General features: G+C 43.0%; 3 protein-coding genes across 5 annotated transcripts; 1 reads left to right on the top strand and 2 right to left on the bottom strand.

Moving 5' to 3' along the window:
* Window positions 1-18,973: 18,973 nt before the first annotated feature.
* Window positions 18,974-38,459, bottom strand: LOC106612543 (zinc finger and BTB domain-containing protein 44). 3 transcript variants are annotated; one of them, XM_014213776.3, is made up of 6 exons: window positions 38,400-38,459; window positions 34,683-35,728; window positions 33,800-33,884; window positions 28,750-28,901; window positions 23,009-23,309; window positions 18,974-22,070 (listed from the first exon to the last, which is right to left on the bottom strand). In XM_014213776.3, exons 1-6 carry the CDS (start codon window positions 38,438-38,440, stop codon window positions 21,776-21,778), a joined length of 1,920 nt encoding a protein of 639 aa, XP_014069251.3. In that variant the 5' UTR covers window positions 38,441-38,459; the 3' UTR covers window positions 18,974-21,775. The 3 variants fall into 3 exon arrangements, with proteins under 3 accessions (XP_014069251.3, XP_014069253.3, XP_014069252.3); XM_014213778.3 differs by having other exon boundaries at window positions 23,226-23,309; XM_014213777.3 differs by lacking the exon at window positions 38,400-38,459 and adding an exon at window positions 37,646-38,315.
* Window positions 38,460-45,639: 7,180 nt separating this feature from the next.
* On the bottom strand, window positions 45,640-55,905 carry LOC106612541 (A disintegrin and metalloproteinase with thrombospondin motifs 8). The gene is made up of 9 exons (XM_014213774.3): window positions 54,820-55,905; window positions 53,973-54,212; window positions 53,017-53,149; window positions 50,909-51,076; window positions 49,518-49,810; window positions 48,714-48,900; window positions 48,377-48,549; window positions 48,071-48,246; window positions 45,640-47,880 (listed from the first exon to the last, which is right to left on the bottom strand). Exons 1-9 carry the CDS (start codon window positions 55,573-55,575, stop codon window positions 47,148-47,150), a joined length of 2,859 nt encoding a protein of 952 aa, XP_014069249.1. The 5' UTR covers window positions 55,576-55,905; the 3' UTR covers window positions 45,640-47,147.
* Window positions 55,906-57,327: 1,422 nt separating this feature from the next.
* On the top strand, window positions 57,328-83,219 carry adamts15b (ADAM metallopeptidase with thrombospondin type 1 motif, 15b). The gene is made up of 8 exons (XM_014213770.3): window positions 57,328-58,608; window positions 60,316-60,448; window positions 66,421-66,588; window positions 67,040-67,323; window positions 67,560-67,737; window positions 68,213-68,388; window positions 79,788-79,963; window positions 80,351-83,219. The coding sequence occupies exons 1-8, from the start codon at window positions 57,631-57,633 to the stop codon at window positions 81,126-81,128; spliced, it is 2,871 nt and encodes a 956-aa protein (XP_014069245.2). The 5' UTR covers window positions 57,328-57,630; the 3' UTR covers window positions 81,129-83,219.
* The last annotated feature ends 50,576 nt before the right edge of the window (window positions 83,220-133,795 follow it).

Here is a 133,795-nt window from a genome sequence, read left to right as displayed (position 1 = left end):
TCCACCCCAAACCACTAATTCCTAGGAGTAACAGTGTTAAATAACACTAAAATGCAAAAACAATATTTTTTGTGAACAAATGTTTCATTTTGTCATCATAACAAGGTTGGAAGCAACATGTGAACATCGTTGTGGAAATCTGTTGGAGCTCAACTATAAAACCAACAATGCAATGCTCTCTCTCTCTCTTCTCTCTCTCTCTCTGAGCTGGCTAGCTAGCTAGCAAACGTAGCTACACACGATAATACCAAAGTCAATATCAGCATGTGAAGTAGCAAGCTAGCTGTAAAATCGCCTAAACAAACTATTTCACCGAGTTCAACTGGCAGTTTGTCTCTGTCCAGAGTGAGTGCAGAATACGTTGCTATGGCAACAACAGCCCTTTCCCATGTTTCCCACAGACACACAGGGCGCATTACAAGATGGTACTTGAAGGAGAAACTAAGTTGAATAATTTGGTAAACTAGATTGAGCACATCTAAATACATACTTTGTCATGACAATATAAACGAATGGATGTGTTTTAGACAAGTATGCTCATACCATCATTTGGCGGATTTGGCGATCTGGAGCGCAGGTAATTGTTTGAAAAGCATTATGAAATTAGATAGTGTGTTATCTGCTATCTCCAGTGACGAAAACTATGGCGCGTCCCTACACATTTGACATACATTTGAGTCATTTAGCAGACACTCTTATCCAGAGCGACTTACAGTAGTGAATGCATACATTTCATACATTTTTTCCCCCGTACTGGTCCCCCATGGGAATTGAACTCACAACCCTGGCGTTGCAAACACCATGCTCTACCAACTGAGCCTACACAATTTCCTGATTTCACAGACGGACCACTTAGAAGTTTCATCATGGGGAAAATGTGTATTTTACCCACTGATAAAACGTAGGATTTCACCAATTTAACATATTTTTTTCTGGGGTTGGATTATCCCTTTAATTCAATAAAAACAATCTAGCATTCAAACAGTATTATGCTACTTAATTAATTGTGGTGCACCATAATAATTCAACACAATATTTTGCTGAGCAGGAATTGTATAGGTCTAATAGAGACAGTAGCTATGGAAGGAAACAGTACAAGAGGGTTCCTTCCACCGTCAGTTCTGGTATTGTATCTGCATTGTGCACATACTTGGCAGAGGTACTGTACATTTCAATGGTCTGCCAAGATGAAAAGAGCACCCCATGACTCGTGTAAAGTATATGCAGCTGAGGGCGCCTGCTGCAGAGACAAATAGGCCACACCCTGATCTGTTTCACCTATCTTTGTGCTCTTCCCCATTATCCCCTGTGCATTTATACCTGTGTTCTCTGTTTGTCTGTTGCCAGTTCGTCTTGTCTCGTCAAGACTACCAGGATGTTTTTCGTTCTCCTGTTTTCTTGAGTCCGTTTTCTAGTTTTCCCGGTTTTGATCATTCTGCCTGCCCTGAGCTTGCCTTCGGTTCTGTACCTTTTGACACTGCCCTGGATTACTGACATCTGCCTGCCCTGACCCTGATCCTGCCTGCCACTCTGTACCTTACAGACTCTGCCCTGGACTACCGACCTCTGCCTGCCTTGACCTGTTGTTTGCCTGCCCCCTGGTTTATAATAAACGTCTGTTATTCAAACTGTCTGCATCTGGGTCTTATCCTGAGTCGTGATAATATGCTTGCTGACATGAAGACTACTGGAAAGTATCACAGGTGTCCTATTTCTTTTTACTGTCACTGGTGTCAGGTTGAGTTTTCCATTACTTCCCAAAAATGCAATGGAAAGAGTCTGCCGTGAAATAATGGAAAATAGGTCTTGAAGTTCCACTACTTTTTTATGTCAGCCTGCTTTATAACATAACTGTGATATTAATTTCACAAATCGAGTCATCCAGAATATTTCAGAAATGTAGTGTTTTCTTTACTGGATGAGTAACACACATTCTGAAATTATTGGCAAAAAAATACTGTACCCAATCCTGACTTGGCCATTTACAGACACACTTAAGTGAATCTCACTACGCCAGTTTGACTTCTTCATTTCCTGAATTTACCTGAGCAGGTCATAATAAGCCATCAGTGTAGATTCCGATCAAAAGTACTACAAGCTCCTGCACTGTGTAAAAACTAAGGAATGGGTAAACATTTTTTTTAAGTTGCAGAATGGCTCTGTAAAAAGCAATTCAAAGAATGTCAGACCGCTCATACCAGAGAGCACAAAATGGGATCGAGAATGAGAGACTACCTTCAATATTCTTACCTCATATCTATTCCCCTTGACATTGTCTAGCTGCTTCATGTCTGTTAACTTGACATTTAACCCAGCAGATACATTTCCATGGAATCCATTTAAACACCATAACCACAGAAGATCACTTACTTACTCCAGAAACTATCTGTAAGTGGAAACTATGTCAAATCGTTTGAGGGAAAAGTTAGTAACAGGTAATCAATTTGCAACAAAGTCTCATGCAGATTAATAGCAAAGACCTCTCGGTGACCCATAATGAAAATTGAATCCTCTTCACCTTTGAAGATTAGGTTCTAATATGACACAATTCCACTGGCTGACGTCAAAATCAAATTGTGTGGATAGTGTCCCTAGCAACGGTGATCAACAACGGAATGACAATATGAGTAAGGCTAGTACAGTCAAAGATGGAGCCAAGAACTTGATCCCAATAGTGTTACAAATATAACACATTCTTGGAAATATTTGGGAATGGTTGAGAGGTGAATCATGCTTTTATCGGATGTCTTCTTTCACTGGAAATGTCCTCTGGTCTGGCAAATAAATGCTAACTCCTTCCCTCTGCTATTACTACCATATGTACTTGATCAATGTGAGGATTCATTATAGCATGGAAACTGGCTAACTGGAAGTGGCCTAAGTGCTATCACATGATTTAATTGACCATGTTTGATCAGGGTTCAATTGAAATGAACAACACAACAATAACAGGGGAAACTTTACATTTGATATTTAAACTATGCATAATCATTCAATGGAATTAGCTTTTCTGTTACCCACCAGGGGGTTAATCAGTTTAGTCATGAGGAACGCATGAGTGACAACCGTGTCAGTAACCTTAACAGTGCTCATTGGTTAAAAGTTACCAGGATGCTGTAATGGCAGAGATTAAATGGGAAGATGATATTCCAGCAGTGAAAGGTTTCAAAGGACCAAAGGATGTATCATGGTATAAGACACTCAATGTACATTTACCATTTTCCTTTACCTGTTTTAACAATTAAACACATTTCTACATTTTACCTCTTGCTTATTGAATAGCAAGATTGCATGGCAAATGCTGATTAAACTGTATCAGAGAAGTCCTTCACTTCAATACCTATACAGGAAATGTGCGTATGCACAGTATAATGGGTACTTATCCATCATAACTTGTATTCCGCTTCATCTTAACAGTACTGCAATAAAATGGCTGTCAATGGCATTCATATGATATCCATGTGTCAAATGTCTCACTTGGCCAAGCGAGACAGCAGCAGCAGGTTTTGGAACTCTCTGTGAGTCCTTGAGGTATGAGGAATCACTTCCATGAAGTGGATGAGTATTCTAGAAGTTGAACCCTACAGATTCATAACAGCTCCGGTAAGAGCTTTTTATGATCTTCCTTATAAACTAGATGCTGTTTACAAAGATAATGACAACACCCACTGGAGAGGAGCGTGACTTGTTTCAGGCAGCACACTCCATTGTGAGAAAGAGAATACAAACTGCTCAGAAGAACAACTACTGCTTAACTGGATAAAATGCTTAAAATGACAGATTCACTGGCAGATTTCTATGAAGCTTGCCACACAAGTGGTATTAGATCTCACTGTAAACTGGTCTCAACTTCTGTCACAGGTGGTATATCATCAGTCTCCCCCTGACAGTATAACTCAATAAGATGACAGGTGGTATATTATCAGTCTCCCCCTGACAGTATAACTCAATAAGATGACAGGTGGTATATCATCAGTCTCCCCCTGACAGTATAACTCAATAAGATGACAGGTGGTGAAACATGGTCAGACCCTATTTTTTGAGTAAGTGCCGATTCAATCAAAATGCTTCCAACATTTTCTGTGATATACAATATCTGAAGAATTTTTTCATTATAAGTTAGCCATAATATGTGGTTACGTTTATTTTCTTAACTAATTAGCTTTTTACATAAACCGTCAAATCTGATTAGCGGTTTTGATTGAATAGGGCCCTTGGTATTTTCTGTGTTGGTTTCTCAGTCCATCTCTGACAGGTTGTTAAGTGGGAGCTCTTAGAAACTAGGACTTGCCTCTCAGAAAGAGTTTCACTGGACAAGAAACAGACAATTGGCTGTGTTGAGGCTCACAGTGCCACGATTGAGCGCCAAGCCTATTTCTCAGACACTGCTCCTATTTACACTAGTCCTGCATGTGCCATATACCCATTAATTTCCCATAAAGCATATGCACTACAATTTATACTCAATCATTAACATGATGTCCACATAAACATCCAGGAAACTCTGTTCAGGAACCTGTGTTGAGACGCTGACTCAACTGAAGTCTAAAAAAGCTCTAATGTCTGGTTTGGATGAAAAGCATCTGTTTGATCACTATGACGCAGAAACACATGACACACAACATCCCGATGTATCTCCTGCAGCCTTATATACCCTGACTCCCGGCAGAAGCCGAGGGGATTGCACATTTGTCTGATACAATGCATTAGTACTAATGGGATAGCTGGGCTAGGGAGTCTGGCTTTAAAACAGCTCTATATAAATGTCAGCTCTGTTCTTTAATGTGAAGTATCATCATTCAGAGGTTGGGGGCTCCCATTACTGCTACTGAATAACAGGACTCCTGCTGGTTTAATGGGACTAGCCTTTCATTAGCGTAGCATTCAAGATACTGTTCACATGGAATCCGAGCAAACAGGCATCTATTTGATGACGTCAATAGAAATACACTGACACTTTGCTAACCGGTTTTATTACTAGTGTTGTTGGTATATAATCCATAATGAGTCCATCTTTACAACCAATCAGAGAGCTAAAGTTGTTTTGTTGTTTTTACACACAGTATATTCAGAGGACCTATTTTCAGACTCATAGGTGGCAAACAGGGCTGAGGTAGTCTTGGTGAACTCCTTATTATCTTTAGTTACAGTGCATTCAGAAAGTATTCAGATCCCTTGACTTTTTCCACATTTTGTTACATTACAGCCTTATTCTAAAATGGATTAAAAAGTTATGAATAATGAAAAAGAAAAAACAGGTTTTTCGATTAAAAATAAAGAGCTGAAATACCACATTTACAGAAGTATTCAGACCCTTTACTCAGTACTTTGTTGAAGCACGTTTGGCAGCAATTACAGCCTTAAGTCTTCTTGGGTATGACTCTACAAGCTTGGCACACCTGTATTTGGGGAGTTTCTCCCATTCTTTTCTACAGATCCTCTCAAGCTATTTCAGGTTGGATGGGGAGCTTTGCTTTACAGCTATTTCCAAGTCTCTCCAGAGATGTCCGATCGGGTTCAAATCAGGGCTCTGGCTGGGTCACTCAAGGACATTCAGAGACTTGTCCCGAAGCCAGTCCTGCGTTGTCTTGGCTGTGTGCTTAGGGTCATTGTCCTGCTGGAAGGTGAACCTTCGCTCCAGTCTGAGGTCCTGAGCGCTATGGAGCAGGTGTTCGTCAAGGATCTCTCTGTACTTTGCTCTGTTCATCTTTTCCTTGATCCTGACTAGTCTCCCAGTCCGTCTGGCTTCCGTCTGGCCACCCTACCATGAAGGCCTGATTGGTGGAGTTCTGCAGAGATGGTTGTCCTTCTGAAAGTTTCTCCCATCTTCACAGAGGAACTCTGGAGCTCTGTTAGAGTGATCATCAGGTTCTTGGTCACCTCCCTGACCAAGGCCCTTCTGCCCCGATTGCTCAAGTTTGGCGGGCGGCCAGCTTTAGGAAGAGTCTTGATGGTTCTAAACTTCTTTGATTTAAGAATGATGGAGGCCACTGTGTTCTTGGGGACCTTCAATGCTGCAGATATTTTTTGGTACCTTTCCACAGATCTGTGCCTCGACACAATCCTGTCTCGGAGCTCAAAAGACAATTCCTTCGACCTCATGACTTGGTTTTTGCTCTGACATGCACTGTCAACTGTGGGACCTTATATAGACAGGTGTGTGCCTTTCCAAATCATGTCCAATCAATTGAATTTACCACAGGTGGACTCCAATCAAGTTGTAGAAACATCTCAAGGATGATCAATGGAAACAGGATGCACCTGAACTCAATTTCAAGTCTCATAGCAAAGGGTCTGAATACTTATATAAATAAGGTATTTCTGTTTTTTATTTTTTATGCATTTGCAAAAATGTCTGAAAACCTGTTTTCGCTTTGTCATTATGGGTTATTGTGTGTAGATTAATGAGAATGATTATTTTATAAATACATTTTAGAATAAGGCTGTAACGTAACAAAATGTGGAAAAGGGGAAGGGGTCCGAATACTTTCCAAATCCACTGTACTTTATTATCATCTTTTACCATTCTTTCAGATGTACTGTACAAGTACATCTGCACATATTTTATATTGTGTTATTGACTGTACGTGTGTTTATCCCATGTGTAACTCTGTGTTGTTGTTTTTTCCGCACTGCTTTGCTTTATCTTGGCCAGGTCGCAGTTGTAAATGAGAACTTGTTCTCAACTGGCCAACCTGGTTAAATAAAGGTGAAATAAAATAAATAAATAAAACAAGACCCCTGGTAGAAAATAGTAGAGTTGGTGTTGATATTTGAATTTCAATGTCTTATCTGGAGGCTGAGATGACGTTTGTTATTCATGACATCAATATTATATTCACACTTTTACAATTAAATCAGAGTATTCCATTAATTTTAGAAGCTTTATAAATGTTAATGTGGATATATTTCACTGATAAAAGGCTTACCTCCCTTTCACTTTTCTGCTTGCCCTTTGAGCACTTACTTTCCACTTTTTGTCTGGTAAACCAGTCCACTGTATATTTTTAGGAGGTATCTTCCATAACAATGAGATTTCAAGATGGGCATATCGAGCTGGTTCACATGAAATATTTATCCATCCAGGCTATTGCCACTTTTTTCATGCTTTCAATCTGCAGATTTTATATGCACTTCTCAACCAGACCCTCCTAGACAGCTTCTCTCTCAGACTTGATGCTGTTTCCACATTGTAAGCTTTGCTAAAAAATTACATTTTATGAGTTTCAAGATCAGGAACAAGTTTATAGGCATGAATATGAAGTTTGGTATCCTCTGAAGCGTCAGTCATCACTCCAGAGAACGCGTTTCCACTGCTCCAGAGTCCAATGGTGGCGAGCTTTACACAACTATAGCTGATGCTTGGCATTGCGCATGGTGATCTTAGGCTTGTATGCGTCTGCTCCGCCATAGAAACCCATTTCATGAAGCTCCCTACTAACAGTTGTTGTGCTGACATTGCTCCAGAGGCAGTTTGGAACTCGGTAGTGAATGTTGCAACTAAGGACAGACTATTTTTACGCGCTACACGTTTCAGCACTCGGCGGTCCTGTTCTGTGAGCTTGTGTGTCCTACCACTTCGTGGCTGAGCTGTTGTTGCACCTAGATGTTTCCACTTGACAATAACAGCACTTACAGTTGAACGGGGCAGCTCTAGCACGGCAGACATCTGACGAACTGACTTGTTGAAAAGGTGGCACCCTACAGTATGAAGGCGCCACGTTGAAAGTCACTGAGCTCTTCAGTAAGGCCATTCTACTGCCAATGTTTGACTATGGAGATTGCATGGCTGTGTGCTCGATAGCATACAACTGTCAGCAAGGGTGTGGTTGAAATAACAGAATCCACTAATTTGAAGGGGTGTCCACATATTCTATATACAAAAGTGTATCTCAAAAACGTTTGCCTTTCTGATACATGTTTTGTTGACTGTAAATAGCATAGAATATGTCTGTGTTTTCTATAAGTGCTCATTTCCACCACCTCCAGTATGGCAGTCTCCCCGTCCTAGTGAATTTTTATTGACGCAATGCAATCTGAGACTGTGATGTGCAAGACGTGTCATGTGCAAGCTTTGCCTTCTGTTGTGAACCATGGGACTGTTTTTCTTCTCCAAACCACATGTCTGAAACATCATTATTTTACCACAGTCAGCATAACCCTAACCATACAATAACCTTAGTGAATGGATCTTATTTTACTAGCTGGTGCATATCACTCCCAGGTCAGTCATAAGCACTGGATCTGTTTCTGTGATTCTACAGTAGAACACAGTCTGTCAAAGTAAAACATTTTTGGTTAATCAAAGCCAACAAACACAAGCCAGACACAGACACTTGACCTAGGTCCAGTTATATAACAAGAACATTTAACATTTTGTACAGACAGAGTCACTCTCCCTATAGTCACAATAACAATATATAGTCCCATAACTAACGTACATTACAGGGCTCAATTGCAGAGCCCTTTTGGACTCATAATCACAACCTTAAATGAACAAGTGGTTCATCAGACAATGTGACTATAAAAACCCTGGAGTGCAGCGATATGAAACCATATAAGGCAGTGATTTGGAAGAATCCATATGGAGACTCCAGCCAGCTGGGGAGAGACAGAAGAGGCTACTTGGAGAGAGCAAAGCTCTTTTACAGTCACACTCATATCAACAGCTTTGCCCATATGTACTGTTAACATATACAGTAACTACAAAGTATCAATAGAGTACACTCAGAAAAAAAATGTTATTTAGCACCTAAAAGGGTTCTTCGGCTTGTTCCCATAGGAAAACCCTTTGACTAACCTTTATTGGTTCCAGGTAGAACCCTTTTGGTTCAAGGTAAAACTATTTTGGGTTCCATGTAGAACCCTTTCCACAGAGGGTTCTACATGGAACCCAAAAGGGTTCTACTCTCACGGATTCCCCCGGTACTGCTGCTCATTCCGTGCACCAGTTCCGGAGCTCTACATCACCGGCCTTCTAGGCTTCACTGAACTGTCTAATTACGCACTCCTGGTTCCCATTTTCCCTGACTAGTAATTGTATATACAGTTGAAGTCGGAAGTTTACATACCAAATACATTTAAACTCAGTTTTTCACAATTCCTGACATTTAATCCAAGTAAAAATTCCTTGTCTTAGGTCAGTTAAGATCACCACTATATATTAAGAATGTGAAATGTCAGAATAATAGTAGAGAGAATGATTTATTTCTGCTTTTATTTCTTTCATCACATTCCCAGGGGGTCAGAAGTTTACATATACTCAATTAGTATTTGGTAGCATTACCATTAAATTGTTTAACTTGGGCCAAATGTTTCGGGTAGCCTTCCACAAGCGTCCCACAATAAGTTGGGTGAATTTTGGCCCATCCCTCCTGACAGAGCTGGTGTAACTGAATCAGATTTGTAGGACTCCTTGCTTGCACATGCTTTTTCAGTTCTGCCCACAAATCTTATATAGGATTGAGGTCAGAACTTTGTAATGGCCACTCCAATACCTTGACTTTGTTGTCCTTATGCCATTTTGCCACAACTTTGGAAGTATGCTTGGGGTCATTGTCCATTTGGAAGACCCATTTGCGACCAAGCTTTAACTTCCTGACTGATGTCTTGAGATGTTGCTTCAACATATCCACATAATGTTCCTACCTCATGATACCATCTATTTTGTGAAGTGCACCAGTCCCTCCTGCAGCAAAGCACCCACACAACATGATGCTGCCACCCCTGTGCTTCACGGTTGGGATGGTGTTCGTCGGCTTGCAAGCCTCTCCCTTTTTCCTCCAAACATAACGATGGTCATCATGGCCTAACAGTTCTATTTTTGTTTCATCAGACCAGAGGACATTTCCCCAAAAAGTACAATCTTTGTCCCCATGTGCAGTTACAAACCGTAGTCTGGCTTTTTTATGGTGGTTTTGGAGCAGTGGATTCTTCCTTGCTGAGTGGCCTTTCAGGTTATGTCGATATAGGACTCGTTTTACTGTGGATATAGATACTTTGGTACGTGTTTCCTCCAGCATCTTCACAAGGTCCTTTGCTGTTGTTCTGGGATTGATTTGCACTTTTCGCACCAAAGTACGTTCATCTCTAGGAGACAGAACGCGTCTCCTTCCTGAGCGGTATGACGGCTGCGTGATCCCATGGTGTTTATACTTGCGTACTATAGTTTGTACAGATGAACATGGTACCTTCAAGCGTTTGGAAATTGCTCCCAAAGATGAACCAGACTTGTGGAGGTCTACAATTTTTTTTCTGAGGTCTTGGCTGATTTCTTTTGATTTTCCCATGATGTTAAGCAAAGAGGCACTGAGTTTGAAGGTAGGCCTTGAAAAACATCCACAGGTACACCTCCAATTGACTCAAATTATGTCAATTAGCCTATCAGAAGCTTCTAAGGCCATGACATCATTTTCTGGAATTTTCCAAGCTGTTTAAAGGCACAGTCAACTTAGTGTATGTAAACGTCTGACCCACTGGAATTGTGATACAGTGAATTATAAGTGAAATAATCTGTCTGTAAACAATTTTCGGAAAAATTACTTGTGTCATGCTCAAAGTAGATGTCCTAACCGACTTGCCAAAACTATAGTTTGTTAACAAGAAATTTGTGGAGTGGTTGAAAAACTAGTTTTAATGACTCCAACCTAAGTGTATGTAAACTTTCGACTTCAACTGTATGTGCCCTCTGTTGACCAGTGTCTTGTCGGTTATTGTTACCATGTTCATTGGTTCTGTGAGTACCTGTGTTGTTGTTTCGGCTTTCGTGCAGCGTGTTTTGTGCATTGTTATTACGTGTCTCGCCCCGTGTATTTAATAGAGGTTTAACCTCGCTCTTTTGTTTGTGTTACATCCCTGTGTATTTTCTATACGTGTTTGTTTTGGGCTTCATCCACGTGCATTTTCATGGCATGTTGTGTAATTTGGGTGGAGTATTAAAACCCCCTATTACGTATTGCTGTACCTGTCTCCAATCATTTATACAACGTGACATCTACCTGAAACCAAAAAGTGTTCTCCTATGGGGACAGCTGAAGAACCCTTTTGGAGCCCTTCTTTTTTGTAAGTGTAATAATACCTTATATTCTCATTTGAAATGTACTGTATGTTAGCCAGCCTGCCAGCTTAGTGGAGTCTGCCACTAGCACAGTCAGTGTAGTCAGCTCAGCTATCCCCATTGAGACCGTGTCTGTGCCTCGACCTAGGTTGGGCAAAACTAAACATGGCGGTGTTCGCCTTAGCAATCTCACTAGAATAAATACCTCCTCCATTCCTGCCATTATTGAAAGAGATCGGGATACCTCACATCTCAAAATAGGGCTACTTAATGTTAGATCCCTCACTTCCAAGGCAGTTATAGTCAATGAACTAATCACTGATCATAATCTTGATGTGATTGGCCTGACTGAAACATGGCTTAAGCCTGATGAATTTACTGTGTTAAATGAGGCCTTACCTCCTGGTTACACTAGTGACCATATCCCCCGCGCATCCCTCAAAGGCGGAGGTGTTGTTAACATTTACGATAGCAAATTTCAATTTACAAAAAAGAAAAAACGACGTTTTCGTCTTTTGAGCTTCTAGTCATGAAATTTATGCAGCCTACTCAATCACTTTTTATAGCTACTGTTTACAGGCCTCCTGGGCCATATACAGCGTTCCTCACGGAGTTCCCTGAATTCCTATCAGACCTTGTAGTCATAGCTGATAATATTCTAATTTTTGGTGACTTTAATATTCACATGGAAAAGTCCACAGACCCACTCCAAAAGGCTTTCGGAGCCATCATCGACTCAGTGGGTTTTGTCAAACATGTCTCCAGACCTACTCACTGCCACAGTCATACTCTGGACCTAGTTTTGTCCCATGGAATAAATGTTGTGGATCTTAATGTTTTTCCTCATAATCCTGAACCATCATTTTATTACGTTTGCAATCGCAACAAATAATCTGCTCAGACCCCAACCAAGGAGCATCAAAAGTCGTGCTATAAATTCTCAGACAACCCAAAGATTCCTTGATGCCCTTCCTGTCACGTCCTGACCAGTATAAGGGGTTATTTGTCATTGTAGTTTGGTCAGGGCGTGGCAGGGGTGTGTTTGTTTTGTGTTGTTGGGGTTTTGTTCTATGTTTTGTATTTCTATGGTTTTTCGCTGTTGTATATTTCTTTGTGTTGGCCTGGTATGGCTCTCAATCAGGAACAGCTGTACATCGTTGTTGCTGATTGGGAGTCATACTTAGGTAGCCCTTTTTCACCTGTCGTCTGTGGGAAGTTGTTTTTGCATTGCTGTGTGTAGCCTGCAAGACTGTTTGTCGTTAGTTCGTTTTCTTGTTTTGTTACGTGTCTCAAATAAAAGTTAAATATGAGCACTCAACCCGCTGCGCCTTGGTCTTACGACACCCGTTACACTTCCAGACTCCCTCTGCCTACCCAAGGACGTCAGAGGACAAAAATCAGTTAACCACCTAACTGAGGAACTCAATTTAACCTTGCGCAATACCCTAGATGCAGTTGCACCCCTAAAAACTAAAAACATTTGTCATAAGAAACTAGCTCCCTGGTATACAGAAAATACCCGAGCTCTGAAGCAAGCTTCCAGAAAATTGGAACTGAAATGGCGCCACACCAAACTGGAAGTCTTACGACTAGCTTGGAAAGACAGTACCGTGCAGTATCGAAGAGCCCTCACTGCTGCTCGATCATCCTATTTTTCCAACTTAATTGAGGAAAATAAGAACAATCCGAAATGTCTTTTTGATACTGTCGCAAAGCTAACTAAAAAGCAGCATTCCCCAAGAGAGGATGGCTTTCACTTCAGCAGTAATAAATTCATGAACTTCTTTGAGGAAAAGGTCATGATCATTAGAAAGCAAATTACGGACTCCTCTTTAAATCTGCGTATTCCTCCAAAGCTCAGTTGTCCTGAGTCTGCACAACTCTGCCAGGACCTAGGATCAAGGGCGACACTCAAGTGTTTTAGTACTATATCTCTTGACACAATGATGAAAATAATCATGGCCTCTAAACGTTCAAGCTGCATACTGGACCCTATTCCAACTAAACTACTGAAAAAGCTGCTTCCTGTGCTTGGCCCTCCTATGTTGAACATAATAAACGGCTCTCTATCCACCGGATGTGTACCAAACTCACTAAAAGTGGCAGTAATAAAGCCTCTCTTGAAAAAGCCAAACCTTAACCCAGAAAATATAAAAAACTATCGGCCTATATCGAATCTCCCATTCCTCTCAAAACAAACTGAAAAGGCTGTTGCGCATCAACTCACTGCCTTCCCGAAGACAAACAATGTATACGAAATGCTTCAGTCTGGTTTTAGACCCCATCATAGCACTGAACCAGGCCACTGCACATGTGAAGGTGGTAAATTACCTTTCAATGGCGTCAGACCGAGGCTCTGCATCTGTCCTCGTGCTCCTAGACCTTAGTGCTGCTTTTGATACCATCGATCACCACATTCTTTTGGAGAGATTGGAAACCCAAATTGGTCTACACGGACAAGTTCTGGCCTGGTTTAGATCTTATCTGTCGGAAAGATATCAGTTTGTCTCTGTGAATGGTTTGTCCTCTGACAAATCAACAGTAAATTCTGGTGTTCCTCAAGGTTCCGTTTTAGGACCACTACTGTTTTCACTATATATTTTACCTCTTGGGGATGTCTTTCGAAAACATAATGTTAACTTTCACTGCTATGCGGATGACACACAGCTGTACATTTCAATGAAACATGGTGAAGCCCCAAAATTGCCCTCGCTGGAAGCCTGTGTTTCAGACATAAGGAAGTGGATGGCTGCAAACGTTCTACTTTTAAATTCGGACAAAACAGAGATGCTTGTTCTAGGTCCCAAGAAACAAAGAGATCTTCTGTTGAATCTGAAAATTAATATTGATGGTTGTACAGTTGTCTTAAATAAAACTGTGAAGGACCTCGGCGTTACTCGGCGTTACCCTGATCTCTCTTTTGACGAACATATCAAGACTGTTTCAAGGACAGCTTTTTCCATTTACGTAACATTGCAAAAATCCGAAATTTTCTGTCAAAAATTATGCAGAAAAATGTATCCATGCTTTTGGGGTTATATCCTGCCTGTTTGGCCCTGTCCGGGGGTATCATCGGATGGGGCCACAGTGTCTCCTGACCCCTCCTGTCTCAGCCTCCAGTATTTATGCTGCAGTAGTTTATGTGTCGGGGGGCTAGGGTCAGTCTGTTATATCTGGAGTATTTCTCCTGTCTTATCCGGTGTCCTGTGTGAATTTAAGTATGCTCTCTCTAATTCTCTCTTTCTTTCTTTCTTTCTTTCTTTCTTTCTTTCTTTCTTTCTTTCTTTCTTTCTTTCTTTCTTTCTTTCTCTCTCTCTCTCTCTCTCTCTCGGAGGACCTGAGCCCTAGGACCATGCCTCAGGACTACCTGGCATGATGACTCCTTGTTGTCCCCAGTCCACCTGGCTGCGCTGCTGCTCCAGTTTCAACTGTTCTGCCTCTATGGAACCCTGACCTGTTCACTGTGATTACTATTATTTGACCATGCTGGTCATTTATGAACATTTGAACATCTTGGCCATGTTCTGTTATAATCTCCACCCGGCACAGCCAGAAGAGGACTGCCCCCCCCTCATAGCCTGGTTCCTCTCTAGGTTTCTTCCTAGGTTTTAGCCTTTCTAGGGAGTTTTTCCTAGCCACCGTGCTTCTACACCTGCATTGCTTGCTGTTTGGGGTTTTAGACTGGGTTTCTGTACAGCACTTTGATATATCAGCTGATGTAAGAAGGGCTATATAAATACATTTGATTTTGATTTGATGTGACCCTGTGTTGAACTTGGGGTTGTCTCTGGAAGTCCAGACTGTGCTAGCCAGACAATAACAGATGGATTTGTAAGGTCAATATTAGTCTTCAAACAAAACAATCCATACCACATCAGGAACGTAAATCTTCAAGGTTATAAAGGTGTATTTAAGAGTTGTATTGGCCAGCCACATAAAACATGTCATATGAAGGAACATCACCCTATTCCCAATATGTCTGAAAGGTAGAATATGGGTGCACAACCCAAACATATGGCTTAGCAGCTGAAGAACAAAAAAGGTGCAGCACCCAGGTTTACCAAATTATTATTGAAGTCCAAAACTATAAAATGGTTGCCAATGCCTGCCAAGCATTACCCAGATGCCCCAGGTAGGTGCCACACAGGTGTAGTGAATTCATTCCCAACATAACGGTGTGCTATGTAAGTTTAGTTGTGTATTCAATGCAAATGTAATATAAAGATTACATTTTCTAAACACAGGTTAATCATACAATATGAGCAGGGAAATCCTCAAAAGAATGATACCCCACCAGTACATGCTAAACAACTGAAATGAATCATTTATAACAATGGACCTCAGCTTAGGTGCTTCGGCGGGAGTGACGTTGGCCCATTACGACGAAGCATAACATTTTACAAATGATTGTTCAAAGACAAATCTCTATCACAATGTAAAAGAAAAAATGTCTGGCACTCCTGGCAGAGGGCCAATGACACAGCAGGCATGATGGTGAGTTCAGACAAACGCTTCACTTCCACCACGGTGTTGACTGCTTTGAAGGTCCAGCGGTGAGCCACTGTGAAAGAACTCATCGCTCTTCTCATTGAATGCATATGTAACCCCTGGAGCCAAGATATGGTTCGATGAAAGGTATAACATTAAAGAGACCTATTGCCCTAATTTGGTAGGTCACAGCAGGTGTTGATGACATATGTTTTTGCACAATAAGTAGATTTATCAGTAATATTTAAAACAGGCTGAAAAAAATAAAAGAATATGTGTCTGTGGAAACGATGTATCGAGCTGTGAGATGTCGTCACTTGTTAATTATTATCCGACTAATACACATTCCACTCACATGTTTACCCCTGCTTCTTCCTCCTATCTCTGGGGGTCACGTGTATGCAATGGAATCCTAACTGGAATAAAGGCTCTATTTTCCATGTCTGGCTGAAGGGAAGGTTTTCCAAAAGGGGAGAGGATTAAATTCGGAGCCATAGTGGAAAGAATTAAATAGCAAATTAAATTATGAGGGCGTCCAAAAATTGCTGGAAACAGGCTTAAGTGCATGTATCCACTTAATACCCAATGTTTAGTACTGTCAGATTAAATGACTCGGGCAATGCTTTTGAGATGAAACACATTGTTTTGAAATGATCTCTTGTTTATTTCAGTTGCAGTTATTATCAAGGTATTTACATTTTTGGTTGGACAAACTACTAGACAGACTAGACTAGATAGACTAGAAAATAAGCTTATAGGCATATTAACTATGACATGAGGTCAGAGTTGAGACTAAGCAGAGAGAGTTGCATTGCTGAGTAGCTTATGATTCTGAAATGGTATTAACAATATGTTTCATTAAAAAAGAGAAAGGTCCACAAAATAGTTGTCTTTTATTGTAAGAAAACCCCAATGAGACTAGGGTTGATTTTGTTATTTAAATTGAGAGAAGGTTGAAGTTGAGTCAAATCATTGTCTCACAACACATCATTCTGGGCTCACCCACATAGAGGTCAGCAGGATTATCAAAAGGACCGAGGGAAAGTTTTGTGGGTGACCACATCAGGAATCATGCCTTGGTCTCACTTTATACTATCCAAGCACATTTGATAAAGCTGGCATTGTGGTCACCAAATCATTGAACCAGGGGGGGACAATGCAACCGTGAAATGCCTCTTTTGTATTTCAAATGACAACTTTCATGAATAAGCCAATATAAATAATTATAAATGTTTGTTCATGAAGGTTATTATGAAGCGCTAACAATATCTGAACATCCTCATATGCAGCATTGAAATCCCTGTCAAGATTCTGAGGCTCTAAATTCGCATCGGATACAATTATCCAAGTCATAGTGAAATTGATGGATTAGACATTAGAATTGATTGGAGATGCATGACAGCTGTGTTCGACACTGTATGTTGTTTTCGTGGCAAAGCAGTTTGGCGCTATCCCTTCGAATCCCCTCGGGGATTGCATGTCTACAGATAAGTAAAGCATGTAAACAAGTCATAAATGCATCTGCAAACACATTCCTGGCTCTCTAGTAAAACTTTACAAGTAACAAAGTGACAGCCCAGTCTTATATAACATTTTAATGAGGCCCACAGCAGGAGAAAATACTATGGGTTTCACTAAGTCATTCACCTTTATATGCCCACACTTCTGTGGGCTTTTTGGGATTAACCCATAGGTCAGTTTTTTTCAGAACGTTTTAATATAATCTGTTGTTTATTCTGAGTTCATTACATTTACATCTTATCCAGAGCAATTTACAGTTAGTGCATTCATCTTAAGATAGCTAGGTGGGACAACCACATATCACTGTCATAGTAAGTACATTTTTCTTCAATACAGTAGCTATCAGCAAAGTCAGAGCTAGTAAGGGGGGGGGGGGGGGGAGTCAAACCGATAGAAAGGGTATCAATTACAAGAACCTGGGTTTCTTAATAAATGATTGTCTCACCTTTCAACCCCGCATAGGTCTTGTGAAAAAGCTTAGGCTCAAGTTGGTATTTCGAAAAATAAGTCATGTTTTTCTTTTGAGGTGAGAAAGAGTCAAGTGCGAGTGTTAGTTCACGAAAGGCTTATTTTGTGTATTTATTTTTTTACAAGAGAAATATGTTTCTAATAAGGACATTATTTGTGATAAATGTTATATTGGATCTCCGATGATCCAGAGTTTTCCTTTCCTTGAGTCTAAAAGGTAATAAAAGCTGTAATACTTAGATCTAGTTTATAAGGTAATCCATCCAAGGTAATGACTTTGACAACATAAGCTTCACTGATGCTGGCCTAATTCCTCTATATTTGAAGACCAATTTGTAGTCACAAACAAAGAGACACTGAATTATACGCAGGTGGCTGGGATCATCTCACATATATCATAAATCTCCATTAATGGTCCAGACCTCACTCTGTGGGCTTTCACTATTTAAAGTAAACACACTTTCACAGAAGGTTATCTTTTGTATCGTTGTTTTCCACATTTTAATCAAAACATGCATCAGTAATTACAGATATTTGGACATAACTGTAGGGAGAAGTCTGGATCTGAGGGCCGTGTAGTTATTTTACAACACATGCAAAACCCTATTAATTAAAACAATGCATGGTTTTTTTTCTCACTTTCCTTAACCAACCACATAATGCATCTTAGAATTGTCTTAGACTTTAAGTATATAATAGATTAATGCCATGAAAAACAAAAAATGTACATGGCAATTAATGAGAATAATCAAGAATAAGTATATTTCATTAACTTAATCTGTTGTCTACAGTGCTTTTCATAGCAATAGGCAGTAGTCAACAGGGTTATGAGCAGGAAAAACAAACACCATCATTAGGCAAGTGTGAAAGCATAATGATTCAGAATTGTGTTTTTGAGGTTGGTGGGTTTTATTGTTTTGGCATATAGCTAAGAAAAATAATTTATAGGCATGTGCTCCAGTCAGAAGACTGTGTAGGTGATGTATACCAGATACGTTGTCCTTTCATGTCCGCAAAAATAAATAACTTGGGCAAGGGGGTGGGAATCTATGCAAGTTTTCATTTACATTTGAGTAGTTTTTTTGTACTGTACAAAACACCCCTCTTCACAACATAACTAGGAAAAAAACACATCAGATCAGAATTGGGAACATCCATTAACTGTATAGCAGTAGAAAGTGGTTTCATCAGTTCATCTTGGAAATGATCTGGAAAAGTTAAAAACATTCAACACTGTCTAAGTAAATACTTGCTTATGAAACCACAAACATTTTTGCTCTTGCACCATGTGCGAATTGCATTATGGGGATGTTTAAAACCATTAAATGAAAGTCAAATACATATTGTTCAATCATCCAAATTAAGTTGGAAATGAATCTACATCATAAAGAAAACACACACACGTGTTTGCGGACAAAGTGAACACAAAAAAGGCCACACTCCTTAACCATTTTGTTTTATTCACATTTAAACAAGAATATCCAAAAGATGGTATATTCATAAAACAGCAAACATAATACAAAAAAGTCACAAAAATATATCATGTATAACTAAGAGCTACCGTTTTTTCATATTTTCATCAAACAATATGAACCAGGAAATGTATATATATATATATAATGTATACGTTAAAAAGGCATATGTAATCAATACATGTTTTAAACATTGCACAAAAGAGAAGCTACATCTGGGGAACAAAGAAAAGACATGCTAATATCTGTAAAAACTTTAGATGGAGTAAAATCAAGAACAAAAAGCTGATATGTGCTGAGGTCTAACGCCTCAACAAGACCTTAATGAATAGAAAACAGAAGAATGCACATTCTCAGATTCACAGGACTTTTAAATGAATGCGCATTTCACAATCCTAGGAGAAATGTAAAAATACAAAATTTTAAAATATCAAAATTTAAGCTTTGTTCACGATTTTCACAGATTGAGTGGATTCTCACTTATTTTTCTTCAGTTAATTTGTCACATTGTAAGTACACAACAACACAAAAACAGTACATTCTTTTCTTTCATTATTCAGACAAAATATAAACAGCTTGTCCATTTATTGCACACATTAGGTTGACTAAAAATATTTGGGCACTTTAAGTTAACAAAACAGCAGCATTTCTTTATTAAAAAGGTATATGAATACACACAGAAACAAACACAGGCAAAACACAAGCTTACTTAAGCGCTAAAATGCTCAAACGTAAGAAAAAAAAGAATGTCTCAAGATTTTAAATTGTGCAGGTTGAATCTATGCAAGGGCCAATATAAGGCTATACTTTCTCCAAAGCACAGTATGATAGTGTCTATCGGAGCGAAAATGACATTTCCTGTGCACAATATTTCAATAGCATGGAGAAACCAAGCATGATTAGCTCATTACTTTATAATGTCAACAGCAACGATAGATTCAAATGGTAGATAGGTCAACCCCAAAGGGATTGGGAACATTTGGTGCAATAGGAGAGCTTGATTGTTACCCAGACATGGGGTAGTTAGGCTAAATGCCACATCTTTTAGGAACGGTTGATTGGATGGCACGATACATAATCATAAAACAAATCTCTGAGCACCCATTCCATGATAGTAAAACAAACTATGATGTTACTTCTCTGAACCTAAGCTAACAGATTCCACATGTTAAATGTCATCAAATTCTTATTTTCCTTGTAACAATTTTAGGATCTACTACACCAATCTCAAATTCCAGAAATTACTGGTTGAGATGTCAAGAATTCAATACCAACTAATGTTAATGGAGTTTCTAATCTAATTTGCATTTCATTGGCTTGCAAAAGTCCTTTCGTTTTTTTGCAGAACTACCAAGATTAAGTGAATTGATAAGGACTACACTTAATGGCATGGAACACAACGAAAAAATAAATACCAGTAGCATTTCAATCAATGGAGAATCACCACCTTATTATAAAAGCATGGTGATATGCAACTGACTAGTGATAGCTCAATGTAACAGGTGTCTAAGCAATATATAGTAACAGGTGTCTAAGCTAGGGCAAGATTTCTGTTGAAAAAGTTAACCTGTACTTGAAACTGGAAAATTGCAAGGTGAACCTAGAACACCATGAAGACTAAAATACCCATCGATCACACTTCATGATACAAAGCAATGTCATGTTTGCCATGTCATTGAAGACCTCTCCTGGCTCCATATACATTGAATTACACAACTCAACTCACAGTAAAAGCAAGGCACCCAGCTACAAATTCTAATGTGCTGACCACTTGATTAGTACAACGTTAGTCCGAAGAATGTCACCCACAGTCAATACACTAGCTTCTGAAATGTCATGTCCTAAGTAAACAGTCAGTGTAAATTTACCAACACATTCTCCACCAAATGCAACATGGTTTCATTATAATATGTCAAAATAGTGACATTAAAGTATAGTAGTTATGTCACCAAAGCTGACATATTAGTAATACGTCACTTACGGTGATATATTACTTCTACGTCACGGTAGTGACAATTGTTTTTGACATTTAACAAATTGTAGTTATAGTGACACAGCTGACATATTACAAATACTTCAGTATAGAGACTTCCACCACACAAGAAATGTTAGGGACAAGTATTAATGAAATAGGTCTGACAAATTTACTCCACTTCAACTTCACATTTGAACTTAGCCTAGCTGTTCCAGATATCGGAAATGGGCAGCCACTGCACTGCGTCTTTCTTGATGATTTAACGACTGACTTCGCGTATGAAATAAAATGCTATGCTGCCATGCCTTTGCGGGTCTAAGCCACCAGTAGATACCTACATTAACACCCAATACAAGTCAAGTGTAGTAGCTACAGTTCATTTCATAACGAAAGTGAGAGACAAAGAGCTCTACGATGCAATTTCATGTTCAAACTTTTTTTGTGTGAAAAAGTTTAAAATGTACTGTGCTCCTACTCACAAAGGAATGCATACACACCTCTAACATAGATCACGACAAAATCCAACGTAGCATTCGATTATCAAACAATATTTAGTAACACTAAGCTTGCCCAAAGCGACGGCACTCAAGAAGTAAGACGGCGTCTATCATATGAACTTTCATTATATAAAAACAATAATCCAATAAGTAAGGAAAGAAACTACTTGTCACTGTTAGTAAAGTTAAAACCTCCAATTCTAGAGGTGAATGTTAAGAGGGGCAATCTCAGGCACTTTCCAAAGTCAGGGCTTTGGATTGGAAGGGGGGGGGGGCGAGGTGGACAATTAGGTGACGGTCACTCAATCGAAATGGAAGCCAGCTCTTTGATATGGGCGTTCTCCTCCTCAGAGCCATCCGGGGAGCTGCTACTGCCGTTTGTCTTTGGCTCCTCCGACACCTTTTCGTCCTTCAGGGATAAGGGGTCCAGGGGGAAGGTGCTGCTCTCGCAATTCTGGGTGGAGGAGACCTGGGAGATGACCGCCATCTGGACAGACGAGTTGTTGCCTTCGAAGCCGTGCTCCACCAGCTCGTACTGCCCCAGAGTCTCCTCCTCCTGCACTTGGCTCAGGTAGTCGGGCATGAGGAAATCACTGGGACCACGTAGAGACATAACAGACGAGAAAAGGCTGTTGATAAAAGGTGTCTCTAAACCTCCTATATAAAGTAGACTACACAGTAAATATGGTGTAAGTTTAAAGCAATTTGAAAAACGGATGGAAATCGGCCCATTTTCTTGAAAGATAATACGGTGACAGATCTTTTATGTGAGGGCTGTGTGAGGCCTGTGATCTGTTTTTTGAGAATTAAACTGGATCGCCAAAGAATTTTCCATACAGTGTTATGATCTCAGGCGTAGACATACTATACTATAACATTTTAAAAAGTCAGTGGCCCATTTGAGCCCTAAAAAACCTGTGAGGGCTTGAGTTGATTAAGAAGTGGAAAAGTCTAGAATATATGAGTCCATGTCTGCTTTATGTAGAAGTACTTTAAGTTCTATGAGCAATACATTTAAATGAAAGCCATTAAAACGGAGTGAAATTCCTATATGGAAAATGCATTCTGACAGAAATAGGTTATGTAATTTATCCAAATTGTTGCAAACAAGACGAAAGGATTTAAAGCCCCTAACACGCATCATTTGATACTGTATGTTTCTCAAAGGCTAGCAACTAAGATAACTGCATGGAATGGTTCAATTAATAAATTAGACAACAAAATACACAATAGTAACTAATGTAATAGTCTATTCTACATTATATATCCCACTAAATAGGGATGAGGAAAGTGGCCAAAGACTGCTTTGAACCACATTCAGCATGACTGAGATGTGTTGTACTGTAAGTTTTACGGTATGCTTAGTGTGCAACAGTTAGTTGGGCCTGTGTAATGAACCAATTCCGAATAGCTTGAAATAGTATTTCTCCCTGAACACGGCCACTATGGGAGATTTATTTGTATTTTTTGCTTATTTCCTGTGCTACGTTAAGCTGAGTAAATGAAGGGACGACACCCCGGGACTCCTCACCTGCTCTGGAAGTAGTTTGCTAGTTCAGATGCCTCATGGTTCAGACTCCGCAGGTGTACAATTAAATTGCCAGAGTTGGTAAACATGGCGCCGCACGTTTTGCACTCGTAAATCCGGGGCTTGCGGATTATGTGGCGGGACACCCTCATGTGGTGCTTGTATTCGCCGAAGGACGTGAATGTGGCACTACAAATCTGGCACCGGAAACAGCGTTTACCTTCGTGCTTCAGCCGGTGCATCTTCAGGGAGTAGGCCCGTGTGAACTTTTTCCCACAGCGATCACACTGGAAGGGCTTAATGCCTGTTGAGAAAGGGATGAACAAAAGAGAAAGATTACTTGTGTTGCACATTAGAATCACTACAATAGATTAACTATGAATTCTGCATTATGACATTGATTTTTAGAACTGTTAATGTTAAAACTATCACAAAACTAAAAACAGATGTCGGTGTTAAAAAATGTATCACAAAAAAGTAAAATGTGAGTTAAAAATAGGTCTATAAAATTTGTCAGCATAATAGCTACAGAAACGGGTAGAAATCATCATTGCATGACCTACAATATAGTATGCGCGCACACTAAACAAACTGGTTTTTATTTATTTTAATTTCACCTTTATTTAACCAAGTAGGCCAGTTGAGAACAAGTTCTCATTTACAACTGCGACCTGGCCAAGATAAAGCAAAGCAGTGCGACAGAAACAACACAGTTACACATGGAATAAACAAGCGTATAGTCAATAACACAATAGAAAAAAAGAAAGTCTATATACAGTGTGTGTAAATGGCATGAGGTGGTAAGGCAATAAATAGGCCATAGTAGCAAAGTAATTACAATTTAGCAGATAAACACTGGAGTGATAGATGAGCAGATGATGAGAAGATGATGGTGTGTAAGTAGTGATACTGGTGTGCAAAAGAGCAGCAAAGTAAATAAAAACAATATGGGGATGAGGTAGGTAGATTGGGTGGGCTATTTACAGATGGACTATGTACAGCTGCAGCGATCGGTTAGCTGCTCAGATAGCTGATGTTTAAAGTTAGTGAGGGAAATGTAAGTCTCCAGCTTCAGCGATTTTTGCAATTCGTTCCAGTCACTGACCGCAGAAAACCGGAAGCAAAGGCGGCCAAAGGAGGTGTTGGCTTTGGGGATGACCAGTGAGATAGACCTGCTGGAGCGCGTGCTACGGGTGGGTGTTGTTTTCGTGACCAGTGAGCTGAGATAAGGCGGAGCTTTACCTAGCATAGACTTATAGATGACCTGGAGCCAGTGGGTCTGGCGACGAATATGTAGCGAGGGCCAGCCGACTAGAGCATACAGGTCGCAGTGGTGGGTGGTATACGGCGCTTTGGTAACAAAACGCATGGCACTGTGATAGACTGCATTCAATTTGCTGAGTAGAATATTGGAAGATATTTTGTAGATGACGTCGCCAAAGTCGAGGATCGGTAGGATAGTCAGTTTTACTAGGGTGGCGTGAGTGAAGGATGCATTGTTGCGAAATAGAAAGCCGATTGTAGATTTGATTTTGGATTGGAGATGTTTGATATGAGTCTGTAAGGAGAGTTTACAATCTAGCCAGACACCTAGGTATTTGTAATTGTCCACGTATTCTAGGTCAGAACCATCCAGAGTAGTGATGCTAGTCGGGCGGGCAGGTTCGGGCAGCGAACGGTTGAAAAGCATGCATTTGGTTTTGCTCGCGCTTAAGAGCAGTTGGAGGCCACAGAAGGAGCGTCGTATGGCATTGAAGCTCGTTTGGAGGTTAGTTAACACAGTGTCCAAAGAAGGGCCAGATGTATACAGAATGGTGTGGTCTGCGTAGAGGTGGATCAGGGAATCACCCGCAGCAAGAGCGACATTGTTGATATATACAGAGAAAAGAGTCGGCCCGAGAATTGAACCCTGTGGTACCCCCATAGAGACTGCCAGAGGTCCGGCAAGTCAGTTAAGAAGAAATTCTTATTTTCAATGACGGCCTAGGAACAGTGGGTTAACCTGTTTAGGCTAGGGGGCAGTATTTTCACTGCCGGATAAAAAAAACGTACCCGATTTAATCTGGTTATTACTCCTGCCCAGAAACTAGAATATGCATATAATTGATTGATTTGGATAGAAAACACCCTAAAGTTTCTAAAACTGTTTGAATGGTGTCTGTGAGTATAACAGAACTCATATGGCAGGCCAAAACCTGAGAAGATTGCATATAGGAAGTGCCTTCTATAGCCTCTTTATGGAAAATAGAGGATCTCTGCTGTAACGTGACATTTTCTAAGGCTCCCATAGGCTTTCAGAAGGTGCCAGAACGGGGAATGATGACTCTGCAGTCCCTGGCTGAAAAACAGTAGCGCATTTGGATAGTGGTCGATCTGAGAACAATGAAACGGGTGCGCGCGTGCACGTGAAGAGTCCATTTTACATTTTCAGTCTTTGAAAGAAAAAGACGACTCCCGGTCGGAATATTATCGCTATTTTACGAGAAAAATCGCATAAAAATTGATTTTAAACAGCGTTTGACATGCTTCGAAGTACGGTAATGGAATATTTTGAAATTTTGTGTCACGATACGCGCCGGCGCGTCACCCTTCGGATAGTGTCTTGAACGCAAGAACAAAACGCCACTATTTGGATATAACTATGGATTATTTGGAACAAAAACAACATTGGTGTGGAAGTAGAAGTCCTGGGAGTGCATTCTGACAAAGAACAGCAAAGGTAATCAAATTTTTCTCATAGTAAATCTGAGATTGGTGAGTGCCAAACTTGGTGGGTGTCAAAATAGCCCGGCCATCACAGGCTAGCTATCTACTCAGAATATTGCAAAATGTGCTTTCACCGAAAAGCTATTTTAAAATCGGACACCGCGATTGCATAAAGGAGTTCTGTATCTATAATTCTTAAAATAATTGTTATGTTTTTTGTGAACGTTTATCGTGAGTAATTTAGTAAATTCACCGGAAGTGTTCGGTGGGTATGCTAGTTCTGAACGTCACATGCGAATGTAAAAAGCTGTTTTTTGATATAAATATGAACTTGATTGAACAAAACATGCATGTATTGTATAACATAATGTCCTAGGAGTGTCATCTGATGAAGATCAAAGGTTAGTGCTGCATTTAGCTGTGGTTTTGGTTTTTGTGACATTATATGCTAGCTTGAAAAATGGGTGTGTGATTATTTCTGGCTGGCTACTCTCCTGACGTAATCTAATGTTTTGCTTTCGCTGTAAAGCCTTTTTGAAAGCCTTTTTGAAATCGGACAATGTGGTTAGATAAAGGAGAGTCTTGTCTTTAAAATGGTGTAAAATAGTCATATGTTTGAAAAATGGAAGTTTTGGGATTTTTGAGGAATTTGTAATTCGCGCCACGCCCTATCATTGGATATTGGACCCGTGTTCCGCTAGCGGAACATCTAGATGTAAGAGGTTTTAACTGCCTTGTTCAGGGGCAGAACGAGAGATTTTATCTTGTCAGCTCAGGGATTCGATCTTGCAACCTTTCGGTTACAAGTTCAACGCTCTAACCACTAGGCTACCTGCCGCCCCCATTGAAGCTCGTTTGGAGGTTTGTTAACACAGTGTCCAAAGAAGGGCCAGATGTATACAGAATGGTGTCGTCTGCGTAGAGGTGGATCAGAGAATCACCAGCAGCAAGAGCGACATCATTGATATATACAGAGAAAAGAGTCGGCCCAAGAATTGAACCCTGTGGCACACCCATAGAGACTGCCAGGGGTCCGGACAACAGGCCCTCCGATTTGACACACTGAACTCTATCAGAGAAGTAGTTGGTGAACCAGGCACGGCAGTCATTTGAGAAACCAAGGCTATTGAGTCTGCTGATAAGAATGCGGTGATTGACAGAGTCGAAAGCCTTGGCCAGGTCGATGAAGACGGCTGCATAGTACTGTCTTTTATTGATGGCGGTTATGATATCGTTTAGGACCTTGAGCGTGGCTGAGGTGCATCCATGACCAGCTCGGAAACCAGATTGCATAGTGGAGAAGGTACGGTGGGATTTGAAATGGTCGGTGATCTGTTTGTTAACTTGGTTTTCAAAGATTTTAGAAAGGCAGGGCAGGATGGATATAGGTCTATAACAGATTGGGTCTAGAGTGTCTCCCCCTTTGAAGAGGGGGGATGACCGCGGCAGCTTTCCAATCTTTGGGGATCTCAGACGATACGAAAGAGAGGTTGAACAGGCTAGTAATAGGGGTGGCAACAATTTCGGCAGATCATTTTAGAAAGAGAGGGTCCAGATTGCCTAGCCCAGCTGATTTGTAGGGATCCAAATTTTGCAGCTCTTTCAGAACATCAGCTGTCTGTGTTCTGTGACAAAGGCATCCAGTCTCCAATGTCACGCATGGTTCATTGACACACGGGCCGCAACAACCATTTCTGTGCCGAACGGACCAGAGGAACCATAGGACGGGAGATTGAGTTGGCACACGAGTCATTATTTCCATAGAACTCAGTGGCCATGGAATACAACAAAAAGAGCTTCCGTTGACTCAGTTATTTATGGCCCTCGTAAACATGCCACAGCTAAGATTAAGCCTGACTTTTTTCAATGAGAAATATAAAAATACATCAACGACACTTTGAGGCGTACGTTTACGAGAATTTCCAATGAAGCCTATTGTGCAGAGCCAGAGAAGGTTCATTTAAGCAGACGTGAACTGCATTACTTTTAACTGCATACAACACTATGGATCGAGCTTAAAAGACCCTGAAGAAAAATACTTGAGCCCCATGAGGTATTTTCAACCAGATAGTCAGCCCTACTCTACGGTATACTTGACTGGCCAGTTTAAAATAACAACCCATAGGAGCTACAGTAGTGAAAAACCTCTGGACACAGCTACAGGGCTGCAGAGTAGAGAGCACCCCCCCCTCTTGCTTTGATGGAATAATCCACTATATATTTCATAATTGGGTCTAGTAGATGTGTGTGTTGGCTGGGGGATAGAACCCTGATGGTCTTCTTGATGAATGTGAGCAGTGTGTGTCTGATGTTTGGAGTACCAGAGACAATTATCCCATTATTTGTTGGGACACAATATGGAGTCCTTGCCTGCAGCCTATAGTTAGTTACTTTCCACATGCTGTAACTGTGCATGGCTGCACAAATGGGACTGTTCACATGCAGCCTGATTACTTTTGGACAACTTCATGCTTCAAGCTTATAGGAGACATTAAATGGGACATTACACTCCAAAAATCTAACTTGTTGTATCAAGGGCTGGAAACGTTGAAACAACAACACTCGATCTCATTGAATGTAGCACTGCTTGTTTGTGAAGTTTAAGAGTCAAGTTGAAATTAGTGTCGATATTTGGTTGACATTTCCTGTTATAATGTTCCACTGTTGTCAAGCATGAGTTTGGACATGTGTGCGCTTGATGAGTGTGTTTTTCCGATGTCAACCGAGGCGGGAAACACTAAGCCTCAAGTGTTTCCAAAATCAATGTTCCCTGGAATGCCCTTCATCCTTCTCCACAGTGTGCCATGAGTCAAACTATTAAATAGCCATTCATACCATTGATCTCCGGCTCCTATCATCGGGTGGATAGAGGACGCATGGAACTACTGTAGGGGGCAATGTAAATACAGTACAAGTCACATGAGCTACTTTCCAGATGGGTACCTATGACATAACAGATAGGACATAACAGGTCGCAGATCAGTAGTTAGTCTACACAGCCTTCTCCAACTGCATAGTGGATGTGCGGAAATACCTACCAGAGTGGATGAGCATATGTTGCTTCAAGTTCTGTATGCGGGTGAATCGGACGCCACACGTGGGGCACTGGAAAGGTCTGTCAGGCCCGTTAGTGCCAGGGCGGATGGAAGGGCTTATGTATAAGTGGTAAGGGTACTGGAGGCTTTCTAATCTGAGAAACAATAAAGAGGATGTGGTGCTTAAGTGAGGTACGCACACATTTGGTAAAGCTTGTGGTGCCAGATCAAAACCTTCATCATAAAAACATCAAGACCCAAGGATTCCATACCAGCTGAAAAGGCAAAATGGAACACACACATACACACACACAATCAGTCAAAAGTTTGGAAGAACGTACTCATTCAAGGGTTTTTCAATTTTTGTGAACTATTTTCTACATTGTAGAATAAATAATAGCTAAGACACCAAAAGTATGAAATAATGTAGTAACCAAAAATGTTAATTAAGTGTTAAATAAATACTAATATATTTTATATTCTTCAAAGTAGCCACCCTTTGCCTTAATGTCAGCTTTGCACACTCTTGGCATTCTCTCAACCAGCTTCACATGGAACGCTTTTCCAACAGTCTTGAAGGAGTTCCCACATATGCTGAGCACTTGTTGGCTGCTTTTCCTTCACTCTGCGGTCCAACTCATTCCAAACCATCTCAATTAGGTTGAGGTCGGGTGATCGTGGAGGCCAGGTCATCTGATGCAGCACTCCATCCCTCTCCTTCTTGGTCAAATAGCCCTTACACAGCCCGGAGGTGTGTTTTGGGTCATAGTCCCACTAAACGCAAACCAGATGGGATGGCGTATTGCCGCAGAATGCTGTGGTAGCCATGCTGGTGAAGTATGCCTTAAACTCTAAATAAACTGACAGTGTCACCAGCAAAGCACTCCCACATCTCCTCCTCCATGCTTCACGGTGGGAGTCACACATATAGAGATTATCCGTTTACCTACTCTGCATCTGGAACCAAAAATCTCAAATTTGACTCATCAGACCAAAAGGACAGATTTCCACCGGTCTAATGTCCATTGCTCAAGTTTCTTGGCCCAAGCAAGTCTCCTCTTATTATTGGTGTCCTTTAGTAGTGGTTTCTTTGCAGCAATTCGACAATGAAGGCCTGATTCATGCAGTCTCCTCTGAACAGTTGATGTTGAGATATGTCTGTTACTTGAACTCCGTGAAGCATTTATTTGGGCTGCAATTTCTGAGGCTGGTATCTAATGAACTACCTCTCTGCAGCAGAGGTAACTCTGGGTCTTCCTTTCCTGTGGCGGTCCTCATGACAGCCAGTTTCATCATAGCGCTTGATGGTTTTTGTGACTGCACTTGAAGAAACTTTGAAAGTTCTTGACATTTTCTGTATTGACGGACCTTCATGTCTTAAAGTAATGATGGACTGTCATTTCTCTTTTCTTATTTGAGCTGTTCTTGCCATAATATGGACTTGGTCTTTTACCAAATTGGGCTATCTTCTGTATACCACCCCTACCTTGTCACAACACAACAGATTGGCTCAAAAGAATTAAGGAAAGAAATTTCAGAAAATGTACTTTTAACAAGGCACACCTGTTAATTGGAATGCATTCCAGGTTACTACCTCATGAAGCTGGTTGAGATAATGCCAAGAGTGTGCAAAGCTGTCATCAAGGCAAAGGGTAAGTACTTTGAAGAATCTCAAATATAAAATACATGTTGATTTGTTTAACACTTTTTTGGTTACTTCATGACTCCATGTGTGTTATTTCATAGCTCTGATGTCTTCACTATTATTCTACAATGTAGAAAAAAAATCAAAATAAAGAAAAACCCTGGAATAAGTAGGTGTGTCCAAACTTACGAGTGGTACTGTGTATACAGTTGAAGTCAGAAGTTTGTGAAATGTGAAATGTCAGAATAATATTAGAGTGATTTATTTCAGCTTTTATTTCTTTCATCACATTCCCAGTGGGTCAGAAGTTTACAGTGCCTTGCGAAAGTATTCGGCCCCCTTGAACTTTGACCTTTTGCCACATTTCAGGCTTCAAACATAAAGATATAAAACTGTAATTTTTTTGTGAAGAATCAACAACAAGTGGGACACAATTATGAAGTGGAACGAAATTTATTGGATATTTCAAACTTTTTGAACAAATAAAAAACTGAAAAATTGGCCGTGCAAAATTATTCAGCCCCTTTACTTTCAGTGCAGCAAACTCTCTCCAGAAGTTCAGTGAGGATCTCTGAATGATCCAATGTTGACCTAAATGACTAATGATGATAAATAGAATCCACCTGTGTGTAATCAAGTCTCCGTATCAATGCACCTGCTCTGTGATAGTCTCAGAGGTCCGTTTAAAGCGCAGAGAGCATCATGAAGAACAAGGAACACACCAGGCAGGTCCGAGATACTGTTGTGGAGAAGTTTAAAGCCGGATTTGGATACAAAAAGATTTCCCAAGCTTTAAACATCCCAAGGAGCACTGTGCAAGCGATAATATTGAAATGGAAGGAGTATCAGACCACTGCAAATCTACGAAGACCCGGCCGTCCCTCTAAACTTTCAGCTCATACAAGGAGAAGACTGATCAGAGATGCAGCCAAGAGGCCCATGATCACTCTGGATGAACTGCAGAGATCTACAGCTGAGGTGGGAGACTCTGTCCATAGGACAACAATCAGTCGTATACTGCACAAATCTGGCCTTTATGGAAGAGTGGCAAGAAGAAAGCCATTTCTTAAAGATATCCATAAAAAGTGTCGTTTAAAGTTTGCCACTAGCCACCTGGGAGACACACCAAACATGTGGAAGAAGGTGCTCTGGTCAGATGAAACCAAAATCGAACTTTTTGGCAACAATGCAAAATGTTATGTTTGGCGTAAAAGCAACACAGCTCATCACCCTGAACACACCATCCCCACTGTCAAACATGGTGGTGGCAGCATCATGGTTTGGGCCTGCTTTTCTTCAGCAGGGGCAGGGAAGATGGTTAAAATTGATGGGAAGATGGATGGAGCCAAATACTGGACCATTCTGGAAGAAAACCTGATGGAGTCTGCAAAAGACCTGAGACTGGGACGGAGATTTGTCTTCCAACAAGACAATGAACCAAAACATAAAGCAAAATCTACAATGGAATGGTTCACAAATAAACATATCCAGGTGTTAGAATGGCCAAGTCAAAGTCCAGACCTGAATCCAATCGAGAATCTGTGGAAAGAACTGAAAACTGCTGTTCACAAACACTCTCCATCCAACCTCACTGAGCTCGAGCTGTTTTGCAAGGAGGAATGGGCAAAAATTTCAGTCTCTCGATGTGCAAAACTGATAGAGACATACCCCAAGCGACTTACAGCTGTAATCGCAGCAAAAGGTGGCGCTACAAAGTATTAAGTTAAGGGGGCTGAATAATTTTGCACGCCCAATTTAAGTTTTTTATTTGTTAAAAAAGTTTGAAATATCCAATAAATTTCATTCCACTTCATGATTGTGTCCCACTTGTTGTTTATTCTTCACAAAAAATTACAGTTTTATATCTTTATGTTTGAAGCCTGAAATGTGGCAAAAGGTCGAAAAGTTCAAGGGGGCCGAATACTTTCGCAAGGCACTGTACATACACTCAATTAGTATTTGGTAGCATTGCCATTAAAATGTTTAACTTGGGTCAAGTGTTTCAGGTAGCCTTCCACAACCTTCCCACAATAAGTTGGGTGAATTTTGGCCCATTCCTCCTGACAGAGATAGTGTAACTGAGTCAGGTTTGTAGGCCTCCTTGCTCGCACACACTTTTTCAGTTCTGCCCACAAATGTCCTATAGGATTGAGGTCAGGGCTTTGTGATGGCCACTCCAATACCTTGGCTTTGTTGTCCTCTGGAAGTATGCTTGGGGTCATTGTCCATTTGGAAGACCCATTTGCAACCAAGCTTTAACTTCCTGACTGATGTCTTGAGATGTTGCTTCAATATATCCACAAAATTTTCCTACCTCATGATGCCATCTATTTTGTGAAGAGCACCAGTCCCTCCTTCAGCAAAGCACCCCCACAACATGATGCTGCCACCCCCGTGCTTCACGGTTGGGATGGTGTTCTTCGGCTTGCAAGCCTCCCCCTTTTTCCTCCAAACATAACGATGGTCATTATGGCCAAACAGTTCTATTTTTGTTTCATCAGACTAGAGGACATTTCTCCAAAAGGTACAATCTTTGTCCCCATGTGCAGTTGCAAACCGTAGTCTGGCTTTTTTATGATGGTTTTGGAGCAGTGGATTCTTCCTTGCCGAGTGGCCTTTCAGGTTATGTCGATATACGACTCGTTTTACTGTGGATATAGATACTTTTGTACCTGTTTCCTCCAGCATCTTCACAAGGTCCTTTGCTGTTGTTCTGGGATTGATTTGCACTTTTCGCACCAAAGTACGTTAATCTCTAGAAGACAGAACGCGTCTCCTTCCTGAGCGCTATGACGGCTGTGTGGTCCCATGTAGTTTAAACCTGCATACTATTGTTTGTACAGATGAACGTGGTACCGTCAGGCGTTTGGAAATTGCTCCCAAGGATGAACCAGACTTGTAGAGGTCAACAATTTGTTTTCTGAGGTCTTGGCTGATTTCTTTAGATTTTCCCATGATGTCAAGCAAAGAGGCACTGAGTTTGAAGGTAGGCCTTGAAATACATCCACAGGTACACCTCCAATTGACTCAAATGATGTCAATTAGCCCATCAGAAGCTTCTAAAGCCAGGACATCATTTTCTGGAATTTTCCAAGCTGTTTAAAGGCACAGTCAACTTAGTGTATGTAAACTTCTGACCCACTGGAATTGGCATACAGTGAATTATAAGTGAAATAATTTGTCTGTAAACAATTGCTGGAACAATTACTTGTGTCATGCAAAAAGTAGATGTCCTAACTGACTTGCCAAAACTATAGTTTGTCGACAAGAAATTTGTGGAGTGGTTGAAAGACGAGTTTTAATGACACCAACCTAAGTGTATGTAAACTTCCGACTTCAACTGTATATATCCATCTACTTCTTCCGTACCATCTGTTCTACTAAGGCTTCAACCAATCATATTGTTACCTTTCATCATCCTCAGCATGACCTCCAGCATTGGATGTACTTTGCATTGAGGGCAACCCTTCTGTGACTCCCTCATCTATCGAACCTATGCCAAAACAAAGAAGAAATATAATTCCCCCCAGTTACTAGCTCTTTCTCTGTCTGATTTCCATAAGACATGGTTCGGGATCGAACCCATACACAGATCTAATGCAAAGAATTAATAGCTTTAAAGTGGCAATCCGCAGTTGAAGCAATTGAGTGTCCTTCCCACCACTGTTTGGGAAAACAGTTGAGGAATGGGGCTAGAGAAATGTAGCCACTCAAATTCAGACAGAGCTATCGATCCAAGGATTGACCATTCATAACATCAAAATTATAATTTAAAAAATGTTTTGAGGCTATCCAGTGTTTGTTTATATTTAAGCCTACTTTGTTACTTTGAGTAAAACAAGATTATACTTTGGGTTCTGATTGGGTACGATAGTTGAAAAAAGTTCATGATGACTTTAAGTTATATCCTCCAAGAATCAATAGGGTAGGGCTAAATATAATTAATTTCTAAAAAAAGGTATGTAGCAACTGCAAATTAGCCCTTTAAATTGTGGTAAATTACACTCCCAAAAAGTGTAAAGAGGAAAAAAAGTTGGTGGTCTTGTATTGAGATAAGTCCACATCCTAGGTCATCCATTATGTAGACCCAGCTACATGCCGCAATTCAAAACGAATGGAAAAGATATGCACACCAGACTATGCGGTTAGGCCTAGCTCTTCCATTAATTTGGGGATGAAGCATTTAGCTAAAAATCCACAACCGTAGGCGTGGGATGCAATCTCACCTTGACATAAGACTACTGTTGAGGTCTGAAACCATCTAAGTGTTGTCAGTTTGAGAGACCCATACCTATGGAGGAGGACTGTGGGCTGATGAGCAGGTCCTCCTGGACCTGTTCGCTGCAGGGTACTGTCTGCTGGTCACTCAGGGAACTCTGGGAAGCGCTGACGGGCTGCGACGACGTCTCCTGGACCTCCTCGTCACTCAGCCGCTCCACCTTCACACGCACGTCCTCCTCAGGGCCCGCCAGCGGCACCTTAATGGAGCTTTCGCAGGCCAGGAAGTCACTCAGACGGCGGCTCACCTCCGAGGGCCCTGCCTGGTCCAGACGGCATGGGCTCTCGGGAAGCTTGGGCTGCTTATCCGGGTGGAACCTCCGGTCGATACCGAAGGGGAACGTCCACGGGAAGGCCAGGGAAGAGTCCACTGGTTGGGTGGTGGTCTCAGAGAAGGAGGAGGGCGATGGGTTGGGCATCTGCGGCGAGGTGATCTGCGAGGTGCATTTGAGTGGGCTCTCTGGGGACATCATGATAAAGCTCTTACGTTTGCGGCGCGACTCGCGACACACAGGGATGTTCCTCTCCATCACGCTGCAGTCAGACGATACAGGCGACAGGCTGCTGTCCAATGGGGTCAAGGCGCAGTGGGAGGAAGCACTCTCGCCGAGAGCCGACTCCTGCGGTTTCTCCTGCCCCATGCTCCCGGCACTCCAGAGGATGCTGGACTTCATGAATTCTGAGCACGTGCTCGCCACAGCGAACATCTGCATGTAACTGGCGGCGGCTAAAACGTCGATGATGTTCTCCGTGCTGATGGAGAGGGTGGAGGTGTAGGCGTACTCCAGCAGAGGGGTGAAGCCGCTCACCGTGACGTGGTGCAAATCCAACACAAACTTATCCTCTTCATCAGGCCTGCCTACTAGTTTGGAGCGGAAGAACTCACTGCAGCAGGCCAGCACCACCTTGTGCGCCAGAAACAACTTGTCCTGTACCCGGATGGTGACGTCGCAGAGGTGGCCCTCGTTGCGCAGAGTGTTTAGTTTTTCCAGCATCTCTTGACTGTGTGTGGGGGAACTGTGGGTAAAGGTTTTGACCCCCATCTTTGTCTTAGTGTACCTACAGGAAGAATGGAAAATTAGCCTTCAATGTTGGCCTACATTGGGCCTTTGCTATAAAGTCAATGTAATGTTTGTATTTCATTATTTGTATGGATGTTAAACAATGGCTATACCAAACAAACAAACAAAAACAACCTAAATATAAACCCAGTCATGGTATTAAAAAAGAAAATACCACATACTATAGTAAATCTACTCTGTCAGATGATAGGATTAGAGGAGCTCAGTTAAGCCTACGTAATCACACAGAATTACAATTTAACAAATTAAGTGTTAACAGAGAGTCTGTATTGTCTGGGGTGACTTTAATTTGGCCTCACGACATGGTCTTAACAGGGTGGCGGAAGAAATGCAGAAACAAATGGCGATGAAGGAGTGCCGAGCCAAGAGAAACATCCCTCTTGACATTTGGAAACCCACTGAAACTCAGATTGATTTCATCCCCCAAAAATCTAACGTACAAATGTGCTACTAGCAGAAAATAAATGTGGATGTTCAGAGACAATGTATTTACAGCTCTTGCTATGGTTTAGAAAGATGATAAACAAATCTCAAAACAAACTTAACCTAACACCAAACAATCTGCATTTTATTTCTGCTACAAGTTTTTGTATTGTTGATGGTTGAGGACAACTGAAGTGCTGCTTACATTATCCTACATTCCAATGAAACCCTACAGCCAAATTGTTCAAACAAATGATGTAATTGTGTAAAAGCATATCAAATTAACCTAAAGGTCCTGTTTGGTTTCTTCCAAGAAGTTACTACGAAAGAGAGCAGGCAGTGAGAGGGTGAAAGAGAGCAGGGCAGTGAGAGGGTGGAAGAGAGAGGTAGACAGCATGGAGGATAAATGGCAAGTTATGTAACAACAATCAAAGCAGATGCATCATGGTGAAATCCAAATTCATGTGGAGTCCACACTACAAGTGCAGCTGCCCCTCAGACATGTGGCTGCTCTGAGGCATGAGATTTTCCATCAAACAAAACACTCTCCTGAAGGGGCTCTCTTTGGGAGAGCTTGCCGTTCTCACTAAGAAAAAAAAGGGGAAATACTCTCAGGCTGTTGGCCCAATAGAGGCAACGCAAATTAGGCTTATGCCACTGATTTTAGCTGCAGTGGAGGAGTGTGGGTTGTTGTTACCTTTCAAAATCATATTCTCTTGATTCTAAGTTTTGGCTAACCTAATCCAAAAGCCGACTCAAGCATTGCCAGGCTTGAACTTTCAAGAACTAGCCCTAAGTTTATATAGGTGAAGGGTCCATAAATAGGCCTAGATAATTCAATGTAGAAACACCAAATCGAAGTCGCAAACTAAAAACCTATTGACGAGTAGCTAGGCCTAAAAGCCTGCATTATGAAATAAAACATTATTTCTAGAAGGTTATCCCTACTTGAACAGCCTCCACTAACGTTGTTGGGATTTCATCATCATACGGACGAAAATAGCTTACGTTAGCTGCTGCAATGAAGTTGTTAGTTCTTACTAATCAAATCAGGTGCGACACAAATAGCCAATAGAGCTCCTCCAAAATTGGGACAGGCATTATGTTTACAGACGAAGGGGGCGTAGGCTCAACTGAACCTAGCTAGCATTTTCACTTGTACACATTAACAGTGCTTTGCATACTGCAAGCAACAACAAGTTGCGATCTAGCTAGTTGACTAGCTAACTACAAGCTAGTTAGCCAACAAAAGAAAGCTTTGTAAAAAGTCAAAACAAATAACTAGTTCGCTGGCTATGAACAATTACAGAGGCTTGTACAAGCCACCAGCTAGCTAGTTACGTAAACTAGCCATCTGATGTAACGTTTACTTGACTGGCTAGTAAACTACAAATACACACCAAGCTTCCGCACCTTATAGCTAGCTAGCAGTGTTCTGCGATCTAGTTACTGACTATGCAACAAAATATACCTTCAGTCGATAGAACAGTGTGTGATTCCGTCTGTTGTTCGACTTGATCGGCCTCGGGTTGTGGAGTCAAAAGAGGCCAATGTAAACACACCACAGCTGGGCGTGCAGCAGCCTAACTTGCAAGCTGTCTGGTTGTTATCCTTGCCTATTTAGCCCGTTCTTTGGAATTCCTTGGGAAGCATTCGTTGGCCAAAGACGGATACATTTGAGATTTTCATTAATACTTGGAGCTGTCGATAGCACAAGTTGTTTTTTAAAGGTTTACAAAATTGGTTTTTTTTAGCGTTTCGTTGAGATTATTTTAGCTAGCCTCTGTGCAAATCCTTTTTGCACTTTATTCGTGTCCCATAATGCAACGCGCAACTCCAATTACAGTAGGCAACATCTGATTTGGTAAAGATCATGTCTGACGGCTCTCGAAAGCAATTTATGTAGCTAAATATGGTTGTAATCACAGGGTGGAAAAATGGCAGGTTATTTTCGAGCTGGGTTGAGCAGGCAGGGTGAAGTACCAACAAAGCACAGGCAATTTCCCAACATTTAATAAATATAAGGCATGGTTAAAATCAGTTCAGAATGCACTTTTCCTCATTTCAGTTCCAGTAGCGCTCATGAACACTTTTGAAACCAATACAAGTAAAACATTTATCAATAGACCAAAAATGAGACACAAGACGTGATGCACCCTAGATGGCAAGTGTCCATTTTCTTTAAACAGTTCCTCTCACAAGCCTCAGTAGCCATGTGGTCTCACCAAATGTTGCAACATGCACTCGACAACCAGTGCTCCACCATGCCAGTCAAGACTTCTTCTTCGGTGGGGTTTATTTGCGGTTGGCATCCAACGTTATGGTGCATGACCGCCACCTACTGTACTGGAGTGTGGGCCAGAGACGGAGAAACTAAATCCTACCGTCCAGACCCGTTTATCTTAAAAAATATATTTGAGACTATATCTAATGACGTGCTACTCAAAATACTATTTAAACTAATTTCCTGTATCCCCTTCTCCCTCATACTAAATCTCGGCATCTCTCTTTCCCTCTGATACTGCCCACGCTAGCAATATATGCTCCGCAGTCTCTGTTTCCTGGAAATAATCACACTTTCCTGTTGGATGCTTTCCTATCACATTTAAGGTTTTATTCAACAGGCTGTGTCCCACCCTTAATCTTGTAAAAATAGCCTTAATCTTGTAAAAAAGAGCCTGTCCCTTCCTGCCCTCCCCTCCCCGACTTTCCTCTGTACTTGAAATAAATGCCTACCCTTAGTATCTCTATTCCACTGCTCCTGCCATCTCTGTACCATCACTGTCCATGTCAGGCTTTTTGCCTCTGCCTTGCTCATTGAAACTACAACATCAACATCCCCACTTCTAAGTGCTTGTTTAGCCACTACATCAAATGCCTCATTCCCCTCCACCCCCACATGGGCTGAGACCCAAGTAAATCTTATCTGTATACCCATCTGTCTAATCCTGCCATGGGTTTGTAGCACCTCATAAAGCAGGTCTTGTCTGCTACGTGACCTAAATGACTGGAGACTCATTAACACTGCACATGAATCAGAGCAAATAACTACTCTGTCTGGCTTGACTTCCTCCCCCCACTGCAAAGCCAACAGTATGGCCATCAGCTCTGCCGTTTATACAGCCAGATTATCTGTAATATGCTTCCTGACTTCCACCCCACATTCCTGAACTACAAATGTTGACCCAGTACATCCTGTCCTTGGATCTTTTGAACCATCTGTGTAAATGGCCACAAAATCCTGTTAAACAGTGTTCAGACGTCTATTAAACAAATCAGATGGATCAAGACCCTCCATATCTTTCTGTAGTCTCTCCAACACTTATAGATCAACTACTGGAGGCGGGAGTAGCCATGCTGGATTTACAGGAATAGCTACCATTGGACTAAACTCCCTTCCATACAGTCCCGTCTCCTTCACCTGGGTATTACCCACTCACCCAATGCTTGTGTTCTGTCTTTGCTCATGTTCCCAACATGCCTGTAAAATCCCTTTTTGCAGGATGAGACACCCCATGTCCCTGTAGGTTGACCCAATAATTAATTGCCAGCTGCTGTCTCCTAATCTGTAATGGCATATCCCCCATCTCCACCTGTAGTGCAGCCTCTGGGAGATGTCCGAAAGGCCCCACTACATATTCTGAATCCTTGACCCTGTATGACATCTAGTCTTTCCAATGATGTCCAGGCTGCCACACCATACAGTATACTTCCATAGTCTATTACAGATCAGATCAATGCAAAATACATGGTCCTCAATGAGGAACGCCCAGCCCCCCACTCCTTCCCCGTCAGACAGCGCATCACATTTAGTACCTTCTTACACTTTCCCACCACTCTCTCAATGTGTTCTGCCCAGGTCAATCTAGTGTCAAAGTACACCCCGAGGAACCTGAAGGCCCCCACCCTCTCCAAGTTTCTCCCATATAACCTCAAGCATACCTCCTCTCCCACCTTCCTCCTGGTAAAGAACACTGTCTGAGTTTTCTCTACAGAGAACCTGAATCTCCACATTAATGCCCACTGCTCTACCTCATCAATTGCTTCCTGTACCTTCCTGACTATGTATAGCACATTGCCTCCCCTCCTCCATAAGGCCCCATCATCTGCAAATAACGACTTTCCAATAGCCGGCTGTACCGGAGAGTAAGCATCATTGATCATGATTGAGAACAACAGAGGACTAATCACTCTCCCCTGTGGTGTACTACTGCTTCACTTCCTGTGTGCTGCCTCCTGAAATACATTCTTCTTATTCGATGATGTTTAACAGAGGTCGGCATCGGCAGCCAATAAATGTTGCATTACCGCCAACTACTGGACTGGAGTACAACTCCCTTTTACTTTGCTTGAAAAAAATATATATGTATTTTTTTAAATTAACAAATACCCTACCATCTAACACTACACTCACAATTAAAAATAACACCACCCTACACCACTATTTAAATCTATTTAGTACTACCTCAGGCCAACAACCTGAAAGGATGGGACACCACAACTTAACATACCCTGTAACTCTTCTGATGTCAAGTCTCGCACACCCAAATACCTCTCTGCAGCTGCCACCACAACCTCAATTTTCTGCGACTTACGTTCCATCTCTGCAGTACAGTTGATAACCATAAATGCTATAAAATCCAATCTTACTGAAACATATATCACTTGTTCACCTAGCACTCTGTACAGGTACATATCTACTACTCACAACACTCCTCTCAGGATCCCTCCCCCGTGACCCATCTTCCTCTACTTTCTTCACTGCCTCAGCATTTGACAACTTCTGCACTACTCTAAACCTGGAAATCTCAACCTGCCTCTCTCCACAGGACATTTCTGATCCCCAGCCCCATGGGCACCCTTACAATTAACACATACCCCTACTTTCCCCAATGCTACACATTCCTTTGTCTCATGCCCTTATGCACACTTCTCACACCTAGGAACCTCCCTCCTACACACTGCTACCACATGCCCATAATCTTGACACCTGTAATTTAAGTAGTAATGAGTGACAAATTGTGACGTTTCACTACTGATGAACACTACATATTTCCTACTCAAATCACTACAAAATTATTCCTTAATGACCACTGTGTAACCCACATTCTCTATTGAATTACTACACAATGCCTACACATTACTGCTGTATTCCTACTCAATCCCGATTGAATTACTATTGCTATCTGTGTGTGCAGTGTTGTGCCACTGCGGATCACCACTGAACTGCTTCTGATCCTTTTTCATTTCCTACTACAGTGTATTTGGAAAGTATTCAGACCCCTTGACTTTTTCCACATTTTGTTACGTTACAGCCTTATTCTAAGGACATGATTTGGAAAGGCACACACCTGTCTATATAAGGTCCCACAATTTACAGTGCATGTCAGAGCAAAACAATTCCTCAGCCTTGAAGGTCCCCAAGAACAGTAGCCTCCATCATTCTTAAATGGAAGAAGTTTGGAACCACCAAGACTCTTTCTAGAGCTGGCCGCCGGGCCAAACTGAGCAATCGAGGGAGAAGGACCTTGGTCAGGGAGGTGACCAAGAACCCGATGGTCACTCTGACAGAGCTCCAGAGTTCCTCTGTGGAGATGGGAGAACCTTCCAGAAGGACAACCATCTCTGCAGCACTCCACCAATCAGGCCTTTATGGTAGAGAGGCCAGGCGGAAGCCACTCCTCAGAAAAAGTCACATAACAGTCTGCTTGGAGTTTGCCAAAAGGCACCTAAGGACTCTCAGACCTTGAGAAACAAGATTCCCTGGTTTGATGAAACCAAGATTCAACTATTTGGCCTGAATTCCGAGCGTCACGTCTGGAGGAAACCAGATACCATCCCTACGGTGAAGCATGGTGGTGGCAGCATCATCATGTGGGAATGTTTTTCAGCGGCAGGGACTCGGAGGCTACTCAGGATCGAGGGAAAGATGAACAGAGCAAAGTACAGAGAGATCCTTGATGAAAACCTGCTCCAGAGCGTTCAGGACCTCAGACTGGGGTGAAGGTTCACCTTCCAACAGGACAACGACCCTAAGCACACATCCAAGACAATGCAATAGTGGCTTCAGGACAAGTCTCTGAATGTCCTTGAGTGGCCCAGCCAGAACCCTGACTTGAACCCGATCGAACATCTCTGGAGAGACGTGAAAATAGCTGTCCAGCAACGCTTCCCATCTAACCTGACAGAGCTTGAGAGGATCTACAGAGAAGAATGGGAGAAACTTCCCAAATACAGGTGTGCCAAGCTTGTAGCGTCATGCCCAGGAAGACTCGAGGCTGTAATCGCTGCCAAAGGTGCTTCAACAAAGTACTGAGTAAAGGGTCTGAATACTTACGTAAATGTGATATTTCAGTTTGTTTTTCTTTATACATTTGCTCGATTTCTAAAAACCTGTTTTTGCTTTGTCATTATGGGGTATTGTGTGTAGATTGACGAGGGAAAAAAATATTTTATACATTTTGGAGTAAAGCTGTAAAGGAACAAAATGTGGAAAAGTCAAGGGATCTGAATGCTTTCCGAATCCACTGTAAGCCCTTTTGTATTAATATTGAAAAATGACACATTTATTACTTTTTGCCTAATAAAAATGTACTATTGACGTCTTATTTTACTACTGTGTCACCACAAGACTAGTGTACATGTTATTTCCTCAAGTTTCTAACTTTAGTTACATAATCAAACCATAAATAATATGCTTATAAACTTAATTTACATTTGTATATTTTATCAAATTAATTACATGTTTATACATTTTTATTAATCCCTTTGTATTTGTATTTGTATTTATTATGGATCCCCATTAGCTGCTGCCAAGGTAGCAGCTACTCTTCCTGTGGTCCAGCAAAACTAAGGCAGTTTATACAATTATAAAAAATATTACAGTGCCATGCAAAAGTATTCACCCCCTTGGCATTCTTCCTATTTTGTTGCATTTACAACCTGTAATTTAAATAGATTTTTATTTCGATTTCATGTAATGGACATACACAAAATAGTCCAAATTGGTGAAGTGAAATGAAAAAAATTACTACTACTTACAAAACATTCAAAAACTGAAAAGTGGTTCGTGCATGTGTATTCACCCCCTTTGCTATGAAGCTCCTAAATAAGATCTGGTGCAACCAATTACCTTCAGAAGTCACATAATTAGTTAAATAAAGTCCACCTGTGTGCAATCTAAGTGTCACATGATCTGTCACATGATCTCAGTATATATACACATCTGTTCTGAAAGGCCCCCCGAGTTTTCAACATCACTAAGCAAGGGGCACCACCAAGCAAGTGGCACCATGAAGACCAAGGAGCTCTCCAAACAGGTCAGGGACAAAGTTGTGGAGAAGTACAGATCAGGGTTGAGTTATAAAAAAAAAATCTAAAGCTTTGAACATCCCACAGAGCACCATTAAATCCATTATTAAAAAATGGAAAGAATATGGCACCACAACAAACCTGCCAAGAGAGGGCCGCCCACCAAAACTCACAGACCAGGCAAGAAGGGCATTAATCAGAGAGGCAACAAAGAGACCAAAGATAACCCTGAAGGAGCTGCAAAGCTCCACAGCGGAGATTGACAGTTCTTTTGTGTTTCTTCCATTTGCGAATAATCGCACTAACTGTTGTCACCTTCTCACCAAGCTGCTTGGCGATGGTCTTGTAGCCCATTCCAGCCTTGTGTAGGTCTACAATCTTGTCCCTGACATCCTTGGAGAGCTCTTTGGTCTTGGCCATGGTGGAGAGTTTGGAATCTGATTGATTGATTGCTTCTGTGGACAGGTGTCTTTTATACAGGTAACAAGCTGAGATTAGGAGCACTCCCTTTAAGAATGTGCTCCTAATCTCAGCTCGTTACCTGTATAAAAGACACCTGGGAGCCAGAATTTTTTTCTGATTGAGAGGGGGTCAAATACTTATTTCCCTCATTAAAATGCAAATCAATTTATAACATTTTTGACATGCATTTTTCTGGATTTTTTTGTTGTTATTCTGTCTCTCACTGTTCAAATAAACCTACCATTAAAATTATAGACTGATCATTTCTTTGTCAGTGGGCAAACGTTCAATATCAGCAGGGGATCAAATACTTTTTGATGTAGTAAAAAGTTATATAAACAGCTAAATAACAGCATAAAACGTGTTCATAAAACATAAAGGATAGTTAAACATACAGCACAAGGGCTATGAAAGACTGCATGATGAAGGATGGAAGATGATTACATACGGGATTGTCAAACGTTATCTAGGTAACAACAACCAACTACTTCTGGATTTGTCTTCTTCTGTGGTCTTGAGCACAGAAATCCACGAGCTGCAAAACTTTAAAATGAAATAAAAATACAATTATACCTGCACACTGAATCCCTGGTGAAGTGAAAATAATTAAAATAATTGAATAATGAAGTAAGCTTTATGCGACATCTATTTGAGTGAGAACCCAATACACCTCTTTGTTTGGGTAATTTTTCTCTGCCACACATATTTTAACTTGCCGATCGCCGCCCGTGTTGCCGCCAGAGTTTTCAAGATTTTTCATAAACTGTAGGGGGCTTCGCCAGGGTTTGCAGCTCCCTGCGTGTAAGGCCCATAACACATAGTCCAACTGGGACTTGAACACGGATCTCTGTCAGTCTAACACCTTAACCGTAACACCAAGAGGTCCAAACCCGTTGACGAGGTTGTTTTGTAGTCTATGCCACTAGTAACACTCGTTTTCTTAGCCTATCATATTATGTAGCCAACCCACTGGGCACAAACGTCAATTCAACATCTATTTCATGTTGGTTCAATGTAATTTCATTGAAATGACGTGGAAACAACATTGATTCAACCAGTGTGTGCCCAGCGGGAAGCCTACTGGCATCGAGTTGAATTGCCCTAAGAATGCATGAGCAGAATCCATGAGCTGTGCCCCAAAAGACTTTGTTTGGAAATGACAATGGGAAAAAAATATGAATTTGATTTGTCATGTATCCAAAGAAATTAGCTATAATTTCTGCAGGCACAGCTGCAGGTTCATCTCTGAATATGTTATTGTTATACTGTGGTCAAGAGTCTGCACACACAGTTCTGGACCATTCAATTGGATGATACTGAAGATAGCCTCTGAATTCTTTTGTTTGGATGAGGATCATGCTGTCAAAAAGCTCCTTTCATATAGGCTACGGTACCTCTAAAAGCTAACTGATCAACTATTTGCATGTAATACAATAAGCCCATAAATGCTAACCAGAAGAACAGAAATTATGGACCAAGGATAATTTAAAACACACTTCCATTGTCTGATGTGTATGTCCATCTAATAGGAAGATTGAACAATGTGTGTAGTGTGCACATATTTGTATTTTTGTTCTCTGTGTTTAAACCAGAAGACTGCAGTGGAAGGAGAAGCAGACCCGTTGTAGGCCAAACATAGCTAAAGTGGGTCTTTAACTTTACAAAACGGGTAACAAAAGATACAACTCAATGTTTACTGCATATAGTAAAATGTGATGTATTTTTCCATTTTATTGTAGAAATAAATCTCAAAGACAGCAGCATTTGAAAATGTTATAATTTCATGTTTTAAATAGCTTTAAAAGGAAGCTACAATAATAATATAGTATGGTCCTTCACTGAAGGTATATCATATTTTGCCTTTTTTGTTTTATGACATACAAACTGGAATGAGAAATCAAACATATACAGACATCTGACAAACAATAGAGTACTCTTCCCATTATGAATAATATATATTTTTTAAATCAACTATGAAATTATTACAAACAAAGGACTTGTTCTTTATACAAAGTATTTTTGATGCACCATAATATACCATTTCACACATCATGTGTTTATATTGAATTTGGCTGTACTTACAATTCTCTGTAGCCATATAATTCCTTTAAAACACTACATAAAATGTACAGAACAGAGAAAAAAATCCCCTGTTACACTGATTTTCCTCAGATCAGATTCCTGACCATGGTCTGCTAAACTAAATTTTACACAAAGAAAGTGTACACTCAAACTCTGTTATTTTTTTTAGGAACACTAAAATGTCTGGTTCATTCTTACTATTAATTATGCTGGTTGCTTTTTTGTTACAAAGTATATTCTTCAATTTAATGTCTGTCAATGTCTAATCTCAAAAACCCAAAACTAAAAACTAAAATGTTGCGTAATTGCATCAGATTATGTTACGTAGTCTGCCCACGAGAGATTAGTCAATGGCAGACCTAATCCCCTGTATCATTTGAATGATTATGGGTGAACTTACATATTCATCTTTAAGCATATCAGTCCCACAAATCATTAATCAATAATAAGATAGCAGATAGAGTTTGACACATTTTTTACAGGCAGTAAACACAATCTCACATTTAGAAAAATACTTATTTTTCCCAAGGAAATTAAACAAAAGAGCAAACCACAAGCAAGGTATTTTACAAAGTTTTCCATCTTGTCCACCTAATCAAATGTTTTACACAAACCCTTTTTACTCAAATATAATACGCACTGTAAGTCGTTGTCTTGCAATGATAATGTCACATGTTATGGTACGAATAGTATGCCTTTAGACCAACTTTATTAGCCCAGTTCATTTATTGGCTCTGAGTCTCTGACTGTATAGTTCTGGGTTATATGCTGGAAAATTGAGGTATATTTAACCGCAATGGTGTTTGTCAGTAGGTTTTATGCAAAGTAATTGCTTTTAGGAGAGAATAATATTTTGCACACAGTACCTTTGTCTATTTTAACAAAACAACACATGTACATCCTGAGGTAGCTAGATCTCTATTGGTTCAAACTTCTCTAGTGGTTGTAAAACATCAAGTCACAGGCCAGTGTCCTATGACTTGTCCGGGTTAGTTAGTGCACTCTTCATTTCCAAACTAGGGTTTCCCTGCTTTTCTCTAAAGCACGGTCGGGTCGGGGTGGTTAAGAATCCACTACAATACCCCTCCCAAAGTTATCTCTGTCTTCATGTCTCCTCGCTAGCACTCTTGGTAAACACACTCTCCCGACACTGGCGCAGGTTGCTTGTTAGCGTCACACTTCTCCGACTCGACAGTCTTGCCGGTGTAGTCTATACAGACAACACTGCGTCGGCGTTCCCCCTGGCCACAAGTTCGTGAACAGGACGACCAAGGCCCCATTTGCCAAATGGGGCATGGCAGATCAGCACAGGGTCTTATATCTGTGGGTTTCAGGTCCTTATCGCAAGTATTGGAATGGAAACCAGCGTTGTCTCTGCATTCAACGTTCCGTCGGGACCACCCGGAGCTGCAACTCTTGGAGCACTCTGACCATTTGCCCAAATGCCACTGGGGCACACCGAAAGCCTGGATCATATGCAACGAAGCCTTTTTCTCTTTGGATTTAGTGAAAGACACATCTTTGGGGATAAAGAATGTGTATTTGACCTTGGGTGGAAATGCCTCCCCAGCAGTGGCCAGCAACTGGATTGTGACAGCCTCCCTCAATTGTCTGAAGCTCTGGATTCTCTCCAAGGTGGTGGACGAGCCACTGTACTTCAGCACAGCCCCGAGAACAGGAATATCCTGCTCCACTGTGGACACAGAGAAGTTACCATTCAATATGTAGCCACCGCTCTCTCGCTTGATCGCCAGGTAGTTTCCATCGTGTGTGATGTTTCTATGGCTGCGCTGTTTGATGTCAATATTGGTAGCCCCGACAGGAATGGTCACAATGTCGCTATATCCATAACTGAAAGAAAAAAGCAAATGTCTCATTACAGCTGTAATCACATCAGCAGCACAAAAGACAATCAACCAATAATGCTTTCTAAATATGACTGTTATTTAGTCTGGATCATTATAAGACGATAATAGCTAAGACATTAGGGTCATAAATGCTTGTTACCATAATTGCAATTGGAATATTTAGGTGTACTCACGTGGCTTTGTTGTATGAACCAGTGATCTTCCTGCAACTGAGGCCATTCCCACCACACAAGCCACACTTGTCAAGCCTCTTGTTTGAACCGATCTCTTGGTCACAGCCCGCCTTGACACATTGGCCTTGTACACAGACAGACGTAGTGTCAGGACCACATGTCGTGCCGTCGACAACCTATGGACCACACATTCAAACTTAAGGTCTTAATTTACTTAACACTGTGATCCACCAAACAGTGAAGGCAAGCTGTAAAATATGTATTTACAGTGGCCAACATTCTACAGATGATTTTTAGTGAACGTACCTTGGCTTCAAAGACTTTGAATTCACTGCTGCCTTTGGCCCGGCAGAAGAGTTTACATCTGTCCCGGGGCGACACACCAGCGTACTTTGGAATCCATTGCTTCATGTTCCCCAGAATGTCCAGATAGTTGAAGCTGTTGTACTTCTCACACTGCTCCTCTCTAAAACTCTTCCCTAAGGTTGGAGAAAATGACAAAGGGAAAATAATTATCCATCAATCTAATATCAAAGCAGAGACATTTATTGAAAAATCTAGGTTAAAAACACCACTATAGCTCACCACTATATAAATGAAGGGAAATTCTGTAGTGCAAATGCCTAGACAAAATATGGCTCACCATCATTTTCCTCACACATCTGGGTGTTGCAGGACTGGTACTGGACTCTCTGGCCCTCGCAGTACTTGCCGCTGTTCTGGGGCACGGGATCTGTGCACTCCCTGTAGGAGAACTCCACACCCCCTCCACATGTCCTAGAGCACTGTTGCCATGGTCCCCAAGCACCCCAGCCGCCATCCACAACCACCTGTGGTAAAGTCAAAACGAAACAGAGTGAGTACTGAGGGCCATGATAACATCAGCCGTCCAACCCAACCACAGTCTAGGCTGAGGCGTCTCTTGGCATGCCATGACTTGGGTAAATCTGTCCGTCAGTGTGGCACGCTTCTGCTGTCTCCCACATTCCTGTTCTATGTGTCACCACTTGCAGAACCCGTGGCGCACTTGGCAAGACTAAAGTGTGTGTGTGTGTGTGTGTGTGTGTGTGTGTGTGTGTGTGTGTGTGTGTGTGTGTGTGTGTGTGTGTGTGTGTGTGTGTGTGTGTGTGTGTGTGTGTGTGTGTGTGTGTGTGTGTGTGCATGTAGGTGTGTTTTCACAAGCTTTTACTAGTGGGTGAGAAAAAAGTATATTAACTGCCAGCATGTCAATTTATAAATCGAGTTTATTGACACATGCTACAGAGCTTGTACTCTCAAAAGTACGGTCTTCCTTACAAAGCAGGAAGGAAATACTCTATCACAGAGAAATTAATCCACATATAGTAACTAACAAGGCATTCTGAGACAGAGTTTTTGTCAAAATGCAATACTACAAGACCAAATATAGATCTTTTTCTCCCCTTTTCTGAGAAAAACTAGGGCTTACCTTTGGCTGCATGACCTCGTGGGCTGCCATGCATGCACCGTGCAGACAGCTCCTGTTGGTGGCGCACGTGGTGCCATCCGCCCAGTGAAGGCTGCCATTATTGGTGGTGCAGTGGGGCTTGCCCTCCTCCCGGCACCACAGCTGGCTGCAGACATCACTGTCAGAGGTGTTGGGGCAGTGCACAAACTCCTCCCCAAACATCTGCTGACACTGGCGGTTGAGGCTGTATGTGGTGCCTGGGAGTTCACTGGGTAACGGTAAGATGCTCTCCGGTGGATCCAAGAGGCAGTCGCCTGTGATTGAACACACGAGAGTTCTGTTTTCAAAAAATCAACAGGTTGTAAAATGTGGAGACTTGACAGTGACAGAAGCTGACTTTGTTGGAGTCTTCACACAATCACATTCTGGACAGTTGGTGAAGCTTCTCAAACCCATGATCTCTTATTTGGATAAATATTCAATGAGCTTTAGTGTGATGTTGTTCTTGACCTGGTGATCGGACCACATTCTTAGCCACATACACTCTCTTTGGAATCACTGACTAACTGATAAAGAACATATTATTTGCTCGTAACAGATGTTACTTTTGGCTCGTGAGAACCGAAACCTTCTCTGTATGTATGACTCAGAGGAAAGAAAGGTCTTGATTAAATGTTACAAAATAATATGAATCTCTTCAAATAACAAACACAATGCCATTCACACCCAATTTCAGATATAAGTAGTAACCACAAACAATCTGGCAGCCAATCTGTAATTTCCTTAGGATGTCTTCAATTTATCTCCATTTTGAGATTTATTAGTGCAAATTTTTGTGAGTCTTTTGCATAAGAGCAAAACTGCGGTGAGAAACTACAGGTGGAGTTAACATTGTGAACACGTGTGAAGCCTGCAGGTATAATGCTTTATAACTTGTTATAAGCATTATGAGCCTTTGGAATGGCTTACAATAAGTAACTTCTCCTGGAAGTATTTATTGTCGTTGTCAGAGGCCATCATTTCTTTAAGAGGGTAGATATTATAAAAGAAAATACAGAAGTAAAAACTGGGCCCTCATAACATAGTGGTTTAAACTAGAAGGCTCTAGTAAAAACAGACCTAGAAGGCTTTTTAAAAAATGTATCTACCAGCAACTGCTGAGTTTTCAAAAAATGTATGTGATTTCATTCAGGTCCAGCCTACTGACCTCAACACACAGTATTCATATGTTGTGATATACATGCAGTAGAATAAAACAAGTACAATAGTTGTAAAAACGTTATTGTAATATCAAATCATTTAAAAGCTTTTAATAAAAATAAACACTAACACTTTCCTCATAGAAAGTGTTACCAAATATGTTTTCTTTGCCTACATCTGAGTTGTCAGTGTTGTTTATCAGCATGACATACCGTGTCCGTTGTCAAAGAACTCTGTGATGTAGAGAGCGCTGCAAGGGGACCAGGGGAAATTCTTGTTGAGGTGAATGAACAGAGGGGCCATCATGTGATGGCCGCCCAGATTCCCAAACATCCTCTCGCAATTCTTGGAGTCGTCGTGTGGCATACTCAGCACGTGACCTAAAGCAGAACAATACCATTCAAATTCAATTAATATACTGCTCAAAAAAATAAAGGGAACACTTAAACAACACATCCTAGATCTGAATGAAAGAAATAATTTTATTAAATACTTTTTTCTTTACATAGTTGAATGTGCTGACAACAAAATCACACAAAAATAATCAATGGAAATCCAATTTATCAACCCATGGAGGTCTGGATTTGGAGTCACACTCAAAATTAAAGTGGAAAACCACACTACAGGCTGATTCAACTTTGATGTAATGTCCTTAAAACAAGTCAAAATGAGGCTCAGTAGTGTGTGTGGCCTCCACGTGCCTGTATGACCTCCCTACAACGCCTGGGCATGCTCCTGATGAGGTGGCGGATGGTCTCCTGAGGGATCTCCTCCTAGACCTGGACGAAAGCATCCGCCAACTCCTGGACAGTCTGTGGTGCAACGTGGCGTTGGTGGATGGAGCGAGACATGATGTCCCAGATGTGCTCAATTGGATTCAGGTCTGGGGAACGGGCGGGCCAGTCCATAGCATCAATGCCTTCCTCTTGCAGGAACTGCTGACACACTCCAGCCACATGAGGTCTAGCATTGTCTTGCATTAGGAGGAACCCAGGGCCAACCGCACCAGCATATGGTCTCACAAGGGGTCTGAGGATCTCATCTCGGTACCTAATGGCAGTCAGGCTACCTCTGGCGAGCACATGGAGGGCTGTGCGGCCCCCCAAAGAAATGCCACCCCACACCATGACTGACCCACCGCCAAACCGGTCATGCTGGAGGATGTTGCAGGCAGCAGAACGTTCTCCACGGCGTCTCCAGACTCTGTCACGTCTGTCACGTGCTCAGTGTGAACCTGCTTTCATCTGTGAAGAGCACAGGGCGCCAGTGGCGAATTTGCCAATCTTGGTGTTCTCTGGCAAATGCCAAACGTCCTGCACGGTGTTGGGCTGTAAGCACAACCCCCACCTGTGGACGTCGGGCCCTCATACCACCCTCAGGGAGTCTGTTTCTGACCGTTTGAGCAGACACATGCACATTTGTGGCCTGCTGGAGGTCATTTTGCAGGGCTCTGGCAGTGCTCCTCCTGCTCCTCCTTGCACAAAGGCGGAGGTAGCGGTCCTGCTGCTGGGTTGTTGCCCTCCTACGGCCTCCTCCACGTCTCCTGATGTACTGGCCTGTCTCCTGGTAGCGCCTCCATGCTCTGGACACTACGCTGACAGACACAGCAAACCTTCTTGCCACAGCTCGCATTGATGTGCCATCCTGGATGAGCTGCACTACCTGAGCCACTTGTGTGGGTTGTAGACTCCGTCTCATGCTACCACTAGAGTGAAAGCACTGCCAGCATTCAAAAGTGACCAAAACATCAGCCAGGAAGCATAGGAACTGAGAAGTGGTCTGTGGTCCCCACCTGCAGAACCACTCCTTTATTGGGGGTGTCTTGCTAATTGCCTATAATTTCCACCTGTTGTCTATTCCATTTGCACAACAGCATGTGAAATGTATTGTCAATCAGTGTTGCTTCCTAAGTGGACAGTTTGATTTCACAGAAGTGTGATTGACTTGGAGTTACATTGTGTTGTTTAAGTGTTCCCTTTATTTTTTTGAGCAGTGTACTATTTAAGGTATGCTATGGAAGTAAAGTTGCTAATAGTTTACATCTACTTTAGTCTTGGGGGTTGACTGTATGGTTCATATCAAGTTCGTATCTCATTAAACCACACAGTTATTAGTTGTAAGCTAACACACTTTTGCATAAGCTTTCGGCTCATGGGTGTGCCCCTTCCTGTCCAAATGAAGTTATTTGTGGACAATATTTCTGTACATTTAGCAGACCCTTTTTGACAAGAGGACAAATGTATGTAGACCTATAGTATCTTTATATATGGTCAATATAGAAGTTTGAGAAAGTTAAAATTGTTTAATGCACAAGTCATACCAAGTTCATGGGCAGCAGTGAAAGCTGCTTGAAGTCCATTGTCCTCAATGACAGAGCAACTCCTTTTTGGATCGCACGCAGTTCCCACATCAGCAACCCCTAGGGTGTCACAACTCTGATGTCCACAAATATCCTGGAAGACAGACAGCAGCTGTTTCAAACAGTGAATCTTTAGACAGCATTTCTATTTGTCCCTGCTTGTTTTTTTTCTCTTTTCACTTGAGAGCTAATGCCAAAAAAAAATTGTTTGTCAATGTTTCCACCATAAAATGAAGCAAATAAATATTCCTGGCAGACAGAAGCAGATCTATGATGTGGGGAAATGAATGGTGTGGTATTAGATATATATTTCAATGACATGCCTCAACATTTTCCCTTCACATGTCAGGCTCGCTTTCTGTGACTGAGATAAATGTTTCCTGGGGCCTATGACCCAAACCACAAGACATAACCATACATGATTCAAAGGACATCTGGACTCAAGAGTGACATGCTGAATTCAACTCAGCATGTGTACACCTTGTTTTGCAGAAGCATAGCTCACTGGAGCAGCATTTGTGCAAACTACTTCCAATTTAAGTCTCAAGTTTTGGGGTTTCTCTTATGGAGAGGCATGTGGCACACATTCTTCGGCAGGTCAAATTCAGGGCAGCAACATTACACCCATACTCTGGCCGTTTTAGGGATGTCATCATCACTCAAGGCTGATTTGTAGCAATTCTAAAAATAGCTCATAGGAGAGCATTCTGCCCTATATGTTTTGAAGCTCATCCGATCTGATTCAGCCAATTGTATTTCATTAGAGGATACATAATCAAATATATCACTGTTTGCTTACATTATTTAATTAACTCTCCAAACCATATGGTAACATCGTTATGGAATAAGGGGTTATGGAGATCCTGTGACATTGATGTAATGTGTGACAGTATACATATGGGGCAGGCAGTGTTCACCTCTCGGGTGAAAAGTAGAGCAGTGTCGTAGTGCTCAGGATGCCTCTGGCTGGCCGGGTTGAACTGTTGTTGCCAGGCACAGAAATTGCGCAGTGCGACTCCCCCGTTATTGGAGAGTGACGGTCCAACCTCCTCGTCTTCCACCACCACCATCTTCACCACCACCATGTGGACAGAGTTCTTGATACTGGGATGTTTGTAAAGCTGGGCTGCCATAGAGACCAAGGTCAGGATATAATGCTGGAGCAAGGGAGGACAACCGGCATTAGGGAGGTTTACAAGGCAACACTGGTGGTGATGATTTAGGCTAAAACTGGAGGGAAAAAACTAAGTGAGTGAAATAACGAAGTAAACACACACATATGTTTTCCCCCCGTTTAAAAAAAAAATAGGAAGTATCTTTAAAAATGTCTAATGCTCATTCTCTTTATCACTTGCATGACCCCAACATTGTTTAATGGTGATGATTTAGTAGCTAAGTCATAATGAATGTGGAACGAAATTACTGCCAAAGCATAATTCTCCCGCCTGACCTTATCAGAGGTTTCCCAGTCCCGTCATTACTCTCTATGCACTCTTCCTTTTAAAATGATCTCATTACTCCAACTTAGTTTACGTCATGCAGATCAGCTAATCAGCAAGTGTGGAGAGCATAGTCTGGCATGACAGTACAGATCAAAAACATTGTTTCTGCACCCAAAATATAGGCTATAATTATTTTCAATTGAAACAGAAATGAGTTTTTCCATAAAACATTTTGGCTGTGGGTGTTTTCGCATTGGGGGTTGGATTAAATGCAATAAAATAAATGTGTCAACATAGGCTATATTAATCGAATATATCCTACCTTTATCTCATCTCCATAGAAATGTGTCATGGACGCGTCTGCAACCACCAGCGTCTCAATAAATCGTGGTGCTGATACAAAGCGTTTCCCTCGTAATTGTCTCTCAGGATCTTTTTCCCCATGAATAAAACTGTCCTTGTCAGCTTTTACACGACTCTTCTCACTCAGTTGACCAAATACAGTTTGAGTGTCATGTGGTGCTTCTGTGGGTGTCGTCCTTTTGATAAAATGTAACTGTTCAGTGGACCTCTCCCTTCTCCCTGAGCCGAGCACTTTGGGCTCAATGAAATACTCATCCCCGTCTGTAACAAACGATCCAAGGATGCCATAACAGAGACTGACCGCAACAACAGAATCTTGGTTGGAGTCCACAGTCCCCGAGTAAAAACAGCTCCTCAAATCTCTTTCCGTCTCCTCAGTCTTGTTTATCAAGTTATGAAAGTCCGGTTCAGTCTCAGAAGTTTGTCTGCCATGGGCACCTGAGGCGCTGCGTAAAGTGTGGAGATCGTTTGCTTTGATGCGTTGAATTGTCATTGTAGTAGATAAGAAACTGTTATCCGGGCTTAAATTCAAAGTGAAATCTCGGCCAAAGGCACTGAGTCTAAATCTCGGCTGTTCTTCACTTCGTTTCCAAAAACGACCACTGCTTCTTCCATTTAACCTGACAGGTACAATTTCCTCAGAATCAAACAATTTAGAAAGTGATTTGTCGATTACGCACAGGACTAGTAAAACGAAACACCTATTTGAACACATATTCTGCAATGGAAATTGCACAAAAAATGTTTAAAACAAAAACAACCTTTCAACCAAAATTCCGGACCAAGCCCATACGCAGCTGTACACGTCAATTGATAATGTCTGTAGTCGGTAGAAAATCTCGAGTCACTTAACTATTTTTTTGTCTTAGGGACCTCACAACAAAAATATTTTTTCATCAGTATAATGTGACAAAAACCCACTGCTGTATAGTCAGTCTGTGTCGATAATGTTTGATATTTTTAGTTTAATTGTGTGATCTTCATGCTATTATAGCGGAGCTAAAATACTGTTCTACCACTCGGCAGCACCACTGAATACTAGGAGTAGCGGAGGTATTTATACTTTCTTGTATACCACTCGTTGCCTCAAATTCTCCTCCCACTCGTACCTCATGAGAAACTCTTGGATAAAACGGATCCAATGAGAAGAGACCGACACTCCCCCCTTCTGAAATAGCTGCAGTTTGACAACCCTGTAACTAACATTAACTCGGCATAGACCTACAGTACAGGACGCTGCAACCTGGATACCCATATTATAATATAAGGGCTCGGTCAGTTATTTTAAACTTTGAGTGACTGCCAGTGCAGTGGCCCCCAAGCGACTCCCATAAGTAGGCTATAGCATACCCACCACGACCATGGTCCTCATCAGTCGAATAAATCAATGATAAAGAGATGTCATGGAACACATTAGAGAATTATGTTTAAGAGATAAGACTCTTATCTTGCGCATCTCTGGTCATTCCCCCGCGTAAAGGGAATCTCATTATTTTGTCATCCAATACTACCACCTTGTGGATGAAAAGCTTCCACAGTACCTTATCTAAATATTTTTTGTTTTACCTTTCTTAACTAGGCAAGTCAGTTAAGAACAAATTCTTATTTTCAATGACGGCCTAGGAACACTGGGTTAACTGCCTTGTTCAGGGGCAGAACGACAGATTTTTACCTTGTCAGCTCGGGGTTCCGATATTGCAACCTTGCGGTTACTAGTCCAACGTTCTAACGTTCTAGGCTACCCTTACCTAAACTAACCTACTTTTTATACAGCGCTAACACGTGTCCTTTTTGCCCTTCATCACAAGAGAGCAAAACATGTCATATTAATGTAACCAATGAACGCTGATATTACTTGGGGGTCTTATTAGCTTCGAAGTGGCATTGGCAAAAAATGACACATGTTAGCGCTATATAAAAGTAGGTTATTTTAGGTAAGGTTCTGAGTAAACATTTCAACCACAAGGTGGTAGTATTGGATTACAAAATAATTAGATGCCCTTTACGCGCGGGAATGACCAGAGATGCGCACTCTACTGCAGGCGCAACAGGTGTTGTTATTTTTTAAACTATAGCCTAGAACCGGTTAGACATTGTTGGAAATATTATTAGGCTATTTCTCAATATTTCTTGGGTGTATTTGCATTACGCATGGAGTTTGAACTGTTAGGTCATTAAGCCTAGTTACCTTGTACGATAATTCGTTTGTATAAGATTATAGCTTAATCAATCGATTAGTTATGCCGGATTAAGTCATATTAGTTTCACCTGAATCTATAACTAACACTGTACAATTGGCACTGTACCAAAAGGGTTACTTTAGTAGGCTACTTTGTGGTTGGCGATGAGTGTTCAACCCATTGCGTCAGAGACGCACTTTTGGTTCCGATAGTGGGAGGAGACAGTTCAGCTTGTGCCACATGTGATAATGATATTTAGAGCGCTACAAGTGGCTGCGGTTCAAAGCATAAACCAAGGGGTTAGACCATGTCCAATGAGCTTTTCCAAGGACCTCCCTACATTTCCGTTGACAGTTCCCGATGTTTATAAACATGACTCTAGACTGAGAGTCAAACTCACCAAGTCCAAAGAGCAGGCTGGCCTCAATAGTCTGGTTCAAGATGGGAATCGATCACATCGTTTGGTCTTTCATCCTTTGAGGACGCTCAACTGAGGCTCTGTGACACAGCGCACTGGATCACATGCAGACTTGGTACCTCCAAGGCCAGTGGCGGATTTATCGATAAGTAATAGTTTTTGCATTGCAAAGATGACTATGTTTATTGGCTCTCTGTTTATTTTTATGGATGTCCTATTATATGCAAAAATGAACTATTGCATCGAAATAGATTTTTGCGTACCTGTTCGATTAGACCATAAACATTTAGAAAGACATACTATTCGACCGACGGAGGAGAGAAAGAATGACCAACTAGTTGTTTTTAAAATAACGTCTTTCAGTCAAGAATTTTATCTCAACCTTTTACCGGATTCTACATTTATTGCGCCCAACATCCCTCCTCACAGCGGCTCCTTAGCGTCAAATTCCTCTGCAACCACAGACCTGAGCCACTGCTTCTACTCTGGCGATGTCAATGCAGACCAGGAATCGTATGCTGCGCTGAGCCTCTGCAAAGGCTTACAAGGCGCCTTTTCTTACCAGGGCATGGAATATTTCATCAATCAGCTTTCGAACGAGAGGGCAGGAAGTGTACATACAGTGAATACTGAGAGAAGAACCCACGTCATACGCCGCCGGGGACGCGACAGGGACTCCAGCGGCAATTCCACCACGAACAGGTGTGGAGTAGGACCTGGTTTGACCCAAAGCATTTCAGGGTCTTTTGAGAAATATAAACACATGAAAGGACTGGAGATGGACAACCTTACTGAAACTGTATTGAAGAGCCTGGGCAGATCAAAAAGGTTTGCCTCCATCCCTAGGTTTGTGGAGGTTCTTGTCGTGGCAGATGAGTCTATGGCCAAATTTCACGGGGATGACTTGAAACATTACCTGTTGACCCTGATGTCTGTTGCTGCGAAGCTGTACAAGCACCCTAGCATCATGAACTCCATAAACATAGTGGTAGTGGGCTTCATGGTGATCAACGAAGCAGAGAAAGGACCCAAGGTTTCCACCAATGCTGCCCTCACTCTACGCAGTTTCTGTTCTTGGCAGAAACATTTAAACAAGTACAATGACAAGCACCCTGAATATTGGGACACCGCAGTCCTATTCACCAAACAGGTAAGGAGTGGTAAAATGCAGCCTGGTGTCAACTCTTTTTGATGTTTGCTTGCAGATTAGCTTCCATGCAATCATCAGTTATTTCCATTTGGAGTAATTATCTCATTATGTAACCCAATACATTATCTGCAAATACAATACTAAGTGTTCTTTTATAGACACATCCCTGTGTGTTACATGCAGCCTGATAAGGCTGAGACAAGATGGGTTTGGGGGTCAATTCCTCTTCAATTAATAAGGAAATGAACTAAAATTCCACTTCCAATTCAAATTTTTACTCAACGCAAAAATGAAAACATTGCTTGCAATTGCACAGCGGACAAGCATCACATCTGTCTTGACATCTTAAAAGTCCCCCTCCTTTTTTCTGTCATGAATCACGTTGCAGAAGATTTAGCATAAAGGTCCACACTATTAAGATCACTGAGCCAAAAAACAGGCTCATGGAACAAGATTGAACCATATGAACAAAGATTGTTTCACATCTTTCAGGACAGTGGGTATAGCCGGTCACCTATTTTTCCATCCCGACCATAGAGATAGATAGAGGACTCGTCTTTATATCTGTGCCATTATAGCATCTGTGAAAGCATGGGCAGCCCAATTGAGGCTAAATCACATAGGAATCCCCACTCACTACTTTGACTACTTTAAATTGGCGGAAGCATGGTGGAAGCCCTCAATGGCACTGCCCATGCTAAAACTGCCTTTTGGTCACTAGAGGCCTCTATCCTTCTCTATGATCCCAACCTGAGTTGAGAAATGCCACAGGTAGAACAGGCCAGGCAGGATTTTCACTAGCTCTGGTCCAGGGCTTCAGAGCAGCTTGCTAACAGAAGGCTCAGTATTAGCACTAACACCCTGGATCAGAGCTAGGATTTTACACACTCATATGGTGGAATGGGAAGTATCAATTTCTCTGTGATGATCCACTCACTTCCAGCTGTGAGCCTTTAGTCCTGCCTCTCAGCCTGGATTCAGCCAGTCTGTCTGTTTTCCATTAAGCCTAGCTTGGCTGGAAGCAATCTGATGCATTGGTTCTCTTTGCGTGCGTAGCAACATGCATAACATTTCATTCTGAGACTGATTCTGTCCAACTGTGATCAAAGTGGTGTAAAATGATCCCACTTACATGGCGAAGATGCCTTGACCTATACAGTTACCCTGTGGGGATAAAGAGTGTTTATTGACTTTATTGGGGAGGGGGTTATTGAATTGAATATTGTAGGCTAGAGGCATGGTGTTAATGTGCTTGTATGAACAATGCAGTTGTATTGGATAAGAATTCTCAGACTCAAATCAAATAAACTTGTATTTGAAAGTGTTGTACAATGGTTAAGTACAATACCTTTTTTTATCAGTGACATTGTCAGACAGACCCCTTGGCACATGGCAGTGGAATTGTTCTTCTCTGACAGCTGTAACATTCCCTAAGCATCTTGCGGATTAAAGGGTTAGCTCACTGGGCCAGTTTTTTGCACATCAGAGAGAGACAGGGAGAGAGAGAGAGATAAAGAAATGGGCCCAACCAGAACAATGGACCAGATTGTTAGTGTTTTCTGCTTTAATATCTACCAAAAGATGGTGGATATGCAATGAAATAGCAACACACTTATACGCGTAAGACAAATTATATTACACACCTACACATCTCCCCATCTCATCACATTGTCCAGATGATTACATTTCATTTGTCTTCTGCAACAGGACTTGTGTGGAGCCACTACCTGTGACACCTTAGGCATGGCAGATGTGGGCACTATGTGTGATCCCAAGAGAAGCTGCTCTGTCATCGAGGATGACGGTCTCCCTTCGGCCTTCACCACTGCTCATGAACTGGGTGAGTGAAGATTACTCTTACTTGTGTATTATCGGTATCATTCAGATCAGATCTACCAGAACACTCTAAGAAAAAAGGGTTCCAAAAGGGTTCTCCGGCTGTCCCCATAGGAGAGCCCTTTTGGTTCCAGGTAGAACCCCTTTGGGTTCCAGGGAGAACCCTTTTGGGTTCCATGTAGAACCCTTTGTGGAAAGGGTTCTACATGTATCCCAAAAGCGTTCCACCTAGAACCAAAAGGGTTTTACCTTGAACTAAAAATGGTTCTTCTACAGGTTCCTCTAGTTGAATCCGTGTAGAGGAAAAGGGTTACAGAAGGATTTTAATGCCTTGAGTCCACTGAGTCATGGATTGTGTATGGGTGCCATTCAGAAGGTGAATGGGCAAAACAAATGATTTAAGTGGCATTGAATGGGCTATAGTAGTAGATGCCAGTCGCACCGGTTTGAGTCAAGAACTGCAACGATGCTGGGTTTCTCATGCTCAACAGTTTCCCGTGTGTATCAAGAATGGTCCACCACCCAAAGAACATCCAGCCAATTTGACACAATTGTGGGAAGTATTGGGGTCAACATGGGCCAGCATCCCTGTGGAATGTTTTCAACGCCTTGTAAAGTCCATGCCCCGATGAATTGTGGCTGTTCTGAGGGCAAAAGGGGGTGCAACTCAATATTAGAAAGGTTTGTATATAAATAACACACATGGAATCATGTAGGAACCAAAAAAGTGAAAAAACAAATCTAAATATATTTTGTATTTGAGATTCTTCAGTAGCCATCCTTTGCCTTGATGACAACGTTGCAAACTCTTGGCATTCTCTCAACCAGCTTCATGAGGTAGTCACCTGGAATGCATTTCAATTAGCAGGTATGCCTTGTTTAAAGTTAATTTGTGGAATTTCTTTCCTTAATGCGTTTGAGCCAATCAGTTGTGTTGTGACAAGGTAGGGGGGAATACAGAAGATAGCCCAATTTGGTAAAAGACCAAGTCCATATTATGGCAAGAACAGCTCAAATAAGCAAAGAGAAATGACAGTCCATCATTACTTTAAGACATGAAGGTCAGTCAATGTGGAAAATTTCAAGAATTTTAGAAAGTTTCTTCAAGTGCAGTCGCAAAAACCATCAAGCGTTATGATGAAACTGGCTCTCATGAGGACTGCCACAGGAAAAGAAGACCCAGAGTTACCTCTGCTGCAGAGGATAAGTCCATTAGAGTTACCAGCCTCAGAAATTGCAGCCCAAATAAATGCTTCACAGAGTTCAAGTAACAGACACATCTCAACATCAACTGTTCAGAGGAGACTGTGTGAATCAGGCCTTCATGGTCGAATTGCTGCAAAGAAACCAATACTAAAGGACACCAATAATAAGAAGAGACTTGCTTGGGCCAAAAAACACGAGCAATGGAGATTAGACTGTTGTAAATCTGTCCTTTGGTCTGATGAGTCCAAATTTTGTGAGATGCAGAGTAGGTGAAAGGATGATCGCTGCATGTCTGGTTCCCACCGTGAAGCATGGAGGAGGTGTGATGGTGTGGGAGTGCTTTGCTGGTGACACTGTTTGTGATTTATTTAGAACTCAAGGCACACTTAACCAGCATGGCTACCACAGCATTCTGCAGCGATACACCATCCCATCTGGTTTGCATTTAGTGGGACTATCATTTCTTTTTCAACAGGACAATGACCCAACACACCTACAGGTTGTGTAAGGGCTATTTGACCAAAAAGGAGAGTGATGGAGGGCTGCATCAGATGACCTGGCCTCCACAATCCCCCAACCTCAACCCAATTGAGAGGGTTTGGGATGAGTTGGACCGCAGAGTGAAGGAAAAGCAGCCAACAAGTGCTCAGCATATGTGGGAACTCCTTCAAGACTGTTGGAAAAGCATTCCAGGTGAAGCTGGTTGAGAGGATGCCAAGAGTGTGCAAAGCTGTCATCAAGGCAACGGGTGGCTACTTTGAAGAATCTCAAATATAAAATATATTTTGATTTGTTTAACATTTTTTTTGGTTACTACATGATTCCATATGTGTTATTTTATAGTTTTGATGTCTTCACTATTATTCTTCAATGTAGAAAATATTAAAAATAAAGAAAAAACAATGAATGAGTATGTGTGTCCAAACTTTTGACCGGTACTGTATATAAACAATATCTAAAGAAATCCACACACTCTCACACACATTCCTAGAGTAGATTATACAGTATAAGCAGATCCAATGTAAGACAATGGAGAGTGAGGTATGTTACAGCATTCTCCCTCTTTCTCTCCCTCTCTCACATGTACACACATACCACAGTCTCCCATCCGCACGACACAGGGATTCTTTAGCTAAATAGCCCAGTACTGTACTGCCGACCATCACATTGTACAGAGCCATATTTTCCGTTCCATCCTACCCAGAGGGTTTTTCATTTTTTCATGGAATAGAAACACCGTAATATTAATCAAATTAATTAAGCAAGTACCAGTCAAAAGTTTGGACACACCTACTCATTCCAGGATCTTTCTTTATTTTTACTATTGTTTACATTGTAGAATAATAGTGTAGATGTCACAACTATGAAATAACACATATGGAATCAGTTAAGAACAAATTGTTATTTACAAGGACAGCCTACTCCTTCCTCCCCATTGGGGGAATTGAACCCCGGTCTCCCGCGTGCCCTCCCCATCTCTGGTAATGCCAATATGGAAGACTATGCTTCTCAAAGATGCCCTCTGGAGGTCAAACTATCACTAACTTGCATTAACAGAAAAAATGGCTGACAATTAAATTACATGCCACAGAATGCTGCAGCAGCACACAAGGTGTGCCGCAGTATGACACAACTTTTAAAGGAGGAACCACTGTGGACACACGCTTGCACACACACACACACACACACACACACACACACACACACACACACACACACACACACACACACACACACACACACACACACACACACACACACAAACATCACATGGTGGGAAAGCCCAACCATTCTGAATTGATTTTCAAATACAGGTCTTTGAAGCTAATTATGTTTAGTCTGATGTCCTAACTTGTTTCTTTGATTGGTGAGAACTGTAGAATTGTTATTTTTGACCTTTTGCTGTGGAATAAGTGTGGGTCATTCATATTATGAATTTAATCACTTTTTGGCTGCACTCTTTTTGATTTGAATGACACCTTCCATACATGTTTGCCCATTGTAGAAGTGGTCAGAAAGTGCACAAAGATAAGTCATTTTGCTTACCCCACCCTACCTTGAGACATCCATGCTCACCCGTGTGTGTATGTATGTCTGTGGTATGTGTGTATACAGGTGTGCTTGTGAGAGAGGGAGAGAAAGAGGGAGAATTCTGTAGCAGGCCTCCCTCTCAATTGACTTGCACTGTATAATATACTCTAGGAGTGTGTGAGAGAGAGTGTGTGGATTTCTTTTATATTGTTTTTATTTCAAGTCCAGACCAGCTATATACCAACTATTATTAAGATCAGAACATGTTTAAAATCTCAGAAAGAAGGAAAACACTGTACAATGACTGCTTATAATCCTGCATATACTCAAATAGTGGTGCTTATATTTGTCCTGTTTCACTGCATGTACAAGAGGGTAACTTGTACAAGTGTGTTTTTTGTACATTCCAACTCCCCCTGAGACACTCAGAGAGCAGGGTCATGGTCAGGGATGAGCCATTATTGACGCCGGTTAAGTGCCTTGTTCAAGGGCAGATCAACAGATTTTTCACCTTGCCGGCTTGGGGATTCAAACTAGCAACCCTTTGGTTACTGGCCCAACACTCTAAGCGCTAGGATACCTGCCCCCCTGTTTTCAGATTTTTAATGCCAAAGAGTATTAAGATCTGATCATTTGACCCTGTTCCATTTGTGAAAATAGCGACAATTTTGCCGGCCGCCTACCATACTGTCATCTACATTATACGATAGTTATTTGTAAATACAGACCAGAGCCATGCAGAGAACCAACCATACACAGAACTCTGCATTTACAAACCAGAATAAAATGTGCTTGCTATTGTGACATCGTGGTGATTTGATCTATGGGGACAGCCGAAGAACCCTTATAGGTTCTAGATAGCATGTGAAGACTAAATAATAATAATAATATATTTATTTTATATAGTGCTTTTCATCACACGTAGAATCAAAGTCACTATTAAAAACAGAACAAACAAAAACGTTTACAAAACAAATGTAGAGATCTGTCAGTACTTGGGTGATGGTCTTCCACAGTTTAAGATGACAGGAGGTTCATAAAGTTGTATCTTGAAAGGAGGGAGTATAGATGGAACAGCCAGGCAGGGAGGTAGAAACATCTGACAAACAGGCAACGGAGCTCTTCATTGGGCACCTTGTCGTCTTCAATGTTCACAGCTAATAAATAATATGTCAATGCCCAAGTAGACGTGTATGTTATTATGTTATTGCCAGAGTGAACATGTAAGCATTATGCACGTCTTGCACAAAAGATGATAGGTGTTGATGATGTCATGTGGTGTTAACTAATTCAATTGTAGTCTGTTGTTGTGGATGTACTGCACAGTTCATCAACCTCCGTAGAAATGAGATTATGTAAATGGGACCAAAGAGCATACATAATCCCTCAATGTGTGAACTGCCCTAGGGGGTCCTTGATTCCCCACATGCACGTGCATAATTTGATTGCCAATTCTAATCTGTCAGACATGGGTGGGGGAAAAAAGACCAGGCCCCATTGAAAACTTGAACTTTTCTCACCTTCTTCCTTTGATCCAGTGAAATGGGTGTCATTCTGTCCAACAGTCTCATTACCACTGAATCCATTTTTGTCAAGGCTAGTATTATTAATGAGACAACAAGTGACAGTTGCGATGAAGTGTTTTCAATCATCCATGTGGAGCTGTGAAAAGGGAGTAAAGCCTGAAAACAGATGGAGAAGTACTAGCAGATGTGAGGCCCCATTGAGTGGTTTAAGGTGCACACTTCTATGAACTAATTATACAATTTCCTTCAAGAAAGGACTGTCATATTTGACATCCATTTGTGAAGTCGTCATTTCCATGTGGGATGAGATGACCTGACTTGTTGTTGGAAACAAAGTCCTCAGTTCCATCTTACTGTTTTCCTTCCGCTGCCTGTGAATATTAAACTTCATATTGTGAAAAGGGGTTGGTTTGATATTTGGAGTGGGATGGAGTTCAAGTGAATAAATTACATTTCACAACATACTGTATAGGCCTACAACATATAGTATAATTGTATGCTATATGATTTAGAAGAGAAAAGTATGGCGATCCAACTTCAGTCCTGCCGTGAACAGATGCAGTGAAGAAGACTAGTAAATCTCCTTGACTCTCATTGTCCTCGTCCCAATGAATCTGGGATTATGTTCCACTGTCAGTGGTCTTCACTACGAACATAAGCAGCTGGTACCAGGTCAGGCTAGCGCCGTGAGCTACTGCAGGCTGAGCAAAACAAATGGACACTGCAAACTTAATAAAAGGGGGAAATATCTGCAACCAAACCACCACTCGACAGTAGCAAGGTCTCAATGGCTTGTTGAGCAGAGAATGGGATTTTTCCTCTTTTTTAAATCATCCTCTAATTAGGACATGGGTGTCAAACTCATTCCATGGAGGGCCTGGTGTCTGCAGGTTTTAGTTTTTTCCTTTCAATTAAGACCTAGACAACCAGGTGAGGGGAGTTCCTTTGTAATTAGTGACCTTTATTCCTCAATTAAATACAAAGGAGGTGCGAAAACCTGCAGACACTCGGCCCTCCATGGAATGAGCTTGACACGTGAATTAGTACATTATTGGAATTTGTTGATGATGATTGACATTGATTAAAATGACAATGATGATGATGAGATGATGATGAAATGAACCTGGTACTCTCAAACCAATGTTCTGTATTTTCAGATTTTCTAGTCATCCTGGTCATATTTCCTCCCTGTGCTATTTCTTCTGTCCTTCAGGCCATGTCTTCAACATGCCCCATGACAATGTGAACGCCTGCAATGAGGTGTTTGGGAAGCTCAAGGACAACCACATGATGTCCCCCACGCTGATCCAGATCGACCGTGCCAACCCCTGGTCTGTGTGCAGTGCAGCCATCATTACAGACTTCCTGGACAGAGGCCACGGTCAGTCAGCCCCTCAGCTCGGTCTCTGTCAATTGGAGCTGTCATACAATGTGCATGCATGTGCGTTCTGCCTGTGTAAATTATAGCTGTCATACAAATGTATATATGCCCCCCCCCCCCCCTTTGAAAAACATCAGACTTTGTTCTCACCCTTGCAGCAAATCTAAACAGTTCTCACTATTGGAGTTCTTGAATGGGGCAATGCAATTAGAAGCAATAGCATTGGAGTTCATGGGCCTCTCATGTCAAATACTGTCCCTGTTCAACATCTGCATTAGCTGACTGTGACATATAACGAGCTCCAATGCTTGTTTAATGTTTAAAAAAAATACTCGTTTTTTTATGCACAGGTATTTGCACTTATTTGGGCTGGAAAATATGACAATGTAATGGTTTACAAAAAGCTTTGCACGGCTGATATCTTGACTCTGTGGTTGTTTTTCTTCGAAAGGGGACTGTCTTCTGGATCAGCCCCAAAAACGTCTGGCTCTGCCTGAGAGCCTCCCAGGCACCAACTACAGCCTCCACCGCCAGTGTGAGCTGGCCTTCGGTACGGGCTCCAAGCCCTGTCCCTACATGCAGCACTGCTCCAAGCTGTGGTGCACGGGCAAGGCCAGAGGCCAGCTGGTCTGCCAGACACGTCATTTCCCCTGGGCCGATGGCACCAGCTGTGGCAACAGTAAGCTCTGCTTCCGAGGGGTGTGCACCGACAAGAACAATATCAATAAGACCAAGGTGAGCACACGCACTGTCAGTGTTCTGATCTGCTTAGTTAGTACTATTGATATAGATGTTGATAGAGACGGATCTCACAATGAATACAATGATTTCACAGTCTAACAACAATAAAACATCTATATCTTTGTAATAATATGTACTGTAAACTATATTTCTGAATGTACACTAAAATGTTACTATTGGTTCTACGTGTAATTTAGAGTACAGGTTCTAAATGTGTAGTTCTCCTACAGGTGGACGGTGGATGGGGGACGTGGGGTGTGTATGGGTCGTGTTCCAGAACCTGTGGGGGAGGAGTTCAGCTGGCCAAAAGAGACTGTAACAACCCTGTTCCAGAATATGGGGGGAAATACTGCCAAGGACTCCGTGTGAAGCATCGCTCCTGCTATTTGGACGCATGCCCAGAATCAGGTAGAACTCATTGTGAAGTTTTAAATAATCCTTAATTATATTATTTCGAAAAATGCATTTTGCTTCCTTACCACAAGAAATAAGATTTGCTGACACGCTAATGTAAAAATACGTGTGAAACGAAGGTCCCACTTTAAAATTACAATTTGAAATGTTAAAGAAAGCCATTAGTACATGATAAAGCTTATACAGAAGCTTCAGAAATCATTCATAAGCAAACGTCATGTTGTATGAACAGTGGCAAAAGTTAATGTCACATTTGGCAATGCACCAGATGTAATCAACACGTTTCACTGCACCTATCTGACAATATTTAATTGTAGAAAAAATTGTCAAGCATGTATGTAGTGCTCATGAAGACTTTTTGAATTTCCTAAAGCCTTTATAAGTTGCTTCATTAAAGGATGACCCACATGTTTTTTTACAGATGTGTACTCGTATGGATCCACGTTACTAATAAGCATACAATCCATAGGCAAAAGCTTCCGTGAGGAGCAGTGCGAGGCGTTCAACGGATTCAGCCTCAACACCAATAGGCTCTCAGCGTCTGTGGTGTGGGTCCCCAAATATTCTGGAGTGTCACCCAAGGACAAGTGCAAGCTCATCTGCAGGGCCAATGGAACAGGCTACTTCTATGTCCTTGCTCCAAAGGTGAGTACCTGCAGACTGCAGTAGCAACCTGCTGAAGAATGTTGAGAAAGGGTGTGGAGAAATACACTTCTCCAAACGGTAACACTTTACTTGACACCCAGTGTCATAATATGTCATAACAGCTGACCTAACTTGTCATAACCTGTCATAATATGGTCATAACACTGTCATTACACATATTTACACCTGTTGTCACATATATTGTGTTATTTTATGGCTGGTTATGACACCTACATGAGACTGTCAAAACTCACATTTATTCAAATGTGTTTTTTTTACCCTGCCAAGAAGTTTCCATTCATTTGAAAGTTTGTTTCTGTAATCCTTTGTTGGAATTAATTCTTTATAGTCATGTTTTTTCATCATATTTTAAATAAAAAAATATAAAATACACTGTTATGACATATTATGACATCGTTATGATGCTGGGTGTCAAGTAAAGTGTTACCCAACAAACACTGTCTGTCTCACATTTGGTGATCTAATGACAGGTGGCACTGTTAATGAAGAGTTAAACGCAATGTTGTAGGCTACAACCATTGTAACCAAACTAAGGCATAAGTCATGTTGTCTCTGAAGAGTGTGAAGAAGAATGGCAGTCAGAAACTTGATTACAGTATCTATCTCTCTGATATAGGGAAGTGTAGAGTGAGAGAGGGCAGAGGTACCAGTCATGGCAAAGAGAGAGAGAGACAGAGAGAATGTGAGAGAGAGAGATAGAGAAAGATAAAGAGAGGATGTGAGAGAGAGAATGTGTGTGAGAGAGAGAGAGAGAGAGAGGGAGAGAGAGAGAGAGAGAGAGAGAGAGAGAGAAAGAGAGAAAGTGAGAGGATGTGAGAGCGAGAATGTGAGAGAGGTTCCAGTCCCGGGCAAAAGAGAGAGAGAGAAAGAGAGAGAGAGGGAGAGGGAGACTGTGTTGTTTACAGCTGTTGTATGTCGGCAAGTATTTACACAACCAACAAACCAACCAAGCAGGGTGTAAACTTGGCAGTAGAAAGCCTAAACAGTATATTGGACCTTTCAGCTTCCTTATCAAATCTAAAAATCTTAAAATCAAATATTAAAGACTACCAGAACCCACTGGATTCTCCAATTACATTAAATGAACTACTGGACAAAATACAAACCCTCCAACCCAAAAAGGCATGTTGTGTTGATGGTATCCCAAATGAAATGATAAAATATACAGGCCACAAATGTCAATTGGCTATACTTAAACTCTTTAACATCATCCACAGCTCTGGCATCTTCCCCAATATTTGGAACCAAGGACTGATCACCCCAATCCACAAAAGTGGAAACAAATTTGATGCCAATAACTACTGTGGGATATGCATTAACAGCAATCTTGGGGAAATCCTCTGCATTATCATTAACAGCAGACTTGTACATTTCCACAGTGAAAACAATGTAATGGCAAATGTCAAAGTCTTTTTACCAAATTACCGTACGACAGACCACGTATTCACCTTGCACACCCTAATTGACAAAGAAACCAAAACAAATTCAAAGTCTTCTCACGCTTTGTTGATTTAAAAAAAGCTTTTGACTCAATTTGGCATGAGGGTTTGCTATACAAATTGATGGAAAGCGGTTTTGGGAAAACATACAATGTAATAAAATCCATGTACACAAACAAAAGACACACACACAAAGCTGTGAACGATCTGCGAGACAAGGCAAGAAAGGCCTTCTACGCCATCAAAGGAACATAACATTCGACATCCCATCTGGCAAAAAATACTTGAATTAGTTATAGAACCCATTGCCCTTTATGGTTGTGAGGTCTGGGGTCCGCTCACCAACCAAGAATTCACAAAATGGGACAAACACCAAATTGAGACTCTGCATGCAGAATTCTGCAAAAACATCCTCTGTGTACAACGTGAAACACCAAAGAACGCATGTAGAGCAGAATTAGGCCGATACCCACTAATTATCAAAATCCAGAAAAGAGACGTTAAATTCTACAACCACCTAAAAGGAAGCGATTTCCAAACTTTCCATAACAAAGCCATGACCTACAGAGAGATTAACCTAGAGAAGAGTCCCTTAAGCAAGCTGGTCCTGTTCACAAACACAAACAGACCCCACAGAGCCTCAGGACAGCAACAGCAACACAATTAGACCCAACCAAATCATGAGAAAACAAAAAGATAATTACTTGAAACAATTGAAAGAATTTACCAAAAAACTGAGTAAACTGGAATGCTATTTGGCCCTAAACAGAGAGTACACAGTGGCAGAATACCGGAACACTGTGACTGACCCAAAATTAAGGAAAGCTTTGACTATGTACAGACTCAGTGAGCATGGCCTTGCTATTGAGAGAGGCCGCCGTAGACAGACCTGGCTCTCAAAAGAAAACAGGCTATGTGCACACTGCCCACAAAATGAGGTGGAAACTGAGTTTCACTTTCTAACCAAATGTACAGTATGACCATATTAGAGACACCTATTTCCCTCAGTTTACACAGACCCACAAAGAATTCCAAAACAAGTCAAATTTTGATAAAATCTCATATATATTGGGTGAAATACCACAGCGTGCCATCAAGATTTACCACAGTGTGCCATCAAGCAACAAAATGTGTGACCTGTTGCCACAAGAAAAGGGCAACCAGTGAAGAACAAACACCATTGTAAATACAACCCATATTTATCTTTATTAATTTTCCCTTTTGTACTTGAACTATTTGCACATAATTTTAACACGGTACATAGCCATAATATGACATTTGAAATGTGTCTATTCCTTTGAAACTTGTGACTTAATGTTTACTGTTAATTTTTGATTGATTACTTTTGTTTATTATCTATTTCACTTGCTTTTGCAATGTAAACATATGTTTTCCATGCCAATAAAGCCCTTTTAACTGAATTTAATTGAGAGAGAGAGAGAGAGAGAGAGAGAGAGAGAGAGAAGAGAGACAGCTGGCATGGACTGTGTCGTTTACAGCTGTTGTATGTCGGCAAGTATTTACACAACCATCCAACCAACCAAGCACTGAAACAAGCTTTTATAGCAATACATACCAGACCTCTCTTTCCCTTTGAGCACTCTGATATTTAGACTTGCTTGTTTGCTGTTCTGTCCTTAGATGGTCCAGATAGTTGCTGGATAGAAAAGTGTGGATCCATTTGTGGTCTTTTAGAATGGAATCTCTCTCTAACAATTACAATATCTAACAATTACTCCAATCAGAATTGGATCAGAATTGGATCACTGTCCTCTGGATGCAACGTATTGCTGTTCTCCCAATTTCTGCAGAGCGTATTGTATTGCATTGACAGGAGCGATTTTTCAATAATTCCCGGTTGCAAGGGTTTGTGATTAAAGAACAGAGCAGTGTAACCGCGTCTGCACATATTGATATTCCTTAATAATATTTGAGTTATTTGCAGTTATAACATATTTTTGGTCAGCAAACAGAATTCGTACTGTCATGGAAGTCCTGGAAAAGGCATGGTGTGCGCATCACCTGCATGTGGGCTCCCGAGTGGTGCAGTGGTCTAAGCCACTGCTTCTCAGTGCTAGAGGCTGTGTCACAACTGGCCATGATTGGGAGTCCCATAGGCCGATGCACAATTGGCCCAGCGTCGTCCGGGTTAGGGTTTGGCCAGGGTAGGCTGTCATTGTAAATAAGAATTTGTTCTTAACTGACTTGCCTAGTTAAATAAAAGTTAAATAAAAAAATGTAAATGTCTGCCAGTGAGAGACCCTAGCTGTCACGAGTTCCCAGGATCAGTAGAGAGGCAGAGTCAATTGCAGGAGACAGAGGTCCGGTAGATCGTAGTGTTTAATAACAATCCGGAAAACACAAGAAGCCGAAAGGCACAGGGCGCACACAATAATCAAAGAGGGAAACATGTTCCCAAAACAAATGACGCACGGGGCGCAGCCCGGTCAATAATAGAAAATAGGGAGCAGTGCTCACTAACGTCTATACTGAAATGACATAAAACAATCCCGCACGAAATCCTGAACTGAAAAGACACACTAAATACCACCCCCACTAATGACAGACAAGAAACAGGTGCGGAACAGACAGACAAAACCAAAAGACACAGAAACATGGATCGGTGGCAGCTAGTAGGCCGGCGACGACGACCGACCGAGGAGGGGCGCCACCTTCTGTGGATACTGTGACAGTACCCCTCCCCTGACGCCGGCCTCGGCGAGGCACCGGTCGATCCGGGCGGAGACGGTGGAATTCCTGCAGCATAGCTGGATCCAGAACGTCCACCGCCGGAACCCAGCACCTCTCCTCCGGGCCTTACCCCTCCCAGTCCACGAGGTACTGCAGGCCCCCTACCCGACGTCGGGAGCCCAGGATGGCCTGGACTGTGTACGCCGGGGCCCCCCCGATGTCCAGGGGGGGCGGGGGGACCTGCCGCACCTCAGCGTCCTGCAGCGGACCAGCTACCACCGGCCTGAGGAGAGACACATGAAACGAGGGGTTAATGCGGTAATATGTAGGAAGTTGTAACCTATAACACACCTCGTTTATTCTCCTCAGGACTTTGAACAGCCCCACAAATCGCGGACCCAGCTTCCGGCAGGGCAGGTTCCGGGTCGAGAGCCAGACTCTGTCCCCCGGGTTAAACACGGGGGCCTCACTGCGGTGGCGGTCAGCGCTCTCCTTGTGTCGTTCTCCAGCCCTCTTTAGACACTCCTGGACAGCATTCACGGTCTCTTTTGAGCGCTTCACCCATTCCTCCACCGCAGGAGCCTCCGTCTGGCTCTGCTGCCATGGCACCAGGACCGGCTGATAACCTAATACACCCTGAAAAGGTGACAGGTTAGTAGAGGAGTGGCGCTGAGAGTTCTGGGCCATCTCGGCCCATGGCACGAACCGCGCCCACTCCCCTGGCCGGTCCTGGCAATACGACCGCAGAAACCTGCCCACATCCTGGTTAATGCGCTCTACCTGCCCATTACTCTCGGGGTGGAAACCCGAGGTCAGGCTGACCGAGACCCCCAGCCTCTCCATAAACGACCTCCACACCCAGGATGTGAACTTGTGACCCCAATCAGATACGATGTCCTCGGGTACCCCATAGTGCCGGAAGACTTGGGTGAATAGGGCCTCCGTGGTCTGTAGGGCCGTAGGAAGACCGGGCAAAGAGAGCAGACGGCAAGACTTCGAGAACCGATCCACAACGACCAGGATCGTGGTGTTCCCCTGAGACGGCGGGAGATCCGTGAGGAAATCCACCGAGAGGCGAGACCAAGGTCGTTGTGGAACGGGGAGGGGCTGTAGTTTCCCTCGAGGCAGGTGCCTAGGAGCCTTGCACTGGGCGCACACCGAACAGGAAGAGACATAATGACGAACATCTTCAGCCAAGGTGGGCCACCAGTACCTCCCCTTCAGGCCCCGCACTGTCCGTTCCACCCCAGGATGACCTGAGGAGGGTAGAGTGTGGGACCATCGGATCAGGCGATCGCGAACACCAAGTGGAACGTATTTAAGACCCACGGGACATTGAGGTGGAGTGGGTTCTGACTGATGTAACCGATGTGAAATGGCTAGTTAGTTAGCGGTGACGCGCGCTAATAGCGTTTCAATCGGTGACGTCACCCGCTCTGAGACTTGAAGTAGGGTTGCCCCTTGCGTTGCAAGGGCCGCGGCTTTTGTGGCGCGATGGGTAACGATGCTTCGTGGGGTGTCAGTTGTTGATGTGTGCAAGGGTCCCTGGTTCGAGCCCAGGTTGGGGCGAAGAGAGGGACGGAACCTACACTGTTACACTGACACGTCCGCTCGATGTCCGCATCCACCTCCCATACCACCGGTGCCACCAGACAGGAGGCGGGGAGTGTGGGAGTAGGATCAATGGTCCGCTCCTCGGTGTCGTAGAGACGCGACAGTGCGTCAGCCTTCCGGTTCCGGGAACCTGGAATGTATGAGAAGGTAAATTGAAACCTCGTAAAGAACATGGCCCACCTGGCTTGACGAGGATTAAGTCTCCTCGCTGCCCGGATATACTCCAGGTTACGGTGGTCGGCCCAGATGAGAAAAGGGTGACGTGCCCCCTCAAGCCAATGTCTCCACACCGTCAAAGCCTTGACCACGGCTAACAGCTCCCGGTCCCCCACATCATAGTTGCGCTCTGCCGGGCTCAGCTTCTTAGAAAAGAATGCACAGGGGCAGAGCTTCGGAGGAGCGCCCGAACGCTGCGACAGCACTGCTCCTACCCCAGCCTCGGACGCGTCCACCTCCACTATGAATGGCAAAGAGGGGTCCGGATGCGCCAGCACAGGAGCGTTGGTAAACAGAACCTTCAGACGATGGAAGGCTCTGTCGGCCTCTGCCGACCACCGTAGCCGCACCGGACCCCCCTTCATCAGTGAGGTAATGGGAGCCGCCACCTGGCCAAAACCCAGGATAAACCTCCGGTAATAATTGGCGAACCCCAAGAACCGCTGCACCTCCTTCACAGTGGTTGGGGTTGGCCAATTACGCACAGCCGTAACGTGGTCACATTCCATCACCACCCCCGAGGTGGAAATGCAATATCCCAGAAAAGAGACGGCTCGTTTGGAGAACTCACATTTCTCAGCCTTGACGTATAGGTTATGCTCCAGCAGCCGCCCAAGCACCCTACGCACCAGAGCCACATGCTCGGCGCGTGTGGCGGAGTAGATCAGGATGTCATCGATGTACACCACCACACCCTGCCCGAGCATGTCCCTAAGGACCTCGTCCACGAAGGATTGGAAGACGGCGGGAGCATTTTTTAACCCATACGGCATGACGAGGTACTCATAATGGCCCGATGTGTACTAAATGCGGTTTTCCACTCGTCTCCATCTCGGATACGCACCAGGTTATACGCGCTCCTGAGATCTAATTTTGTGAAGAAGCGTGCCCCGTGAAATGACTCCACTGCCGTAGCAATGAGAGGTAGCGGGTAACTGAAACCCACTGTGATAGAATTTAGACCTCTATAGTCAATGCACGTGCGCAGACCTCCCTCCTTCTTCACAAAAAAGAAGCTCGAGGAGACGGGTGACTTGGATGGCCGAATGTATCCCTGTCTCAAGGACTCAGTGACGTATGTCTCCATAGCCGCTGTCTCCTCCTGAGACAGAGGATACACGTGACTCCTAGGAAGAGCCGCGTTGGCCTGGAGGTTTATCGCACAATCCCCTCGTCGATGGGGGGGGGGGGGGTAATTGAGTCGCCTTTGTCTTACTGAAGGCGATAGCCAAATCGGCATATTCTGAGGGAATGTACACGGTGGAGACTTGGTCTGGACTTTCCACCGTGGTTGCACCGATGGAAACTCCTAAGCACCTACCTGAGCACTCCCTCGGCCACCCCTTAAGAGCCCTCTGCCTCCACGAAATCTGAGGGTTGTGAGTGGCTAGCCAGGGGATTCCCAGTACCACCGAAAACACCGGGGAGTCAATGAGTGATAAGCTGATACGTTCCTCATGGCCCCCCCACGTCAGCATAACCAGTGGTATGGTGACCTCCCCTACTTGGCCGGACCCTAGCGGTCGACTATCTAGGGCGTGCACAGGGAAGGGGTGGTCCAGCTGAACCAGGGGAATCCCTAACTTCGTTGCTAACCCACGGTCCATAAAACTCCCAGCTGCACCTGAATCGACTAGAGCCTTATACTGGAAGTAAGGGGAAAAATCAGGAAAACAAACTGAGGTGTACATGTGGTCGACAGGGGGCTCTGGGTGTGGCTGGTGCTGACTCACCTGGGGGGTCGATGTAGTGCTCTGCCTGCCATCCGAACTCCCGGGTGGACCTCTCCAGCACCGGTCCACAGTGTGTCCTCTGCACCCACAGTGGGTGCAGGAGTGCCCCCCCCTCCGGTCCTCCTCGAAGCAGCTCCTCCTATCTCCATGGGCTGTGGAGCAGGAGGGCTGGGAGGCGGAACGAACAGGCCCCGACTGGAACGTCCCCGGGCAGCCAGTAGGTTGTCCAGTCTGATGGACAAATCCACCAGCTGGTCTAGGGTGGTGGTGTTGTCCCTACACACCAGCTCCCGGCGGACGTCCTCACGGAGACTGCACCTATAGTGATCTATCAGGGCCTGCTCATTCCACCCCGATCCAGCGGCGAGAGTCCGGAATTCCAGGGCGAAATCCTGAGCGCTCCTCGTCTCCTGTCTCAAGTGGAATAACCGCTCACCCGCCGCCCTGCCCTCCGGGGGATGATCGAATACCGCCCGGAAGCGGCGGGTGAACTCTGGGTAGTCGCCCCGAGCCGAGTCTGGGCCATCCCAGACCGCGTTGGCCCACTCCAGGGCTCGACCTGTGAGACACGAGACGAGGACGCTCACTTTCTCTTCGTCAGCGGGAGGGGGCCAGACGGTCGCCAGATACAGCTCTAACTGGAGCAAAAACCCCTTACACCCAGCGGCCGTCCCATCGAATTCCCTGGGAGGTGTAATTCGGATACCACTTGAGCCCGCTTCAGTGGGTGTTGGTAGGGGCGCAGGATGAGGAACCAGAGCTGGTCCGGCTGGGGTCGCACCTCTCTCCCAGCTCTCCAACCAGGCTAGCACCTGGTCCATGGCCGAGCCCATGCGGTGGAGGAGGCTGGCGTGTTGTGACACCTGCTCAGCCACGGACGGCGCTTCTGCTCCTGCTGACTCCATCGGAGGTGCGGGATTCTGTCACGAGTTACCAGGATCAGTAGAGAGGCAGAGTCAATTGCAGGAGACAGAGGTCCGGTCGATCGTAGTGTTTAATAACAATCTGGAAAACACAAGAAGCCGAAAGGCACAGGGCGCACACAATAATCAAAGAGGGAAACATGTTCCCAAAACAAATTACGCACGGGGCGCAGCCCGGTCAATAATAGAAAATAGGGAGCAGTGCTCACTAACGTCTATACTGAAATGACATAAAACAATCCCGCACAAAATCCTGAACTGAAAAGACACACTAAATACCACCCCCACTAATGACAGACAAGAAACAGGTGCGGAAAAGACAGACAAAACCAAAAGACACAGAAACATGGATCGGTGGCAGCTAGTAGGCCGGCGACGACGACCGCCGAGCGCCACCCGACCAAGGAGGGGCGCCACCTTCTGTGGATACTGTGACACTAGCCTATAAAATAATGATAGCCTGTAGTCTAACTAGATAGCCAATTCACCACATATCGTGTAGCCTGGCTAGTTATGTTGATAGTTAACTATTTAGCTATTAGCAGGTATTATGTCTTTGTCTTGTCCGATGTCCCTAAAAACTTTCCACTGGCACACTGCAAATGGCCGACATGCAGTTGATGAATGAGTGACTTAATAAACCAATGCTTCATACTCCGGCTGTAAAACCATCTCTACAGCGCTGAGTATTGGGAGCTGAAAAAAAGTTATCTGACTGTCACGGTCGTCGTAATGGATGGACCAAGGCGCAGCGGATATGTGAATGCTCATTTTATTTAACACGAAAAACGGATGACAAACAGCCTCGTAGGCTCACACAGCAGTACAAAGAACAATCTCCCACAAACCCCAAAACAAACATACTCCTAATTATAGGACCTTCAATCAGAGGCAACCATAGACAGCTGCCTCCAACTGAAGGCCCCAACACCAATTAGCAAAACATAGAAATACAAACGACTAGACAGAACATAGAAATACACTAACATAGAACAATAACCAAAAACCCCAGAATACATAAATCTAACACCCCTCTACATAACTAACCACCCCGAACCATATAAAACAAATACCCCCTGCCACGTCCTGACCAAACTCAAATAACAAATAACCCCTTTACTGGTGTAACGGCTGTCGGAAGAGAGAGTAGGCCAAGGCGCAGCGGAGTTAGTGTTCATCATGATTGTATTTAATTAACGTAAGAACACTATACAAAAACAAGATAACCGACAGCAAAACAGTCCTGTTCGGAAATGATCTAAACAGAAACAATTACCCACAAAACCCCAACGGAAAAACAGGCACTTATGTGTGACTCCCAATCAGCAACAACCAACAACAGCTGTGCCTGATTGGAAGCCACATGGCCAAAATCAATGAAACAGACAACATAGAAAATGAACATAGAACGCCCACCCAATGTAACACCCTGGCCTAACCAAAATAAAGAACAAAAACCCCTCTCTATGGCCAGGGCGTTACAACTGGTCAGGACGTGACACTGACACCATTGGAATGCTGGGATTCCCATCTATTCAACATTGGCCATGTCATTCTGACAACTTTAAAATATATTCTTAGAATTAACAAATATCTCCCATGCAGTCAATAGATATCCCCTGTAACTTGAATGTTTTTGCCTTAGGTTTATAGATAAACATGTCTTAGTTAGTTACCTTGCTTTGAAGTAGCCTAATTTAGCCATTTGCCACCTGATTCATTGAATGAGGAAATTATTTTATAAAGACATAAAAAGTATTTGGTTGTAAATGTAGGCCAGTGTTGCAATCATCCTCAAGGAGAGACTTAAAGGCCAGTGCAGTCAAAATTCTGTTTTCCTGTGTTTTATATCATATTGTAGAACTGCTGATGAAACTAGCACTGTAAAAGTGTGGAAAATGGATCAGTGTTATTTCCTGATAGTTGCTGGTTGAAAATACACTCTACACAGGACCTTCTAATAAGCAGGTTTTCTTTGGCGGGAGTATCGGCTTTCCATGGTGACATCACCATGCGATTCATTGGTTAATAGAAAAGTAACAAAAAGAGTTCTAAAACTCTCTGCCAATAACAGCTAGTTTTCAGTTTTCCCATCACCATTCAGACCACTCCCAGATAGTCCTAGCAAAATTCTTGCTTGAAATATTGTTTATTGCTAAAAAGCAGCTTTTGCCCATTTTAATGGAAATCTATTACAGTAAGGTCCTTAATTGTTACACAGAAATGATTTGATATTGATATAAAATGGCTGCATTGGGCCTTTAAAGGGGCAGTGTTGTATTTTGAGACAGTCTTGAATCTGCAAAGAAGCCAAAAGGCAGAGGGTAGCCTTCATTTTTGTCTGATTTTCTGTATGCTAATAGGCATAATAATGATAATAATACATTTCATTTTGTAAAGTGGTTCCTTGCGTCATACTACACTATTTCCAGTTACCTTTTTGGCGCATTGTGTTACAGACCAAGTGACTTGAGCTTTCGGACAAGTAAAAAATGTGTCCTACTTTTCCGAAGGAAAAGTTAGTGTCAAGCTCACACTCACACGCTCTCTCTCACTCACACACACACACACACACACACACACACACACACACACACACCCACACACACACACACCACACACACACACACACACACACACACACACACACACACACACACACACACACACACACACACACACACACACACGCACGCACACATGCACTCTTTCTCTCGCTTCCTTTTTCTCTCACAAATATATTTCCCTATTCACACCTACAGGTGGTTGACGGAACACCCTGTTCTCCTGACACCTCTGCAGTGTGTGTCCAAGGGAAATGTATCAAGGCGGGCTGTGACGGCAAGCTCAGCTCCAATAAGAGGTATGACAAGTGTGGTGTGTGTGGAGGGGACAACCAAAGATGCAAGAAAGTGTCCGGATTGTTCACCAAACCCATGTAAGTGACCAGCACTTACAGTGCATGCAAGAATCTACTACTTTATTGTACCATACTTTATGTCACCATACTTTATGTCATCATGCTTTGTCACCATACTTTATGTCATTATACTTTATGTCATCATACTTTGTCATCATACTTTATGTCACCATACTTTATGTCACCATACTTTATGTCATCATACTTTATTTTACCATACTTTATGTCATCATACTTTATCACCATACTTTATGTCATTATACTTTATGTCATCATACTTTGTCACCATACTTTATGTCACCATACTTTATGTCATAATACTTTATGTCATCATACTTTATGTCACCATATTTTATGCCATCATACTTTATGTCACCATACTTTATGTCGCCATAATTTTTTCAGACATGGCTACAACTTTGTGGTGATGTTGCCTGTGGGAGCGTCCAACATCGACATCCGGCAGCGTGGCTACAGAGGCTTGGTTAACGACGACAACTACCTAGCGGTGAAGAACCGACATGGCAAATACCTTCTGAACGGGAACTACGTGGTGTCAGCGGTGGAGCGGGACATCATTGTGAAGGGCAGCCTGCTGCGCTACAGCGGCACTACTAGTGCTGTGGAGATCCTCCAGGCCACCAGGCCTCTCCAGGAAGCACTTACCGTAGAGGTCCTCTCGGTGGGGAAGATGACCCCTCCCCGGGTCCGCTACTCCTTCTACCTGGCCCGGGAGAACCACAAGGAGGAGAACATCCTGAAGAAAATGGAGAGGAGCCACTCGCAGAACAGCGTCCTGATGAACAGCAACAAGGTGAAGCTGAAGGAGTCGTCGCACAAGTCCATGCCCCCGAACATCTGGTCGACAGGGGCATGGGAAGAGTGCACCGTGACTTGTGGGAACGGGCTCCAGAGTAGACTGGTTCAGTGTACGGACCCAGAGGGCAAAACAGCCACGGACTGTGACAGCTTACAGAGGCCGGGTGCCACCAGGGTATGTGGGGACCCCTGTCCCATGTGGGACATAGGCCAGTGGTCTTTGTGCTCCAAGACATGTGGGAGGGGCTTCAAACGGCGGCCGCTGCGTTGCACCACTCAGACTGGCATGCACCTACCCAGACAGCACTGCTCTGGCATGAAGAAGCCACAGGAACTAGATTTCTGCACAGTGCAGCCGTGTTAGAGAAGTTCTATGTCTGCTGATTCTTTGTGTTGTTCCAGTGATGCTCTTGAAAAGAAAACCCATTCGCTGTCCTATTGGGTTCTGACAAACTCCCATAGTGCATGGCATTGTTGTGATGACAAAATGGTATTTGAAACAGCTAAGGGAAAGAAAGTGGTAGAGGTACAAACTGTGGGACCATTTCAGTTGAGTTTGAGTTACTGGCAGTGCCCGAATACTCGTACTTGTGTCCTAAGTAGTAGGGTTTTTGAGTATGCGAAAATATAATGTTTTATTGTATGGGAAATTTCTAATATTGAGTGTTTTTAATGCCAGGACTTCTTTTGGCTTTTAATCTAATATGAATTCGCTGTACACTATTGAGTAAGATTATCGTGTTTATTAGATCCACGTGAGTTTGACAACAGCTGCTAATCAGAAAAGGGGAAGGGCTGTACCAAAATGAACGAAAGGCAGGGAACAACCCATTAGATGACACCCTCTCAAGAGGGAGGAGCCTAGTATGTTGATATCTGTTGCTTACTGCAAATATTTTTAACAAAACAGTGTGTTCTAAACAGTATGTAGTAAGGTTAATACATCGTTTATTCTTTTAGTGGGCAATAGGCAGGAATGATTTTTGGACACAGCCACAGCCATTCTACCTCTAGTGAGACAGAGTAAAACACACATGCACACAGGTCTATAGACTTACTGTATTTGACACAAGAGACTCAATGAACTTCAAATCAGCCACTGGATTATGGAGCAGTATGTTTGCTATCTTGATTTATTGAAATCTGGAACAGTGAACATCTTTCATCTGTGATTCACCACCCCCATTTTTCCAGTAATAATCTTAATGAAATGTGAAATGCAGTACTGTATCTGCAAAATATAAGACCTGTTTGGTCCATGCACTAGTTTCAAATGATATTTTTGTATTTACAATGGAATTTTATTAATATTGTTAATTGTTAATCTATTAGGTACATTGACATAAATTAAATATCATTTTAAAAAATAAAATAAAAATTACAATTGTAATCTGAACAATTTGCTAAAGTCTTGTTAAAACCCTACAATATACCTTTATCAGTTTCCATGATTAAACAGTTGATAGTAATATTTCTCATATGATAATTAAAAATTGTTAATGAAATATCCTATACACTTGAAAAGATTATCAGCAATTGGCAATTATAAAAGCAATTATGAATCGGATTTTAATCAATCCAGTGATGCAATAAAGCAGTGCAAATTTGGCCAAACAATTAAATATTTTAAGAGAAAGAAACTATATATGTATATATAGACATAGAGAATCAAACGCACTGTATGTACTAATGATTTGTTTCAAGAAATAATGTACTTGTATTGTGCAATGCATAATTTTCCTCTTAATGTTGTGTCTTGAACAGTGCAAATTTCACAAAGCTCCGATTGTATTCATGTTTTCGCCAAAGATACTTGGATACTGAATATGAGGAAAGACTTTGTACTGCAAGAGACAAATCTCAGATTCACTACGTGAACTTGATATAGCATAGCTTTCTTACCTCTTGCAGTAGAGTGGATGCTGATATTCTTCCTTGTCCCCTTTTGCATGATGGTCATTTGAGAATTTGAGTTTCAAGTAAATACTATTAGTTACAGTGTGTTCAGTTCAGCTATTTCAATGCAATGCTGGTAAATTATCATAGGAACTTTACAAGACCATGTCACATCATCAGCAATGCAATTTCTGAAACTTTGTCCTCTCTACTGACTTTTCTAATAAAGCCTGTGTTACATTATTATGTCATAATAATTGTTTTATTACAATGCATAGGAAAGTGACAAAAGGCATTTTGTTTTGCTCTACATTCCAATGAAAAGGTACTTTCCTAGCATAGAATCCACTCCCATGATACAACTCTGTTGTTTATTTTGACAGTCTTGGTTCGGAGGAACCACATCTTCCATCTAAAAGATGGTTCCTGTATTCTTTGGAATTGTAATTATTTCATTTTTTTTGCATTATGTGCAGCAAAAGACTTGTTCTTTCATCAGCTGCATTTGTATACTATGTATACATTCATCTGTGCACAAATAAATAACACATGAATATTGTGTTCTTTGTGTTCTCATCACTTGTGTTTTATGTCAATGATGTGGAGACAAGTAGTCAGATGACTCCCACTCTCCCTTTCCGGGAATTACATACAGTAGGGAGCAGTAGCAACCAATGACCAATTTTCATGCAGCGCAACACAAAAGTTGTCCAATGGTTGTTACAAAGTAGCAATGGAATGTTGAGGCCCGCAACTTTGAGTCAACATTGAACAATGTTGTGTGGTAGTGATGTATTTGCTGGCTAGCTACTGTATGTCAGCCTGCAAACTTTCTTAGATTTGCCAAAACGTTGACAGATGTGTGGAAGTTGTTGGCTCTTTAACTGTAATAACGCATACTCCTATGACCACTATCTTAAAGGGATAGTTCAGTCATATTAAAGGGATAGTTCAGTAATCTTAAAGGGCTAGTTAAGTAATTTTACACATGTAGATATTTGTTTCCCTACCTTGAAAGCAGTCATATCTAAATATGTAAAATCACTGAACTATCACTTTAACTTAACTGTTTAGAATGCCAAAGATAAACATGACGAGGCACAAACTGCTGTGCTTTTCAGTCTAGATCCCCAAGTGATGATGCAGTCAAAGAGGCTCACGACCACAGCCTATCTCCAACACATCCACCTCATTCAGTCACTGTGGAATTTGCTGATTCAAGTGTTCTGGCTTCCCTGAAACAACACTCACAGACCCACTACATCATGCCGTGTAATCCACGCCTATTGTTGGAGAGAGCTAGGCAGTCTCCCACATTAATTTAGTCTCACTGAGCATTGGGGCAGCTGGGTATTTTGAGAAGACTTCCGACGACAGGTCCTGAACACTGTCGTTACCCAAAAACACTGACCGAGTAACTTTCACAAATGTTATCATATGCATTTGGTTGTCATTATCAACCGGGTAGTTTGGGTACTGTATGCTGATTGGCTAAAACATCATTTAGCCGTGTGTATGTGAGAATGTATACCATGACTATGGTGTTCAGGCTTTTCACCTTGATATCACTGTGCCTTTTCACCTCGATAAAATGGCTACATCAACAATAGTTCGACATGCCGATGTAGAAAAGAAGCGTTCAGATTAACTTGAGAGAAACCAAATGTAACGGTCGTCGTAGTGAATGGACCAAGGCGCAGCGGGTTGAGTGCTCATATTTAACTTTTAATGTGAATACTTAATAAACAAAACAAGAAAATCGATGAACAGATGACAAAACAGTCTTGCAGGCAACACACAGCTATGCAAAGAACAACCTCCCACAAATCCCATGACAAACACATTCCTACTTATAGGACCTTCAATCAGAGGCAACGAAAGACAGCTGCCTCCAATTGAAGGCCCCAACCCCAATTACCTACACATAGAAATAGAAATGACTAGACAGAACATAGAAATACACTAACATAGAACAATGACAAAAACCCCGGAATACATAAACCAAACACCCCTCTACATACACACACACCCGAACCATATAAAACAAATACCCCCTGCCACGTCCTGACCAAACTATAATAACAAATAACCCCTTTACTGGTCAGGACATGACAGTATCCCGCCCAAAGGTGCAGACCCCGGATGCACCTAACAAAAAATAAATCGTACAAAAATAAACCCCTTAAACTAAAGGGAGGGAAGGGAGGGTGGCTGCCGTCACGACGGCTCCCGTGCTATACCCCCACCCCTCCCCAAACCTCCTACAGTAGACGTGGCTTAGGCTTCGGCCTTAGTCCCCTACCTGACCAGTCCACCCCCACTGACCACCTCGGCCTGAAGCCTGTCACTGTAGACCCTGGACTGGACTCTGGGAGCTCCGGACTGTAGGGCAACTCTGGGAGCTCCGGACTGTAGGCCGACTCTGGGAGCTCCGGACTGTAGGCCGACTCTGGGAGCTCCGGACTGTAGGCCGACTCTGGGAGCTCCGGACTGTAGGCCGACTCACTCGGTTCCGGACTGTAGGCCGACTCACTCGGTTCCGGACTGTAGGCCGACTCACTCGGTTCCGGACTGTAGGCCGACTCACTCGGTTCCGGACAGTGGGCCGTCTCTCTTGGTTCCGGACAGTGGGCCGCCTCTCTTGGTTCCGGACAGTGGGCTGTCTCTCTACGGGGAACTGTCGCCGGAGGCTCTGGACGAGGCACTGTTGCCGGACACTCTGGACGAGGCACTGTTGCCGGAAGATCTGGATGGGGCACTGTTGCCGGAAGTTCTGGACGAGGCACTGTTGCCGGAAGTTCTGGACGAGGCACTGTTGCCGGAAGGCCAGGTGCGTGGGGCTGGCTTAGGACGCGCCAGACTAAGGACACGCACCACAGGGCTAGTATGAGGAGCAGGGACAGGACGAGCTGGACTGGGCTGACGCACTGGAGCCTGGTGCGTGGGGCTGGTACTGGAGGTATCAGACTGGAGACACGCACCTCAAGGCTAGTGCGAGGAGCGGGAACAGGACGTACTGGACTGCGCTGTCGCACTGGAAGCCTGGTGCGTGGTGCTGGCTTCGGATGTGCCAGACTGGAGACACGCACCTCACGGCTAGTGCGAGGAGCGGGAACAAGATACACTGGACCGTGAAGGCGCACTGCCGGTCTCGAGCGCAGTACTGGCTCCACCCTTACTGGCTGGATGCCCGCTTCTCCCTGGCAAATGCGGGGCACTGGCACTGCGCACACCGGCCTGTAAATACTTGGCCTCGATGCCGTGCGCATCACTCCAATGCATGGGACCCGACCAGTAATAGGCTGCCTCCAATAAGCACGGGGAGTTGGCTTGCGCCTCAATCCTGGCCCCGCCAAACTACCTGTGTGCCCCCCAAAAAAAAAATATTGGGGCTGCCTCTCAGGCTTAAATGCCAACCTTGTACCCCTGTAACAGTCCCGATCTTCGTTCCACTTTTTCCGTTCCTCTCTTGCTGTCTCCACCTGTCTCCATGGCAGGGTCTTGTCCCCTGCCATTATCTCCTCCCATGTCCACGATGTCCTCCACTCCCTTTTCTCCCTAGCCCAGGATCCTTCCTCCTCCTGGGCCCGCTGCTTGGTCCGTGTTTGGTGGGAGGTTCTGTAACGGTCGTCGTAGTGAATGGACCAAGGCGTAGTGGGTTGAGTGCTCATATTTAACTTTTAATGTGAACACTTAACTTGACGCACGCCCAGGATAGGGGGCGCTACAGCGATTTTTGAAAAAAATATGTGCCCATTTTAAACGGCCTCCTACTCAAACTCAGAAGCTAGGATATGCATATAATTAATATATGTGGATAGAAAACACCCTAAAGTTTCTAAAACTGTTTGAATGGTGTCTGTGAGTATAACAGAACTCATATGGCAGTCAAAACCCCGAGACAGATCGTAACAGGATGTGGAATTCTGAATTGCGGACTCAACTTCAGCACTTTGCCTATAAATCACACCGTGAGCTATGGTTCATTGAGCACTTCCTATTGCTTTCACTAGATGTCCCCAGTCTTTACAAAGTGGTTTGAGTCTTATACTGTGAAAACTGACTGAATGAGAGGCTGTTGATCTTGGTCACATGGGGAGGGCCATCACCATTATGACGCCGGCGCCCCTGGCTACCTTCCCCTTTCGAAACGTTTTGAAAGACAATGCAACCGTCCCCCTTGAATATTATTGGAGCTCTGGTTGAAAAAGGCCCTAAAGATTTATGTTATACAACGTTTGACATGTTTGAACGAACTTAAATATTTATTTTTTGCATTTTGGTGAGAGAGAAGTCCCGCGCACGACGGTACATTTGGTGCAGCCTTCAGAACGCGCTAACAACAAGAAGCTATTGGGACATAAATGATTAACCTTTTCGAACGAAAATACATTTGTTGTGGACCTGGGATTCCTTGAAGTGCCTTCTGATGAAGATAATCAAAGGTAAGGGATTATTTACAATAGTATACAAGAGTAGATTTGATATGCGATTGCTCCAAGATGGCGCTGACCTGTAACGGTAGCCTATTTTTCTGAGTATCGCATCCCCTTTTATCGCAAAGTGTGATTACCCAGTAAAGTTATTTTAAAATCTGGCATTGCGGGTGCTTTCACGAGATGTTAATCTATAATTCTTAGAATGACAATATTATATTTAAAAAATGTTTTCGAATAGTAATTTAGTAAATTGTAGCGCTGTTTCACCGGATGCATTTGAACAAAAATAGTTTCTCAACGTCACGCGCCGATGTAAAATGCTGTTTTTATATATAAATATGAACTTTATCGAACAAAAGAATGCATGTATTGTGTAACATGATGTCCTAGGTGTGTCATCTGATGAAGATTGTCGAAGATTAGTGCTGCATTTAGCTGTTTTTGGGTTATTTGTGATGCATGTGGTTGGTCGGAAAATGGCTATGTGAATACTTTGACGATATACTCCTCTAACATTATCTAATGTTTTGCTTTTTCTGTAAAGCCTTTTTGAAATCGGACAACGTGGTTCGATTCAGGAGAGGTGTATCTATAAAACGATATAAAATAGTCCTATATTTGAAAAAAAAAAAAGTTTTTTATTTTTCTATTGTTCGGTTATGAACATGGCGAAATGATTTTACGCTGGATGTTGATCCCGCATGCGGGACGGGTGCTTCAACAGGTTTTAATAAACAAAACAAGAAAACCGATGAACAGACGACAAAACAGTCTTGCATGCAACACACAGCTATGCAAAGAACAACCTCCCACAAATCCCATGACAAACACATTCATATTTATAGGACCTTCAATCAGAGGCAACGAAAGACAGCTGCCTCCAATTGAAGGCCCCAACCCCAATTACCTACACATAGAAATAGAAATGACTAGACAGAACATAGAAATACACTAACATAGAACAATGACAAAAACCCCGGAATACATAAACCAAACACCCCTCTACATACAGACACACCCCGAACCATATAAAACAAATACTCCCTGCCGCGTCCTGACCAAACTATAATAACAAATAACCCCTTTACTGGTCAGGACATGACACCAAAAAGAAAAGAACATTGTGAAACAAACAAGGTGGACACTTACCTGCTTCACTGACTGGTGTGCAGAAAAAGGGATACACTGTGAGTTTGGGAATAAAACAAAAACGGAGCTGAACACCATTCTATGGGACTTTTATTGTTCAGTGAGAAACATGAATGGCGAAGAATATGGGATTAGCAGCTACTCTGGACTCAGAGCTGGTTTGAACCGACATATCAACGACCCCCCTCTCAGTCTGACATGGAGTATACAGAAGGACACTGAATTCGCAACGAGCAACAAAGTGTCTGTCGGCGTAATTAAAAAGTTGAGGAAGAGGGGCGCGACAAAGCTGCCCACCAGTGAATGGATAACGTTACATATGGTATGTAACTGTTAGCTAGCTAGTTAAATCATTCTAATGTACCCTGACAATATAACCAGTAGTGTTTTAGGACAAACTATTAGTTAACATTATTTTGTCTTATATGTTTCAGAAGAGCTGATGGGAGTAACCACGCTCACAACAATGTTGCCTAAGGCTAAATCCTGCAAAATAGCTGGCCCGTCCCAGATTTACACAAACCACTGCCTCCGGTCCACCATGATCCAGAAACTGTCGGATGCTTGACTAGAGGCGAGAAATACTGTCTGTCACAGGACACACATTCAAAACCTCTCTTCAAAGTTACAGGAGGCCAAATCTGGAAGCGGTGGACTACTGTTCTCTGACAACACAGCAGCAGCTCCCCGAGCTAAAAGAACGGCTTGCATTTCCAGCAGCTTAGAACCAACAAACGACAACATGGCATGGGCAAGCCAACAACAAACGACAACATGGCATGGGCAAGCCAACAACAAACGACAACATGGCATGGACAAGCCAACAACAAACGACAACATGGCATGGGCAAGCCAACAACAAACGACAACATGGCATGGACAAGCCAACAACAAACGACAACATGGCATGGGCAAGCCAACAACATGGAGAAAAAAAATTCATTTGTGCACAATAAATGGCAACATTCAGATCAACATGAATAAATAATTTGAAGGGGTTAGTCACTCTAGAAGTGTCTCTAATGCGTTGCTTTTCCATACATTTAATGTGAGCTTGCTAGATAGCCTGTGGTTGTTGCATAGCAACCAGTCAAGCAATGAGACTTTTGTCCGGACTACTTTTTCTGGCGGAATGTAATTATTAAGAATTTATTTATTAAAGCAACATTTTCTATTTAGATGTGTAGTTCGTTGCCTTACTGTGTTGGCAACCGGTTTATAAAAGCAATAAGGCACCTCGGGGGTTAGTGGTATATGGCCTATATACCATGGCTAAGGGCAGTATCCAGGCACTCCGTGATGCGTCATGCGTAAGAACAACCCTTAGCCATGGTATATACTGTGGGCCACATATCACACCGCCTCGGGCCTTATTGCTTAATTATACAATGTATACTTCTGGTCCTGGCTAACATATCACCCCTTACAACTCCCCCTAGTCTTGGCAATGCAGAAACCCTAAACACGACCTCTCAGATATTACTTGATTGTAATTTTGATTTTATTGATTTTATTTAACAGTTAAAAATACACATACACACAGTACATACATTTTAAATACGTGACAGGGATATCACAAGAAAGTCAGAGACGTATTTATTGTTCAAAAAACAAAATGTCTATCACGTTTTAGGGAAGACCCTAATGCAGACAGTGTCGAAGTAACAAAAGTTTATTACTAGAACAGGGGGCAGGCAAAACGACAGTTGAAGGGCAGGCAGAGGTCAGTAATCCAGATCAGAGTCCAAAAGGTACAGAACGGCATGCAGTCTCAGGGTCAGGGCAAGCAGAGATCAATAATCCAGTGTGGTGTGACAGATCAGGGCGTGACAATGGCAATAGAAAAGTATTTGATGGAGATGGAGGTTGAAAAGTCTCTCTAGTAGTTGGTTCCGGTCGATGGAAAGGGAGTTGAGGCAGTGGGCTAGAAAGGCAGTATACAGCAGCTTGAGTGGAGGGGGCAGTGATGGTACAGCCAGGGAGAAACAAAGAGTCTGACAAACAGGCCTGGAGTGCTTCTTCAGTGCACCACACCTCCTTCTCCGACATTCAAATGTTAAAATGTAATGTTATACTTACTCTACCTTACTTCTAAAGTCATAGTTAAGCGATTTGACATATTTAGAAATGTGTTTCTTTACATTGAATGCAGTCTATGGACAAGGAGTGACTGCAATCCATATTAGAATATGTAAAATTGCTGTACTATCCCTTTAATTGTTACTACCACATCACAGTTTGTTTCTGAAAAATGGATAAAAAGGCCGGTTGTAGAATTGCAAAAGGTCTTCTATTCCGTACATGTGAAAAATACACAAATATATTATTTTTTATATTTATATTTTTTAACAAGTTCTCATTTACAATTGCGACCTGGCCAAGATAAAGCAAAGCAGTTCGACACATACAACAACACAGAGTTACACATGGAGTAAAACAAACTTACAGTCAATAATACAGTAGAAAAATAAGTCTATATACAATGTGAGCAAATGAGGTGAGATAAGGGAGGTAAAGGCAAAAAAGGCCATGGTGGCAAAGTAAATACAATATAGCAAGTAAAACAGTGGAATGGTAGATTTGTAGTAGAAGAAAGTGCAAAGTAGAAATAGAAATAATGGGGTGCAAAGGAGCAAAATATAAATAAATACAATAGGGGAAGAGGTACCGTAATTTCCGGACTATAAGCCGCAACTTTTTCCCCACGCTTTGAACCTCGTGGCTTAAACAATGACGCGGCTAATATATGGATTTTCCCCGCTTTCAATTTTTTGTCTCCCCAAAAAAACACATTCTGTGACGTGCTCAGTTTTCTGGCGGCATGAAGCTTTCATTAGACCAATGAAATTGCCGAACGGGTTAAGGTCAAACAACTTTTTTTTTACTGTTTAGATTAAATCGAGCGCTCTCAAACTTCCCGTCATTCTGATTACAGTAGTCATTTTGTCACCCTCATCATGGCAAAGACAGGGAGAAATGCATATGATGCAGCTTTCAAATTGAAGGCGATTGATCTGGCTGTTGGAAAAGGAAATAGAGCTGCTGCACGGGAGCTTGGTCTTAATGAGTCGATGATAAGACGTTGGAAACAGCAGCGTGAGAAATTGACTCAGTGCAAAAAGACAACTAAAGCTTACTGCTCATTTAAAAAATTTTGTTACAAGCCGTGTTTCGTTAAAGCCTATTTATTTTTGTTACAAGCCGTGTTTCGTTAAAGCCTATTTATTTTTGTTACAAGCCGGGTTTCGTTAAAGCCTGTGTAAAGTTCATTTGTTTCAATGTACCGGTAGGCACCTGCGGCTTATAGACATGTGACCAGAGAGATATACCTGCTGGAGCGCGTGCTACAGGTGGGTGCTGCTATGGTGACCAGTGAGCTGAGATAAGGGGGGACTTAACCTAGCAGGGTCTTGTAGATGACCTGGAACCAGTGGGTTTGGCGACGAGTATGAAGCGAGGGCCAGCCAACGAGAGCGTACAGGTCGCAGTGGTGGGTAGTATATGGGGCTTTGGTGACAAAACGGATGGCACTGTGATAGACTGCATCCAGTTTATTGAGTAGGGTATTGGAGGCTATTTTGTAAATGACATCGCCGAAGTCGAGGATCGGTAGGATGGTCAGTTTTATGAGGGTATGTTTGGCAGCATGAGTGAAGGATGCTTTGTTGCAAAATAGGAAGACAATTCTAGATTTAACTTTGGATTGGAGATGTTTGATGTGAGTCTGGAAGGAGAGTTTACAATCTAACCAGACACCTAGGTATTTGTAGTTGTCCACGTATTCTAAGTCAGAGCCGTCCAGAGTAGTGATGCTGGACGGGCGGGCAGGAGCGGGCAGCGATCGGTTGAAGAGCATGCATTTAGTTTTACTTGTATTTAAGAGCAGTTGGAGGCCACGGAAGGAGAGTTGTATGGCATTGAAGCTCGTCTGGAGGGTTGTTAACACAGTGTCCAAAGAAGGGCCAGAAGTATACAGAATGATGTCGTCTGCGTAGAGGTGGATCATGGATCATCTCAGTTGTTAAGAGAGAAATTCCTATTAAGCATTTCCCTCTCGTTTCCATCACCCAAACTGGCCAGCTCTGTGATGTTTGACTTTGTGGAATACTAAAACTGAGCTTGTAAGAAGAATATATTTACACATACTGTATATAACCGCATTTACAAAATAAACTGGTCTCAGATCTCTCCTGGCTCTTGTCCAGTTTGCTCCTTCATGTGTGTTTAAATGTCAAGGTTGAGCCACTGTGATCAGCTAATTGTTTCCATTTCAATAAAGGTTTAACTAATAAAAGGTCCCCTATCCAGAATTACATGGTGAGTAGCAACCCACAGTCACCGAGCTCTGTTTAAACTGTTTCTTTGCTTTTAACTCAAAACAAAACAAGTGGATCACAAAGTAATGACATTTTCCATCCTCCACAGAAACCTGTTGAAGTAAGTTTGATGTATTGGGATGTGTTTTTGGTGCTTGTTGCACAGGTTTTAAAAAAGGAAAGACATCTAGACATGCCACCAGTTTAGTTTTTATTTATTATTTATTTTCTGGCTTTGAGTTCAGCTGAAAGAGTATTACCCCCAGTACTACCGCACAATGTGTGAGGATAATTTCTGTCCGGAAATCCCGTTATGCGCTTGACATAACGGTGCAATGGATGACACATGGACACAACAAGTAGCAGAAAAGACTCCCCTACTCATTTCCCCCTTTTCTCTACGTGGATGGCTGTGTGCCCCTTCACTCTCTTCTGATGGAGCAAACATCCTCAAAGGGTAAATATTTTCCGGTCCTTTGGAACCATTGAGCCCTTACTAAGTTGGTCTTTGCAATGGCTGGGCCACTTAGATAACCTTGAAAATCAATATGACCAGCGTTGCAGAATTAAATGCATTTAGAAGTCCATGTACAACAGACAGATTAGCAAATCTAAGAATGTATCAAGTTTCAAGCGAGGTCATTTCAGCTCATAGATGTAGGAAAAACGGTTTGATATATTTTAGGTAACACTTTATATTTTTGCTCCTATTACTATGTAACTACACAGTAATAACTGTAGTAACAACAGTAGTTACATAGGTGTTACTATGTAATTACATGGTAATAAGGTTGTAGCACTATCAGTTATTGCACAATTTGAACAAGGAATGTGTAATTACACATCCACTTGCTGAAGGTTATTCCACATGTGTAATTACTGATGCTATTATGTTCTTGTTCCACTATGTAACTGATGTTTTGTAATTACATGTTTGAAAGTCACCTGTGAATTACCATGTTAATAACTCTAACCAATATCTAACCTTGTTACATGTAACTACAAGGTGCCACTACCATCGAATCCATATGTAATACCAGGCTTGATAAGTAGGCTAGGACCTGGTAAGAACAATTGCAACAAGGCACACCCTGTCATTAACTACCGGTCATTTTCAATTTGTTTATTTCTATGTTATGACCTGGCTCAAACGCTATACCGAATCAAGTGTAATGGAAGAACAATGTAGTTACATAGGATATACTTGTAGTTATCATGTACCTACCCAGGAGCAAGCAACTTCATGTAAAGTGAAACCCATTTGGTTATAACCTTTATAATTACTATGTAGTTACAATGTAACAACCTTTGCAGACAATAGGCTGACCAGGAGAAATAAGGAGACAGGATAATATTTTTCAGTATGACTTCCCTTTAATGGATTTGACAAAGATTCAGATTAACTGATAGTGCCACAACCTTGTTACCATGTAATTACGTAGTAACACCTATGCAACTACTATGTCGCTGCTACAGTTATTAATGTGTAGTTACATAGTAATAGGGTGAACTTGTCCTTGCACTAGGCCTCACTACTGAAAACCTGTTCTGCAGGCTGGATCAAGTCATACTATAGCTACCGACCTAAACCTTCAGGGCAGCCCCACCAGTCCACCAGAAACCATTTAAATTCCAATAGTTAGCTTTTGACTCATTGTTACCCAGAAGTGTTTTGTAGGGAGGGACCATTGTGCTGTTGAAAAGTCAGAGCATGAAAAACAGCCCCATAGAAAGGGTGTCTGTCTGAAAAATGGCTGTGTGCATTCTGAGTACACATGTATCTTCTGTTGGTGCTAATTTGTTTGGAAGTGTCTGTAATGCCTCAATCACGGACATGTGGGACTCAAACTGGTCATTCTGCTTGGGTAAGGAGACTAGCGAGGGCAATAAGCTAAAAACACAGCGGTTGAAATCCCAGGCTAAAATAAACACAAACAACTCTGCTCTGAAGAATTACCTCTTAACAGTGTGATATGTTTCTGTACTGTCGACCCCCGTTATTGGAGGCTTTAGCTTTGAAAAGGTCAGGGGCACCAGAAAAGTTGTTACACTTGACAAATGGATGTTGGAATGGACCATTTGCCACAATCATGATAAAATACTACATGAACTCAATTGGAGAGAAACATTAGAGAGATAGAGAGAGAGAGGTGGAAACTGAGCTGCACTTCCTAACCTCCTGCCAAATGTATGACCATATTAGACACATATTTCCCTCAGATTACACAGACCCACAAAGAATTCGAAAACAAATCCAATTTTGATAAACTCCCATATCTATTTGGTGAAATACCAGTGTGCCATCACAGCAGCAAGATTTGTGACCTGTTGCCACAAGAAAAGAGCAACCAGTGAAGAACAAACACCATTCTAAATACAACCCATATTTATGTTTATTTATTTTCTATTTTGGACTTTAACTATTTGCACATCGTTACAGCACTGTATAAAGCCATAATATGACATTTGAAATTGCTTGGAACTTTTGTGAGTGTAATGTTTACTGTTCTTTTTTGTTGTTGTTTATTATCTATTTCACATGCTTTGGCAATGGAAACATTATGTTTCCCATGCCAATAAAGCCCTTTGAATTTAATTAGAGAGAGAGAGAGAGAGGAGGAGAGAGAGAGAGAGAGAGAGAGAGAGAGAGAGAGAGAGAGATGTATTTATTTGTTTACTTTAATATCATAAGCCCCTGGGCCAGATACAGAATGTGCCGTGTTCAAAGGGGACATTAACAACTGCAGTTCATCTCACTGGCGTCTGTGTCATCAGCTCCACATCTTGACTTGGGTCAACGTGTTGCCAAAATGGAGGACCACTTTGGTTGAATCAAAGACTTTGTGGTTAAAACATTCAGAGAGTCAATAACTCATTGGATGACACACTTGAGTGCGTAGAACTGTGTGCTACCTCACCCGGCAGTGATCTTGCTTTGAAGTTCATTAACTAACAGATGGTGTACCACTAGAAACAACAGCATTCTGCCATTCCAAACATTACCTGCAACATTATATTCCATTTTGTACCGTTTTTCTCGGTGTCGCCCGCTCATACGCACATGGAAAAGTATCCTGGGCTTACACAGAGACGTATCTTTAGAGTCCCACAAAATGGAATATAGTGTTGCGAATAAAGTTTGGAATGACACAATTTCATGTGTACACCATCTAAAGACCTGCATCACTATACTGAGAGCGTTGTCGTTTCCAAAAGGACATATTGTGTTTTTGGAGCCTATGTTCATGTTTAATCTCTGCCCCTATAACTGCTAAACGAGCATGAGGAAGTCTATCATTGGTGGGCTAAGTTTCTCAAAAACAAGTGAGATCTTAAAAAAAGTGTCTGAACACTTCTATAATATGCCACTTACATAACAAATTGAGATTTTGTTCAAATAAAGTGAACTTCTCCTTTAATGTAATTGCACATAATACCAATTAATAATGTTGGCTACCCATGCAAACCAAAGCCTGACATTTTATTTGAAAAGCTCAATGACAGAAGCAGGAAACACAACTTGCAGGCATATTGCTGTGTTCATGACAGGGCCCGTAAACAACACCCAGCTGGGCTAAATTCGGTCCTCAGAAATCTTGAGACTCTCCCAAAAAATAGGAAAATCGTGCAGCACAGCTAAAGCAGCTTTGCTCTCGTAATTGTGGCACTGCAGTCAAAATGACAGCCCTCATTTACCATTGTCTCTGGCTAAATACACGTCACAGAAAAGCCTGTCCTGAGTTGAACTGAGCTGAACATTTCTGCATTGTATGTTGAGCCAGCATCGGAGGGCATGTATCCAAAAGAAAAGCTGCCGGACCTTTGAAGTTTAGAGATTAGCTGTTATTCTGAAAATGTATTGTCTAAAATAAATTCCACAACTTTTCTGCTTAAAACGGCATTGTTCGCTTGGTACATCCATTTTTGGACTATTAAATGAATGAAATGCAGTATAGCCAATCATCAGCTGTTTACCAAAACAAGTGGTGGGGCTGCCGGTTTGTTGTTTTTCCAATCGCAGGAATGAGTAAACCAGTCTAGCTCTTTCACACTCACCCCCTCCACACACACACTCACCCCCTCCACACACACACACTTACACCCCCATTTTAAAAGCAACTGTTCAACTCCACTATTTAGATATGCACATTCATAAGTACAATACTCCTCTACTACTGTGAGTTCCCCTTGAGTAGTTTCATTACCACAGAGGAGACCTACAGCTCAGCATTAGGGAGAAGGAACAGTCTCACATTGCCTTCTTATTCCTCTGGGGGGAAAAAAACTGTTAATGAGGACATCATTAGGGATTTTCCAAGGTTAAAGTAGATTTAGGTTGCTATGGTGAAAATGTATGGTGCCCATCAAAATAAGGGCTAAACTGCAGCGTTGGGAACCCTAGAAGGCAAAGCAGCACCAGGGTGTAATGAAAAGCAGTGGGCTACAAGTGGTGAGGTCACTGGCTCTCTCATCTCCATGGTGACCTTGTCATCTGAAATAATCGGACTGTACCCTGACGTAACATAAAAAAGATGATGTAACGTAAAACCAATGTCAATTTGTGGTTGATATTTGAGTTGAAACGTTAGTTCAACATATTTTTGCCCGGTGACTATCTATCTGAAGGATCTCTTATGCTCCTACTCTGATTGGTTGAAAGATGACAGCTACTTCCATAAAGTCAACCAGCATGTGTATAATACCTTAGAAGTCTAAACCAATAGTCATTGACTATTGTTATTTGTCTAATGTTATTTGTCACGTGCTTCGTAAACAACAGTTGTAGACTAACAGTGAAATGCTTACTTACAGGCCCTTCCCAACAATGCAGAGAGAAAAATAAATAAAAAATATAGAAAAAATGATAACAGTTGGAATAAATACACAATGAGTAACGATAACTTGCCTATATACATACTATTGTTAGAAAATAAATGTTTGAGATTGCATAATGTCACGGTTGTCGTCTGGAATGGAGGACCAAAACGCAGCAGGAATGTGGATGCGCATCTTGTATATTTATTTAAATAACAAGAACACCAAAAACAAAACGAACAACGAAACAGTCTTGTCAGGCACACACAGCAAAACAAGAAACAATCTCCCACAAACACTAAACCAAACAATTACCCATATATAGGACTCTCAATCAGAGGCAACGAGAAAGCACCTGCCTCCAATTGAGAGTCCAACCCCCCATTAACCTAAACATAGAAATATACCAACACAGAAAGAACATAGAAGTACAAAACATAGAACATAAACCAAAACCCGGAAATAATAAATCAAACGCCCTACTAAAATAAACCACCACCCCGAACCACATAAAACAAATACCCTCTGCGACGTCCTGACCAAACTACAATAACAAATAACCATTATACTGGTCAGGACGTGACACATAAAGGCTGAATACCTACCAAGGAACATATGTTGATGGTAGTGCTTTGGCAAGGATCTTTACATACTACACTCACACGACCCTACAAGTGACATGACGAATAGATTTTCGGTCGGCATTCTTTCCAAATGGGTAACAATGAAGTCAAGATGAATTGTAACAGAGCCATTGTGTGTGAAAGTGACTTATTTCCCCAGTTTCCACTGTCCGCCTCCAAACCAATTAGAATGAAGAAGAAGAAACAAGATATCTATATTTTCACCTGGTTTTCCAGTGAGTGTCTGTGGTTATGTTATGCAACATTTCCCCTTAATTGTTCCAACCAATCTGTCAGTAGAAGGGGTACTTGCTGATGATTCACATGACATGTATCTATCCATTCAATTCTACAACATCAAAGAAACAACAAAACAGAAGAAAAACTTTGATATGCCAAACTGTTGAAACTGATATGATTTAAACCAGACAGAACATTACGATTTTATAAAGAGGGATCAGACAGCAATGTACACAATTACATCACTGAGCACACATAGGCCTATACAAACAGAAAAAAAAGCTCATTCCAATTTTCATTCAACAGACTTTACTGTATTCTTATGCAAGTTTGAACTGGTCACCACTGCTATGTACGAAGACACACACCATTAACATATTATAAGGTGACTTATAAGTGTCGTCTCACATGTCTCTGACGCTTCCCATGCCTTTTATTTAGCTCTGAAATAAACATGATTTGTACATGGACCTTAGAAAGACATTGGTTGCATCCCAAATAGCACCCTGTTCCCTATACAGTAAAGTGCATTACTTTTGACCAGGGCCCTATGGTAGAAAAGAAGGGGGGAAAGTAGTGCACTAGATAGTGCCATTTGGGATTTATGTTGAGGATGGTCTTGATATAGTCTTGATATAGATTCATGTATTCTGATAAGATGAACTGGCAGTTATAGGAGTTGGCTACAAAAGTTCAGGGTGTCCACAATCACGTGAGTACTGCCATTTGATGTGGCCATGCTGAAGACGTGAACAATGAGAGTTTCACTTGCCTGCGAGACTTTGCCCAATTTCAACGCTTGCTTGCCCTCACATAACAAAGCCTGCCTTTTGTTATCTTAAGGGGATGGAATCGATGAATGGCAGGAATCCACCAGCCATGCCAAAGGACTTTGATCATTTCAAATGCCCTCTGTGATGCTTGGCTGTAGCATGTCCTCGTTTAAAAACAAAATACACTCCACTCACAGACACTCACACACATCCTATTTTCAATAATGAGTACACACAAGGTATCTCAAACTTCCTCCGGTTGCTGGAGGGGGAGGGAGAGAGAGAGAGATGTTTCAGCCCTATCAAGGCCTGTTGATCTGCTCGGTTATTATCGGTGAATCACAGCAGAGGGAGACAGCATGGGTTTAATCTTAATTTGCTGTGTTTGCTTAATGAGTTTATGGTAGAGTGATTTCTCTCCCCTCCTCCGCATTCACTGGGCCACTCAGAGGGAAGCTCTGTTCGGGGAAGGATGGTTTTACAGACAGTCAGCCAGGCAGAATGGAAGCAATTTGGAAGGACATCTACTCTGTTGTGCTAGGATGAAAGTAATGACATCTTCAATGCTGTTTTCACCCTCGGAGTGATTTTAACAATGTATCTGCCTGTGGGGGCTTAATGAAGTAGGCTGAGGGATGTGCAGTGAACTGTCTCTGCCCACTGGTTCACCCCGTTCTTTCTGTCCACTGGTTCACCCCGTTCTCTCTGCCCACTGGTTCACCCCGTTCTCTGCCCACTGGTTCACCCCGTTCTCTCTGTCCACTGGTTCACTCCGTTCTCTCTGCCCACTGGTTCACCCCGTTCTCTCTGTCCACTGGTTCACCCCGTTCTCTCTGTCCACTGGTTCACCCCGTTCTCTTTGTCCACTGGTTCACCCCGTTCTCTCTGCCCACTGGGACACCCCGTTCTCTCTGCCCACTGGTTCACCCCGTTCTCTCTGTCCACTGGTTCACCCAGTTCTCTCTGCCCACTGGTTCACCCCGTTCTCTCTGTCCACTGAATCACACTGGACGCATATGGTGTTCTGCAAACCTGGGTCCAAATAGTGTTTGAAATATTTCATATACTTTAGTTGTGCTTGATTCAGCTTGTCTGGTGCGACGGTCCCAAAAGTGCAAATGCCACCAACCTGGAGCTCCAGGTAGGCTCAGTAAAACATACAAAGTGTCTGAATGAATATACAGTTCATTCATATAGTTCTGTGGTGTAATGGTGAAGTGATAATGCTGCATTTGATCACTGTATGCAAAAACAAAATATAAACTTCTGATTAAGGAATTGCAAGGATTTTTACATCATTTGTACCTTTTTTTACGGTACAAGGTTATGGTAATGCACCATGTACATAATAGTACTGCGCTGCACTTTCAACGTATTCTTAAATATTTCTAAATTGTTTTCATTGGAGAAAATATGTGGTCAATCATATTCCCAAGGGGCAGTAAAACGGTTTTAAATAATGGGTGTTCTCATGCTATTCATCTGTTTGTCTTCAAAGTGACGACATTGGATAAAAGACTTGAGTTCAAAATATATGAAACACTATACAGTCATACTGGTGACCTGATCTTAGGTTTGACAAGGTATTGGATTTCACATGATGAGAGAACGATGTTATATAACAGCCGACTTCGAATACAGCCAACACACCCCATCCATCATTGTCAGTCTTAAAAGTATCCACATGCCATACACTGTACCATTTCTTATACACTGAGGGTTTGTAAAGAACGGCTCCAAAGAAAGATCATAACAAAATGATGACTATTGGGATATATTTGAATTCATGCATTAATTAGCTATCTATTATTTTCCAAGATAGGGGCCAATTATGTCTATGCTGTTCAATGACATACCTAGTCCTTTTGATCTCAATTTGTCACGAATTGGTTGTAGCTTTCAAATCCCAATATTGCTGACGTTGGTGTTGCAATACTGTTCACTGGCAAATATTGACTTTTTGGTTTGAAATATTAACATTTCTATGTCGACTTTTTCAAAGCATTTTGTCTAAATGTACCTACTCTTTAGGAACATCAAACATGTAAAACCTTGAGAAATGCCTGGCTCAATGGAAACAGTTGAAGTTATTTTCATATAGCCTTTCCTTTGTTTGAGAGTCCTTCACTCTTGGTAACCTGCAGATTTAGATCAGCTGCATGTTCTCTCTCGCTGGACAGTAGAACCAGATAGAGAGAGAACATCTGGTCCCTCCTACACACTTTGCTACAAATGGCTGATCAAAGACAAAGAACCAAAGCTGCAATGAATGTGTTACGTCTGAGCATATCCTTATTCCGCTCAAGCCTGTAGGTTTAAACAGAATGGCCATTTTTCATTTTGTGTTTTCGACAAATAATGTGAAATTAAAGTTTCATGTCACCTGTTTTATTAGAAGGTAGAGAAAGCAAGTGATAGATTAGCTAAAACTATCGCCTGTGGCTAAATATCTTGGAGTGACTCGTGTCCAGTACAGTATATCCCTGTCTTTCAACAGGTACTTAATACAAAATACCACAAGCGGTGTCAAGTTCCTCTCCAGAAGATATACTGTCCCCTCTCAGGTGTACAGAACCCCTCATCAGTTGGCCAATAGTAAATGAGCTCAAGCGTCCTTAGCACAACTTCCTTAGCACAAGCTTCCTTAGCTTGGTGCTAACATAATGCTGCGACTGACATGGTTGTTAATATGCTCTACCAACGTTTATGTGGCGGCCTGGACCACAGTGGGCATGGTGAGGACGGTAATTCTAGATTATTCAATCCTTGATGTATTAAAACAGCAGAGAGGTTTACACACTAAATAAACATGGAGGCAGACAGTTTGAATTCGATGTGTATGTGGGGTCATGGCGGTGGCTCAGATTCCCAGCTCCCTCATCATTCCAAATGGATTCTGTAATATATCACTGTCAATTTAATCCAGCCTTTCATCAAATGTATTTAAATCAGAGACAAACCACTACATACAAGTAGTATTTTGCTTGAGCCTGCCTGGAGTGCAATTGGTTCCATTGTGGCAAACAAGCTCGATCAAGCACAGCAAACATATTTCTATGATTTGAAATACTATTTAAACTCAGGTCTGGCAGTCAGTTCCTTTTCACTGTCGCTATGAGAATGTACACAGGGAGGACATAAATTGCGCTAGTTAGGATTCAGTTGCCTTAGCGTGTTGTCAGCAATACCATCCAGAGTCAGGTTGTTTTGATTCCACTCAAGCCTTTTAGACTTCTAAATGCTAACATGATGGATCCCCATTTTCCATTGGAAGAATCCGACAGTCTTTCATGTAGATGCTGGAAAGTGACTCCAGGAAAGCAACACCTCATTCCAAACACTTTTCAGCTGTCAGGTGCCATTATTCCATTCCGATGATGACAGACAAATATCATCCGAGAATCCCTTCCAAATAGAACCCTCATATAGTAGAGTTAGTAAGGACAAATCATGAAGAGGTTTGGAAAAGAACTAACAAATAGATTTAAAAAAATACATTTTGTTCTTCACATTGGGAAAAAGTTAAATGAATAAACAATCTAAAGAAACATGCCATTACACTGGTTCTGTTTGCTCATATGTTGTAAATTGACCATAGTGATTCCATAGACCTGACCCCGCTATTTAACCAGCTTTTAAAAAAAAACACGAGCTGCTGCAAACTGTTAACCTCTGACATATGATATTATTTTGGGAATATTACAACATGAATGCATACACATTCGTAGTACATAACATGCTATGGCAGACCTACAGATTTTCCACACTACACCGTACAGAACATGTCTGAAAACCACACATGACAGCAGAGGTTAGTCTGAAAACGATACGTGTAGCTCACCTTATCCCTTATTCTCTACACAGTCGACTTCATCATCATCACCTAGCTCTGCCTGCAGTCCTTCACCTTGAATTGCTTCAATGAGACCAGATGCTTCCTGGAATGTGGGCAGATTAAAGCAGCTGGAGAGACAGACTGTCAATCCTCATCAGTGAGGAGCCCCACAACCTATATAGTTCCTCTGTGTGTGAATACAGGTCAGACCTTCCACTAGTACTCAGGGCCAGCCAGGGGGCTGCAGTTAGACCAGAGAGAGGCTCAGACCTTCCCCTAGCACTCAGCGCCAGCCAGGGGGCTGCAGTTAGACCAGAGAGAGGCTTAGACCTTCCCCTAGTACTCAGCGCCAGCCAGGGTGCTGCAGTTAGACCAGAGAGAGGTTCAGACTTTCCCCTAGTACTCAGCGCCAGCCAGGGTGCTGCAGTTAGACCAGAGAGAGGTTCAGACCTTCCCCTAGCACTCAGGGCCAGCCAGGGGGCTGCAGTTAGACCAGAGAGAGGCTCAGACCTTCCCCTAGTACTCAGCGCCAGCCAGGGTGCTGCAGTTAGACCAGAGAGAGGCTCAGACTTTCCCCTAGCACTCAGCGCCAGCCAGGTGGCTGCAGTTAGACCAGAGAGACGCTCAGACCTTCCCCTTGCACACAGAGCCAGCCAGGGGTTTGCAGTTAGACCAGAGAGAGGCTCAGACTTTCCCCTAGCACTCAGCGCCAGCCAGGCCACTGCAGTTAGACCAGAGAGAGGCTCAGATCTTCCCCTAGCACTCAGCGCCAGCCAGGGGGCTGCAGTTAGACCAGAGAGAGGCTCAGACCTCCATGACAGCTCTCTCCTTGTGGAGATGGGATGTAAGAGATGTCTCTGAGAAAGTTAGCGGAGATGTTTTGTATTGGCATTGCCAACATCAGACTGCGCCAAACGTCCAATGTATTTGTGTTTGAAAATGTTTGAATACACATATGGAACGTTATGTATATTGCCTTGGTGGAGTCATTGATTGTTTCAATTTCATTTAATGCATGGGATGGTTTATCCTAATTCAATAACAGAAACCTATAATCATTTAATCCGAAGTTAATACCCTATTGTCATAACCCTAGATAGTTTACAATAGGAATTCTTATTGGAGATGTCCTTCTCACCTAACATCCCATGCTGCTGAGATACTCTGCATAAGTTAATATTGTGAGAGTCATATTCGAGCCTGGTGAGAGGGTTACACATGCTAAGTCAAATAATCAGTAGTGATAAGTTGAACATCAGTCCACTGTTGAGTTGTAGCACTCACATCTGTATTTATGAAGTGATTTGAGAGGCTGGTCATGACACACATCAACACCATCATCCCAGACATCATCATAGACCCACTCCAATTCGCATACCATCCCAATAGATCCACAGATGAAACAATCTTAATTGCAGTTTACACTGCCCTCTGCCACCTGGACAAGAGGGGAAATAACTATGTGAGAATGCTGTTCATAGACTACAGCTCAGCATTCAACACCATAGTCCCCTCCAAGTTCATCATCAAGCTAGGGCCCCTTTGACTGAAACCCTCCCTTGGCAACTGGATCCTAGACTCCCTGACGGGCCGACCCCAGGTGGTGAGGATAGGCAACACCTCCACCACGCTGATCCTCAACAAGGGAGGCCCTCATGGGTGTGTGCTTAGTTCACTTCTACACTCCCTGTTCACCCACGTCTCCAACACCATCAGCAAGTTTGCTGATGACACGACGATGGTAGGCCTGATCTCGAACGGCGATGAGTCGGCCTACAGGGAGGAGGTCAGAGACTTAGCAGAGTGGTGCCAGGACAACAACCTCTCCCTCAACATCAGCAAGACCAAGGAGGTTATCGTGGGCTATCTAAGTGTGCAATCTAAGTGTCACATGATCTCTCACATGATCTCAGTATATATACACCTGTTTTGAAAGGCCCCAGAGTCTGCAACACCACTAAGCAAGGGGCACAACCAAGCAAGGGGCACAACCAAGCAAGCGGCACAACCAAGCAAGCGGCACAACCAAGCAAGCGGCACTATGAAGACCAAGGAGCTCTCCAAACAGGTCAGGGACAAAGTTGTGGAGAAGTACAGATCAGGGTTGGGGTATAAAAAAATATCTGAAACTTTGAACATCCCACGGAGCACCATTAAATCCATTATTAAAAAATAGAAAGAATATGGCACCACAACAAACCTACCAAGAGAGGGCCTCCCACCAAAACTCACGGACCAGGCAAGAAGGGCATTAATCAGAGAGGCAACAAAGAGACCAAAGATAACCTTGAAGGAGCTGCAAAGCTCCACAGCGGAGAGTGGAGTATCTGTCCATAGGACCACTTTAAGCCATACCCTCCACAGAGCTGGGCTTTACAGAAGAGTGGCCAGACAAAAATAAGCAAACATGTTTGGTGTTTGCCAAAAGGCATGTGGGAGACTCCCCAAACATATGGAAGAAGGTACTCTGGTCAGATGAGACTAAAATTGAGCTTTTTGGCCATTAAGGAAAACACTATGTCTGGCGCAAACCCAACACCTCTCATCACCCCGAGAACACCATCCCTACAGTGAAGCATGGTGACAGCAGCATCATGCTGTGGGGATGTTTTTCATCGGCAGGGACTGGGAAACTGGTCAGAATTTAACCTCTTGACGGTCGCCTAGGATAGGGGGCGCCACAGCGCATTTTGAAAAGAATCCGTGCCCATTTTAAACGGCCTACTACTCAAACTCAGAAGCTAGGATATGCATATAATTAATACTTGTGGATAGAAAACAACCTAAAGTTTCTAAAAATGTTTGAATGGTGTCTGTGAGTATAACAGAACTCATATGGCAGTCAAAACCCCGAGACAGATCGAAACAGGAAGTGGAATTCTGAATTGCGAACTCAACTTCATCACTTTGCCTATTAATCACACCGTGAGCTATGGTTCATTGAGCACTTCCTATTGCTTCCACTAGATGTCCCCAGTCTTTACAAAGTGATTTGAGTCTCCTACTGTGAAAACTGACAGAATGACACGCTGTGGAACGTGGTCACACGGAGAGGGCCATCACCATTATGACGCTGGCGCCCCTGGTTACCCTCCCCTTTCGGAACGTTTTGAAACACAATGCAATCGTCCTCCTCGAATCTTATTGGAGCTCTGGTTGAAAAAGGCCCTAAAGATTTATGTTATACAACGTTTGACATGTTTGAACGAACCTAAATAAGAAAAAAATGCATTTTGTTGAAAGAGTAGCCCCGCGCACGTCGAAACTTTTGGTGCAGCCTTCAGAACGCGCTAACAACAACAAGCTAATGGAACATAAAGCATTAACTTTTTCGAACGAAAATACATTTGTTGTGGACCTGGGATTCCTGGAAGTGCCTAAGGATGAAGATAATCAAAGGTAAGGGATTATTGACAATAGTATACAAGACTAGATTTGATATGCGATTGTTCCAAGATGGCTAGCCTATTGCTATTGCTAGCCTATTGTTCTGAGTATCGCATCCCCTTTTATCGCAAAGTGTGATTACCCAGTAAAGTTATTTTTAAATCTGGCATTACAGGTGCTTTCAAGAGATATTCATCTATAAATCTTAGAATGACAATATTACATTTTAAAAATGTTTTCGAATAGTAATTTAGTAAATTGTAGCGCTGTTTCATCGGATGCATTTGAGGGAAAATAGTTAGTCAACGTTACGCACCGATGTAAAATGCTGTTTCTATATATAAATATGAACTTTATCGAACAAGAGAATGCATGTATTGTGTAACATGATGTCCTAGGTGTGTAATCTGATGAAGATTGTCAAAGGTTAGTGCTGCATTTAGCTGTTTTTTGGTTATTTGTGATGCATGTGGTTGGTCGGAAAATGGCTATGTGGCTACTTTTACGATATACTCCTCTAACATAATCTAATGTTTTGCTTTTGCTGTAAAGCCTTTTTGAAATCGGACAACGTGGTTCGATTCAGGAGAGGTGTATCTATAAAACGATATAATTTGAAAAAAAAAATGAAAAAAAAAAAGTATTACATTTTGTTATGCTAATGGGGATAGGATTTTTCGCTGGAGGCCGCACAGGGGTTAAGGAATGATGGAGGGTGCTAAATACAGGGAAATTATTGAGGGAAACCTGTTTCAGTCTTCCAGAGATTTGAGACTGGGACGGAGGTCCAACTTCCAGCAGGACAATGACCCTAAGCATACTGCTAAAGCAACACTCGAGTGGTATAAATGTCTTGGAATGGCCTAGTCAAAGCCCAGACCTCAATCCAACTGAGAATCTGTGGTATGACCTAAAGATTGCTGTACACAAGCGGAACCCATCCAACTTGAAGGAGCTGGAGCAGTTTTGCCTTGAAGAATGGGCAAAATCCCAGTGGCTAGATGTGCCAAGCTTATAGAGACATACCCCAAGAGACTTGCAGCTGTTTTTGCTGCAAAAGGTGGCTCTACAAAGTATTGACTTTGGGGGGTGAATAGCTATGCACGCTGAAGTTTTTAGTTTTTTTGTCTTATTTGTTGTTTGTGTCACAATAAAAAATATTTTGCATCTTCAAAGTGGTAGGCATGTTGTGTAAATCAAATGATACAAACCCCCCAAAAATCCATTTTAATTCCAGGTTGTAGGAATACTTTCGCAAGCCACTGTATGCACACGATATACACACACTCACTCACACTGTATTGAAGTTCTGACCTGGTTTAGATCTTCTGTTGGAAAGATATCAGTTTGTCTCTGTGGATGGTGTTCCTCAAGGCTCTGTTTTAGGACCACTATTGTTTTCACTATATATTTTACCTCTTGGGGATGTCATTCGAAAACATAATGTTAAATTTCACTGCTATGCGGACGACACACAGCTGTACATTTTACGATGAAACATGGTGAAGCCCCAAAATTGCCCTCCCTGGAAGCCTGTGTTTCAGACATAAGCAAGTGGATGGCGGCAAATGTTCTACTTTTAAACTCGGTCAAAACATAGATGCTAGTTCTAGGTCCCAAGAAACAAAGAGATATTCTGTTGAATCTGACAATTAATCTTGGTTGTACAGACGTCTCAAATAAAACTGTGAAGGACCTCGGCGTTACTCTGGACCTTGATCTCTCTTTTGACGAACATATCAAGACTATTTCAAGGACAGCTTTTTTTCATCTACGTAACACTGCAAAAATCAGAAACCTTCTGTCAGAAAATGATGCACTTCTAGGTTAGACTACTGCAATGCTCTACTTTCCGGCTACCCGGATAAAGCACTAAATAAACTTCAGTTAGTTCTGAACACAGCTGCAAGAATCTTGACTACAACCTCAAAACATTATCATATTACTCCAGTGCTAGCCTCTCTACACTGGCTTCCTGTTAAGGCAAGGGCTGATTTCAAGGTTTTACTGCTAACCTACAAAGCATTACATGGGCTTGCTCCTACCTATCTTTCTGATTTGGTCCTGCCGTACATACCTACACGTACGCTACGGTCATAAGACGCAGGCCTCTTTACAGTCCCTAGAATTTCTAAGCAAAAAGCTGGAGGCAGAGCTTTCTCCTATAGAGCTCCATTTTTATGGAATGGTCTGCCTACCCATGTGAGAGACGCAGACTCGGTCTCAACCTTTGAGTCTTTATTGAATACTCATCTCTTCAATAGGTCCTATGATTGAGTGTCGTCTGGCCCAGGAGTGTGAAGGTGAACGGAAAGGCACTGGAGCAACGAACCACCCTTGCTGTCTCTGCCTGGCCTGTTCCCCTCTCTCCACTGGGATTCTCTGCCTCTAACCCTATTACAGGGGCTGAGTCACTGGCTTACTGGTACTCTTCCATGCCGTCCCTAGGAGGGGTGCGTCACTTGAGTGGGTTGAGTCACTGACGTGATCTTCCTGTCTGGGTTGACGCCCTCCCTTCGATTGTGCCGTGGGGGAGATCTTTGTGGGCTATACTCGGCCTCGTCTCAGGATGGTAAGTTGGTGGTTGAAGATATCCCTCTAGTGGTGTGAGGGCTGTGCTTTGGCAAAGTGGGTGGGGTTATATCCTGCCTGTTTGGCCCTGTCCGGGGTTATCGTCGGTCGGGGCCACAGTGTCTCCTGACCCCTACTCTCTCAGCCTCCAGTATTTATGTTGCAATAGTTTGTGTCGGGGGCTAGGGTCAGTCTGTTATATCTGGAGTATTTCTCCTGTCTTATCCGGTGTCCTGTTTGAATTTAAGTGTGCTCTCTCTAATTCTCTCTCTCTCTTTCTTTTCTATCTTTCTTTCATTCTCTCTCTCGGAGGACCTGAGCCCTAGGACCATGCCTCAGGACTACCTGGCCTGATGACTCCTTGCTGTCCCCAGTCCACCTGGTCGTGCTGCTGCTCCAGTTTCAACTGCTCTGCCTGCGGCTATGGAACCCTGACCTGTTCCCCGAATGTGCTACCTGTCCCAGACCTGCAGGTTTCAACTCTCTAGAGACAGCAGGAGCGGTAGGGATACTCTCAATGATCGGCTATGAAAAGTCAACTGACATTTACTCCTGAGGTGCTGACCTGTTGCACCCTCAACAACCACTGTGATTGTTATTATTTGACCCTGCTGGTAATTTATGAACATTTGAACATCTTGGCCATTTTCTGTTAAACTCTCCACCCGGCACATCCAGAAGAGGACTGGCCACCCTTCATAACCTGGTTCCTCTCTAGGTTTCTTCCTAGGTTCTGGCCTTTCTAGGAAGTTTTTCCTAGCCACCGTGCTTCTACACCTGCATTGCATGCTGTTTGGGGTTTTAGGCTGGGTTTCTGTACAGCACTTTGTGACATCAGCTGATGTAAGAAGGGCTTGATAAATACATTTCATTGATTGATTGATTGATTGATTGACACTCAGACAAAACCTACACACATACGCACACACACACACACACACACACACACACACACACTGCATGCCGAAACAACAAAAACACACATACATATACATACACACACACACACACACACACCCACACACTTTTACACTCGTCATTTGCTGCTGCTAATCTGTTCTTTATTTTACTATTCCATGCGAGAAACTGCCAAGAAACTGAAGATTTTTACTTCATGGAATTCAAAAGTACAATTCTTGTCTTTCATAATTTGGTCCGATATACTTGGATGTGTAGTGTCAGCATTTGTTGCTGGCATGTCATCCCTAAGTTTGCTTATCTTGCCAATGAAAAAGTAATTGAAGTAGTTTGCAATATCAGTGGGCTTTGTGATGAATGAGCCATCTGATTCAATGAATGATGGAGCTGAGTTGGCTTTTTCCCCCAATATTTCATTTAAGGTGCCCCAAAGCTTTTAACTATCATTATTTATATAATTTATCTTTGTTTCATAGTGTAGTTTCTTTTTCTTTTTATTTAGTTTCGACACAGCTTTCTTAATTTGCAGTATGTTTGCCAATCAGTTGGGCTGCCAGACTTAATTGCCATTCCTTTTGCCTCATCCCTCTCAACCATAACATTTTTCAATTCCTCATCAATCCAAGGGGATTTAGCTGTTTTTACAGTCATTTTCTTAAGGGTGCGTGCTTATTAGTAACTAAGTTGTATTCGACACGTGACAAATACAATTTGATGTGTGCGTGCGTGCGTTCTTTCTGGTTGCCTCAGTGGGGTCTTTACTCCACAGTGTGAGAGCTACTGCACAGACAGCTAATAGCGTCAGTGGATGGTTGTGTTCCCAGCCGTGTCTCCTGAGATGTGGGTGTGATGGACACTACAGCAGAAGTGCAAAGGGCTCTGGTTACTCCCTACTCCCTCAGCTGCTTTACAGTTATGACAAGCTTGCTCTCTCTCTAGACCGTGAGACCCTAACTTCCTTCTCTCTGCGGGCCCGCAGGAGAAAAACAAAGGCCCTGAGAACCTATTACACCCACAGAGAAGCCTTCTCAAGTGAGATAGCAATCCTCTATCATACAAAACTGTCAATACTTTTGTCATATCAGAGCAAAATAACAGAAGACCCTGCCAGATACTAGCAAGCCCATAAGACCACAAAACACATTACCAAACACAATTCATACTATTCCACTTTTACATGCCTAACAATAAGTCAACTTTTCCAAATACGTGATGTCGAGCCTGGCAATTCAACTTGAGGTAAAGAACTTGGGCCCCCTCCACCAACCCACTAGAGTGAGGAGATAATTTATCAAACTGCCCTGATAGGCAGTCTCTGTCCAACTTTGCATTAGGTTAATTGGTCGAAATGGGTGAATAGTTCCATTAGACCCACAGGGGAGGCATTTCTCAGGCTGCCTAATTGAGGAGTGACAGGGCAAATGACTCACGTCCTGTAAGGGGGTCCCAGTGGTGCCATTAACATCCTCATTACAGTTAGCAATGCTTAGTGTTTCAGTCCTTTGGTTCTGTAAGCATGTCCAACCTCTGCTATGTTTACATGGGACATAAGGAGTTACCTTGTTGTTCACGGAGAGACATTCCTAATAGTACTGTATGGTATAGGCAAGTCATATATCGGTATGAGCAAACTGATATACTGTGTAGGCCTATTTGCTTGACGTTTGTAAATATATAAATCAATACTAAAAACAAGAAAATCAATACAATACAAAAAATCAATAAAACCACAAGCACGAGAGTTTCTCAAAAGTTTGTCTTGAGCAAACTTTTACAGTAACCTGCACAGATACAAGACAAAAACCAGACACGAGAGGGAGTTAAAATCCTGTGAGAAGTAGAGATTATGGGGAGAGAGGGCGTGAGAGGAAGAAGAGTCTCCTACTGTCTCACTGTTTCCAATAGGGTTCATTCATCATCCTGAGATTCTACATGCACAACACGTTAGTCGTGGAAATGTAGCCATGTCTGGATAGATCTTGATGGATTACCTGCATACTTCAGATCTGGTCCAAACTGAGACAGTTCAGTGAACCCCGGCAGACCTGGGTTCAAATACTACTTAAATCCAGGCAAGCTCAATTATTGCAAATAGTATTTGAACCCAGGACTGTTCACCGGCAGTTGTGTTTCACTCAAAGTGTGAAAAACTCTCTGGACACACCCTGAATACACTATTTCTGTAGGAATGTAGATATGCCATTAGTGAATACAGTTCTGGGATTCTATTATGGTAGCATTCTGTATTCTACTAAGCAACTAACCCATCATTGTGCCTCATTGTAGGCTACCTCATACAAATACCCATACAATCACAACGTCTTTTAATCAACATGTTCAATCAAACACATCTTGACCAACAAAGTGATGTTTATGCAAGAGTTTGACAGACATGTGCTTGTGTTGTCCAACAAGCTTTTTACATGCCTGCAAGCACCACTTAAGTTATCTATAATAAGAGTCAAGAGCTGTCATTACAATGGGCACTCATGATCATGTGCTGTGAAAATCACAAGGGTGTGAGGTAATATACAAATCAAATGTTATTTGTCACATGCTCCGAATACAACAGGTGTACCGTGAAATGCTTACTTACAAGCCCTTAACCAACAATGCAGTTTTAAGAAAAATAAGAGTTGAAAATATTTACTAAATAAACTAAAGTAAAAAAAATTAAAAGTTACAATAACGAGGCTATACTGTATACAGGGGATACTGGAAACGAGTCAATGTGAGGGGGTACTGGTTAGTCGAGGTAATTGAGGTAATATGTACATGTAGGTAGGGGTTACTATGCATAGACAACAAACAGCGAGTAGCAGCAGCGTAATTCTTTTTTTTAAATCATTGATATGTTGGATTTACGTCTCTATCTCAACCAAGAATCAAAGTTAAAGAATAGGATTAAATCAAATCAAACTTTATTTAAAGTGCATTTAAAGTTTGATTTGATTTAGTCCTATTTTTTTTACTTGGTTGATATGGAGACATGAAACCAACATATAAATTATTAAACTGTAGACAAACTGGAATTAAAGGCAGATTAAGTCACTGGCACAGATGGAACTATCCAATCAGAAGATACATCTCTTTTAAATGTTGATATTTGGCTGCGTTGACAACAAAGCACAATTCAATATCCAATTAGTCTACAAATGAATATGTTCGATTCGTGTCTCCAGCTACACCAAATATCAAAGTTAAAGACTAGGACTACATCTAAGCAAACTTTAAACGCACTTTAATTAATTTAGTCCTATTATTTAACATAGATTTTTGGTTGAGATGGAGATGTGAATATTAATGATTAACTTGAACTCAACCAAACCTTGAAACCCAAGGGCCTAGGCCAATACAGTGCCTTCAGAAAGTATTCAGATCCCTTGACTTTTTCCACATTTTGTTAGGTTACAGCCTTATTCTAAAATGTATTTCAATTGTTTTTCCCCCTCATCAATCTACACACAATACCCCTTAATGACAAAGCAAAACCAGGTCGTTAGAAATATCACATTTACACAAGTATTCAGACTCTTTAGTCAGTACTTTGTTGAAGCACCTTCGGCAGAAATTACAGCCTCGAGTCTTGTTGGGTATGACGCTAGAAGCTTGGCACACCTGTATTTGGGGAGTTCCTCCCATTCTTATCTGCAGAACCTCTCAAGCTCTGTCAGGTTGGATGGGGATGTTGCTGCACAGCTATTTTCAGGTCTCTTAAGAGATGTTAGATCGGTTTCAAGTCCGGGCTCTGGCTGGGCCACTCAAGGACATTCAGAGACTTGTCCCGAAGCCACTTCTGTGTTGTCTTGGCTGTGTGCTTAGGGGTCTTTGTCCTGTTGGAAGGTAAACCTTCGCCCCAGTCTGAGGTCCTGAGCAATCTGGAGCAGGTTTTCATCAAGGATCTCTCTGTACTTTGCCCGTTCATCTTTCCCTCGATCCTACCTTGATCCTGGCAACCCCGTAGGGATGGTGCCAGATTTCCTCCAGACTTGACGTTTGGAATTCAGGCCAAAGAGTTAAATATTGGTTTCATTAGGCCAGATAATCTTGTTTCTCATGGTCTGAGAGTCTTTAGCTGCCTTTTGGTAAAAAGGCAGCTAAAGCGGACTGTCATGGGCCTTTTACTGAGGAGTGACTTCCTTCTGGCCCCTCTACCATAAAGGCCTGATGGTTGTCTTTCTGGAAGGTTCTCCCATCTCCACAGAGCAACTCTAGAGCTCTGTCAGAGTGACCATCGGGTTCTTGGTCACCTCCCTGACCAAGGCCCTTCTCCCCCGATTGCTCAGTTTGGTCGGGTGCTAGCTCTAGGAAGAGTCTTGGTGGATCCAAACTTCTTCCATTTATGAATGATGGAGGCCACTGTGTTCTTGGGGACCTTCAATGCTGCAGTAATGTCTTTGGTAACCTTTCCCAGATCTGTCTCTTGACACAATCCTGTTTCGGCGATCTGCTACAATTCCTTCAACCTCATGGCTTGGTTTTTGCTCTGACATGCACTGTCAACTGTGGGAACTTATATAGACAGGTGTGTGCCTTTCCAAATCATGTCCAATCAAGTTGTAGACACATCTCAAGGATGATCAATGGAAACAGGATGCACCAGAGCTCAATTTCGAGTCTCATAGCAAAGGGTCTGAATACATATCTAAATAAGGTATTTTTGTTTTGTATGTTTAATACATTTGCAAAAATGTCCAAAAACCAAATTTTCACTTTGTCATTATGAAGTATTGTGTTTAAATTGCTGGGGATTTATTTTTATTTAACCCATTTTAGAATAAGGCTGTAACGTAACAAAATGTGGAAAAATTCAAGGGGTCTGAAAACTTTCCAAAGGGACTGTATGTATTGTCTATTTGTAGTTGAACCTTGGGTTGAATTGAAACAATAGTTGTTGATGACTTTGTAACTGCTATAGGCCTAAATAGTATAACTGATTATATATTACTTTTAAAGTATGGTTACATTTCGTTTGCTCTGTTAAACCTACCTTTCGGAATGACTTCAGTAACAAAAGTGAAAATATTGATTTAGTAGCCCTTTCCTGCAGTCAAATGACCTTGTGGCCTCATGGATGGAATGTTAACATTTTTCATAATTAATTAACAATATATATTTTTTAAACGCTGGAAATCCGCTGATGCTATGTCAAGTGCTTTTGTTATATTTCAGTCTTCTGTGATGTGTAAAGTGTAATATTGGGATGCAAACTCAAAATTGAATACATTTTATATCTGGTATGGCACAGATATATTTTTGTTAAGCCCAAAACCATGTGTGTGGAGTGTATATTTTTGTTTCAAAGTAAATTTGTTTAAGACTACCAAGAATCACTCTGTGACCCTGGTTTAGCCTACTGCAGTTAAAGGTTAAGAGATCTCTCAATAATCATTCGCATGATAGCAGATTGGCAGTAGTCAGTGAGAAATAACCAAACTAAGCAGGGCTTGGTTTAAACCTTGGATGGGAGACCAAATGAATAGCTGTAGATAGATCAACACTCCAGTAGGAGGGGCTTCCCAGACTATTACATTTTTTCTGATAGTGGATACAACGTCGAAAATCTGATGTTGTTTTAAATGTACAAATTCAACACCATTTTATACAAGGTACAGTACCAGTCTGTAACGATCGTCAAAATTAGTAGACCAGGGTGCAGCGTGGTATGTGTTTATCTTGATATTTATTTTAAATCAGAACACTTAAACAAAATAATAAACAATGGAAAACGACGTCTTGCAAGCTTTACAAAGCAGTACAAAAATAAGATCCCACAACTACAGGTGGGGAAAGGCTGCCTAAGTATGATTCCTAATCAGAGACAACGATAGACAGCTGCCTCTGATTAGGAACCATACTCGGCTCAAAACAAAGAAATAGACATCATAGAATGCCCACCCCACACCCTGATCTAACCACATAGAGAAACAAACCCTCTCTCTCAGGTCAGGGCGTGACAGTAAGGTGAATGCACCAATTTGTAAGTCGCTCTGGATAAGAGCGTCTGCTAAATGACGTAAATGTAAATGTAAGACTCCGGGCTGCGGACCGCCGCTGAAGACTCCGAGCTGCGGACCGTCGCTGGAGGCTCCGGACTGGGGAGCATCGCTGGAGGCTCCGGACTGGGGAGTGTCGCTGGAGGCTCCGGGCTGAGGAGCGTCGCTGGAGGCTCCGGACTGAGGAGCGTTGCTGGAGGCTCCGGGCTGGGGAGTGTCGCTGGAGGCTCCGGGCTGAGGAGCTTCACTGGAGGCTCCGGACTGGGGAGCGTCGCTGGAGGCTCCGGACTGAGGAGCGTCGCTGGAGGCTCCGGGCTGGGGAGCGTCGCTGGAGGCTCCGGGCTGGGGAGCGTTGCTGGGGAGCGTCGCTGGAGGCTCCGGGCTGAGGAGCGTCGCTGGAGGCCCCGGGCTGGGGAGCGTCGCTGGAGGCTCCGGGCTGGGGAGCGTCGCTGGGGAGCGTCGCTGGAGGCTCCGGGCTGAGGAGCGTCGCTGGAGGCTCCGGGCTGAGGAGCGTCGCTGGAGGCTCCGGGCTGAGGAGCGTCGCTGGAGGCTCCGGGCTGGGGAGCGTCGCTGGAGGCTCCGGGCTGGGGAGCGTCGCTGGAGGCTCCGGGCTGGGGAGCGTCGCTGGGGAGCGTCGCTGGAGTCTCCGTGCTGAGGAGCGTCGCTGCAGTCTCCGTGCTGAGGAGCGTCGCTGGAGGCTCCGGGCTGAGGAGCGTCGCTGGAGGCTCCGGGCTGAGGAGCGTCGCTGGAGGCTCCGGGCTGAGGTGCGTCGCTGGAGGCTCCGGACTGGGGAGCGTCGCTGGAGGCTCCGGGCTGGGGAGGGTCACTGGAGGCTCCGGACTGGGTAGCGTCGCTGGAGGCTCCGGACTGGGGAGCGTTGCTGGACTGAGGAGCGTCGCTGGAGGCTCCGGACTGGAGAGCGTCTCTGTAGGTTCTGGACTGGGGACCGTCACTGCCTCTATCTCCTCTTGCGGACGGCGATACTCCCCAGGCCTTGTCCAGGGTCCATCCAGGATTTCCTCCCAGGTCCAGTCATCCTGCCCACGCTGCTTGGTCCTTTGGTGGTGGGATCTTCTGTAACGATCATCAAGAGGAGATAGAGGCAGCGAAAGCGGAATGGCGATACTGGGAGGAACAGGCAAGGCAACAACGGAAGCCCGAGAGGCAGCGCCAAAAACTTTTTTTGGGGGGGCACACGGGGAGATTGGCGAAGTTGGGGTTGAGAGCTGAGCCAACTCCCCGTGCTTACCGTGGGGAGCGAGTGACCGAGCAAGCACCGTGTTATGCGGTGATGCGCACTGTGTCGCCAGTGCGCACTCACAGCCCGGTGCGCTCGGTGCAAGCTCCTCACCGTTGCCGTGCTAGAGTTGGTCGTCAGCCAGGAAGAAGTGTGCCGGCTCAGCGTTCCTGGTCTCCAGTGCGTCTCTTCGGCCCAGGTTATCCTGCGCCAGCTCTACGCACGGTAGCCCCGTGCGTAGAGCTGATGATCCATGGCCAAGGAGCCTGTAGGGATGATCCAATGCACGAAGCCTCCAGTGATAATCCATGGCCCGGAGCCTGTAGGGATGATTCATGGCAAGAAGCCTGTAGGGAGGATCCATGGCAAGAAGCCTGTAGGGATGATCCATGGCAAGAAGCCTGTAGGGATGATCCATGGCAAGAAGCCTGTAGGGATGATCCATGGCCCGGAGCCTGTAGGGATGATCCATGGCCCGGAGCCTCCAGTGATGATCCATGGCACAAAGCCTCCAGTGATGATCCATGGCACAGAACCTGTAGTGATGATCCATGGCACGGAGCCAGCAGTGACGGCACACTTTTTTGGTTACTACATGATTCCATATGTGTTATTTAATAGTTTTGAAGTTTTCACTAATATTCTACAATGTAGAAAATAGTAAAAATAAAGAAAAACCCTTGAATGAGTAGGTATGTCCAAACTTTTGACTGGTACTCTATGTTGAAAAAATGTGGATCAACAAGTTTGTGCCCAGTGGGAATACCCTCAAGCCATTCGTAACCATGGTAGCAACACATCAACACAGTCACTGCTGAAGTCATAGTACACAGAAACCTTGATTCTTCTCTTACGAGATGAATATCAGTGTGCTCTGTGTGCTCTGTTTTAATCTCTATGTTATGTTTTGGTTTACAGGGATTGAGTCACCCTAAAATACTTTGGCCTAAAGAGCTGCGGTCTTTGCTCAGCTCTTCAGTTGCTTAGAACAAAAACAAACATCCATGATGAAAACAAAACATTGACACGTACAGTATTTCATTATCAAAAAAAAAAATTGGCCCCTGAGACCGTCTATGACAGGACTGGCAGTCGAAGAGGGCTGTCAAGTGCAAAGGATGTAGACACTACGTTCTTCTGCAAGCTTGTACGGTTATATTCTCAACACAACATTTGTTTTTGGAAGATGTCAAAGCATAGAACCCTCTTTGGTACTGATTGTTGAACCCAATAAACCAATGATTGGCAGTCTTGAGTTGCCAGTGCACATACATTAGGAATGTCTGAATTGTCTAGGTAATTTTGACATCATTAACTAATGGCAATCAACAGAGGAAAGGATATCTCTCGCAACCATATAAGAGGGTGCATAACACCAATCATGACAATGCATAGACGGGGGTTAAAAAGCCATGATTCTGTTTGAATGTGATTATGCAACAAGGAAATGAGCTGTATTAGCTCCTCATTAACATGCCCATTGAAACTGACGGAGAACAGGGGAGGGGGGCCGGGGGCATGTGCCCCCGAAAAACGTAGATTTTAGGATAACAATATACAGTAAAATATATATATATATACAGACATTAATGTAAATCTACTGAATTAAAAAAAAATTGGTGCATGATGCCACTGCTCATTAAAATAACTTCAGGGTGAGCTATGTCAACAGGGCTGCTCACAAATGATGCCCAGATAAAATATTTATATATTTTTTAAAGTGAATTTGGAACAAGCCTTGAGCTTCATCCCACATACAACATTCTCAGTCAGCAAGGCTGTGCCACAGACAGCAATAGGCAGGAAATGGAAGAGCAGCTAATGAATCATAGGGATTATACAGCCATATGATTATCTTTCATAGCATGTTCAGCCAATTAATTGGACCTCGAGGCTCATCTCAAGAATGGGCTTTGATGTATGACCCTTTGTGATCTGCATTAAGACTTTAAGGATCAAGTCATTATGAATACACTAATATTGTCACATGCAGTATATTTCACATTTTGAATGTAAATGTATTGTTTTCCTGTTAAATCAGATATGGGCCAAAGATATGAATAGCTAAACTGTTAAACTGTAGGAGTACTATTTGTGCCACACATGTGCTCCAAATAAGCTCAACACCAATGACATCATACCAGAATGCCTGTGTTGCATCCCATATGGTTCCAACAAGGTTCTGCCCAAGAGCAAAGGGGTGTCACTTCATCCGATGGAGAAAGAAATATAGAAATATATTTTCTGTGAAATATATTTCCTGTGTTAGATTGTGTTAGTTCACCGTTTCTATCACATCTTAGGTCAATGTCTTGTAAATCTTCCACAATTAATATTTAATGTGAGTGTGACTTCCTTGAACTTGTGCAGATGAGAATGTGGCCTTTGTGTCTGGACATTATCCAAACATGCATGAGTGACCCCACCTGGTACCGCTTACAAGCCTTAAACCCAAACATGAATTCATAATTGGGTAGGCACTAACACCTGGCATAACCAGTTCAGCTTATAAACAGCAGGGGAGAACTAAGCGATCAGGTTTTTATTGCTAACACCTGCCCCTTATGTGCCAGAGGTGCAATAAAGCACAACACAATTAACCTGTGAAATGTGAGCCCTGTTGTAGCAACTATGTTACGACTCTGATAGCTAAGCTCCTCATTTGTGAGTAGAATTATTGTAAAGTACAGTAGGTTAGTTTTTTTTCTCAATAAAAATGAAACATAACAAATTGATTTACTGTATTTATATGGTGCATTACTGTTAACTTAAACACTATCTTATACATGATAGTACATTGACGTACTTCGGCAATTTCAATATAATTACATAGTAAATGAGTGTTTTTTGTTATTATATACTGTATATACTGTATCAATGGAATGGGGCTGTCCTCATACAAATGTGGACTGTCCTCAACTGAAGTACAGTACTATGTAACTAAACTGAGGACTCACACTAAATTCTTCAACTGCTCTATCGCTCACTACACACTTTAATCTGAGACTGCCATCATTGAAGTTATTTGTGGTGACAAGGGGCGTTGTACATAACAAAGTCATCAGCGATTGGATAGTCTAACCAATCAGAGCACCACGTGTGTTCTGGCTCTGGCCTAACTGCCAGGTCGCAGTTCTAAATGAGAACTTGTTCCTCAACTGGCCTACCTGGTTAAATAAAGGTGAAAAAATTAAAAAACAAAAACAAAGAAAATGGTTTTCTGGACCAGTCAGACGTCCCCGAATGTGTTCGCAATTCAGTGCATGGTCGGGGAGGTACACCGATCCAGACTCCTTGCAGAGTAAAAACTAATGTCCGTGGGTGTGGCGTAGCGTTTGGCCAGAGTAAGGAGTCTGAGTAGCCAGGCAACTATCAAACAACATGTTAATACAAAACTGTTACAGTGCTAAAGTGTTACCCAATTACCATACCATGCACATTCAGTCAGTCTTCTAACAAAGCTTCCTGTAGTTACAGGGAGACATTACTTCTACACTCTTAGAAAAAATGTGCTATCTAGAGCATAAAAGGGTTCTTCGGCTGTCCCCATAGGAGAACCTTTTGAAGAACCCTTTTTGGTTCCAAGTAGAACCCTATTGCGTTCCATGTAAAACCCCAGAGGGTTCTACATGGAACCCAAAATAATTCTACCTGGAACCGAAAATTATTATTCAAAGGCTTCTCCTATGGGGACAGCCATATAACCCTTTTGGAACCCTTTTTTTCTAAGAGTGTACTGCCAGAAGTGAGTGGCTAAAGGAAGGTAAAATAAATCATAGCTCGAGGCGAGGCAATTCTTAAACTTCACAGAACAGACATTGAGGGAGTGTGTGTGAGATTGATCCCAATTGCAAGCCTCAGCATACCTTTGGTGTTCAGTCAACAGTGAGAGCTCAGAATCCCACTGAGGCTGAGAGGAAAGAGAAAAAGGGCTTTGGTTTCAAACAGTTTGTTAAAGGAGGGCTAGAGAATACACAACCTCCCTGATTAACCAAGACAAGAGTTGTATTAGTGTGTATAGTCCCACTATGGTTCTATAACGCTACAAAGCTTTAGTCTCTAGGTTTGAAGTCCTGAATTCATCCAAGCCCAACATCAAAACCAGAACCATGTTGACAGAAGCACATTGCAATACAAATTCCAGGATACATCTTTTGGTACAGTATGGTTAACAGAATATCATAAATTGTAAAGAGGGATAACATTATAAAAAGGCCTATATGAATAGACAAATATAATATTTTTTGCCCAAATATATAGTATTCAACACACTCATAAGTGGAATATTATGAAAAAGGATAAGACAAACTTTTAACTCAGACTGTAAACAAGATGTATCTTGGATGTTGAGGAGTATACTCTTAAATAAATGTTGCTATCTAAAAGCTAAAAGGGTTGCTCAGCTGCCCCCATAGGATAACCCTTTGAAGAACCCTTTTTGGTTCCATGTAGAACCTTTCCATTGAGGGTTCTACATGGAACCCAAAAGGGTAATACCTGGAACCAAAAAGGGTTTTACTTGGAATCAAAAAGGGTTCTCCTATGAGGACAGCCGAAGAACCCTTTTGGAACCTTTTTTTCTAAGAATGTAGGCCAGTGGAAGGTTTTAAAGACACAGCGATGACTACAGTCGACATAGTTTCCACTCTGGGATTTTCCATTCGAAGAGAACATGATAAATGGGTGGCATTCTGCAACACTTGGCCCATACATAAATGACAAAACTTCTGTTACTGTATTTGAGTGTTACCTGAGTGTGGGCACGTTCGGGATGTTCCATCCCATTACTTTGAAAAGCTTCAACTTACATTTCTCAAAATGACAGTGCTGAGAGTGAGAAATGGTGTCCTGGAGCAGATCCAGAGGGAGTGTTGTTTCAGGCTGGTGGAATCTTACTGTACTGTGAAATGACGTACAGGGGTGTACATGCCTGATAGGACATCACTGGTGGCCAAACTGTTAAAAACATTCACGTAAATGGAACTAGCTCACAGGAGGCTCAATCAACATATTGGAGCTGAGACAATACTGAGAAATGTTCAACATTCCAGGATGCCCAAGTAATTTATCAAACCTGGCGAGCTGTTCATTTTAAATATGGTAATCTGAAATGTGTTTTGAAAGAGATATGAGCCCTTTGAAGATGATTTCATTACCATTGGAATTTGTTCAATGTCAGTACTTGCTGTACTCCACTGATACACTCACAGATTCCCATGTGACAAACAGACTATGTTAACTTGAAACTCCCAGCTTGTACTGTATCTATGTTTTGCTTACCAATAATCTTTCAATTCCTCTCCTCTGTGAACATGGACCAGATCCACTGTCCGAGCCAAACAATGTTCCATACAGAAATTAGATATTAGTTTGACCTCCAAAGACTGCTATACAGTGTAATGTTGCTCACATCCCCATATGCCTGTCAAAAGTTGTCACGGATCCCCCGGTACTGCTGCTCGTTCCGTTCATCAGTTCTGGAAGTCTACGTCACCGGCCTTCTAGGCGTCACTGAACTAGACTCATTACCATCAACCCCGAACTGTCTTGTCTCATTACACACACCTAGTTCCCATTCCGCCTGATTAGTATGTGTATATATGTGCCCACTGTTCCCCATTGTCCTTGTCGGTTATTGTTACCATGTCCGTTGGTCTCGTAAGCACCTGTGCTGTTGTAGCGGCTTCCATGCTACATGTTATTGTGCACTCGTTTTACGGGTCACGTCCCATGTATTATTTAGAGGTTTACACCTCGCTCTTTTGTTTGGGTGGAGAATATAAAAACCCCTATTACGTAGCATCAAGAGGACTGTCTCTCCAGACTCGGCAGCGCCATGGACAGCGTGCTGGCAACCATCCTGCGTTTGGAGGGGAATGTGCAGTACCTCCAGTCTCCAGCACCGGGTTCCATGCACCAGCCCCCACACCACTACCTGCCTCCGTCCCATCTGAGCCGGTCTGCAGAATACCCCTGTCCCTCCCGGGGGGTTTTGATAGCACACCAGTGAAATGCAAGGGATTCTTTCTGCAATCCAACCTGTACCTCACTCGCTACGCCAAGGCTGTCTCAGGGAGAGACAGGGTTGCCACCGTCATCTCAGCACTGACTGGACGGGCCCTGGACTGGGGTGCCGCGGGCTGGGAAACGGGCGGACCCGCGGTCGAGTCCTACGAATGCTTCACCCTCCTCTTCCGCTCGATGTTTGATCATCCTGTGGAGGGCCGAGAGGAGGGTGAGCGTCTACTCCAACTACGCCAGGGATCTAGGACCGCCTCGGAGTTCACTCTGGAGTTCTGGACCATCCTGGCCTCCACCGGATGGAACGAGTCAACTCTGGTCACCGTGTTCCGCAGCGGACTGCGGGACGAGGTACAGATGGAGTTTTCCTGCTGTGATGACAACCTGTCACTCGACCAGCTCATCAGCATGGCGATTCATTTGGACAACCTCCTGCGGTCCAGACGTAGACCTGCACGGAATCCAGAGCCCATGGCTACACCTGCTCCATGGCCAGAGCCGATGGAGGTGGGTTCTACACGTTTGCCCAAGGCAGAGCGTAGGAGAAGGAGGAATCTGGGCCTCTGCTCCTATTGTGGAGAAAGGGGTCATTTCTCACCGACCTGCCCTCTATCCAATAATCGGCGAGGAGGTGACAAGCCAGGGAATTCTCCTGCTCCAACCCAGGTAGGATGAATTCTCCCCTCCTTTTCTGTCAACTCAACCAGTGTGTTTTCCCATAAAATTTCCTGAATACCCTAGCCCCTCACTCCCGTTAGCTCTGATTGACTCCAGAGCTTCCGTGAATATTTTAGAAAGTGCACTGGCCACTGCATTACGCATTCCTTTGGTTCCCCCAGTCACCCATTCCGGTTCGAGCCCTGGATAATCGTCCAATAGGGACAGGGCTCGTACATCAATTCACTGTTCCCGTTTCTCTGCTGACCCATGACATTCATTTAGAACAGATCACCTTTTTGATTAGGTCTGTGTTAGGTGTTAGGTCTCCCCTGGTTGAGTTGGCAGAACCCTGTTATTTCCTGGTCCGAGGGGAGACTGCTGGGTTGGTCACAGGAGTGTCAGGGGAGGTGTCTCGTGGTGTCTGTCAACACCACTATGGTGGAAAGTCCGAACCACGCCCCTCAAGTGGAGTTATTGGATGAATACCAGGATCTGCATCGGGTTTTCTCTAAGACCCAAGCTACACGCCTGCTTCCTGGGTCTGTGCCATTGACTTGCTGTCTGACGCAGCCCTCCTGAGAGGACAAGTCTATCACCGCTCCTATGCGGAGACCAAGGCCATGGAGACATACGTACAGGAGAGCCTCCAGCAGCGTTTTATCCGCCCCTCTACGCCTCCTCGAGCTTCTTTTTTGTTAAAAAGAAAAATGGGGGACTGTGCCCCTGCATCGATTATCGAACTCTGAATAAATCCACCGGTAAGTTCAGTTATCCTTTATTCCTCATCCCAACCATCGAACAAATGCACGGGGCGCAGTACTTCATGAAACTGGAGTGCCTACAATCTGGTGTGCATTCATGCAGGCGATGAATGGAAAACAGCCTTTTCCACGACCACGGGCCATAACGAGTATCTCATAATGCCTTTTGGCCTGTCTAATGCTCCTTCAGTCTTCCAGGCGTGTTTGTTTTGCCAGCGGTCCGTGTTCTTTTATGAGTTACCTCATATCCACGGAGGGAGTGGAGATGGAGCAGCAACGGAGTCAGCGCAGTCAGGTCAGGGCCCATCCCCAACTCCGTGAAAGCAGTCCAGCGATTCCTGGGGCTGCCAACTATTTCCGGAGGTTCATCCGGGGCTTCAGCACAGTGGTTGCGCCTCTTACCTCTCTGCTGAGAGGAGGTCCCCAGCGGCTTCGTTGTACGGCAGAGGCGGAGAGGGCGTTCGAGACACTGAAGGCATGCTTCACCACTGCTCCCTTGCTGGCACATCCCGTCCCTCACTTCCCTTCATCGTCGAGGTGGATGCCTCCGAAGTAGGAGTCGGGGCTGCGGTCTTGCTCCTTTTACTCCAAGCAGCTGAGCCCCACCCAGAGGAACTACGATGTAGGGGACCGGGAACTCTTGGCGGTCAAGAAGGCTCTGAAGGCGTGGAGGCACTGGCTGGAGGGATCCAAACACCCTTTCCAAACACCACAACCTGGAGTACATCAGGACAGCGAAGAGGCTAAACCCGAGACAGGCCAGGTGGGCTCTATGCTTCACCACGTTCCAATTCACACGTTCTTATAGGCCAGCCTCGAAGAACATGAAGGCGGACGTCCTGTCTCGCCTCTATGACGCAGAGGAGAGGGAGAGGAGACCCCATCATCCCTCCGTCCGATATCATCGCGCCAGTGGTGTGGGACATGGATGCCAACATATGGCAGGCCCTGCACATGGAACCCACACCTGCATAGTGCCCGGAGAACTGCACCTACATGCCCACGGGTGTGTGGAACCACCTCCTTACCTGGGCACATGGCGCCTGTGTCGGGTCATCCTGGGATAAGCCGTACCATCGCCTTCCTTACTGAGAAGTACTGGTAGCCCAACTTGGTTAGTGATGCCCGGGTTTACATCTCTTCCTGCTCCATCTGTGCCCAGTCAAAGACACCCAGACACATCCCTTATGGAAAGCTCCTTCCCCTGCCGGTTCCACAATGACCCTGGTCTCACCTCTCGGTGGACTTAGTCACTGACATTCCCCCTTCCCAGGGGAACACCACCGTTCTCGTTGTTGTGGACCGGTTATCCAAAGCTTGCCGCCTCCTTCCTCTGCCTGGGCTCCCGTCGGCCATGCAAACAACGGAGGCTCTTTTTACGCACGTCTTCCAGCACTACGGGATCCCGGAAGACATTGTGTCAGATTGTGGCCCTCAGTAGACCTCACACATTTGGAAAGTGTTTGTGGAATGCCTGGGGATTGTGGTCTGTCTTACCTCTGGGTACAATCCTCAAGCTAATGGGAAGGTGGAGAAGGTCAATCAGGAAGTGGGTAGGTTCCTTTATTATTCCTTCCTTTATTATTATTTGACCCTGCTGGTCATCTATGAACATTTGAACATCTTGGCCATGTTCTGTTATAATCTCCAACCGGCACATCCAGAAGAGGACTGGCCACCCCTCATAGCCTGGTTCTTCTCTAGGTTTCTTCCTAGGTTCTGGCCTTCTAGGGAGTTTTTCCTAGCCACTGTGCTTCTACACCTGCATTGCTTGCTGTTTGGGGTTTTAGGCTGGGTTTCTGTACAGCACTTTGTGACATCAGCTGATGTAAGAAGGGCTTTATAAATACATTTGATTGACTGATTAGTTCCTGAGATGTTACTGTCAGGACCGGCTGGGGGAGTGGGCGGATTTTATACCTTTGGCTGAGTATGCACAGAATTCCCTCTGCCACTCCTCCACTAACCTCACTCCTTTCCAGTGCGTGTTGGGGTATCAGCCGGCCCTGACACCTTGGCATCTGAGCCTAACCGAGGCCCCTGCAGTGGATTAGTGTTTTTGGCGTGCTGAGGAGACTCAGAGTACACTCGTCTCCAGCAGGCTGTGCGTCGGCACAAGGAACAGGCAGACTGCCACCGCAGTGAGGCGCCTGTCTTCTCTCCAGGAAACCGGGTCTGGCTCTCCACCCTCCACCTGCCCCTCCACCTGCCCCTCCACCTGCCCTGCCGAAAGCTGAGCCCGCAGTTTGTGGGGTCGTTTAAAGTCCTGAGGAGGGTTAATGAGGTAACGTACCGTTTGCAACTCCCTACTGATTACCGCATAAACCAGACTTTTCATATGTCTCTCCTCAGGCCAGTGGTGCCTGGTCACCTCGCTGAGGATGGACCCAGTGATGCCCCGCCGCCTCTTCTGGACATCGAGGGAGGTAAGGCGTACTCGGTCTGTGAAGTTCAGGATTCGAGGCATTGGGTGGGGCGTCTCCAGTGTGAGCACCTTTGATGTTGTAGCAGCTTCCATACTACGTTGAATTGTGCACTTGTTTTATGGGTCTCGTCCCGTGTATTATTTAGAAGTTTACACCTCACTCTTCTGTTTGGGTGGTGATTTTTTTTTTTTAACTATAACGTATTCCTGCGCTTGTCTCCTATCATTATACAGCATGACAAAAGTATTGTCTACAGTGCATTTGGAAAGTATTCAGTCCCCTTTATTTTTGACACATTTTGTTACTTCACAGCCGTATTCTAAAATGTATTAATGTTTTTTCCCTCATCAATCTACACACAATTCCCCATTATGACGAAGCAAAAACAGGTTATAATTTTTTGCAAATGTATTACAAGTAAAAAACTGAAATATCCTCTTTACATAAGTATTCAGACCCTTTACTCAGTACTTTGTTAAAGCACATTTGGCAGCGATTACAGCTTCAAGTCTTCTTGGGTATGACACTACAAGGTTGGCACACCCATTCTTCTCTGCAGTTGATCTCATTCTCTGTCAGGTTGAATGGGGAGCATCGCTGCACAGCTATTTTCAGGTCTCTCCAGAGATGGTCGATCGGGTTCCTGATACGGCTCTGGCTGGGCCACTCAAGGACATTCAGAGACTTGTCCCAAAACCACTCCCGCATTGTCTCGGCTGTGTTCTTAGGGTCGTTGTCCTGTTGGAAGGTGAACCTTCAACCCAGTCTGAGGTCCTGAGCGCTCTGGAGCAGGTTTTCATCAAGGATCTCCCTGTACTTTGCTCCGTTCAGCTTTCCCTCGATTCTGACTAGTCTCCCAGTCCCTGCCAATGAAAAACATCCCCACAGCATGGTGGTGGAAGCATCGTAGGGATGGTATTGGCCAGGTCATGAGCAGTGCCTGGTTTCCTCCAGACGTGACGCTTGGCATTCTGGCCAAAGAGTTCAATTTTGGTTTCATCAGACCAGAGAATCTTGTTTCTCATGGCACTTCTCCCCCGATTACTCAGTTTGTCCAGGAGGCCAGCTCTAGGAAGAGTCTTGGTGGTTCCAAACCTCTTCCATTTATGAATGATGGAGGCCACTGTGTTCTTGGGGACCTTCAATGCTGCAGACATTTTTTGGTACCCTTGTCCAGATCTGTGCCTCGACACAACCCTGTCTCTGAGCTCTACTACAATTCCTTCGACCTCATGGCTTGGTTGTTGCTCTGACATCCACTGTCAACCATGGGACCTTATATGGACAGGTGTGTGCCATTCCAAAACTTGTCCAATCAATTGAATTTACCACAGGTGGACTCCAATCAAGTTGCAGAAACATCTCAAGGATGATCAATGGTAACAATACACACCTGAGCTCAATTCCGAGTCTCATAGCAAAGGGTCTGAATACTTATGTAGGTTTTCTAAAAACCTTTTTCCGCTTTGTCATTATGGGGTATTGTGTGTAGATTGAGAAATGTTTTATTTAATCAATTTTATAATAAGGCTCTAACGCAACAAAATGTGGAAAAAGTGATGGGGTCTGAATACTTTCCGAATGCACTGTATGTACACCCAAAATATTATGTGGTGGAGGTCCTGAATTAAAATCTACAAAACAGTTAATGATTCCCCAAAATAAACTTTAGTAACACTTTATTTTAGGTCAACATGTTTAACCTTAAAACTAGGTTTACAGGCACAAGGAAAATATGAGTTATTCCGTCATAATATACTCACTGCCAACAAAATGCCTTTCCCATTTTGCAGTTGTGGATGAAGTCATGAGTAAATGTAGTGGGGCATTAACTAACTTAATATTAACACTTTCTATTAACCAGCTGTGTAAAAAACACCCACATAGCATCATAATAAAAATGTGTTTAATTGTATTGCAACACAGTATTGTAAGGTTCTGTATTTATTTTCTTAGTCAACCTTGTGTTCTGTTTCATTGTATTCTTGAACATTGCTCTGTCTTTCATTTTTGTTCATTGATTTCACCTGTGTTAGTTACTCACCTGGTCTCACCAGCTCCTTATTTAGTTCAGTTCATGCTCTTTGTGCCTTTGTGAGGTATTGTTCGTTTTGACTCTACTAAGCCTTTTTCCTAGCTCATTTGTGAGAACGAGCTAGGCTTCAGTCCTAGTTTTGATTCACGTGCCTGTTTGCCTAACTGTGTATGACCATTGCCTGCCTGTGACCACGATCCCTGCCTTCTGCGAAGTTGAAATGAACACCTGCTGCGCACTGCACCTGCTGCGCACAATTTTTCTCCCTGAGTATTCATTACAAGTATTTATATAATAAATGCAATTTTTATACTTTGATATGTCAACCTCCACTAGTTTCAATTTCAACCGTGGAAAGTATCTACTATCCAGTGTCAAACCTGAGTGCACGAGGAGTGCTACACTAATACATGCAAGAAATACAGGTCTCAATAAATTAACTACATTAATTTATCCTAAATCCCCTTGCGTAAATATTGTAATACCCTCTGTCAAAATGTACCACGGATAAGTACAGTTGAAGTCGGAAGTTTACATATACTTAGGTTGGAGTCATTAAAACTCGTTTTTCAACCACTCCACAAATTTCTTGTTAACAAACTATAGTTTTGGCAAGTCGGTTAGATCATCTGCTTTGGGCATGACACAAGTAATTTTCCAACAATTGTTTATAGACAGATTATTTCAATAATTAAACAGCTTGGAAAATTCCAGAAAATGATGTCATGGCTTTAGAAGCTTCTGACAGGCTAATTGATATCATTTGAGTCAATTGGAGGTGTACCTGTGGATGTATTTCAAGGCCTACCTTAAAACAAAGTGCCTCTTTGCTTGACATCATGGGAAAATCTAAAGAAATTAGCCAAGACCTCAGAAAATAAATTGTAGACCTCCACAAGTCTGGTTCATCCTTGGGAGCAATTTCCAAACGCCTGAAGGTACCACGTTCATCTGTACAAACAATACTATGCAAGTATAAACTACATGGAACCACGCAGCCGTCATTGCGCTCAGAAAGGAGACACATTCTGTCTCCTAGAGATGAATGTACTTTGGTGCGAAAAGTGAAAATAAATCCCAGAACAAGAGCAAAGGACCGTGTGAAGATGCTGGAGGAAACAGGTACAAAAGTATCTATATCCACAGTAAAACGAGTCCTATATCGACATAACCTGAAAGGCCACTCAGCAAGGAAGAAGCCACTGCTCCAAAACCGTCATAAATAAAAGCCAGACTATGGTTTACAACTGCACGCTTCTCTGGTCTGATGAGACAAAAATAGAACTGTTTGGCCATAATGACCATCATTATGTTTGGAGGAAAAAGGGGGATTCTTGTAAGCCGAAGAACACCATCCCAACCGAGAAGTACGGGGGTGGCAGCCTCATGTTGTGGGGGTGGTTTGCTGTAGGAGGGACTGGTGCACTTCACAAAATAGATGGCATTATGAGGATGGAAAATTATGTGGATATATTGAAGCAACATCTCAAGACATCAGTCAGGAAGTTAGAGCTTGGTCACAAATGGGTCTTCCAAATGGACAATGACCCCAAGCATACTTCCAAAGTTGTGGCAAAATGGCTTAAGACATCAAAGTCAAGGTATTGGAGTGGCCATTACAAAGCCCTGACCTCAATCCTATAGAAAATTTGTGGGCAGAACTGAAAAAGCATGTGCGAGAAAGGAGGGACAGGTAGCACATCCGGTGAACAGGTCAGGGTTCCATAGCCGCAGACAGAACAGTTGAAACTGGAGCAGCAGCACGGCCAGGTAGTCCTGAGACATGGTCCTAGGGCTCAGGTCCTCCGAGAGAGAGAAAGAAAGAAAGAGAGAAAAGAGAATTAGAGAGAGCATACTTAAATTCACACAGGACAGCGGATAAGACAGGAGAAATACTCCAGATATAACAGACTGACCCTAGCCCCCCGACACATAAACTACTGCAGCAAAAATGCTAGAGGCTGAGACAGGAGGGGTCACTGTGGCCCCATCCGTTGATACCCCCGGACAGGGCCAAACAGGCAGGATATAACCCCACCCACTTTGCCAAAGCACAGCCCCCACACCACTAGAGGGATATCGTCAACCACCAACTTACCATCCTGAGACAAGGCCGAGTATAGCCCACAAAGATCTCCGCCACGGCACAACCCAAGAGGGGGCGCCAACCCAGACAGCGCCAACCCAGACAGGAAGACCACATCAGTGACTCAACCCACTCAAGTGACGCACCCCTCCTAGGGACGGCATGGAAGGACACCAGTAAGCCAGTGACTCAGCCCCTGTAATAGGGTTAGAGGCAGAGAATCCCAGTGGAGAGAGGGGAACCGGCCAGGCAAAGACAGCAAGGGCAGTTCGTTGCTCCAGAGCCTTTCCCGTTCACCTTCACACTCCTGGGCCAGACGACACTCAATCATAGGACCTACTGAAGAGATGAGTCTTCAGTAAAGACTTAAAGGTTGAGACCGAGTCTGCGTCTCTCACATGGGTAGGCAGACCATTCTATAAAAATGTAGCTCTATAGGAGAAAGCCCTGCCTCCAGCTTTTTGCTTAGAAATTCTAGGGACAATTAGGAGGCCTGTGTCTTGTGACCGTAGCATACGTGTAGGTATGTACGGCAGGACCAAATCAGAAAGATCGGTAGGAGCAAGCCCATGTAATGCTTTGTAAGTTAGCAGTAAAACCTTGAAATCAACCCTTGCCATAACAGGAAGCCAGTGTAGGGAGGCTAGCACTGGAGTAATATGATAACATTTTGGGGTTCTAGTCAGGATTCTAGCAGCCGTATTTAGCACTAACTGAAGTTTATTTAGTGCTTTATCCGGGTAGCCGGAAAGTAGAGCATTGCAGTAGTCCAACCTAGAAGTAACAAAAGCATGGATTAAACAGTCTTGATATGTTCTTCAAAAGAGAGATCAGGGTCCAGAGTAACGCCGAGGTCCTTCACAGTTTTATTTGAGACGACTGTACACCATCCAGATTAATTGTCAGATTCAACAGAAGATCTCTTTGTTTCTTGGGACCTAGAACAAGCATCTCTGTTTTGTCCGAGTTTAAAAGTAGAAAGTTTGCAGCCATCCACTTCTTTATGTCTGAAACACAGGCTTCTAGCGAGGGCAATTTTGGGGCTTCACCATGTTTCATTGAAATGTACAGCTGTGTGTCATCCGCATAGCAGTGAAATTTAACATTATGTTTTCGAATGACATCCCCAAGAGGTAAAATATATAGTGAAAACAATAGTGGTCCTAAAACGGAACCTTGAGGAACACCGAAATTTACAATTGATTTGTCAGAGGACAAACCATTCACAGAGACAAACTGATATCTTTCCGACAGATAAGATCTAAACCAGGCCAGAACTTGTCCATGTAGACCAATTTGGGTTTCCAATCTCTCCAAAAGAATGTGGTGATCGATGGTATCAAAAGCGGCACTAAGATCTAGGAGCACGAGGACAGATGCAGAGCCTCGGTCTGACGTCATTAAAAGGTCATTTACCACCTTCACAAGTGCAGTCTCAGTGCTATGATGGGGTCTAAAACCAGACTGAAGCGTTTCGTATACATTGTTTGTCTTCAGGAAGGCAGTGAGTTGCTGTGCAACAGCTTTTTCTAAAATTTTTGAGAGGAATGGAAGATTCGATATAGGCCGATAGTTTTTTATAATTTCTGGATCAAGATTCGGCTTTTTTCAAGAGAGGCTTTATTACTGCCACTTTTAGTGAGCTTGGTACACATCCGGTGGATAGAGAGCCGTTTATTATGTTCAACATAGGAGGGCCAAGCACAGGAAGCAGCTCTTTCAGTAGTTTAGTTGGAATAGGGTCCAGTATGCAGCTTGAGGGTTTGGAGGCCATGATTATTTTCATCATTGTGTCAAGAGATATAGTACTAAAACACTTGAGTGTCTCCCTTGATCCTAGGTCCTCGCAGAGTTGTGTAGACTCAGAACAATGGAGCTTTGGAGGAATACCCAGATTTAAAGAGGAGTCTGTAATTTGCTTTCTAATGATCATGATCTTTTCCTCAAAGAAGTTAATAAATGTATTACTGCTGAAGTGAAAGCCATCCTCCATTTGCAAAGGCTGCTTTTTAGTTAGCTTTGCGACAGTATCAAAAATAAATTTCGGATTGTTCTTATTTTCCTCAATTAAGTTGGAAAAATAGGATGATCGAGCAGCAGTGAGGGCTCTTCGATACTGCACGGTACTGTCTTTCCAAGCTAGTCGGAAGACTTCCAGTTTGGTGTGGCGCCATTTCCGTTCCAATTTTCTGGAAGCTTGCTTCAGAGCTCGTGTATTTTCTGTATACCAGGGAGCTAGTTTCTTATGACAGATGTTTTTAGTTTTTAGGGGTGCAACTGCATCTAGGGTATTGCGCAAGGTTAAATTGAGTTCCTCGGTTAGGTGGTTAACTGATTTTTGTCCTCTGACGTCCTTGGGTAGGCAGAGGCAGTCTGGAAGGGCATCAAGGAATCTTTGGGTTGTCTGAGAATTTATAGCACGACTTTTAATGCTCCTTGGTTGGGGTCTGAGCAGATTATTTGTTGCAATTGCAAACGTAATAAAATGGTGGTCCGATAGTCCAGGATTTTGAGGAAAAACATTAAGATCCACAACATTTATTCCATGGGACAAAACTAGGTCCAGAGTATGACTGTGGCAGTGAGTAGGTCTGGAGACATGTTGGACAAAACCCACTGAGTCGATGATGTCTCTGAAAGCCTTTTGGAGTGGGTCTGTGGACTTTTCCATGTGAATGTTAAAGTCACCAAAAATTAGAATATTATCTGCTATGACTACAAGATCCGATAGGAATTCAGGGAACTCAGTGAGGAACACTGCATATGGCCCAGGAGGCCTGTAAACAGTAGCTATAAAAAGTGAGTGAGTAGGCTGCATAGATTTCATGACTAGAAGCTCAAAAGACG

Source organism: Salmo salar, chromosome 09, assembly GCF_965601325.2.
Source record: "Salmo salar chromosome 09, fSalSal1, whole genome shotgun sequence".
In the NCBI taxonomy this organism is placed as follows: Eukaryota; Metazoa; Chordata; class Actinopteri; order Salmoniformes; family Salmonidae; genus Salmo; species Salmo salar.
The sequence above is the reverse complement of the archived record's forward strand: the minus strand, read 5'-3'. Positions and strand labels throughout refer to the sequence as shown.

What these genes read in the sequence shown, in the direction of transcription:
- LOC106612543 (XM_014213776.3), bottom strand. Translation starts at nt 38,440, where the DNA reads ATGGTGGAGCACTGGTTGTCGAGTGCATGTTGCAACATTTG. An exon ending in AGTGCATGTTGCAACATTTG is followed by an intron (nt 35,729 to 38,399) that starts GTGAGACCACAT and finishes TTCTTCCTGTAG; the next exon opens with GTACACTAAGACAAAGATGG. An exon ending in CATGCTGAGGATGATGAAAG is followed by an intron (nt 28,902 to 33,799) that starts GTAACAATATGA and finishes ATTGTTTCTCAG; the next exon opens with ATTAGAAAGCCTCCAGTACC.
- LOC106612541 (XM_014213774.3), bottom strand. Translation starts at nt 55,575, where the DNA reads ATGTGTTCAAATAGGTGTTTCGTTTTACTAGTCCTGTGCGTAATCGAC. An exon ending in TCTATGGAGATGAGATAAAG is followed by an intron (nt 54,213 to 54,819) that starts GTAGGATATATT and finishes CCCTTGCTCCAG; the next exon opens with CATTATATCCTGACCTTGGT. An exon ending in CACTGCTGCCCATGAACTTG is followed by an intron (nt 51,077 to 53,016) that starts GTATGACTTGTG and finishes GTTCTGCTTTAG; the next exon opens with GTCACGTGCTGAGTATGCCA.
- adamts15b (XM_014213770.3), top strand. Translation starts at nt 57,631, where the DNA reads ATGACTATGTTTATTGGCTCTCTGTTTATTTTTATGGATGTCCTATTA. An exon ending in ACAATATCAATAAGACCAAG is followed by an intron (nt 67,324 to 67,559) that starts GTGAGCACACGC and finishes GTTCTCCTACAG; the next exon opens with GTGGACGGTGGATGGGGGAC. An exon ending in GGATTGTTCACCAAACCCAT is followed by an intron (nt 79,964 to 80,350) that starts GTAAGTGACCAG and finishes TAATTTTTTCAG; the next exon opens with ACATGGCTACAACTTTGTGG.